Source organism: Callorhinus ursinus, unplaced genomic scaffold (genome assembly GCF_003265705.2).
Source record: "Callorhinus ursinus isolate GAN/ISIS: 27379988/994484 unplaced genomic scaffold, GSC_fseal_2.0 scaffold33, whole genome shotgun sequence".
NCBI lineage: Eukaryota > Metazoa > Chordata > Mammalia > Carnivora > Otariidae > Callorhinus > Callorhinus ursinus.
Window position 1 is genome coordinate 14,095,847 of NW_027397095.1, and position 141,534 is coordinate 14,237,380.

Here is a 141,534-nt window from a genome sequence, read left to right on the forward strand (position 1 = left end):
TTCAAACTTCTTAGCTGAACTTTTGTAATCTTTTCTGCCTCTTGTTTGAGAGACTTCCCTCCTCAAGAGATGTCAAGCTTCCAAAGGGTAAGAACATCATTTATAGCCCTTCAGAGAGCCCTGTAAAGAGCTGGCCACACAACAAAAAGTAATTAAGAGGTATCGAGATTGAGATTCTTCCTCAATGTAGGGAGCTATTGCACTTTTCAAAACATTTAATTTTGGAATTAATTTACGAGAATACTATAAAGTATATCCACATACTCTTGACTCAGATTCACCAGTTGAAAACATTTTGCCCCACTTACTTTATCATTGTGTGCTCTCTCTATACATATATAGAGCTATAGATAAACTATACATATTTTTTTCTGAACCATTTGAAGGTAATTTACATGTATCATGGCTCTTTACCCCTAAATATTCCAGTGGGCATTTCCTAATAATAAGGGTATTCTCTTAGATAACCACAGTTATCAACTTCAGTAAATTTAACATTTTTACAACACCTTTATCTATTGAAAAACATGCTTTATGACATTTTTTTCTTGCCATATAGGATTTGGTCTAGAATCACCCATTGTGTCATCTTTATTCTCCTTTTATATAGAATCTTTCTTTGTCTTTTTTGACATATATATTTTTTTAGAGAGGGGGGAAAGGGCAGGTGGAGAGAGAGAGAGAGAATCTTAAGCAGGCTCCCCGCCCAATGTGGAGCCCAACATGGGGCTTGATCTTACAACCCTGAGATCATGACCTGAGGGGAAATCCAGAGTTGGACGCTTAAGCGACTGAGCCACCCAGGCACCCCATGACATTGATAATTTTTAAAATCCTATTTAAAAAATAGATTGTTCTCGGGGCGCCTGGGTGGCTCAGTCGTTAAGCGTCTGCCTTCGGCTCAGGTCCTGGTCCCGGGGTCCTGGGATCAAGCCCCGCATCGGGCTCCCTGCTCGGCGGGAAGGCTGCTTCTCCCTCTGCCACTCCCCCTGCTTGTGTTCCCTCTCTTGCTGTGTCTCTCTCTGTCAAATAAAGAAATAAAAATAAAAATCTTTTAAAAAACTAGATTGTTCTCATTCGGGGTCAAGGTGTCGCCCAATTTCTCAACTATATAATTACTGCGTTTTTTTCCTTCTTTGCTACTAATAATCTGAGGAGGGGGAGAAACTAGAAATCCATGCAGATATCCCACTCCTCATAAAAAGTTTTCCCCTAGGTTTAGCATCTATTGGTAATTCTTGCCTGAGCGAATCTATAAAATGATGAATTCCCAACTCCAGCACTCCCTTCACGTTTACCAGTCAGCACACAGTATCCTATTGTAAGCCAAGGCCCTCCCTCCTCCCACACTACTTCTTTAGCTACTTAGTAGCACTGTGGACTTAGGGCTTCTGTCATTGCTGTCCTTTTTTTTTTTTTTTTTAAAGATTTTCTTATGTATTTATTTGACAGAGACAGACACAGCGAGAGAGGGAACACAAGCAGGGGGAGTGGGAGAGGGAGAAGCAGGCTTCCCGCCGAGCAGGGAGCCAGATGCGGGTTTCCATCCCAGGACCCTGGGATCATGACCTGAGCCGAAGGCAGACGCTTAATGACTGAGCCACCCAGGCGCCCCTGTCATTGCTGTCCTTAATGATTTTGATGCTCAAATTACCAAGATTTGGCCAGTGGGAGCTCCTACCTATTGCTTCTAATCCACTAGGAAACATTCCTCAAGAGGATATTGTAAGCAGACTACTCTGGTCAAGAACTTTCAGTGAGGGCGCCTGGGTGGCTCAGTTGGTTGGGCAACTGCCTTCGGCTCAGGTCATGATCCTGGAGTCCCGGGATCGAGTCCCGCATCGGGCTCCCTGCTCAGCAGGGAGTCTGTTTCTCCCTCTGACCGTCTTCCCTCTCGTGCTCTCTATCTCTCATTCTGTCTCTCTCAAATAAATAAATAAAATCTTAAAAAAAAAAAGAACTTTCAGTGAGCTAATTTTGGGGGTAGCTTATGGGGGTTGGGGCCAGGCTTTGGGTCTCCCTCCCTTAAACCCTCACTGACTCCCCCATAGGAAAGGACAGGGAGGGAAGCTCAGAGCTGTCCCTGTGTGCAGTGTAAAGATGGTGGTAAGAGCCTGTGTGAGAGCAGAGGAAGATGATGGAGGAGAGGAGGATGGATGATGACAGGAAGGTTCTGGATCATTTTAGGATTGTGATGGCTGCCTGTATCATCACTCCTTCCTACACTTCTCTTCAACCATTACGCAATTTATTTCTGCTTAGAGGTCTCAGCTCCTGCTCACTGAGAAAATAGCTGTGGCTTGTGAGAAGGGGATGGGCTGCAGATAGGTTGGCTGAAGGATTTTTTGATCAGAAGGATTACCAGGGAAAGAAGATCATGGAGAACCATGCAAATTTTGTTGTTTTCTAGAGGATGGAGCTGGGTTTTTTTCCACAGTGGGAATTACAAATGGAATCCACTTATGGCTGTCCCAGGGCAAATGGCCTCTAATATCAGGGGTTTTTTTTAAGATTTTATTTTATTTATTTGACACACAGAGGGAATACAAGAGAGGGAACACAAGCAGGGGCAGTGGGAGAGGGAGAAGCAGGCTTCCCGCGGAGCAGGGAGCCCGATGCAGGGGGGCCCGATCCCAGGACCCTGGGATCATGACCTGAGCCAAAGGCAGATGCCCAATGACTGAGCCACCCAGGTGCCCCCTAATATCGGTTTCACTGCCTTTCATTTTGTAGTCCAAGTTCAAAACTCAGATTGCAATTATTTGTTACTATATGATGGAGAAGTTTTAATCCACGCCGAGAGGAAGTTTTTGTTTTTTCAAATCTTTTTCTAGGCATGATGTGTATTGAGTACAATGCTGATTTTGATCAAAGTTGGCAGTTTAGGCTGAAATTAATCCAGCTGTGAAATAACAAATCAGCTGAAAATGTAGGCTCCATGGAAATGAATTTCACAAGGTTGGGACATTGGGAAGAGCCTTCATTCATTCATTCATTCATTCAATGATTCATTTAATTCAACAAATATCTCTGGAGTGTCTACCGGAGCCAGGTCTAGGTGCTAAAAGCAAGATGAATGAGAGTTCCTTTTTCTCATGGAACTGACATTCTTGGGGCGGTGGGAATAAACTTTAAAAAATAAATTTCAGAAGTTGGTACAGAAGTTGGCTGTGAAGAAGAAGGAAAAAACAAAACAAAACAAAACCCAGGGCAATGCAATGGCAAATGACTGGGGGAACACTGGATAAGGAGTCAGGTGACAGAGATTCTGATCTCAGCTTTGCCAGAACAGTCTCTACAGCCTTCAGCAAGTCAATTCACCTCTCTGGCCTTATTTTTCTCACTCATACAAGGATGAATTGAATGTATGATCTCTAAGCTTCCTTCCTAGTATCGAGTTCTCTGATTTGATAGTTTGAAGACCATTACTTCAATAAACATGAATGCTTACCCTTGAGTCAAAGACAAAGCACACTCCATGTAATGGGACAGACATGGAAATAAATCATTATGCAACAGTGTGAAAACCGCTTTAATCTTCTGCTCTTCTTAGTCCAATATACCCCTATACAGAAGATGTGTCATATAATGAGAAACATGTCATTTAAAAAACATGTCATTTAGGGGCGCCTGGGTGGCTCAGTCGTTAAGCGGCTGCCTTCGGCTCAGGTCATGATCCCAGGGTCGGGGCTCGGCGGGTTGCCTGCTCAGCTGCGGGAAGCCTCCTTGGCAGCGGGAAGCCTGCTTCTCCCTCTCTCACTCGCCCTGCTTGTGATCCCTCTCTCGCTGTCTTTCTGTCAAATAAATAAATAAAATCTTTAAAAAAATAAATTAAAAAATATGTCATTTAAAGAGGTAAAGAGGGCAATGGGTCAAAGTCCCCCTCATCCAAAGGTCCCGCTGCCAGCGGGGCGCTGACTTTTATGGAGGACTGTTTTCCCCCACCAAGATCGTAATCAGTTCTAGGACAACAGAGAAAACCCTGTTTCTTTTTCCTTTGTATTTCTACTATACTGAGCTTACAGTAGGTGCTGTGTAAATTCCCGCTGAGAGACATTTGTTGATTACTTGAACATCGCACGTTGTTGCCGGCAGACCGGGACCGAGGAAACTGCCTGGAGCAGATCCGCAGGTGGAGTGATAAACGTTTGACGACGGAGTGATTAACCACTTGCTGCTGTGCAGCTTTTAACCCTCTTCTTTGAGCTCTTTTTGTATTTTGTAATATTTTGCACGTTTTAAATTCATACATGACATACAGAATTATTTGCAATTGCGATCAGAACTGTGTAAACATGGTGTCTGTATTTGTCAGCAATTGGAATGGCATATGGATGATACAAGTGGCTGACCTGAGAAGTGGCGCTGTGGATGATTTTCTTTGCAAAGTATTACATTTTTCCTATGTTTTCACAATAAAATACAAGGCTAATGACGCACGATGTAGAGGTTTTCAAGCTAGCCTCTGAAGAAAAGGCGCCTCGGAGAGCTGACATTTTTTAAAAAAAAGTGTAAAATCCAAACCGAAGTCCCCCGCCCCGCCCCAAAGGGCACGGTCCCAGTGTCGCACCGCTCAAAAACCCAGGCAAAAGCGTCAGGCAAGCCGCTGTGCCAACAATCATCTGAGGGCGCCTTCCAGGGATTTCAGGGAATCATGTTCCCGAACCTCAGAGAATCTTCCAAAATTCCCTTCCCAAAGTCCCCGCCCTCCGCTTGTCACCGTAGTGCGTCAAAGGCCCGTAGTCGTCACCGGAGGGAAAAATGTACCTCGCGCGAGATTCGGCGACGGGATTTCGAAGTTAGGGAACAGCCGCGGCGCACGCGCACTGGCCTCACAACCTCGGGGCGGCACGCGGGTAGGTAGGCTAGAGCCCAGAGGAGGGGGAGCAGAGCGTGCTGGTGTCTCCCCCCCGTCACCGCGCAGTGCGTGGATCTGCGGGTCGCTGGAGGTGCGGAGCACCGGGCCGGACCCGGCCTCCCCGGCGCGCGTGTGACTGCGGCGGGCGCCCTCCTGCGCCTCCACGAGTTGGAGGAGTGCCGCCGGCGTGCGCCCCGGCGTCGGGACGTGAGCTCGTGCTCGCCTTTTCCTTTTTAACGGTCGCCCCCCACGCACACACTCCAGTCCCCTGAGAGTTGGTCTTCGCGCCTCGGCGCGCCCCTCCTCACCCGGCCCCTCCCACCGACCCCCGTTCCCGCTCGCTCCTGCTGGGTAGCCGCCTTCATCCCTGGGGTCCCTGCTTGGGGGCGGAGAAGATGGCTGGCGGACGTCTGCTGCTGGGGGGCGACTTCCTGTCGCCGCCGCCGCTGCCCCCCCTCCCGCCGCCGCCGCTGCCGCCCCTCCCGCCGCCCCCGCCCGAGCCAGTGCTGGAGCAGTGGCGCTATAGCCACGAAAGTGACTGGCAGTGGGCTCTGCGGCGCAGCTTCATCTGTCGGCACCTGCACAGCTATCCCGGGGCTGCCCTGGACCAGCTCCTCGCGCTCTCCGCCGCCTGGACCAACCACGTTTTCCTGGGCTGCAGGTGAGGAAGGTGTGAGGGTCGGGTTAGGGACCCGGTAGGGGGCTCGGGGATGGGGGTCGGGATAGAGACGGGGGCAGGATACGGACGAGGGCGTAGAGGCTGGAGATTTGGAGGTGCTGGAGGACACCAGGGGGTTCAGTATTGGTCTGGGGGGGATCGGCCGAGCGAGGTGGTAGAGGATGACATAACAGCCAGAAGAAGGGTGTGGGGATCACGGGGGCAGCTCCTCCAGGACCAGGGTTGGAGATTAAGCAGCACCTGGAAGGGGATTGTTGAGGGGTGGTCATCGTGGCGGTGGTTTTGGAGGGCGTGGGAAATGACGAATAGCAGAATCTCGGACCTGCGTAGGACCTTGCAAGGATGCGGTATCCGCAGAGATGCTCGACAGTCGGGGCATCGAGGGTCTGCGGGCGGAGGGGGGGGGGGAGCAAGGGAACTCTCCTAGTCTCCTCCTGACCACTCCCTCTTTCCATCCCCGTTAAATAAAACAGCACCAACCCCCCGACGGGGTTTTACTGTCTTCTCCTGGGGAGGCGGTTTGTATGAGGTCTCTCAGCTGCAGGGTCCGCCTTGCTTGTAGATTTGCGCATAATATGAATGGACGCAAACAAAGAGATGGATATATGTTACTCTAAAAATGGATTGCTCTCCTTTCACCTTAAATGTGATCAGGAGGATTAATATTTGGCCTCTGGGTGAGGTTTTAGGGGTGTGTGTACCCCCCCTTTCCTAGAACCTGGTGCGCGTTCTCAACAGGCCTCTTTGAGAGCTCTTTGCATTCAATGGAGACTGCAGTATGGTTCCAACGCATTTTTTTTTTTTTAAACAGACTACTTGGACCTCTGTCCTTCTGCACCCCAAATCGGTCCTAGACTAATCATTCCTTTGATAGACTGAGAAGCTTCTTTTTTTGGACACTCCTGCCTCATGGTGGATTTTTTACTAGGAAGGATGAGAAGTTCTGGAAAATGATCAGATCAAATTCAGCCAGTTCAGTTTTAGGAATGACCATAACAGATACAGAAAAATAGGATTATCCACTTCTACCTTTAATTGTTGAACATAGCATCTAGTGTATACTTTGTTTTGCTCTGATCACCAAAATTTATTTTTTCCTATTTTCTCTAGGTTAGTATCATTTCTGCCTCCAGAGACAATGATTATTTCACTGGAGGAACTGGTTACAACTGGGGAAGCCTCAGTTATTAATTCAGTTAAATCTAATTGACCTTCACTTAACAATATTGTTTTTGCAGTTGAAAAAGTACCTTTATCCCATAATCATACATCTCCTTGATATCACAGAAGGCCATGGGAAATCTGAATCCTGAAAAAAATTTTTTTTTACATGGGGGAGAGTAGCTATCCTTTGTGTTAATAATAAATCTTACCTTCCCACAAGAATGTAAGCTCCTTTGGGAAAGAGGTTTTTGCTTTCTTATTCACACTTTTATCCTCAGTGCCTAGAAGAGTGTCTTCTGCATGATCGCCATTCAATAAATATGTGTGGGGTAAACAGATGAATATAGCTTTATAATGTACAACATATTTTAATTATTTATATATCTCTCTTAATACAACAACCTTGGGAATTAGGTGGTATCTCATTTTTACAGCTAAGTCAATGGAGACCAAGAAGTTAAGTGACTTTTCCAAGGTTCCACAGTCGGGACTACGACTCAGGTCTTCTAATGCTCTTTCCACTGAGACACAGCTGCTATATTTGGGAAGGATGGCCCAGGAGTGAAAGCAAGTAACTGACACAAGCCACATCATTTTTATATCTCAGGATTTCATTCCAAGAACAAGAGCCCTTTATATAACTAGGGCATTAACCAACACAGAGTAGGCCAGTGGTAGTTGGTGTTAAAAGCTAAAGCATCCAGGACATTTGTGTGTGTGTGCACTCACCCAAGCACATCTGTGTGTAGAGAGTGTGTGTGTGTGTGTGTGTGTGTGTGTAACAAGATGAATGAATATATATACACACACACATACACACATTTCATATCATATTTTAGGTAAGTCAGTTCCATCACTACAAGAAGTGCCATAACATTATCAAATAGCTTAACTGAAGAATAATGTTTACATTATATCTGATAACATAGATACGAGAGAAAGGGAAGGGGTAACAAAGAATCTTGGAAACTAGGGACCAAGTGCAGTGTTCCACGTTAGTCAGGCTTTATGTTAGCTGTCAGCTTCAGAGGGGTAAAATCTACATTCCAGTACTACTTTTTTTTTTTTTAAGATTTTATTTATTTGACAGAGAGAGACACAGTGAGAGAGGGAACCCAAACAGGGGGAGTGGGAGAGGGAGAAGCAGGCTTCCTGAAGAGCAGGGAGCCTGATGCGGGGCTCGATCCCAGGACCCTGGGATCATGACCCGAGCCGAAGGCAGACGCTTAACGACTGAGCCACGCAGGCGCCCCTACATTCCAGTACTTCTTAAGGTTGATGTTGGCAGAGCTCATTTTCTGGTCTGTTCTGTGACAGAAGATTGTTCTCTCAAGGGAACTGCAGAATACATGGTGTAACAGCCTCTTCTGAATTTAAATTGTTAATTTGTTGTTCATCCCTTGACTTTGGGAACAGGTTGTAAATAGTAGCACTTTTTTTTACCCCCCCCCCCCCGCATGAAGGGCTTTCTGTGTTCTCTTTTAGTTAGGGCTGAAATAACTCCTAGGTCAAGGGTATCTTTGAAAACTCCTTGATCATAAGACCAAGCCAGGAGGAGCTCACATGTTCAGGGAGGCAAACCATGTTTCATTCCTTTTGGTGATAGTGGCGATTTTCATGGAACAAGCTTGACTATCTTGATTCTGCAACAGTGGGTCTCAAGCTTAAGCAAGCATCACAATCAACTGTCAGGCTTGTTAAAAAATAGATTGCTGGGCTCCACCCCAGGCTTTCTGATTCAGTAGGTCTGTGGCAGGACCCCTGAATTTGCATTTCTAACAAGTTCCCAGGTGGTACTGATGATCAGGTGATGCTGGTCCAGTGATTACACCATGAGAACCACTGCTTTATAGGATAAAATAAAACTGTTTTTCCAATATGCTTTTTGATCATTTTTCCCTCATAGTCCAGGTAACCAGGAATCTCAAATAGCTGAACTTATTTCTCTTCACTGTTTTGTCTGTTTCATAAAAGTAAACAACCTGTCAAAGAATTTTTTTCTGCGAGCAATTTCTAAGATACGTCTTGTGGCTAATGGAAAGTTAGTGCAGGTGGGTGGGGAGATGGGGTAACTAGGTGATGGGCATTAAGGAGGGCACTTGATGGAATGAGCACTGGGTATGATAGGCAACTGATGAATCACTGAACTCAGCTTCTGAAACAACAAAAAAAGAAAAGTTAGTGAAGTCTTCTAATCAACTGAATCTATAGCACTCACATAATTGTTCATATGAATGCCTGGGGAACTGTAAAATTTTTACTTAAAAACTGTAGATAATGTATCTGTATTTAATAAAGCAGAATGGTTAACTAGAGCATTCAGGTTTTCAATTATTCTTCATCAATAGGATTAGAACCAGAATCCTGGCCTATTGATTTTTGATGAGATATTTGTAGGAAAAATATATCTTAAAATGAAACCAGGCTTGCTGCCTTGATTATTGTCTCTTGTTGCTATGAGACTGATTTTTGGAAGGTAGATGCCAGTTGAGCTCATGTTGTGAAACTAACTTTGCACATAGGTAGCCTGCATCAGTCACCAGCTAAAGAAATGGGAGTGGGAACTTTCCAAAGATTTATCAATCTGGTTGTGTGTTATTCACTTATGATGTTAAGAGTCTTATTAATAGTTTTGAATAAATAATTTTATACTTGGAAATCCTGATCTTTGTTTAGTTTTCAAACCTCAGCTGTTTTTGGACCTAGTCAAGCAGTTTAATAAATCTTTTAAAAATTTGGAAGCATTACTAAATATTTGTTAAATTTCAGGTGCGTTGTAGATCATAAGTATGCGCTTATCTTTTTTCAAGAATGTAAGATTCGTGAAATCACATGTCTTTGTCCATTATAAATCATCTTTATGTATGCCAGGCATGGTGGGACAGTTGAATAGCATCCTGATTTCCAAAAGCTTGGTACATAGTAAGCTATCTTTGAAAACTCTGAAGACCTCCTGAGGTTTTTTGCTTTTGTTTTTTTAAGCATTTATGATCAAATGGGTAAATTAACAGACTTAAATATATAATATGTGTGCATCTTATAATTACTGTATAAGATTTGCCGTAATGATACTTTGCATCATGGTCTCTCCATAAGGTAAAATACTGTATAGCCATTAAAACTCATGTGGTAATGACATAGGAAAAAACTTAGGATCTCATAAATTAGGAACAACCCCCCCACCCTACTAGAGTGCAAATCAACATAGATGATCTATAGGAGATTTGGGGGGAGGGCGGCACCAGTGGTATGGAAAGCACAGAGAAAGGAATAAAAAGTAAACTTCAAATGTTAATGAAGTTATCAGTGGTTGGGTTTGTAGGTGCTTTCTTGGTGGGTTCTCTAAAATTTCTGGAGTGAAGGTGATACTTTATTTTTTTAAAGATTTATTTGTTTATTTGAGGGGGGGAAAGAGGGAGAGAGAGAGAGAATCTCAAGCAGACTCAGTGCTGAGCACAAGAGCCTGAGGCAGGGCTCAATCTCACAACCCTAAGATTGGGACCTGAGCTGAAATCAAGAGTCAGGTGCTTTTTTTTTTTTTTATTTGACAGAGAGAGACACAGCGAGAGAGGGAACACAAGCAGGGGGAGTGGGAGAGGGAGAAGCAGGCCCCCCGCAGAGCGGGGAGCCTGATGCGGGGCTCGATCCCAGGACCCTGGGATCATGACCTGAGCCGAAGGTAGACGCTTAACGACTGAGCCACCCAGGCGCCCCAAGAGTCAGATGCTTAACTGCTTAACTGACTGCACCACCCAAGTGCCCTTCATAGTAGATTTTTTAAAGTAACACCTTTAGGGGCACCTGGGTGGCACAGTTGGTTAAGCGAACGACTCTTGATTTCGGTCTGGTCCTCATCTCAGGTCCTAATCCTAGGGTCGTGAGATTGAGCCCCGCCTCAACCTCTGTGCTTAGAATGGAGTCAACCTGGGATTTTCTCTCCCTCTCCCCCTGCCCCTCCCGCTGGTGCGCTCTCTCTCTTTCTCTAAAATAAATGAACAAATCTTTTAAAAATAAATAAATCTACTATGAAAAAATACATAATGGAAACCAGTAATGAAAGTTTTACTGGCTTGGCTTATTTAAAATTTGTGGAACCACTTCTTTGCTCTTGGATAGCTACTCTCTCAACAATTGTAGAAATGAGAATGAAATCCTAGTGGTCTTATTAAAGACTCTAGATTAATATTTGCATTGTTCTCTGAATAGTCAAGAGTCAGGTACTATATAGTCTTTTCCATTATTGTTTGAGCTGGTTGGGTTTCCTCAATATTATGACTTCCTGATAAAGGACTGAGAAGCTGACTGTGTTCACAACCTACGCAAAGGTTTATTTTTATAGCCCATGGGTGATGTTGAATTTTGTGGCAGATGTAATGAATAGGGAACAGTGGGTATAATCATTACTAATGCTGGAAGAAACCTGAGAGAAAAGTGAATGGACTGAGCCCCAAATGCATCACTTCTGCATGCTCTATGTATGGCCTACATGCCATTTACAGTTGTATGCCATATGTGGAATCAGGCTGGAATCGAAGCCTGGAGACGTTTGACTGGAACTCAAGGTGAGTGGCTTGAGTGTAGTGCCAATTCAGGTAGCAAAAGTGGCATCATCAGTTCAAGATTATAGACTTTCACTTTCATGATCTTTTGTTTCCATCCTGTACCTTGGAAATTGGACTCCCAACTCTGAATAGAAGTGATATATAGAAAGTACAGTGTTTTAGGCTGTACTTTCTTTTTTTTTTTTTCAGGCTATACTTTCTGATGTTTAGATAAGAATAAATGAAAATGAAGTTACTCTTGGCATTTAAATACTGATGTTAGCAGCAGCAGTCGGAGCGGTTATCAGTGGGAAGTGCAGGTTGCAACTGAGCTGGCTTGTGCTCATCTGTCCGTGAAGGCCACCAAGTCCCGACTTCCTGGCTTTGCAAGGAAAGACATCTGATGGGTGTGGAACCAGTTGTGCCCAAAATGGAAAACGTTACCCTCCTTCAGGTTCAGAACCTATTCACGTCAAGGTGTGATAGTTACTCATATTCAGAACTTTCTTCCCAAAGGCCACCAGGAGTCTCTTTTTTTGGTCATAGGCCAGGAAAGGCTCTCAAGGTAGGAAGGGTGAGTAGGTCCCCGTGATAACGAAAACTTCACTTGAGCCTGTCTATTTGTTTCTCTGCAGTTATATGATATTCAGTCAAGCAGCCAACCTACTTTATGAGGAACCCCTTTAAAAATTGTATGCTTCGAAGCTTTTTATTATGGAAAAAAACGAACACACAAAAGTAAAAGAGTTTAATGGACTTCCATGTACCCATTACTCGACTTCAGCAATATCAACAGTTTCTCATGCTGCCCTTCTCATTTCTTCTGTTGTGCCCCCAGTTTTTTTGTGGGAGATAGTCTGGAGTATATTAAAGAAAATCTCGACGTCATTTCACCTGCGAATACTTCAGTATGTATCTATACCAGACAAGAATTTTTATTTTTATTTTTTTTAGTGGGGAGAGGGGCAGAGGGAGAGAAAGAGAATATTAAGCAGACTCCACTGAGCGTTGAGCCCATCACGGGGCTCTATCTCACAACCCTGAGACCATGACCTGAGCCAGAATCAGGAGTCAGATGCTTAACTGACTGAGCCACCCAGGTGCCCCACAGATAAGAATTTTTACAAAGAGAGTCATAATAGGGGTGCCTGGGTGGCTCAGTCAGTTAAGCATCTGACTCTTGATCTCAGCTCAAAGCTCAGGTCTTGATCTCAGGGTTGTGGGTTCAAGCCCCATGTTGGGCTCCATGCTGGGTGTGGAGCCTACTTAAAAAATAGAGTCAATACCATTATCTACACTCAACAAAATTAACAGTAATTTCTTAAAATCCGTGTTCAGTTCTCTCTACTTGTTTCAAAGTGTATTTTTTTAATGTTATTTTTAAGTAATCTCTTACACCCAACATGTGGCTCAAACAACCCCGAGATCAAGAGTCGCATGCTCTACGGACTGAGCCAGCCAGGCGCCCCTCATTTGTATTTTGGTTTGTTTGATTCATGATCCAAACCAGGTCCATGCACTGTATTTGGTTGATCTGTCTCCTTTAATCTATAACCCCATTCCCCTATCCTTTTATTTTCATGCTGTTTATTTGATGAAGAAATTGGATTGTCACATAGTGTTTCCTTCATTCTGGATTTGGCTGGCTATGTTCTTATGGTGATGTTTAACGTATTTCTGGGAGTGAGGGGCTTGCTTAGGTTCAGGTTCAGTTATTTGAAGGACAATACTTTATAGATAGTGCTTTGTATTTCCTCTCATATAAGGGGACACATGTCTGCTTGTCTCATTTTTTAGTGATAGTAAGATTATAAAGTTCCCATAAACTTTTTTAATCAAATTTTTTATTGAGATAATTATAGATTCACATGCAGTTGTAGGAAGTAATACAAAGAGATGCCCTGCATTCTTTACCCAGTTCCTCCAGTGATAACATTTTGCAAAATTATTGTGTAATATCAAAACTAGGACAGTGACATTGTTAACAATCCACTGATTTTATTTAGTCTCCCAGTTTTACTAGTACTCGTGTGTGTGTGTGTGTGTGTATTTTTAGTTGAATACAGTTTATTACATGTGTAAGTTTGTGTATCCACTACCACAGTCAAGATATTGAACAGTTCCAATACTATAAGGATCCCTCACATCACCCTTTTATAACCATATCCAGGGACGCCTGGGTGGCTCAGTCGGTTAAGCGTCTGCCTTTGGCTCAGGTCATGATCCCAGGGTCCTGGGATCCAGCCCCACATCGGGCTCCCTGCTCCTCGGGAAGCCTGCTTCTCCCTCTGCCTGCCGCTCCGCCTGCTTTGTGCACTCTCTCTCTCTCTGACAAACAAATAAATAAAATCTTAAAAAAAAAACACATCCGTTTCCTTTCCACTCATACACGATACTGGGTGTATCAATAGTTATTTCCTTTGTATTGCTGAGTAGTGTTCTGAGGTGTGTACATACCACAGTTTAACCATCCACCTGTTGAAGGCCTTCTGAGCTGATTGCAGTTTTTGGCTGTTACAAATAAAACTGCTGTGAACATTCATGTACAGGTTTTTGTGTGAATGTAAGTTTTGATTTCTTTGAGATAAATGGCCAAAAAAAAAAGGGCCATTGCTAGGTCGAGTGGTAATTGCATGTTTAATTTTTAAGACACTTCCAAGTTGTTTTCCAGAGTGGCCATGCCATTTTACATTCCCTCCAGCAGTCTTTGAATGATCTAGTTTCTCTGTGTCCTTGCCAGCATTTGATGTTGTCATTCTTTTTTACTTTAGCCATTCTGAGGGTGCAGAGTGATACCTCGTTGTGGTTTTAAAGTACCTTTCTCTGGTAGTTAATGATGTTGACCGTCTTTTCATGTGCTTATTTGCAGTATGTCTATCCTGTTTGGTTAAATGTTCTGTTCATGTCTTTTTGTTCACTTTTTAATATATATATTTTTTTACTGTTGCATTTTGAGAGATGTTTGTACTGAATACTATGTTTTGTTTTGTTTTGTTGTCAGGTGTTTGGTTTGTAAATCTCTCTCCCAGTCTGTAGCTTGTCTTTTTGTCCTCTTCATAGGGGCTTTTGAGAGCAAAAGTTTTTAATTTTGATGAAGTCCCTTTTATCAGTTTTTCCTTTTATGGATCTTGCTTTTGGTATCAAGTATGAGAACTGTTGGCCTAGCCCTAGATCTGAAGATTTTCTCTTGTGTTTCTAAAGAAATTTGTAGTTTTACATTTTGGTCCATGATACATTTTGAATAAATTTTTGGATGAGAAGTGAGGTTGAGGTTTCGTTTGTTGCCGATGGATGCCCACTTACTCCAGCACCATTTGTTGAAAAGGGTGTCCTTCTCTATTGAGTTGCTTTTGCAGCTTGAACATGCTTGTGGGGGTCTCTTTCTGGGTTCTTCCTCATCAACTTTTCACCTCATAGGCCTAGCAGTCATCGATGATAATTTATTATTTTATGATGGGTGGCAAAATGGCAGTAGTCTATCATTCCTTCATTTATTAGCTGGAATGCTTCTGTAAAAGAGATTTTTCTCATCAACTCTTAGTTACTCTGAAAAAAAAAAAAAAACTCTTAGTTACTCTGATGTACAATTTGTACAGGAAAATGCCAGATAAATGCTTGCTTTCTTTAATATTACCTGTTTTCGGAATAATGACTTGTTTCCTCACCATCTTCCAAAGGTGACCAATAATGAGTTTGTAAGTATCATTACAAACTAATGGATCGTTGGCATATTTGTTATGTCTGAATCCACTGCAGGTTATTATTCTTATTGATAATCCAGTTGACTCACTTTGCCAGTAGGAGTGTGGTCAGATTGGCTTCTGAGTCCATTTGACACAACCCCTGAGGCCTTTTACAGCTTCCTTGTTTCCAGGCACAGGAATATCTCCCAGGTTCATCTTGTACATTTCTTCCCCCAGACTTGTAATCAGCCATTTCTCTAAGGGCCCTGATTCCTTTTTGTGGGAGATGGTAAAGACCATAGTCTGGATGTTAACAACCCAGACACTCTTAACACTCTTAGGACTTCTGTAAATATACAAATGTAATTATTTACATATAATACACATATATGACAGAGAAAGATCATGAGTTTATATGGATGCTTTTAATTCATATTAAAAGATCTTCACTTAAATGATTTTATGTTCATATGTCTTCTAATGACAGTAACATAATTACTCATTTGATAGGTAAGTATTATAGGGCACATTGTTCAGTTTTATAGCCAGGATACTCTGCTGATGAAGTCCTGTGGGGGCAATTACAAGATTAGCTCATTTAGAAGCTTTTTAAAAAACTGCATTCTTATCTGTTTTAACTGTAGATTATATTAATTTAAATAGGTACAGCCCACGCCTGATGGAAAAAATTCTCCAAATGGCTGAAGGTATTGATATTGGGGAGATGCCTTCATATGATCTGATGCTGTCCAAACCTTCCAAGGGTCAAAAACGTCACCTCTCAACATGTGATGGTGAGTATACTTGTTTTTGGAAGGTGGGATTTGAAGAAACAACATGGCTTTTTTAAAAATGGTATGAGTGTGGTATGTGGTCTTAAATAACATTGGTTAACATTGGACCTTACACAGATGTAAAAGAGTTTTAACTTTTAGTTATGTACGGTTTTGTGTTTGTTTTTTTTTTTTGAGGATGGTAAATGGAACTGAAAAATAAGAATACTGATGTCACACGATAATGCTATCCTTGAAGTCCATGCCATGGAACCTCCCTCTAAATAGAACAACCTTATACTCTGATCATTTGAACATTTAAGTAACTAAATCCTCTTGGATGGGTCCAAGATGGACCAGCTTTCTCTGAACAGTGCTACAGGGAGGAGGCTCTAGCGTCTGGCCTAGCCTCAACAGAGAGTTCTTCTAGAGCTTTCAATTCGCTATCCCCCATAAATCATTAGTTTTCAGCTGCTATTTGTTCTAGAAATAAAATATAGCAAACCACCCTTTTGTGCGGGATAGGTCGGAACTAAGATTTTGAAGTTGAAAACCTTTGGGATCTTTTGATAATTATTTTTATTTGATTTTTAGTCACAACCACATAAAGAACTATGACAGCGTTACCTCTGCTGCCAAAGCAAGAGGCTGTGTAAACGCCCCTGGCCGTCACCTCTTTTGCGTTAGAACCATCTATTCCATTTGCGGTGTTTTAGGAAGGGCGCTCTCCAGCACAGGTGGCATGAGATTATGCTGGAACAACCTATTCCTCAGCAGACTTCACCTGTGCTTTGCCTCATTAGATACAGAAGCACCTACCAGTCACGTGTGGTGGTGACCTGCATACCTGATTCAGGGCATATTTTCCGTCAAGTTTCTTCCCTTACCCATGGGACAGGGACCATCCCTTGTTATGTTGGAATCCTACGTTGATAGTCCCTTCACCTAAATGACCTGAAGTTCTTGTGATGGGAAGTAGTATCTTGTACCAACAGTGCAACTTGCAAATAAAATGGTTGGTACTATTTTCCTGTTTGCTTCTTTTGAAATATTCCCTTTTTAATGAATTGTAAATTTCACTCATTCTGTAGGTCAAAATCCTCCTAAAAAGCAAGCCGGTTCCAAATTCCATGCGAGACCTCGTTTTGAGCCTGTACATTTTGTAGCTAGTAGTTCAAAAGATGAGAGACAGGAAGATCCTTATGGCCCTCAAACAAAAGAGGTAAATGAACAAACACATTTTGCCGGCATGCCAAGAGACATCTACCAAGATTATACTCAAGACTCTTTCAGTGTGCAAGACGGGAATTCTCAGTATTGTGATTCATCAGGATTTATTTTCACAAAAGACCAGCCCGTAACAGCCAACATGTATTTCGACAGTGGGAACCCCGCTCCAAGCAGCACATCACAGCAGGCAAACTCTCAGTCAGCTCCTGAGCCTTCACCATCACAGACATTTCCTGAGTCTGTGGTAGCTGAGAAGCAGTATTTTATTGAAAAATTAACAGCGACTATCTGGAAGAACCTTTCTAATCCAGAGATGACTTCTGGCTCTGATAAAATTAATTATACATACATGTTAACTCGGTGTATTCAGGCATGTAAGACAAATCCTGAGTACATCTATGCTCCTTTAAAAGAGATCCCTCCTGCCGACATCCCCAAAAATAAAAAACTTCTAACAGACGGTTATGCGTGTGAAGTTAGATGCCAGAATATCTACTTAACCACTGGTTATGCTGGCAGCAAGAATGGGTCCAGGGATCGAGCTACTGAGCTAGCTGTAAAACTCTTGCAGAAACGTATCGAAGTTAGAGTTGTCCGGCGGAAATTCAAGCACACGATCGGAGAGGACCTTGTGGTGTGTCAGATTGGCATGCCCGCGTACGAGTTTCCTCCGGCTCTGAAGCCGCCGGAAGAGCTGGTGGTGCTGGCTAAAGATGCTTCTGGGCAGCCGATTTTTAATGCTTCCGCCAAACACTGGACCAATTTTGTCCTTACAGAAAATGCAAACGATGCGATTGGCATCCTCAACAATTCTGCCTCATACAACAAAATGTCAGTTGAATATAAATACGAGATGATGCCGAATCGCACGTGGCGTTGCCGCGTGTTTCTGCAAGATCACTGCTTGGCTGAAGGTTATGGAACCAAAAAAACAAGCAAACACGCAGCTGCCGATGAGGCTTTGAAAATCCTTCAAAAAACACAGCCCACTTACCCCTCGGTCAAAAGTTCACAGTGCCAGACAGGCTCTTCACCCAGGGGATCTGGAAAGAAGAAAGATATAAAGGATCTCGTAGTTTATGAGAATTCTTCAAATCCGGTGTGCACCCTGAACGACACAGCTCAGTTCAACCGCATGACTGTCGAATACGTCTACGAAAGAATGACAGGCCTCCGATGGAAATGCAAGGTGATCCTAGAGAGCGAAGTGATCGCGGAAGCAGTTGGGGTGAAGAAAACGGTCAAATACGAAGCTGCTGGGGAAGCTGTGAAAACCCTCAAAAAGACCCAGCCGACGGTCATTAACAATTTGAAGAAAGGAGCTGTCGAAGATGTGATTTCCAGAAATGAAATTCAGGGCCGCTCGGCAGAGGAGGCTTATAAACAACAAATCAAAGAAGATAACATAGGAAACCAGCTGCTGAGAAAGATGGGCTGGACGGGTGGCGGTTTAGGTAAATCCGGCGAGGGCATCCGGGAGCCGATCTCTGTCAAAGAGCAGCATAAGCGAGAGGGGCTCGGCCTTGATGTGGAGAGGGTGAACAAAATCGCCAAGAGAGACATCGAACAGATCATCAGAAACTACGCCCGCTCGGAGAGCCACACGGATTTGACTTTCTCCACGGAGCTGACTAACGACGAGCGGAAGCAAATACACCAGATCGCCCAGAAGTACGGTCTTAAGAGTAAGTCGCACGGGGTAGGCCACGACAGGTACCTGGTGGTAGGCAGGAAGCGGCGGAAGGAAGACCTCCTGGACCAGCTCAAACAGGAAGGCCAAGTGGGGCATTACGAGCTCGTGATGCCGCAAGCAAATTGAGCTCGTAACTAATTTACTTTGTAAATGCCCCATGAGGCAGATTCACGAATGAAAGAAATGCCACATGTCCTGGCTGCAGAGTATATCCATTCTTAAGATGTCTCACCTTGTTCATTTCATATAGTGCTTTATTAGATAGTGGAACCTGAAGAATTGTGTCCACTTGTATTAGCTTAAATCCAGCAGGTGATATTGTGCAGTTACTGTTTGTGTCTTTGGTATTGCTGTGTCCCTCCGATTTTAGTAGTTTGTACAAAGCAAGAACACGTATCCAAATGGAATTTCACCCCGAGAAAGAAATTCCCATTTTAAAGGGCATAGCACAGCAATCTGCAACAATATGTAAAGTTGATATTGATTACGATAAAACTACAGTCTTAATTTCAGACTTCCTGAAAATGTCAGATCATTTTGTATTACTATTTTCATCTCTGTGTGAAGCCAGTTAAAGAATGTTTAACAGTAAATTGTGCCGTACGTGTAAATGTCCCTACCGACTAAATGATGTAAAACTTTCTTAAAGTAATTTTAGTGTTCGTTTATTTATAACTTCTACCATGTGGTTTCCAGAATATTGGAAGTGAATTACTGTTATCTTGTGATATGAGTTTTAATAAATTCTAGTCTTCATGCTGAGAGAGCACTATTTGAGAGAGCAGTTGAAAAGTTTCAAAAACTTTGCTTCAATCTGAAGAAAGGAAGCTGGAGCTGTCTGTTCTTGGTGCCTTGCAGAGAGCCTCACAGCAACTCTCCGTTACAGCTTTTCCCGTGGTTTGGGCGCACAGCACATCCAAGGCGGCCACAGCGGGGGCAGAGCTGGGTAAGAGACCGGAGACACCTTGGTGCTTTGATGAAAAGGTCAGTTGGCTGGTCCCTCTCTCAAAAAGCTTATTAAGCCCCAAAAGCCAACTTTGTAACATATTTAAAACTGCTATTTTCGCTTATTTCTGGAATGTAAAAAAAAAATGTATAAAAAAGAATTAGTGTATGCTTCCTGAATAAAAAGGAGCTGATGTTGATCAGAATGGCAGTGTGCTTATTTCTGGGCAGCAGCCTAGTAGCGACACTCTGGGTCTTTGGAGAGGGGAAGTGGTGTTTGCACAAAATATTTCAACACCAGAGCACATGTGGATGAATGTAATGACTTAGCAGATGCGAACGGCTAATCGGTCACCCATCACGTTTTTGCTGTGGGCCAACATGCTGGCTGCGACCAAATCTCCGGCTGTGTACTTCTACATGGTTTTGGTTTTGTATCTCCGATAAATCAAGTATCGATATTTAGAGATGAATGTTAATATCAATAGTTAAACATGCCAATGAAATGATAGAACAATTAGGGTGTTTACAGTGTCTGAAGGCATTTAGCCCCATACTTGACGTGTAATTGGCCCACAATAAACAGTAATTGCCTTTCCCCTCTCTTTTCTATTTTGCATCAAGAAGCTGCCCATTGTAGTTAAACCAGTAGTTTAAAAACATAAAGGGATTGGCTTTTGTACCTGGATCTCTAAGTTTTAGTCACCCACAGTGATTAACTGTGTGATACTTGCTTTTCACTAACTCTCTTTCTTACAGTGCGTGGCCTTTCCTAATGTTGGTTGGAAAAGAAATGAAGTGTGCATTTTATTTTGGCACTTAATGTTTTAACAGTGGCAAAGGGAACATAAGCTGGGATGTTTATAGATTTTATAGGATTTTTTTTTTTTTAAAACCTACAGGGTTCATGCCAACCTTGAGAAGCTGTGGTTCAATTAGCAAGTTAGAAAAGCCAGCCTTCAGTTCTCTTGAGTAAGAGTGGCTTTGCGGATCAAGGGGGGGGGGGTGAAAACTCATTTCTCTCTTCACATTTCTTTTCTCTTCCCAAAATGATTGGGCAGGAGGAGGGAGGTGGGGAGTAGGGACATGTTACACATAAATCTGGTTTTCTTAGATAAGTTTAACAGAATATTAACGTAGTCACAGTTAAGGCTCCCAAATAATTGGGCCAGCTATACATTTGGTTCTGGATTTGAGGGTCCAGATTTCCTAACTTCTTAGATCGGCTTTGGTATTGATGCAGAATTAGGGTGAAGTCACTTAGCTCTGCTTGACGATAAAATATGTTGAGAATGAGCTGCTGACAACCTTGCTGTTCTATTTTGTCCCCATTCTGTTGGCTCCTGTGGTGTTTTCCTTTTCTTCTAAAGAGCAGCCATTTGTAACTCAGTAACTTTGCTATAAAACCTGCACAGATAAATGAGCTGCTTCAAGTTTTATTTGAATTACTTAAATAAGTTATACTGAGTAACTTTCAGTTACATATATAGCCTCAAGTCTCACAGATCTACTTTTTAGATTTTTTTCCCTCTCCTTTGATTGCAAAATGAATGGGAGTTTCATGCATTCTGTTGGGATACTTTTTTTTTAGTAGGATGCAGTGCATTCACTTTACTGTGAGTAACCCCTGAAGCTGGAGATGGGTCCTATAGAAAGGACTCTTGATTATAACCTGGTTATAATCCTCATGGTTCCCTCATGCCCCTTTCCCCATATCAGCAGGTGCAGAGTTGAAGACTCAAGTTCAAATCAGACTGCCGTTTGTAAGGGGACCTCACAAATCTGTTTTAGCCTTATTCTATTTACATGCAGGCAGCCTGTGGCATTTGTAAAAAACATTGTAAAGAAAAAAAGGCAAATTAGCATTAAAGGTTTGAATGGTTTTTGTAGTGCCTTTGACCTTGGATATGATGCTTTTAGAGATCAGCTTGTTGACTCTGTTGTACCGTTTTAAAAGGATTATCCCATGAAAAAGATGGAATGATGTTTCTCGGGAGGTGTATAAAAAGGAAAAAATCTGCATGTTACCGATCTCACCTTTTTAAAGTGTGACTAAGAGTGTCACTATTTAAGGTACCCAGCCACAGGATGAAAAAGTTAACGTAAAACTAATCTACCAAATAAAGACCAATTTAATGTGGTTCTACTCTGAAGCAGAAATGGACTTGAGGGAAAATATTAAGCACATTTAAGGATGATGCTCCTAGGTGGAACCAACCAATGAATGCATTGAATGAACTCTGCCACACTGACATTCCTTTAAGTGCCATGTCTTAAAGATGAGTGTAGCACATACACCATAAAGACTTAACTTTTAAAGATTTATATGAGAGAGAGCAGCACAGAGGGAGAGGGAGAAGCAGACACCCCGCTGAGCAGAGAGCCCGATGTGGGGCTTGATCCCAGGACCCCGAGATCATGACCTGAGCTCCCCCAGGCACCCCATATAAAGACTTAGCTTAATTTCATTTAGCCCCTACCCCAGACGAGAGGCGAGCGTTTCTACAAAGTCACTGTTCTTGGCTCTTTAAAATGAGACCGGTTGCTCCCCAAAAGAAAGCAGTTTTGTTCAAGATTGAGGCTACCTGGACTCCCAAACTTCACTTGGGAATTAAAGTACCATTTAATAATGGTTTGGTACTATTTGTTTTGAAGCTAGGGCTTCTTGGTCTCTGGAGGTACTGGTAAATACCCAGCTTTGTTTATCACCCCCCTCCCCAACACAATTTTATTCGCTTGATTGACCATACTGTGTGCTGAAGGAACTTTGTTTTATTTAACAGTTTTACATTCTTGTTAAAACGTTAAAAAAAGAACAAAGCATTAACACTTATGACAAGAAAGAAGGTCCTCTCCAACAGTATCTACTTCTCTTTTTCCTCTCCCAGTGTGTGTATTTTTCTTTTACCATGTTTATTTCAAGGGGGAAAGTGAGTAGATATGAGATTCCAGTAAGTTAATACTAAAAGTTCATAGTGAGCTAAAATATAATTATACCTTGACTACAAAATTTTAAGGTTATTTTTATTTACAAGTTTTGAAAAATGTACATTTTTTACATGGGTTACTTGTGCAAAGTTAGATTTAGAAGAGTGACAAATACACAAAAGGTGACGATGGAACATTAGACAAAACATGTACAAGCCTTGTCCCACACTGCTACTTAAAGGTACTATCTAAAGTATAAATAGCCAACGAAAGATCACAAATGTGACTTCGAAGTTCTTATAATACTGAAAGGGAAGACGAAACTAAAGCATGCAGCATTAACTCAGGATTTGAGTGGAAAATAGTTTGCCACAGATATGCTCCCTTCCTTGGGTTAACTAAAACTCTAACAAAATGATGGGGGATTATAAATTTGTCTAGGGTGGCACTGCTCCCTTAAAAAGATTAAAGGATCTCCCACCTTCCCTAGCTTAAAAACGAATGATTGTTTCCATTCCTCTGCTCCCACACCTCTTTAAAAAGCAAAAACCCAGAAGACTTCAGTATTCCGAAACTTAGCATGGGTGAGCCCAGTGAATATCTTGCAAGGAGAGGATGTGTCAGTTACAGTTATTGCTGCGTTCCTTTGGCCAAGTCCTTTAACTTTTTCCTTCGTACCAGTAAAAGCCATCTTGTAATTAATTTTGGTTGGATCTTAGTATAATAGCATTTTTAGCCTCCACTGCTCTTTCAGAATGGATGCTTATGTGGATTTGTTCCCCTGTTTTCCATAGGCCATATTCCAGACATTCACTTCTAAATCCAACACAAGTGAAGGACCAGGCAGGATGAAACACTTCAGCAATCCTTTTGTTAAAAATCACATCCTGGTCATCAAGCTATGCATAAGCACCACTTGTGTAACAATTCACTTTAAAAGCTTAGTGTAAAGTACGGTAACACAATACTGCCCTACAACCGGAGCTGAGACACAACAGAGAGGGGGTGAAGCGTTAGTAATGTTCGCACGTAACCCAGGTACAGTACATTTGATCTCAGAGAGGGTGTTTGCTGAGGTTCAAGGAGAGGGTAGAAGGGCTAGGGAAAGCTCGGCAAGGGAAGATGGAAACAGCACAACAGCTATTTTGCTTTTAATAAAGTAATGTAATGACATTGAGGAACAGGAAGGTGACAAACACATCAATATATATTTTCCTTATGACCAGCCTCTTCTTCTGCTGCACCCGGGTCAACAGTCACGCCAGCTCTGTTCTACTATCGCAGAAACACGTTTTTCATACTCCCGCTTGTTCTCCTGGTACAGCTGAGCAGCCTGGCTGTTTGCTGGACTATTGGGATTGGGTTCATCCAATAGGGACTACAGAGACAATTTGTAAAAGGTCAGTTCCTCAATGCAAAAAAAAAAAAAAAAAAAAAGCGTGTATCTATCTATCTATCTATCTATCTATTTATTTATTTATTTATTTTTATTCCAAACACTCAACTGAATTGCCCTCAGTAACAGCTGAAGTGGATCTCTTAGCATACTAACCTAGAGTAATATTAATCTGCTAGCAGCTAGGCAAATACATGTTTTCTGGGGGCTTGGGTCTTAATGACCTGCCCTTTACCTTAAGTTAGGACTTCCAGAAACAATCCAAGTGCTAACAGAAACATATCAAAGGCCATAGTTGGTCACATTAAGGAAAATTCACCTGTATGGATGTTAAAATGGAAGACACATCATAGGTTGGACTCCAGCGGTTCTGAAGTATGTCCAGACATATACTACCATCTGCATAGACTAAGCACAGAAGTAGGTATGTTAAACGTAATAAAACTATTGGGATTTTTAACATCACAGTCAAGACAAACATAGTCAAGAATACTTTGCTTGTGAGGTTTAAAAAGATTCCTAAACTGCTTCTCAGTTACCTTCCTAAAAAGAAGAGTTCTAATCATTGCTGTGAAACAGTCAAAGAATGTCAAATATAATTGATATAAAACTAGAAGATACTTAGTGTACTTCTGAAAAGACTGCCCTATTAACCAGGAAATCATACGCGTTTTCCAACTGGGTCCCTAGTCATCCAGACACGTGGGAAGTTTATTCCACTAAATTTGCAAACTCTATCTCCTATCCAAAATAACAGAAGATAGCTTGGAGTTCACAAGGTCTCATTTCAGCATGAGGATAAAAATATCTGATATCCCGGAAAATACTTTATTAACCTAAATAAAAAAGCAAGCTGTTCTAGGCTTACTACTAGCCAAAAAAGCAGAATGTAAGTTAGAATCACTGTGCTGCTTTTCCAATACACCGTAGCCCTCAGCCACAGAATCTCATATTCGGCAGGTCTGGAGTGGTGCCAAGGCATCTCTATTTTTAAAGTGTTCCATGGTAATTCTGCATCTAAAGTTGAAAACTATTGTTCTGAGTAAATAGTTCTAAGTGTTGTGAAAATAGTCACAAGACTACCCCAATCCGACATTAAAAGGAAACGTCAAGAGCGTCCTTATTTTTGTATAGTAAGTAAACGATAAAGATCATCCAAACCAGGAGGCTTGCAGACTCTAGCCAAAGCAGAGTACCTTCACTGCTTCAGTTCTAGGACTAGAGATCAAGACAGCAACAGACCATCATGAACAAGTTGTTTTCAGGAAACGGCAAGATGCCTAAACAAATACTCAGGTATTATGGACAAATACATAGGAAACGTGGAACACCTCCCATTATTAACATGTAGTTTAAAATACTGCATTAAAAGTGATACTTGCCATTTGGATGAAACATCTTAGAGACAAATCTAACCGTAGGTGGTTTATTTGGATATTCTTCAGTGAATTCGATTGTAAGCTTAAATGTTCCTGTAGTTAGAAAAGAAAGGTTTAAGAAACAGATTTATCACTTTGTTCAGTAGTACTTTCTTTGTAATGCTACATGACACTTTTTCTAGTACCAAATGAAATAATGCAAAGATAGAGGGTAGAGAGGAAAGAAAGGCCGGCTAAGAGACAAGATAAGCCATGATCTCTAGGAACTGCTCTAAAAATAGATATTGTAAGAACCACCACCCAACGCGGATTTTTTTGTTTTGCCATCATTCTCCCCCAAACTTAAATACAGTCGTCTTAAACTCAAAAGAACTGCCTGCAGGATAACTTTAGCCACTGTCCATTTTGAAGATATCCTTAAAATGACAAGAAACTAGAGCCAAAGTTTGGCGCTCTTGCCTCAGAAGACCGAGAGACCTCAAAGGCCTATTTTAACCAGCCGCCATCTTATAAACTCTCCAGTGATTTTGACATGGGCTAAAGAGAACGAGAGTACAAAGCCTCCAAAATCAGTGCTAGAGATACAAATCTGTAACCAAACTGTCTCTAAAAATGGAAGGGAATAAGTATAAAAGTGTTCACCAGCTCCTTTTCATGTAGTAGCGACTCTATAATGAAAACATAATTGAACGTAAGCCAGAAAAAACTTTCATAGTCTCTCTCAAAAATCCTTAAGTACGACTCACAAGGTACTACACTATAAAATCAACTCAACTATTCACACTAATGGAGGGAATTAATGGCAGAAATAATTTAAAAATCACATTAGATTGCATTCATGTCTCCAGCAAATTTATCTTTCTAATGATGTTTGTTTCAATTCTAATGAAATGAATTTATTTTCCTTGAATATGTGTCAACTCAGGTAGCAGGAGGCCCTGACATATACTAGGTTATAGACTTATTTATAAGGAATGAACACACTGGATCTCATTCAAGAATTGTAGGATGTTCTGATTTGGGGAGATTGTTTCCTTCAAAATATTTTTAAAATTACGTTTAATAAATCCAAGAAAACAATTAGGCAACTGTTTATTCCTGACTGAAATCTCTTCAAGTAAGCTTAAGCAATCACTGTCTGGCATAAGGTGGTGGATATTCCACTATTACTCTGGCCCATTTAAAAAATTTATTCTAATACTATAGACCACACTTCAGGTCGAGTATAACTTGTTACTGGTTTCTTCAGAGTTGGCAATTTCCTCCATCAATAGGTTTATCACCACCTAAGAAAAAAAAAGACTACATTCTACTGCTAGATCCATTACATAACAATACCAAAGTCTGTTTCCTACCAGCAAACTCACAGGGAACAATTTGCTAACAGTTGCCCTTAGTATGATGAAGTATGTTCCAAAGTTTCGGAATAATTTAAAGTGCAACACAGATAGACATATTCCCCAAACTACTGTACTCCCTAAACTGTGTGAAAGCCAGATCTGAAGATACTGTATATTATAACTAAGGGCGAAAAGTGAAATATTTTGGAATGGACAAACACGCTATAGTCTATCAGAACATACTTCACCTTATTACCACCTGGTCATGAATCTTCCTAGTTTTGAGGAAGAAATATTGGTTCTTCCTTTTCAGTGCCATTGATATTATAATACACAGGAAAAAGTGGGAATGAGTGTTAGAGAGCTCAAAACTTTGAGCTTCCTTATGCATCTCAAGTATAAACACATTTGGCTCAATGTTGAAATCTGATTAAATTATAGGTAAGAGATTTGTCATCACGGAGTTGCTCTAAAAGTGGGCGGATTTAATAGCACACAGGTACTAGGGCCCAGGTACTTTAAATTAAGACCATCATTAAATATGATATCCAAAAGTGGTAAAGCAACACATAAGACAGGCGTTAAGTGGAAACAGAGCCCAGTAGGGAAGGGCACGGCCTTGCAGTCAGACCTGGGCTCAGTTCCTTGCTTTGCTACTTACTAGGAGCCACTCGACTTGCCTAAACCTCAAGTCCCTCATCTGTAAAATGGGGTTAGTAATAGTACCCACCACATTACATTGTTGTGAGGTTTAAATGAGGGAAATGTGCACAGTGACACAAAGTAAGTGCTCCATAAATATGGTAGCTATAATTTTAAAGTTTCACACTCCTAGACCCAGATGGAGGCGGCAAAAACCAAATCTCTCAACTTGACTATCAGTAAGAAATATACAATGAATGAATTTTAATATTAACTACGACTTTCTTTCTGACCGACACCAAACGCTCACAGCTGAAATCAAGTTGAGTATGTAGGTTGGTGGCTCTCGAAACCCTTGACTTGAACTTTCTGCCTAATACTTGCCCAGAAGTTCAACACTAGATACCAAATAAGTTAATCAAGTCTTTTTAAACAGCTCATTTACTATCTTGGGAAGTGAAACAACCTGCTTATGTCTACTTGAATATAAATTAGGACTTACCCCAAATCTTATTGCAAATACGTTTTTAAAAGGGGATAGAGTTCATACTTTTAGCCACATTATACTACTGGAACCTTTTTAATACAACCCTCAATGCAATTTCTGAGATCCAAAACAAACGTTAAGGAAATTTAAAATCCTAGAATATTATGCAATTGAGACTAGAGCTTATCCTCTGGATATTCAGAAGGTTAGGCTTTAAAATAATGGAAGACTTAAGCCTCACTATTGTACACAATCTGTACTGCTTTTGTTCATCTTCCTGAGGAGGCCAAAACATTGTAAGGAAAGTATCAATCCATCTATACAGGGGACTAGGAAAACTTTGTGTTCGATGGCAGGGGCATGGCAATAAGGAGTGATATGGTTAGACTAGAGAGTGTATGTTCTGCTAAAGACATTCACAAAAAACACCTCCGTGTTTTCTGCCATTTGGCCACCAGCTTGTGACCCCGGAGGAGAACACAAAGTACATGCGCCTAAAAAAATTTTTTTTGATGACCGGAGATTCTGATTTTTAAGATAATACCCAAATACTCCTCATCATAGGATGTATTTACCTTAAGAACACCCTCAGTGGATTCTGAGTGATTAATTTTTAAAAGACTCACAACCAAATTCTTACAAAAAGCAAATACTAGTATCTTACTGTGTGTATTAACAATTTTTAGATGATGTGATGGAGAATATTTTATTCCATAGTCTTTGTATTCAGCATCCATGCCAAGATATTTTGATGAGGAAGCATTGCCCCCCAGTGTTTTATTTGGTAGTGTAAGTTCTTGAGAACATTTTCCTCTTACTTTAAGTGTGTGAAGTTAAGTCAAAATACCTTCAAGAGCTCCTTTTCTTAAGTCTTCATCTCTTTAACTGGGGTCTGGCTGTTCCAGAAATGTCCACCACAAATGATTTACAAGGAAACAGCAGAAGTAGTTTTGGGGTTGTTGATTTATATAATACATTGGAAACAGCAAAATCAATTGTGCCACTTGTCCCTAATGAGGCTTTTCTAGTAAATTCCCTAATTGTAAATAAAGGGTATTAAAGAATGGTCAAAATATTTTTTGTAGCCACAGCTCACGTTCTAGACACCCGAGGAAGCAACCGCGGATAGCAGACTGCTCAAGAGAATGGATCAGAAAAGGGTATTGTTATTTAGCTGGAGTAGTTCCTTTCAGTAATGCCAGTATGGAGATACACATCATCAAAAATAGAACCGGTGATGTCAACGGGGAAGATCCAGGTAGATAATGGATTCCTTAAGTACCTTCTCAATTCATACCACTTAAAACGAGTGAAGCACCCTTGAAATATTTAAGTAGCCAATCCTCCAGCAAAGTGATGTACTATTAATAAAGCTGTGCCCAGCATAAAGCCGTCTGAGTAGTCAGGAGGAAAAAAAGAAGCCAATGAAAATAAAGCCTGCCAGAGCTAAAGCAAACACAGTTAATCTGCACACAATGCTTAGGTATAAAGAACTAGCACCAATCTAGCAGAGGAAAATTAAGTCAAGCTAGCTCTTGCTATGGATCAGTTCAAATGATTTACTGCACCAAAGTAGTATGCCTTTAGAATCACTCTCTTGCTGTCATTTCTTTTTATTGCAGCACTGAAGAGCAGTGACATTTACCCAGGGGGTGGAGGCAGGGAGGAAGCTAAAAGTATTCAGGTGACTGTCCAGTCTCCTAGGGAAATCAAATACTCAAATGAGTATTTGAGACAAATCAGAGAGTTGGTTGATACTGCCCTTCCTCATCACATCTCGCAGACTGGTAGAATCAGAGAGCAATCGGACTCGGCAATATAAGTATATACTTAGTAGTCTGCAGAAATGTTTTTGTTCCCACCTTCAAACTGAGCTCTGCGTATGAGTGTGTGCATGTGTGTGTGTATCAAACGCTAAATGAGTAAAGGAAGATGGTCACTGAAAAAACTAACAAAGATCCTTTGCTTTTTTAAATACCTCAAATATTAAAGATGTCGATCAGTAGTTCAAATACTTTTAATTGTGTTTTAAATGTATTAAGCTTTCCAAAAACGACTACACACACACGTGCACACAACTGAATGTACATAAAACTATATCGATGTCAATTTCCTGGCTGTGATATTGTAGTACAGTCATTCAAGATGTTACCAAAGGGGTGGGGGAATGGGTGAGAGGTATACAAGGTCTCTCTGTATTATTATTATTAATTACAACCGCACATGAATCTGTAATTATCTCAAAATAGAAAGTTTAAAGAAAAACTTAAAAAGCAAGTAAAGTGTTTTTAAAAGTCAAGCCTAAATCCATTAAAAATCCTGTACCTATAGATACATATAGTACCTTCAAGTAGGCTGGACACTTCTCAAGAGAGTACATGAAGGCTCCCCTCAATTCTGAAGCTGCTTGGAGAATACTGACCATAAAGTCTTGATAAAAGCCCACTGAAAACTCATTTAAAAATAAGAAACAATATTATATACAAGCTGGCCATTAAAGTGCCATTAAAGACCATCTCAGAGCCATGAGGCTGACAGGTATTCAACGCCAAATTGTAGAAACCAGATAGTTCTGTGCAAGGAACTCTCACACCCATCCAACACCCAACAAACACATATTAAGCACCTGCTGAACACAGTTCCTGCCCTTGTGGTAGAATTCTGAACTAGGTGGTCTCTGAGTCTATCAGCAAGTGGTTGGGTTGATACTAAGTCAGTATCTTGACAGGGTGCTCAACTGAGCAGGATCACAGCCCAGACCTCAAAAATCTTTCACATCAGTGCTATGAGGCCCCTTCTAAAAAGTGACTACCTTACCCAGATTTTTTTTTTTTCTTAAAGAAGCAAGCAAGAAAAAAGGTGCAGTTCTAGTCAAGCGGACAATGGCCAGAACAACCTGCCACGTATGGGAGTTCACTCAAGCCTTTAGCAGGCAGGGGCTAGGGAGAAGCGGGTTCTTAAGTAGGAGGCACTTCCAGGAGGACTGGAAACCCTTTCCCCCAGATGATCAGGCTCCTGAAAGGTGGGTAAAGAAACTCTCTTACCATCCTCAAACGGGGTCCCTTCAGGCCTGCAACGCAAGAGAAAAACAGTCAGTTCCCGCTTCAGGGGCCCCCTTCTCCCTTAAGAGGTTCACCTTAAGACACTGCTATTCCCAGCTCTGCCAACCCTACGGCCGGGAAACCACCGCTTCCCGGGTCAGCAAGCCACTACAAATAGACGTTTGGGGCTCCGAAACCCGGCGGCCTGCGCCGCGCCTAACCGCCACCACTCCCCGCTCCGCCCCCCTCAGAACCCCAAACGGTTCCCCGGGCAGCGGGAACTGAGCTAATCGAGGCACAGGCTCCGGGGAGGCGCCTAGGCCCAGCCGGACCCAAACATTCCCCCTCTCCCTCTCCCTCTCCGTCCTCGCCGGGGGCCGGTCCCCGACGGCAGGCTCGGCCGGCCCGAGTCCCCCACCTCTCGCCACCTCCCGGAACGCACACTCACCCGAAAATGACCGCGTTCCAAACCATTATGTTGTTCTCGGACGGAGCCCCGCTGACTCCAGCTGGAGGATCCTCCTGCAACCTTCAGGGAAACAGGGGCTCCGCAATCCGGCACTCGCGTCCGCTCCGGGCCGGCCAGCGCCCCCCCCCCCCGCCCCGCGCCCCGCGCCCCGCACCGCACCCGGCCCGCCTCGGGACCCGCCCTGTGCCCCGCCTGGCAGCCCCCCGGCCTCGGCGGTCCCCCGTCGCCTTACCTCTTGAAGTCCCTCATGAGGCGCCGCCGAGCCGGGGTGGACATATCTCTAGCGGGGTCAGGGGTGGGGCATACACCGAGGTCTCGGGTCCCGGCGGAGGCTGAGGAGGCCGAGGAGGCCGAGGAGGCTGAAGGAGCCGAAGCGGCCGCCGAGGAAGCGCCCAGAGGAACGGCACTGCCCCTCCGAAGTCGAGGGTCGGTCTGGCGCCGGCTAAGCACCACCCCGGAGTAGACGGGGGCTGAACCAACCTGGAAGGAGAGGGGGGGGGTGGAACGCCGAACGCCGGACAGGCCGTACCAAGACAGGGCGGGGGGGGTGGCCGGGAAAGTTGCTTAGGTCATTAAACCCCAGCGGGAGGCGGGGAGCGCCCGGCTGGTGCGGGAGTGGGAGGCATGCTGCCTGCCGAGCGGAAGCCTGTAATTCACTAGGAATTAGTGGTGGAATGGGGTCCGTCTCCACCTGCCCAGGCTCGGACGAACCCTGGGAAGCTTTTTTCTGTTTTCTTTTTCTTTTTTTTTTTTTTTTTTTTGATTAGATCACTTATAACTGTGCGCACTGTGGCCGGGGGCGGCGGGGGGCCGGGGGAGGGGCAGAGGAGAAGGATGGAAGTCCCTAAGTAGAAGGGAGGAGACAGTGGGGGGAGGGAAATCTGGTTCTCGGAAAGCGGGAACTCTAGGGACCCGGGAGGCTGGGGAGGAGGGTGTGTGACTGGTTCAAATCACTGAAAATCGAAAGAATAAATCGGCTTCGGCTATGACAGGGAGCTGTGGGTCCCTCGTCTATGAGATGAACGTGCGGGATTCCGGTCCCAATGTTTAGGCCAATGATCACCCCCAAGCAGGATAAAATGGTGGTGTGTGTCCTGGGGGAGGGAATGAGAGCTTAAGGCAGGCACAATAAGGTTTTAGCTCTGGGCACTCACAATTTGGCTCTGGAACCACATTTCCCCTTGGCAGTTCAACAAGCCAAGCGGCTACTATATATTCGGAAGAGTCCAAGGTATGAGAATATCCGACTGCGGAGAATTGCAAGGGCAGAGAGTCTGAAGTGAAAGTAACGGGAAGACGCACGTGAAAAAGCTGCAGGTTGCAGAGAAGAGTCACAGTTAGTATGTGGACCTGCAAAAGCAATAACAGTTTTAAAGAATAATTTGTAAAGGTCAACTCCAAATAACTTAGAAGGTAGGCAAAACACTCATTTCAAGAATTTTTGGAAAATATGAGAAAGGTAAGTTTGGGTTAAGTCATGGAGAGTTTTGAACGTCAAGCTAATGGGTTCCTTGGAAGGTGGCTGTGCATAATTAGAGTCGGGCTAGTCAGAGATGCGGGTCCCAGGAGAGCAGCTAGGAGACACTTGAAGTAGTCTAGGTGAGAAATACTGAACCAGGCAGTGACAACAAAATCGGAGGGGACGGGATGAATGGAGGGGACTCAGCAACACATTGAACTTGGAGGCAGGAGAGAGGAAGGAGTCAACAATGGCTGGAGTTCTAAGCCCCAAGATAACTGGGGCTTTGAAGGTGCCACGGACAGAACTCAGGAACAGAGTGGGGAGGGGGGCAGTTTGGGGACTTACTGAGTGCAGTGACTTACTGAGTGCATGGGACTGGTGAGAAATCCGAGCAAAGATGTCCGTAAGATATCAGATGTGCAGAAATTTGTTTCTAAGGTGGGAGGCGGGAGACACTTGACGATGGTCGTGATTCCAGCTGCTGCTTAAATACAGGTACTTTCATGGGAAAGGATTTTTATTTCCCATTGACACCAACATATCAGGAGCTAAGGCAAGTCTCCCTAATAGCATCACACTGTGACTGTGGTGGGCAGGGGGTACAAAAATAAGTTTAAAAATCTCCTTTTCCTCTCATCTGGTAACTGGCAGTCTTCTAATACACATGTAAGCTACAAAAGCAAGTGCATTTGTTTTCAACTGCTACTTAACAGATCACCACAAGCTGTTGGCCAAGTTCAATGCCTTGCAGTTATAAGGACTGAGGCCCCCATTTGCTCACTGGCTGCCAGCCAGGGGCCATTCGCAGCTCTTAGAGGTCACCCACATTCCTTGCCACGTGGCCTGCTCCATTTTCAAGCCAGCACCTGAGAACTTCTCTCCCATGAAATTCCCCTCACACTTGGAATCTTTCTTCAGGAAGAGCCCAGTTCACTTTAAGGGCTTATCTAATAAGCTCCCCCCCCCCCAGTATCATCTGATCTGGGACCTTAATCACATCTGCAAAATTCCCTCACAGCAGAACCTAGATTAGCATTTGAATAACTGGGAGAAGGTGTGTGTACATCCATGGCCAGGGATCTTTGAACTCTGCCTGCCAGAGCAGCACCAAGAAACATAGCAGAAGCGTGTGAATCTACAAATGCGGAGGGACCGCACAGCAGGGGAAACCCTCAGTCTGGTGGGGGTTAGAACGAGCTTCCTGGAATGGGTCTGTTTCAGTTTTGTTTCAACAGAAGCGACAGCAGGGAGAGACTTCCCCGGGAGAGAAGTCAAGCAGTTTCTATGAGCGCAACAGCATGAAGGAGCACGTGGAGCTCAAGAATGTTCTGGGGATACTGGACAGACTAGCGGGGCTAATGGGGGATGATGAGACCCCTGCTTGGAAAAGTGAGCGGGACAGAAGTTGGTTAGATGCCCTCAGACGCAAGGATGAGGGCTTTAGGCTTGATAGGCGGCTTTTAGAGGTTTTCCAGGTCTAGCTTGCATAGGGGCTGAGAAGCTGCCTATACTGTACTGGAGAGCAGGGAAGGGGCTGGGAGGGGAGGCTCCCGCCGCTGGATAGAAAAATCTGAAACTCACTGAAAGCCAGAGATGTAGCTGGGTTTGTTGTGGGCTTGTTTATTTTCTGAAATTCCTTTGCCCTAGCTCATGAGTAGCTCTCTGACTGTCTAATCAAGAAACCTCGGGGACACGAACCACAGCAGTTTGGGAAGCCCCGTGGCATCAGGGGATGGGGGAGGGCAGGCCCTGACTGCACGGTGGAATCCCACTGCAGAAATACTGTGCCCCCACATTCCTCACCAGAAACAGCGTTGTCATAGCAAAGCAGCAACACGGAAGATCGTTCTCTAGCACAGATGATTATCAGGCTAGAACATGCTAACTATAGCATAGTTGGCCAAGCATTCCTTCCATCCCCTTTTCACCTTGACATCTTTTTTTTTAAAGATTTTATTTATTTATTTATTTGACAGAGAGAGAGAGAGAGAGAGAGAGAGAGAGAGCACAAGTAGGCAGAGCAGGCAGGCAGAGGGAGAGGGAGAAGCAGACTTCCCCCTAAGCAGAGAGCCCGATGGGGGGGGGCTCGATCCTAGGACCCCGGGATCATGACCTGAGCCGAAGGCAGACGCTTAACCGCCTGAGCCACCCAGGCACCCCTCACCCTGACATCTTGAAGAAATACCCTCTTCACAGCCAAGCACCACTCCCCTCCCCAAAAGCAGGGGTCCAGAATAGAAGTCCTTTTCGTTGGAAAGAAAAGTGTGTTAGCGATGCAGCTGCCGGGAAGATAAAAAGTTCCAAACCATCCCCAGGCAAGGACTTGAGAATTTTCCTAAAAGGGAGGACTGTGAGGTACGGGAATATATAACTAGGGAAATTGTGGGATTTTGTTCATGAGGCTTTCAAAATGCAGACTGGATTGTGATTCTCCTGAACTATTTTGGGTCGGGGAGAGAGAGACTGAATAAACTGTCATTTCCTGCCTTATGAGGCTGTGAGTTTGTATTTCTGTTAGCCAGAGAAGGTAAGGAATTTTATTTTCCTATGGTTCCCACTTCTATCACTAACATTTAGTACAAATGGCAACCAGGAAACAACAGAATATAAAACCACAGGGTCTTTCTTGACTCCAATAGCCTCAGAAGACAAGTCAAGAAAATTGCTTATAGGAAACAACAGTTGTCACAATGTGTATTCTTGGCAGTGACAGTAGTAGTATGCTGTCCATCTCTAGACCCTAAGGACATAAGGAGAGGGAGAGAGCGGAGAGAGAAATAGTGAAGTGTAGAGAAACGGGAACATTAGGGCCATGAACATAGACTTTCACTACCTGCTAAGTTGCAGAGTCAAAAACAAAGGCGTGGCGTAGTAGGCTGAATCATGCACCTCTACCCCAGGACCTTCTCATCCTCATCTCTGGAATTTGTGGATACGTTACCTTATATGGCAAAAGGGACTTTGCAGATGTAGTTAAATTAAGAATCTTGAGATCGGGAGATTATCCAGGATAAACCAGTGGGCCTGATGTAATCACATGAGTCCTTATAAGAGGGAAGAAAGTCTGAATTCAGAGAGAAGGTCATGTGACCATGGAATTGGAGCAATACAGCCGCCAGCCAAGGAGCCAAGGGATGCCGGTAGCTTCTAGACGCTGCATGAGGCAAAAATGGGTTTTCCCCTGGAGCTTCTAGGAGCAACCAGCCCTGCTGACATCTTGACTTTCAGCCAGTGAGATTGATTTTGGACTTCGGATCTCCAGAACCATAAGATAATACGTTTTCGTTTTCTTAAAGCCACTAAGTCTGTGGTCGTGCGTTACAGCTGCAACAGAAAACGAATACATATGGTTTCAACGTGGGGTGTAGGAATTCAATCAAACTGGCCACATCCACCAGCAAGCTACAACCAAATCCAGCCCACCATCTTTTCCCCTTAGGGCCTGTAAACCCAAAGTAATTTTCTGTATTTTTAAATGGTTGCAGAAATCAAAAGAATATTTAATATTTCAGGACCCGTGAGGATAATACGAAATTCAGATTTTCCACGTCCATAAATAAAGTTTCATTGGGATACAGCCATGCTATTTCTTTTCTTTTTTTTTTTAAGATTTTATTTATTTATTTGACAGAGAGAGACACAGCGAGAGAGGGACCACAAGCAGGGGGAGTGGGAGAGGGAGAAGCAGGCTCCCCGCCGAGCAGGGAGCCCAATGCAGGGCTCGATCCCAGGACCCCGGGATCATGACCTGAGCCGAAGGCAGACGCTTCACCGACTGAGCCACCCAGGTGCCCCCAGCCATGCTATTTCGATCATGTATTGTCCGTGGCCGTTTTTGTGCTCCAGGAGCAGAGTTGAGGAGCTGTGACAGAGACTGTATGTGGTGCGGTCATCACTACACGCTGTTGGTGGGTGTACCATACAGCGCAGTGACGCGGTTATAACTCGACCGCATTTTGAATGCCACGTGTATCCCCAGATTATGGCATTTCGTTTTTTTTTTAATTACATGTGCATACCTATCATGTAAAAAAAAAAAAAGAAAACAAAGGGAGTTTCGAATGTCATGCTTTTAAGGCACAGTGAACGTAGATTACTTGGTTATCACATTAGATGTCAAAGCACTGTGTTTATTACACAATGACCCTGTAGTGTTGCTAAAAGAAATACAGTATGCAACAACATCACCGAAATAATCACTCATTGCAATGTTCCTGACTCCCAGGAAAGCAGTGATTAGGAAAACTAGAAAGTTTAAAATGGAATATCTTATCATAGCAAAATTCGTCACAAAAATTAAAAAAAAATGAAAATGAGGCTGCAGCCACAGTAATTTTCTGAGTGGCTCATTTGTTAGCCAAGCAAGGAAAGCCATTTACTGATGATGAGTTAATTAAATCGTGTTTGATTGCTGAAGCCAAAGAAATGTGTCCAGGGAAAATAAACTTTTCAAAGACTATTAGCCTTTCAGGGAGAATAGTGGCTCAAAGAGTTGAGGACGTTGGAAGTGACACCAACAGTCATTAAAAAAACAGGGCAAGGGCACCTGGGTGGCGCAGCTGGTTGAGCTGACTGACTCTCGGTTTCAGCTCAGGCCCTGATCTCAGGATGGTGAGATCGAGGCCCGCGTCTGGCTCTGTGCTCAGCGCAGAGTCTGCTTAAGTTTCTCTCTGCCCCTCCTGCCTTTCTCAAATAAATAAATAAATCTTTTAAAAAAAACAGGGAAAATGACTTCAAGTGATTTTCCTCGGCTCTCAGTGAGGTGACAGATGTTACCAATACTGCTCAGTTGTTGTACTTTACTCAAAGAGCCAATGCTGAGTTGGCCTATGTGGCATAACTCAGATGAGAATATTTTCTTTCTTTTTTTTTTTTAAGATTTTATTTATTTTGGGGCGTCTGGGTGGCTCAGTCTGTTAAGCGTCTGTCTTCGGCTCAGGTCATGATCTCAGGGTCCTGGGATCGAGTTCCACGTCTGGCTCCCTGCTCAGCAGGAAGTCTGCTTCTTCCTCTCCCTCTGCACCTCCTCCTGCTCATGCTCTCTCTCTCTCTCTTTCTCTCCCCCTCTCAAATACATAAATAAAATCTTCTAACCCTAACCCTTATTTATTCATTTGAGAGGGGAGAGAGAGAGAGAGAGAGAGATTGAGAGAGAGCACACGAGTAGGGGGAGAAGCTGACTCCCCACTGACCAGGGAGCCTGAGGTAGGACTTGATCCTAGGATTCTGGGATCATGACCTGAGCTGAAGGCAGATGCTCAATGGACCAAGCCACCCAGGTGCCCCAGATGAGAATATTTTCAAAGAAGTCAAGAAAATACTAATTCAGTACAACCTGAAGTAGACTCTGCTAAGATGTGTTACAAATATGTATGGAGCAGAACAAAGCTTAGTTGGACAATTGTACAAAGCTTGTGAGAATGTGAATTGTTTAAATCCTCTGGTTATTCATTGTGTTATTAAACTGCAGGTATTTTGCAGGAACATATTTGAGTCTATCTTGTGTATTTCAACTATTAGTGTCAACACTTCATTTACTCATGGACTAAACCACTGTCAGTTACATAAATTTTAGTCAGAAATAGAAGCTGAAGATTTTGACTTGCCTAACCAACAGCAGTTCAATAGCTTAGCAGTGGCGAAGTTTTTCTGAGTTAAAAAAAATTTTTTTTAAGCTTAGGGCTGAGATTGAAAGTTTTCTGAATGAGAAGAACCACCTGCAACCACTATTATTGAATGCTGGATGGTTTTTTATTTTTATTTTTTTTAGGTTTTAATCTTTATTATTTAACATTATTGCTTTAGGGAATTTTTTCCCCCTCAACCAGGAACTGAATGCTAATTACATAAAAATATACACATATAAAAAGTAGTTCTCCATTTTCCCAGGAAAAACAAACAATAACTTCCAGAATATTCAAGTGTTTTGTTTTAATTATAATTAAAGTATTGATCATCTCATTTATTAGCTCTGTAACATACATATTTAAATTAAATGTTATTAGACAACCATTACAATTTATAAATGTAAGGTGCCACTACTGAGTAAATTGATTCTTCCATGAGTGGATGTGTCTCTTCTCCCACCCACTAACAAAGCAGCATTATGGTTAGTTTAATTTTATGAGTAGATGATCCATTGCTGCAAATGCTAATTCTCTTCTCCACCGTGTTTTGTTTCAGTGAATGTGTGTAAGTTGGTTAGATCGCACAGGCAACCTCTCTGACGATCAACAGCAAGATGAGCTAGGCTTGGGCTTTCGGTGCAGACTGACTGTGTCTGTCTGAATCAGGTGATCTGACCTATCCTCAGTAGCAAGCACTCTTCGAACTGCTTCCTCAAAGGCTGCTGCGACATTTGTGGCATCTTTTGCATTTGTTTCAAAGTAAGGATAGTCGCCATTGTCCCTGCACCAGGCTTGGGCTTCTTCTGTAGACACTTGACGTTCATTTATGTCAATCTTGTTGCCCAAAATCACGAAAGGAAAATTTTTGGGCTCTTTCACATCTGCGTAATATATGAATTCTTTCTTCCAGTTACTCAAGTTCTGGAAGCTCTAAGAATCATCGACACTAAAAGTGAGCAGGCAACAGTCAGAACCTCTGTAAAATGGCGTCCTCAGGCTTCTGAATCGCTCTCGACCGGCCGTGTCCTAAATCTGCATGGGAACAAAATGTCCATCCACCTCCAAATCTTTATTTAAAAATTCCACACCTATTGTATGGAAGAGCTGGGTATCAAACTTAATTGGTCACATATCTGTTCATTAGAGAGCTCTTCCCAACTCCACCATCTCCAAGGAGAATTACTTTAAAAAGCGAAGATTTTCTTGCCATTATTAATCTCACGATTTTGACTTTAGAACACTTAATTGTTCAGCTCAAGCAGCATCATTATCTCGTGGCCACACAGAGGACGCCCGGGGAGCTCCCGGCTGGCCGGTCCAGGTACACAACGAGGAGAGTAGGTCGGGGACCCACGGGCAGCAAAGCATAGCGCTGCTGGTGTCCAACTCCAGCTCGAACGCTGGATGGTTTTTTAAATTAACTTTTGCTGTAGACTTAATGTTACTTAATGCATTTAAACTAAAATTACAAGGCAAAACACTGCTTATGTGTGAAACTTACATTTCAGTGAAGTCAATGACAACTAACATTGTTTGAATTGCAAGTAATGTCATTACTTTAATCTCTTCCTGTGCTGTCAAAAATGAAAACAAAAATCAAGATTTGCATTCCCACACCAATTTGCAATGAATATCTTTTCTGGGCTCAAATTACAATTCCAGTGGTGTTTTTTGGAAATTAATGCAAAATGCAAAAGAAATTTCTATATTTAAAAATCAATTTCACTGGGGGCGCCTGGGTGGTTCAGTCAGTTAAGCGTCTGCCTTCGGCTCAGGTCATGATCCCAGGGTCCCGGCATCAAGCCCCGGAATCAGGCTCCCTGCTAGACGGGGAGCCTGCTTCTCTCTCTCTTCCACTCCCACTCCCCCTGCTTGTGCTCCCCCCACTCTCCCTCTCTGTCAAATAAATGAATAAAATATTTTAGACAAATCAGTTTCACTGTGCATTTCAGGAGCTTCCACCTAAATTTTAATTGGAAGTGATTATTCTGTATGCAATGACATGCTAAAAGGCAAATACCAGGAGAAGAATCTAATTGAGTTTCAAAAATGCCTTCTAAAAGATAAATATGCTCAATTAAAATCAGGTATTTGGTATCAGTATTTGGCAGTACTTAGCTGTGTTACAATTTTTTTTTCAAAGATGAAATATGTAAAATCTCATTACAGATAAGTATTAACAGATGAATATTTGCAACTGATTTATTTCATTAAGACCTTTATTAACAGGTGCTGGCGGCACAACCGGTTAAGCGTCTGACTCTTAGTTTCGGTTCAGGTCATGATCTCAGTGTCATGACATCAAGCCCTGTGTTGGGTTCCACGCTCAGCACAGAGCCTGCTTTTAAGACTCTCTCTCCCTCTCCCTCTGCCTCTCCCACCTCTCTAAAAATAAATGAATAAATCTTTTAAAAGAGACCTTTATTAACAGGTGCTTTCATTTTGTTGACTCTTGAAAAAAGTTGTAAACTTTTATTACAAATGAAAAATGAGGTTCTTAAAAATCTCAGTTTGACCAGATATGAAGCAATTTAAAAACCTGTAAGGGTGTATTGAGATTGCAAATGATTCTGATGGTAGAGAACACTCACTTTGAACCCTAATTAAGTGAAATATTGTCCCCCTCCATAAAAGAATGCTATTCTTCTCATTAGCAGACCTATATTACAAAGATATAATTACTATTATATTTTGAATTTCATCAATAAAACACTTGTGGAAATTTGTTTTCTCTCTTGTTACATAGGTCTACATAATTTTCTTGATTTTGCTTCTTGGCCCTGAAAGCCTAAAATATTTACTCTTGAGCCCTTTACAGAAAAAGTTTACTCACCCCTGCACCAGACTAAGGCACATGAGGGGGTGAGATTATTTATAGTTGATCATTACACAACTAGTATATAGTGCAGTGCCTAACACACAGAAGATCAATAAATACTGAATAACATGAAATCATAGAGATGACATTTAAGTAAGACCTAAGGAACAAACACTGTGATTCCTTAAGATCTGAATTGATTTTTAAAAATTTGATTATATTTGACACGCGATATTACATTCGTTTCAAGTGTACAACATAGTGATTCAACTGCTGTATACATTATGCTATGCTCACCACAAGTGTAGCTCCCATCCTTTATCATGAAATACTAACACAATGCCATTGACTATATTCCTTATGCTCTACCTTTTATTTCCATGACTTCTTCATTCCGTAACTGGAAGTCTGTATCTCCTACTCCCCTTCGCCCATTTTGCCCATTCTTCCACCCCCTTCCATCTGGCAACTGTTTGTTCTCTGTATTTATAAGTCTGATTCTGCTTTTTCTTTGTTTTGTATTTTCAATTCCACATATAAGTCAAATCATGTGGTATTTGTCTTTTTTGACTTATTTCACTTAGCATCATACCCTCCAGGTCCATGCATGCTGTTGCAAATGACAAGATCTCCTTTTTTATGCTTGAGTAATATTCCATTGTGTATATATATATATATATATATATATATATATATATATACCACATTTCTTGTATATTTTATTTAGTTCATGTTCATTTGAAGTCTAGCAGATGGCTTTAAATTCCCCTTGGTTTACATCCTGTGTGTCTTGAACACTACACTTCCTCCAGCCAAACTGTCAATTTCTAGACACAAGCTCCTGCAGCCTTCACTAAGTTCTCTGTTAAAAATCCACTATTTTGGCGTCTTCATTTGGATTTTTGAAGTTAGCCAATGTAAACTGTTTCAATGTCCTTATTCTGGATTGTTCCAGGCTCTTGTCTTCCACAAAGAGGGTCCTGGGAGAGTTTCAGTATGTTCAGTTTCTTCCAAAGAAGATACATAAATAACCAAACAGCAGGTGAAAAAGTGCTCAACATTAGCCTCCAGGGAGAGGAAAATCAAAACCACTCCTCCCACTCCGCCTCTAGAAACTTTGTAACCTTTTTGCTGCGTACTAGGATGCTGTCATAGCTCTCAAATGAGATATCACTTCACACCCACCAGGATGGTTATGATCAAAAAGACAGACAAAAATAATTATTGGTGAGGTTTTGAAGAAATCAGACCCCCTCCTCCATATATAGTCTGATGGGGATGTAAAATGGTAAAATTGCTTTGGAAAATACTCTTGGCAGTTCCTCAAAAGGTGAAACATAAAGTCACTAGATAGCCCAACAGTTCCACTCCTAAGTATACAACGAAGAGAACTAAAAACATACGTTCTAACAAAAACTTGTACACAGACGTTCACAGTAGCATTAATCATTATATCCAAAAAGTGGGAAAAACCCAAATGTCCATTAACTCATGAATAAACAGAATGTGGGATAGCCATAGACAGGATATTCAGCCATGAAAAAGAATGAAGTTCCTTTTTACGGATTCATTACTAATTTTTACCCGTTCACGCTAAAACATGGATGAACCTTGAAAACATTACGCTAAGAAGCCCGACACCAACAGCCACACGCTGTTTAATTCCTTTCATATGAAATGTCCAGAAGAGGCAAATCCCTAGGGACAGAAAGTAGATTCGTGGTTGCCAGGTGCTGGGAAGAAGTGGGGAGTGACTGCTAATTATATGGGACGATGAAAATGTTCTGGAATTAGATAGTGGTGATGGTTGCCCAACTTTGTGAATATACTAAAAACCACCGCATAATACACTTTTTAAGGGTGAATTTTATGTCATATAAATTATATCTCAAGTTAAAAAAGATACCTCTACTTCATTAGGTACTCATTCTGAATACAGCCATTAAAATCAAAATCATAATTTAGAGGCACACCTAAAACCTGTATTATGCCCTTAATGTGTAAATATAATTCTTCGTTATAACTGGTTTTATGTCTCTGCATGTACCTACGTGTACAGAAACATACATGAATAATTTAAATAGTATCAAGAGCGTCCCAAGTAAAGCAGTTCCAGCTAACTCAGTCCAAAGCAAAGGAGGTTCTGAAGGCTCAGGATGCCCCCGCGCATTCGGGCCTAATGGACCGGCCCGGAAGTCCACAGGAACGCTACTGACACGTGACCAGCGTTGCGGCTGGGAAAAGGCTCAACGCCCGTCTGTGACGTCATTTCTGCGCGACCCTTAGTTTTGGCGGAGCGTTTTCGGGTTGCTCCTGCGAACGATGCCTAAAGTAGTGTCTCGGTCGGTAGTCTGCTCCGACACCCGGGATCGGGAGGAGTATGACGACGGCGAGAAGCCCCTCCACGTCTACTACTGTTTGTGTGGCCAGATGGTCCTGGTGCTGGGTGAGTAGTCGGGAACCGGAGGGCATCTGCAAGAGGCGAAACTTCGGGTTCTCGAGGGCGGATTTTCTCTGGCTGTGATCTGGGAGGCGCGTCTCTTCGAAGATTGGTGGGCTTTCCTGCTCCACGCTGATGCCTCCCTGCCCCACTCCAGGGCAGCTTTTCTGTTTAACCTTGAGTGTATCCAGGCTTCGCTCAAAACTAAATTCCTCCTTCAGAAAAAATAAACTGTTTATCTCCCCTTCCTCCCACTCCGCCTCTAGAAACTTTGTAAGCTTTTTGCTGCATACTAGGATGCTGTCATAGCTCTCAAACGAGAATAAAACGTTCCCTTGATCCTACGTTCTCTTCCAGCTGTAACCCCATTTCTTTGCTTCCTTTATAGCAGAACTTCTAAAAAGAGTTGCTTATATTGCCTGTCGGTGCATCCTTACGTCACATTGCCTGTTGACCTCACTTCGGGCAGACTTCTTTTCCCACCTCACCATCTCATGTCAAGGTCAATAACTGAACCTGTTAGTGGTCCCAGTGGTCAGTTATCAATGCTCCTTTTAGTCCTCATCGGTGTCATTTGACAGAGATGATGATTCCATCCTTCTTAAAACACTTTTTTTTTCATTTGCTTCCAAGACTCCACAATGTCCGGATTTTCCTCCACCCTTGATTTTGCCCCTCCTCAGTGTCTAGCTCCTTCTCTGACCCCGATTTTTAGGCACTGCAAGCCCCTAGGGCTCAGTTCTCTCACCTGTTCTCAATTTGTACTCACTCGCTCAGTGACCACAGCCATTCCCAAGCTTTATATACATTTGCATGCTGATGCCTCCCAAATGTTCATCTTTAACCTACACTTCCCTTCAAACTCCAGCTGCTTATTCCCTGTCTCCACTTGGATGTCTGATGGGTCTCTCAAAACAATCCTGTTCAAATCGACTTCATGATCCCCTACTTCCTGCTCTCCACTGTTCCACCCTTGTGCAGTCAGTGGTAGCACTCTTCACCCAGAATCTCAGAATCAATCTTGACTTTTCTTTCCCTTACTTTACACCCATCCAGTCCATCAACACATTCTGCCAGTACTTTAAAATCTTTCCAGAATCTGACTACTTCTTAGCACTTCCATTTCTGCCACTCTAGTCCAAGCCACCATCATCCCTCATCTGGAATTGCCACAGCCTCTTACTCTCCACTCCTTGTCTCCAGTGGTCTGTTTTCTGCACAGCAACCAGAGTCCTGTTCCAAACTGGTGTTTTCATGTAAAACCAAGAGTAAAACCAAAGTCTGTACCTAGACCCTGCATGTTCAGATCCTCAGCTACCTCTTGGACTTCATCTCCTAACACTCTTCCCCTGGCTCACTGCACTCCTTCTACAGAAGCCTTCTTGATTTTTCTTTATCATGTCAAAATGTTTTGCTCCCAGGGCCTTTGGGGTTGCTGTTTTTTCCTGCCTCGAACCCTCTTCCCTTGGTGCTTTCTTATTTCATCCAGGTCTCTGCTGAAATATCCCTTCCTTAGAAAACTCTTCCCTGACTATCTAAAATGGCACCCTTGTTACACTTTGTCCCCTTACCCTGCCTGATTTTTCTTGGTAGCACTTGCCCCACTATCTGAGATCACTGTCCATCCTCTTAATATCCTGCTAATTTTTTTTATTAGCACTTATCATTATCCAAGGTCATGTTATATGATTCTTATTTTTAAATTTTCTGCCTCTTCCACTAGAATGTAAACTTCATCAGGGCAGGCAGGGACTCTGCTTTGTCCTTTGCTGAATCCCCAGCACCATGTTTGAACTGCGCCTGGTGCATAGAGAGCCCTCGAATCTTTGTTGTATAAATGAGTTCTCTTTTAATCACCTAGAGTTGAGTCTGAATTCTTGTTCTCCCTCTTAGTAAATGTGTGGCAAGTCTCTTGCCTTTTGTAAGCCTCAATTCCCTCATTTCTAAACTAGGAATACAAAATGTCTACTCCAGCAGGTCATTGTGAAGATTAATGAACATGCAGACTGCCTGGTACTCTCTAATTCCCCCGCCCCTTCCTCCATTAATCTCAACTCACTGTGATCACTTGACTTCTCTGTGACCCTTTAGGTACTTCATTTGCATTATATCAGTTTCCGTCTGCTTTTTAACTACACCTCGTTTATTTCCTGTATGTTTTCATTGTTTTCAGATTGACACTCCTCGCCACATGTAGCACAGCACTGACCCTCTTTTCTCTCGTTTTCTAAGCACTTAACCACTCTTCCCAATGCCCTCCTCATAGGCGTTTCAGGACCCTTGATTGTCTCGTCTGATTCTCATGCATTAGAACACAAACCAAGTGTACTGTGATCACAGAAACACTCACAGCAAACTTGCCATGCTGGGAAGGACTTTTGAGATATTGTCATCTACTTATCCTTCAAATAAGGAAAGAAAAAAACAAAAGGAAGTAATTTGCCAAAGATCGCCAAGATGGTAACAGAGCTCCAGATCTTCTGACACCACGTCATTTTCAGTTGGGAAATTCAATAATAGGCTTCCATAAGCCTTAGTAATTATAGTAAAACATTGTAGGGCTAAGGGCCCCACTGAACACTTGTGATTGCCCCGGGGTGTTTTTCAGTGGCGCTAGTGACCGAATCTTATTCCGTTTCTTCAGACTGTCAGTTAGAGAAATTGCCCATGAGGCCCCGGGATCGGTCCCGTGTGATTGATGCTGCCAAACACGCCCACAAGTTTTGTAACACGGAAGATGAGGAGACCATGTATCTTCGGAGGTAAGAGGTGGATGCTAGGATTTATTTCCTTCTTGTGTTTCAGTCTGGTTCTGAGGAATATGAGTACCCCATCTAGTGCTAAACAGGTTGTTCTTAATGGGCCCAACACTTTGACATTTGTGTTAGCTGTCTAACTTCTGTTAATGCAGCAATACCTTTGCTGTGCTTTGTTGAAATGCTGCTGAGATGTGATAATGTGCCATTTGATAGCTGTAATTTGGGTTTTTGGCAAGTAGAATGAGTTCATTCAACCTGTGATGTCTTGGAGTGTGCCATGTGCCTGGCACCAAGCTGGGGACTGGCTCTGTGGAGATGAATAAAGTACTGCCCTTACCATTGCAGAGCCCACAGCTCGGTGGGGGAACGGGCCACCTGTTGTGATAGGATAAAATGCCTAAAGCGGTGAGCCAAAAGCTATGGGAAAACGGATGGGAGCGGGTCATTCTCCTGAAAGGTGGTCAGGAAAGGCACCAAAAGATGATGGCATTTGTGTTTGGCCTCGAACTAGGATTTCACCAAGGAGATGAGGGGGCTGAGGAGCATCCCGGTGGAGGGAATATGGAAGCATTGAAAGGAGCACTTATGGTGTGCTTGGGAACTTCGAATGGTCCTTGGTGACTGTAGCCCAGGTGACTTTACAGGAAGGGGTTCGTGCATCCTGAGGTGGGGACAGAGTAAAATGCTGAAGTAGGCAAGTTTGGACCTTACCTGCCGGCAAGTGCCATCTCTCTCTTTTAAGCAGGGGAGTGACATGGTTGGATCTGTTTGAGATTTGGGAGTCCTTGGTTGAGATAAGGAATTGAAACCTGGGAAGGGCTAACATTACATGGAATGTGGAGCAAGAAGAGAGAGGACTGAAGATATAATCCTGGGGAATTTAAAAAGCAGACAAAATAATTGGAACCTGGCCATGTGGAAAACGGGAAGAGAGAGTATCAGGAAGTGCGCATGTCTGGGGAGGGTGGTTATCAACAGGTGCCTCAGGCCACAGAGAGGTCAGTTGTAGGGAATTAAAAAGTCCAGATGTTCCTTCACATACATTTCATTTCCTGAGCTCCCGCTCTGTGCCAGGTCCTGTGCAGAAGCCTGTGATATGCCAGTGTATTTATTTGCTAGGGCTGCTCTAACAAAGTACCGCTAACTAGGTGGCTCAAAGCAACAGAAATTGTCTCACATTTCTGGAGGCTAGAAGTCTGAAATGAAGCTGTTGGCAGAGCCATGGTCTCTCTGAAAGTTTTGGAGGAGGATCCTTCCTCAGCCCTTCCTAGCTTCTGGTGGTTGCCAGCAATCCTTGGCATTTTTTATTTTATTTTATTTTTAAAGATTTTATTTATTTATTTGACAGAGACACAGCGAGAGAGGGAACACAAGCAGGGGGAGTGGGAGAGGAAGAAGCAGGCTTCCCGTGGAGCAGGGAGCCCGATGCAGGGCTCGATCCCAGGATCCTGGGATCATGACCTGAGCCGAAGGCAGACGCTTAACCAACTGAGCCACCCAGGCGTGTAATCCTTGGCATTTCTTGGCTTGTAGATGCAACACTTCAGTCTTTGTATCAACACATGGCCTTCTCCCTGTGTCTCGGTCTCTGTTTTTCTTCCCTTCTTTTTATAGGGACACCAGTCACATTGGATTAAGGGCACATTCTACTCATCTACATGACCTCATTGTAACTAATTATATCTGCAAGGACCCTCTTTCCAAATAAGGTCACATTCTGAGGTTCCTGGAAGGACATGACTTTTTAAGGGATACCATCCAACCCCGTACAACCAGTCAACAAGCAAAGAACCCTGCCTGTATGGAGCTTGTATTCTAGTGTTGAGCTGGAAAAAGCGACAGGCTGACATCTTGCTATGTTAATTTAAGAAACCAAACTGTTGTCAGCCCACAGTCATGAAAAGAAGTACCGCTAGGTGACATTCAATAGCATATCAGGCCTCGAGCACCATTGTGACAGCTGGGCTTCTAGAATTGTGCAGCTGAAGAGGAAATTGGTTATATATAAGATACAACTCGAGGCCAATAATAGAACCAGATTATAAAATTGTTGAAATCTACAAAGGAATGCCCTTCGGGAAACATGGGGAAAATACTCCATTATGGTAAATAGGAAGGTTGTCAAGTATGATGCCCCATCTAAAGCTAACCCATTGTCTTATGCTTTTTCTCCCTCCATTAACCCTTATGTAGTTTTCTGATTTTGAAAGTGGCCAACTGCCTGGGTGGCTCAGTCTGTTAAGCGTCTGCCTTCAGCTCGGGTCATGATCCTGGGGTCCTGGGATCGAGCCCCAGATCGGGATCCCTGCTCAGCGGGGGAGTCTGCTTCTCCCTTTCCCTCTGCCGCTCCCCCTGCTTGAGCTCACTTGCTCTCTCTCAAATAAATAAATAAAATCTTTAAAAAAAAGAAAATTGCCAACTGAGTGTCTTTAAGATCACTAAGATATTTATGATATGTTTATTATATATGTATATATATCATAGTTACATATAGTAATTATAATAGTATTACTGTATATTAAAGGGATGTGTATTATTCAGTTAATACAAAAACCGATCTAAGAACACAGCAGGCTGCAGGCCCCATGGCACTAAAAGGCAGACGCCCTCACCTAGAGGCCAGAAAACGGAGTGGCTTTAGTCTGAAGTACAAACCCCGGCATCGAACCAGCCTGTTCCTGGAAGTGAGCCAGCTTTGGGACCTAGCCTTAGGGCCAGGTATTGCCCAGGTTCGTGGCCTCTGGCCAAGTGACTCTGTTGGGCCAGAGAGTTCTCAGAGTTTACCCTGCCTTCTCTCAACAAGGCAGGGTAAACTTCCCTCCCCACCCCTCCCCCCGGTTGACGTCGTTCCTGCTCTAATCATGAGCAGTCTGTCCAGTGGCCCACTCTAGCGTGCTCCCCTGGGGGCATTTCGGCCCGCTCTCCCTCCTTAGCCAGCTGTGTGTGAGAGCACCAGTTGGGGAACACGTGCAGTCTGCCCACCATATGCCCAGGATCCCAGGGGCGTGTGGGGGGTTCTGTCGGTTGAGTGTCTGGCTCTTGATCTCAGCTCAGGTCTTGGTCTCAGGGCCGTGAGTTTGAGCCCCGTGTTGGGCTCCATGCATGGAGCCTACTTAAAAAAAAAAAAAGAGGGGCGCCTGGGTGGCTCAGTCGTTAAGCGTCTGCCTTCCGCTCAGGTCATGATCCCGGGGTCCTGGGATCGAGCCCCGCATCGGACGCTCTGCTCCGCGGGAAGCCTGCTTCTCCCTCTCCCGCTCCCCCTGCTTGTGTTCCCTCTCTCTCTGCCAAATAAATAAATAAAATCTTAAAAAAAAAAAAAGTACATATGCCCTGGAGCCCATCACGGTCCACCTCCAAGCCTTCCGTTCTAAAGTGCCTCTTTTTTGACACTATTGTTCCCCAGGCCCCCTTTCCCATCCAGCAGTCCCACTGTTGCAAATCCAGTGCTTTTCTGTCTCTCTGTTGACCCTGCCTCCCTTGATGCTCTCCTTCCTTGAGTTCTGTGAAGCTGCTCTGGAGATTCTCCTACTTCTTTGGCTTTCTCAGTCTTCTGGACTGCCTGTTAAATGTTGGTATTCCCCTGGGCTCTGGCCTGGATCTTACCCCCTCTCTCTTTATACTGTCCTAGGACGTTCTCACAACTTTTCACGGCGTCAGTTACACTTACGTGCTGGTGACTCACAAAATCTAGATCTGCCTACATTTCTCTCCTGTACCCAGAACTGTATATCTAACTGCCTACTCTACCTCTTCACCTGATGTTCTGTCTCAGATCCAACATGACCGAGGCCAAACTCATCATTTCTCTAATAAGGAAATACTGCAGATGGGCTGACCCAGCACCACCAGAACACTCCTCTTTTATATCTGCCTGTATACTGGCATCTGCAAAGTTAGGGTATATAGTCCAGTGCCCCCCCCCCCAAACCTGTAAGATTCTGAATGTGACTTCACTTTTGCCAAGTAAAAGGGATAAAAGTTTTTGGATGAGGCGTCCAAGGGAAGGCCTTTTTACTCTTCTAGTCTTATTCCTTCCTGCTTTTTGGGAAAACGGACATGATAATTGGAGCACCGGCAGCCGTCCTGGGACCGGGAAGGAAAGGCCACAAGAATTACAGAGCTTTCGCCATCACTGTCCTTGGGTCCTGGTCACTGCCATGAACCACCTTTTTTTTTTTTTTTTTTTTTAAGAGGGGGAGAGACAGTGGGGGGCAGGGGTAGAGGGAGAGAGAGAGAGTCCCAAGCAGGCTCCATGATGGAGCCTGATGTGGGGCTTGATCTCACGACCCTGAGGTCATGACCTGAGCCAAAATCAAGAGTCAGATGCTTAACCGACTGAGCCGCCCAGGCGCCCCTCTTCTGGATGTCTTTTACAGGAGAACAAACCACTGTGTTGAAGCCCCTGCAGACAGGTCTCTAACTATCAGCCACATACAATTCCTTCCTTCTCCTCCTCCCCTACAGTGACACCCCCACTCGTGCAGTGGCCCGAGCCGGAATCTGCGAGCCAGTCCTCCCTTTGTCTCATCCATCCCCAACCCCACCATCCCCTGCACACACCAGTCGAGTCATTCACCATGCCCCGTTGACTCCACCTTCCAGTCTCTCTTGTGGTTGCCTCCTGTTTAGCCCTGCTGCAATGCCATCTTTCCAGTACCTACCATCGCTTGGGCTGTTGAAGTAGCCTCTTATCTGGTCTTTTTGCCTTTCATTTTGTTTTCCTCCAGTCTGTTGTCTACCGTCTGAGTGATCTCAAATGCACATTACATAAGTCTCCTGCTTCAAATCTTTCAGGGACTCTTTGTCACCTACAGCAGTGCTTTTCAAACATTTCTAGACAATGAATCCTTTTTCAAATGAAGTGCTTGTCCAGGAGTATAAATAAGCAGGAAGCCACTGTGGCTGGGGAGAGTCGAGCCCAACCCATTAAGGACCCCCCTCCCCCCATCTAGTTTCATGTAGGGGTCATGGTTGAGTACAATTTTAGAAATCATGGTTAGCAGGGTAAAATCGAAGCCTGAAGGCTCTCTATGATCCTTGTCTCCTGGTACTCCTTGATTTTTTTTTTCTTTTTTTAAGTAAGCTCTGCGCCCATTGTGGGGCTTGAACTTATGACCCTGAGATCAAGAGTTGCATGCTCTACCGACCGAGCCAGCCAGGTGCCCCTTGATTTTTTTTTTTTAAATAACATTTATCAGGGTACCTGGGTGTCTAAGTCGTTAAGCGTCTGCCTTCGGCTCAGGTCATGATCCTGGTCGAGCCCCGCATCGGGCTCCCTGCTCCGCGGGAAGCCTGCTTCTCCCTCTCCCACTCCCCCTGCTTGTGTTCCTGCTCTCGCTGTGTCTCTCTTTGTCAAATAAATAAAATCTTAAAAAAAATAACATTTATCATATATAGTTTCTGTGGGTCAGGAATTCACCAGCAGTTTAGCTGGGTGGTTCCTATCTCTTCATGAGGCTTGGTTAAGAGGTCGATAATGGGTATGGTCATTTGAAGTCTTAATTAGGGCCGGGGGTTCCACTTCCCAGGTGGCTCACTCACGTGGTTGGCAGCTGAGTGCTAACCTCAGTTCCTCACCACAAGGATCTTCCATAGGGCTGCTTGAATATCCCTGCGTTGTGGCAGCTGGCCTCCCACAGCATGACTAATCCAAGAGGGAGCAAGGTTTATGACTGAGACTCAGTAGTCACGCACCATCATTTCTGCAGCGTCCTCTTGGTATTACAGGTCAGCCCTTTTCATTTTGGGAGGGGACCATACAGGGTGTCAATAGCAGGGTGCAAGGATTATTGGGGGCCATCTTAGAGACTGCCACAACCAGGAAGAATGTTTTGTTTTCGGCCTTCCCTCCCTCACAGAATCCTAGAGATTTAGGGTAGGATAGAAAACGAAGGTCAGTTATTGCAGTTATCTAGCTCATATTAATCACTTTCTTATACCAGTTAAGGATCTTGTCTCACTTACACGAACTTTTTGAGAGCAAGAATCCTGCCTTATACTTCCAAAACCCTTAGTACGTCTTGCCTGATTCTTGGCACATAGTTAGAATAGATAAATTGTTGTAAACTTGACAGAATCCCCCTTGACATTGATATTTGAAAATTAACTCATTGAGAAACAATACAGTCCTCTTTACTTGAAATCCTGTGTTTTCAAATCTCAGGCTTATGAGATGGGCTGACTCCAGGATTCTAGAAGTCAGTTGTATGGTGGATCTCTCCCTTCAGGCTGAGGTTGAATTTAGAGTCCTGGTAGGAACCAGAAGTTACACGGAACCAGAACTATTGCTAGGGCCCTAGTCGCATGATGGTAGTGAATCATTGCACATTTGATGTAAGTGAAGAGGCGGGGTGTTAAAGATGGTGGAGCAACACCACTTTCTGACTTTGAGCAACTCACTTAACCTTTTTGGGCCCCAGTTTCCTTATCCCTCAACTGGGAAAATAATACCTGTGTGTTGTCAAGGAGCAGCTAGGAGTCTCTGCAGTACCAGAAGGACCATAACAAGTTATAATGACTTTGGAAAGCACTTTGGCATTATCGAGTGTAGCTAAAGATGCTCATAATTTATTCCTCTGCAATTTTACTCTTCTTCATATGCACCTTTGTGAAGTGACTCTCAACCCTGGCTGTGTTAGGACCATCTGGGGGAGTTTTTGAAGAGTCCTAATGCCTCAGCTCCACCATCAGAGATTTCGTATTTTGAATTGAGGGGTAAGTCATATATCATAAATCTCACCATTTTACAGTGTACAGTTCAGTGGTTTTAGTATATTCACAAGGTTGTGCAACTGTCATCACCAATTCCAGAGCATTTTCATCACCCCCCTAAAACTAACCTTGTACCTAATAATAGTCACTCCCCATTTCCTTCTCCCCCAGCCCCTGGCAACCATTAATCTACTTTCTGTCCCTATGGATTTGCCTATTCTAGATACCTCATTAAAAAGGAACCATAAATACTGTAGCTTTTTGTGTCTGCTGTCTTTCATTTAGCATGTTTTCAAGGTTCATCCTTGATGTAGAATGACTCAGTACTTTATTCTTTTTTGTGGCTGAATGACATTCCATTGTATGGACATACCACAGGTTCTTTATCTGTTCATCAGTTGATGGGCATTTGGGCTGTTTCCTTTTTTTTTTTTTCTTTACTATTACGGGTAATGTTGTAAATGTGAACGTGTGTACAAGATTTTGTGTGAACGTGTTTTTGGTTCTCATGGGTGTATACTGATGAATTGCTGGGTCGTATGGTAATTCTATGTTTAACCTTTTGAAGAACTGTTACAGTATTTTCAAAAGCAGTTGCATTCTCATCAGTAATGTATGAGAGTTCCAGTATCTCACCAATATTTGTTATTGTCTGTCTCTTTGATTATAGCCATCCTAGTATGCATGAAATAGTATCTCATTGTGGTTTTGATTTGCATTTCCCTGCTGGCTAATGATGTTGAGCATCTTCTCATGTACCTTTTGGCTATTTGCATATCTTCTTTGGAGAAATGTCTGTTCAAATTCTTTGCCTATTGGTGTATTTGTCTTTTAATTGTTGAGTCATAGGAATTCATATATTATGGATACTAAGCCCCTAACCAGATATATGATTTGCAAATGTTTTCTCCCATTCTGTGGATTGCCTTTTCACTCTCTTGATGATATTCTTAGAAGCATAAAAGTTTTTAATTTAATCAAGTCCAGTTTATTTTTTTCTTTGCTTGTGCTGTAGGAGTGTTCTCTAAGAAACCATTGCCTAATTCAAGGTCTTGAAGGTTTATGTCTACATTTTCTTCTAAGAGTTTTATAGTTTTAGTTCTTAGGTTTAAGCCTTTCAACCATTTTGAATTAAATTTTTTTTGAGTTAATTTTTTTAGATGGTGTGAGGTAAGGAGCTAATAAATTCATCCTTGTACATGTGGATATCGAGTTGTCCCAGTACCATTTATTGAAAGTCTGTTCTTTCTCCTTTGAATGGTCTGGTACCCTTGTCAAAAATCAATTAACCATGTATGTATGGGTTTATTGGGACTCTCAGTTTCATTCCACTGATCTATCTGTCTATCTTTATGCCAGTACCACCCTGTCTTGATTATTGTAGCTTTTGTGGTTTTTGAAATCAGCAAATGTTGAGTCCTCCAACTTTGTTCTTTTTCAAGATTGTTTTGGCTTTTCTAGATTCCTTGCAATTCCATGTGAATTTTAGGATCAACTTGTCAATTTCTGCAAAAAGCCAGCTCGGATTTTGATAGGGATTGTGTTGAAGCTGTAGATTCATTTAGGGAGTATTACCATCTTAATAGTGTTAAGTCTTCAGTCCACGAACATGGGATGTCATTCCATTTACTTAGGTGTTCTTTAATTTCTTTCAGTAATGTTTTATAGTTTTCATTGCACAAGTCTTGCACTTATCTTGTTATATTTTTCCTAAGTATTTTATTCTTTTCGATGCTATTGTAACTGGAATTGTTTTCTTAACTATTTTTTATTTTTTTAAAGATTTTATTTATTTATTTGACAGAGAGAGAGACAGCAAGAGAGGGAACACAAGCAGGGGGAGTGGGAGAGGGGGAAGCAGGCTTCCTGCAGAGTAGGGAGCCCGATGTGGGGCTCGATCCCAGGACCCTGGGATCATGACCTGAGCCGAAGGCAAACGCTTAATGACTGAGCCACCCAGGTGCCCCTTTATTGTTCATTTTTAGTATATAGGACTACCGTTAATTTTTATATATGGATCATGTAACCTGCAACCTTGCCAAATTTATTAGTTCTAATTGTGTGTATGTTTGTGTGTTCTTTAGGGTTTCTATATGTAAGATCATGTCATCTACAAATAGAGATGGTTTTACTTTTTCCCTTCCAATCTGGATGCCTTTTATTTCTTTTTCTTGCCTACTTGCCCTTCCTAGAACTCCTCATACAATGTTGAATAGAAGTGTTGAGGGTGAGTATCCTTGTCTTGTTCCTGATCCTAGGAAAAAAGCTTTCAGTCTTTCACCATTAAGTATGATATTAGTTTATGTAACTGTTAGGTAACTGTTAGTAACTGTGGGTTTTTCATAGATGCCCTTTATCAGGTGGAGAAAGTTCCCTTCTATTCCTAGAATATTAAAAGGGTTTTGAATTTTGTCAAATGCTTTTCTTTTGTGTCTGTTGAGATGTTAAGATGATCATGTGTTTTTTTTCTCTTTTGTTCTATTACTGTGGTGTCTTGCTTTGATTAATTTTTTATATGTTGCATCAGTCTTGCATTCCTGGGATAAATTCCACTTGGTCATGTATAATCTTTTTTAAATGCCACTGGATTCAGATTGTTAGTATTTTTTGTTTTTTCGAGGAGTTTTGCCTGTGTATTCTTAAGCAATATTGATCTTTAATTTGTTGTTGTTGTGCTTTTGTCTGGTTTTGGTATCAGGGTAATACTGGCTTCATTCAGTGAGCTGGGAAGTGTTTCCTCCTCTTTTGAAAAGTTTGTGAAGCGTTGGTATTAATTCTTCTTTGAACTTTTAGTATAATTCACCAGTGAAGCCACTCGTCCTGGGCTTTTCTTTGTGCAAAGTTTTTTGATTACTAATTAAATCTCTTTACGTGGAATAGTCTATTCAGATTTTCTGTTTCTTTTCCAGTGAGTTTTGGTAGTTTCTGTTCTATTCTAGGAGTTTGCCCATTTCATCTCGATTATCTAATTTGTTGCCATATGGTCATTCATAGTATAATCTTACAAATCGTTTTCTGTCTGTCAGACCAGTAGTACTCTTGATTTTTAAAGTCCTACTAACATTAGACTATGTAATTCCCTGAATATGCTGTGCTGTTTTGGCTTTGCACATAGTATTCCCACTGCTTGAAATACCACTTTCTATCAGGACTGTTGGCTTTCAATCACCTCCTCATGAAGCCTTCCATGACTGCCTCAGACAGACTTGGTGCTCCCACCTCTGCGTTCCCAGTACACATTTCTCCCATTTAAGAACTTACCTCCATGATTGTAATTTTCCTCACTAAACCGAATTCTTAAAAGAATTCTTTCAACCAATGTTTATTGCATGTCTGTTTTGTTTCCAGTACTTTGCTCGGCTCTGGGGATAGAGTGGTCAGACAGGCATGGTCTCCGTTAATCTCTGATCTCATGGACCTTACAGTCTAGTGGGATGACAGAAAAATAAAGTCATTATGGTTAGGGGAAGTCCTGTGAATGAAACAAAGGGCCCATACAGAGAATCTCAGGAAAACCTCTTTGAAAAGGTGGCTGAAACCCTGAAAATGAGAAGGGGAAAGGCAGTGAGAAGAGCATTCCAGGGAGAGAGAAGCGTGTGTGTGAAAGGTCTGAGGTGGGAAAGCGCTTGTTTGTTCAAAGAACAGAAGCCTGGTGTGGCTAGTTCATAGTGAGGGAGGGCATCTATGAGAGAGACGGGGGCCCAATTTTGTGCTCAGCTGGTGCCTGGGAGGCCATGGTAAGGAGGCTGGATTTTATTCTAGGTGTCTTAGGAAGCCACTCTTGCCTCTGTTTAAAGAATGATTTGGAGTGAAACAGTAGTGGAAGCAGATTCTAGAATAGCAGTTAAAGTTTGTATGTTAGGTATGAATTTAGAATGGAGAAGGCCTAACTGAATACCACACGCGTGCACGCATGCACACATGCTGTTGATTTGACTGCACAAAAATCTAAAATATCCACATTCCGGGGTCGGGGGCAGTCAAAGACAGATGTCAAACTGGGGAAGAAATATTTGCGAGGCCCGTCAACATTTGCAAGTCTTAATAGACAATAAAAAGACAACTCAGTAGGCAAAAGATACGAACTGACAGTTCACCCAAAAAGAGAAAACACAAATGCCTATAAAATATGGGAAAGATACCTGACTTCACTCTTTTTTTAAAGATTTATTTATTTATTTGAGAGCGAGAATGAGAGAGAGAGAGAGAGAGTACATGAGAGCGGGGAGGGTTAGAGGGAGAAGCAGGCTCCCCGCCGAGCAGGGAGCCCGATACGGGACTCGATCCCGGGACTCCAGGATCATGACCTGAGCCGAAGGCAGTCAGTTAACCAACTGAGCCACCCAGGCGCCCCCTGACTTCACTCTTTAAAAAAGGAAATGCAAATTATGAGAGCACAGTTTTCACGTGCTAGATTGGCAGTCGTGCAATTTAATAACGTTCGGTGTTGGTGAGACTGGAGAGAAACAGGAACTCTCACTTTGGTGGTGGGAACGTAAATTGGTTCAACTTCCCTAGAGAGTAATTTGGCAGTATTTATCAGAATTTAAAGTGGATACACGGGGCTCCTGGGTGGCTCAGTCGGTTGAGCGTCTGCCTTTGGCTCAGGTCATGATCCCAGGGTCCTAGGATCGAGCCCCGCATCGGGCTCCCTGCTCGGCGGGAGGCCTGCTTCTCCCTCTTCCGCTCCCCCTGCTTGTGTTCCCTCTCTCACTGTCTCTCTATATCAAATAAATACATAAAATCTTAAAAAAAAAAAAAAAGTGGATACGCTTCTAGGAATTTATCCAACAGGTAAAAGACATTTTGGTTCATCCACACAAAGGAATACAGTGCAGCCCTTATGTAGAATGGGACACCTCTTTGTCATTTGGTAAGGAAGGGTCACGTATATATTTTCTAACGAGGACACATTTTTAAGCAAACAAAGAGGGGCGCCTGGGTGGCTCAGTCATTAAGCGTCTGCCTTCAGCTCAGGTTATGGTCCCAGGGTCCTGGGATTCTGCTTCTGGACTCTGACCTGGGGCAAATCATGTGATTGGTTTGTGTTTGGGAGCCTTCATCTGTAAAATGGGAATGGTAATAGGAGCTGCCTCCTCACAGCGTTGCTCTAAGGCACAAATGACTTACTCCGTGTGATCTTGAGCACAGTGTAGACGTGGTTGCTAGTGCTACTATTGTTGTTGTTATTGTTACCCCCTTGACCCTGGCCGCTGCTATGACTGTAGCTTCTGCTCCTCCCCTCCTGTGTCAGGGGGATGCCTGACCCATCCTAGGGGCTCAGGAAACGTGTGTGGGAGGCCGGAATGGTTTAAAATTAATACAGGTTTAACTAGCCGGTTCATCTAGGAAGTGAAAACTTTCGAAAGGCCCTTTTTTAGCATTTGAAGAGATGAGGTAGTGAGGTCGGTAGCTTATGAGATTTGTTCATCTCTTTTTTTTTTTAATTCCGTTTTCTGCACAGGCCTGAAGGCATTGAACGACAGTACAGGAAGAAGTGTGCCAAGTAAGTATTTAACCGCGTGGGTTTCTCCAAGCATAAGAAAGTAGAGGCAATAATGTGTTCGGAAAAGAATTATGCGGATACAATTCTGTTGTATATTTATCCTTATAATCCCAACTGCCTTCGAACTTCAACTACACAAATACCAATATGCTCCTCGGACAGACTAGTCGAAGTCACATCTCTGACCAGTTGGTCACAGAAATGTTTTGTTGTTTTTTTTTTTTAACATAGTATCATTTTTGAATAGAGATGTAATTTATATATGACAAAATGTGCCCTTTTTTTAAAAGGCACATTTTTTTTAATCCTTGTGCCCACTGTCGGGCTTGAACTCACAACCCCAAGACTGTCACACACTCTGCTGACGGAGCCATCCAGGCGCCCCCCATATTTGCCTGTGTTAAGCATACAATTTGAGAAATCCCGACAGAAGCATGCAGTCCTATAACATCACCACTGCCACGATGCAGGCCATTTCCCGGCCCCCATGTGCCCTTTGCAGTCAGTCCCCTTCTTTACCCTCCCCCCCGCCCCGCACCGGAGCCGCTGATCTGCCTTCTGTAGCTACGGTTTTGCCTTTTCTAGAAATGTTATTGCTTTTTCTAAAAGTGTTATCTAAATTCTACAGTGTGTGTTCTGCTACATACAGTATGTATCTTTTATGTTTGCTTTCTTTCACTCAGCACAGTGCTTCTGGGTTTCAGCCAAGGTGTTAGATTTATCACTGGTTTGTTCCTCTTTGTGGCTGAGTAGTATCCATGGCACCAGTTTTGCTCCTCACCCGCAGAAGGGCATTTGAGTTGCTAAGGGTTTTGACTATCCTGAATAAAGCTGTTATGAACGTTCTAGTATAAATTTTGGTGGGGACGTGCGTTTTCTCTTGGAGTGGAATTGCTGGGTCATACGGTAAATGGAACATAGCATAATGTAATCCAGACTTATTTATAAAGCCTATTGTGGGCCCACAGACCCAAGAACTTTATAGAGACTGTTCTTTAAAGCTATGTATACATGTCCAGCTTTAGGCCGTTAATAGTGAGAATACTAAACTACAGTAAGGTTCATCTTGTTGGTGGCACGGCAGTTACATCTCGGCTCTCAGAAGGCTCATGCTGGAAGAATCAAGGCATGGAAACGGCTAAGAAGGCATTTTAGTTCCCAGGCACATTAGAATTGTTAACTTCATTTCATGTCTTTTTTTTTAAGATTTGGTTTTTAAGTAATGTCTGCACCCAGCGTGGGGCTCAGAGTCACAACCCCAAGATCAAGAGTCACACACTCCACCAACTGAGCCAGCCAGGCGCCCCCCATTTTATCATGTGTTATGACTCTACTTCATGTAGCTGAAAAAGTAGAATAAAACTGACCGACCAAAGAAAGTAGGACGATTACTCCACAGAGTAGTTTGCTAACCACTGCAGTGGAGTCTTTATACTTCTCTCGACACTACAAAAACCCAAACAAAACCAGACAAAACCCCCACACTGGGTACCCAGACTTCTTGGAAGAATGGCAGCAGTTTTTTTTCCCCCTAAAGATGTATCTATTTATGTGTGAGAGAGGGGGGGAACCCAAGCAGACTCCATGCTGAGTGCAGAGCCTGACGCGGGGCCCAATCCCACAACCCTGAGATCGTGACCTGAGCTAAAACCAAGAGTTGGATGCACCACCCAGGCACCCCAGCAGTTTTCTTAAAAATACATATTTTTAGGAAACTTTTATTATTTTAAAATTTTTATTTATTAACTAATCTTTCCACCCAACGTAGGGCTTGAACTCACAACCCCGTGACCCGGAGTCGCATGCTCTCCCAACTGAGCCAGCCAGGTGCCCCAGAATGGCAGCAGCTTTAACTGGAAAGCAAACAGCGGCAGGGGCCAGCCTTTCCCAAACTTGTCCAACAATAAGAATCACTTGGGATGCTGAGGAAAGTGACAGGTTCCCAGGCCTCAGCTCCCCAATTTGCTGAATCAGGATCTTTGGAAGGAGGGACCTGGGAATCCAAGCAGCAGTTGTAACAAATTCTTACTTGTTAAAGTGATTCCTCAGTGATTCTTACGAAGTAGTTTAGGGAAACACTGGAAGGAGTGAATCCTTAGTTTATGCCACAAACAAAACTGTTCCCCAGCGTCTGAGCGCGCTTTGGGAGTCAGTGTTTCGGGGATTTGGCTTGTGAGCTTCCCAGAGATTGGCTCTGCTCTTTGCAGGTGTGGCCTGCCACTCTTCTATCAGTCCCAGCCCAAGAATGCCCCCGTGACCTTCATTGTGGACGGAGCAGTGGTCAAGTTCGGCCAGGGCTTTGGCAAAACGAACATCTATACTCAGAAACAAGAGCCTCCTAAGAAGGTAATTATTGAAGGAGACTGACTGGTTTACAGAGCTACGAATCTATGTATCGCCCTCCATCTTTAAATATGATTATAATGAGAAAGTGTCCTTTATGGATGCATTCTTTATTAAGAGGATGCCATCTTTATGGGTAAGCTGATGTTACATGTAACATCCAGCATGCATTCTTTTTTCTTTCCTACGGCTGTCCCAGGAGTAAAGCTAGAAATTGTATGGTTTTGATTCACATTGATTTCCTTTGAAATGTCTTCTTTTTTCAGTGTGGACAGTTAAAATGAAAGGAAGGAGGCTCATTTTTAAATATACTTTTAAAAGCCTTGACGGCAAATGTTAGAAAAATAGAATCCAAATAGAAAGAAAAAAAAAAAACCCACCCCATTGGCACTTTTAGATAGGCCAGCCTGTCCCAAAGAGGTGTGTCCTCCCCCCCCAACCGCCTCCCCCTGCAACGAGTCATGTGCGCGCGCCCACGGGTGGACACACACAGGAGCATGCGCGCAGCTCACAGAGCCTCTTGCGGTGAACGAGACTGATTCCTTCTCCTGTGACTCTAGGTCATGATGACCAAACGGACAAAAGACATGGGCAAGTTCAGCTCCGTCACGGTGTCGACCATTGACGAGGAGGAAGAGGAGATCGAGGCTGTGAGTGTTTCTGCTCTCAAGGGAACTGGATTGGGGGGTGGGCCCGGAAGGAACGGGGATTCTAAAACCAGCCCATTCGAGTAGCGGAATAATTAGAAATGTTGCTCCCAGGGGCACCTGGGTGGCTCAGTCGTTGAGCGTCTGCCTTCGGCTCAGGTCATGATCCCGGGGTCCTGGGATCGAGCCCCGCTTTGGGCTCCCTGCTCAGCGGGAAGCCTGCTTCTCCCTCTCCCACTCCCCCTGCTTGTGTTCCCTCTCTCGCTGTCTCTCTCTCTGTCAAATAACTAAATAAAATCTTTAAGAAAAAAAAGAAAGAAAGAGAGAGAGAGAGAGAGAGAGAGAGAGAGAGAGAGAGAGAGAGAAAGAAAGAAAGAAAGAAAGAAGAAAGAAGAAAGAAAGAAAGAAACGTTGCTCTCGGGCTTTAGTCTGCTAGTAAGAAACTACAGGAGCCCGGGCTGGTTCCTGTCTCCCTGGATCCCGAGGACATCCATAAAATGAGAACCGGGGAGTTGGACTAGATCAGTGGTGTTTTCCTACTGTGTTTTGAGATGCTTTCATGGGGCAAATCCCTCATCCCTCTTGAGTGTAAAGCCTATTGGACTCCACAGTTTCGGGTCCCGTCCAGTCCGGCTCGAGTGGTTTATGAGGCTCTCCTCAGCAGTAGGAGCAATTAACCTTTATGGTCCTTCAGTATAATGAGGTTTACAGGGAGATGCTATTGGTTATTTTTCAAATGGTTTCGGCCGAAACCTGAGCTCTCCTGGATTATTGAACAGCTGATGAGTTTAAAGGGAACAGAGTCCATTTCAGGAATAATTGTGAGATCTGAGTAGCATGAATTGCTACCTACGGTCTCTGACTCGTCGGTACTGCCGGGTTACGGGTGCTGCTTTTCTTCCCCCAGAGAGAAGTCGCCGACTCCTATGCACAGAATGCCAAAGTGATTGAAAAGCAGCTGGAGCGCAAAGGCATGAGCAAAAGGCGGCTGCAGGAGCTGGTGAGTGGCCCAGGGTGGCAGGGATTTCTCGATCTGAGAGACCCTCCAACGCTCAGGGAACTCCTGCAGGAAGTCCGGGGGTTGGGGGGGCACCAGTGTAGTTGGCGGCCAGCCGTGTAACCCTGGCCTGTAACGGTCGGTATACCCTGTCTAGTGACCACGGGCTCCGGGCCCGAAGTTAGAGTACTTGTCAGCTCGCCCTGACCAGAATGGTACTTGAACCTGCTACCTGGGGTCCGAGGTCAGGAGGTGAAGGTCGGGGTTTGTGGACGTGCTCCCAGGATACGAGGGTGTGCAGCAGTGCTACATTGGCAGCATCAGGATGGGGGCCTCGTTGCTTCCTAAAGCCCCGGGGCCACGCCCACTTGCTGTGTCAGTCACGGGCTCCTCGTAGCGCATGCACACTTCATGTTTGATGGCGGCTGCAAGCTGGGTCTTCTTGGTCATAATGCACTTACGCTAGCTCCTTAAAATCGGACATCCGTGCATTGGTGCCTCATCAGAGGCTGTGCCGGTCCCTTCTAATGACCGGAGAGGACCCTTCGATGACAGAGGTGGTGGGTCTTGGGAGCGCCATTGCCTTGCCTTTGTGGTTGAGAGCCGTGCCTATCACATTTGCCGAGGGGAAGGACCAGGGCTTGCTTCTTTTTTTAAGTCTCCTATTTGTCAAGAACAGATTTGTAATTTATAAAATGCCACAGAAATGCATTTGCCTCGAGTGCGCTTATTAAATTATTTTATTTTGTTATTACTCTGGCAAATGACTGTGTGAGTGTCTGAATGCTAACTCTCGATTTTTATGTGTATCTTGCACAACCCAGCAACCAACAGTTCGTGGACTGCACAACCTGAAGTAACACCGTTCTAGAACGGGGTTTCTCTTCCTGTTCCGCCAGACATAGGATAGTGGCATAATACCACAGTATTCGGTCCCTCGGCCCTTGGGGGGGCCTGGGGCTGGAGGAGCCCTGCGCTCATCACCTTCGACGGTGGCCTTTTACCGTGCAGACACCATCATTCTCTGTACCATAATATCAGAAAGGGTGGAAGGCGGTTGCCAGAGATTCATAACGACCTGCCAACCACTGTTCTAGTTTCTGTACTAACTGAACACCAAAGGAGAGTGTTTGGGCAGTTAGAAGAAGGAAGGAAAGTCAGAATTTCATGGCAATACTTTCCTTCCTTTCCAGGCGGAACTGGAAGCCAAGAAAGCAAAGATGAAGGGGACCTTGATTGACAACCAGTTCAAGTGATCAGGACCCTTCTCTCAACCCAGACCGGAGGCAGGCGTTTAGAGGAGGAGGAAAAAGAACCGTTTCTTGACTCCATGGGCCACGTTTTTGCCCCAGCAGAAGGCTTGCCATTGCTTCCCATCGATTCCTCCTACTTTTGGTGAGGTCTTTGAGTCCATCTGACCTGCTTTCTAGAGATGGGCTTTCTAAATCTTTCTGTATATAGGTCTTCTGTACTATTTTTTGTCCATTTGATGTAAACTTCAGCTGTGTGGAAACTCTATGAACACATCAGTGCTCGAGTGTCTCTCGTTTCTAAAGTAGCTATTCTTATTCCCTCTTCAAAGTTAATAAAATGTTTATAGATTTTTGAAAAAAGTAGTATGATGTGTCATAGAAAAAGTGGCATGGATTATATTTAAAGTTACAGCAACTCTGGTTCTTTTAAGTGACTCTATTCTTAGATAGGCAGGAATTGGCTAGGGTTTGAATCTCTCTACTGTCAGAAAAGAATCCATGAAAAGCCAGAATCTACATAAAGCTTCCTTTACCTTCACGTTCAGAGAAACTTCCCTGGTAACAAACTACAGAAATGATCCCTGAAAGTATAGTCTTGCTTCCTTTACTTCAAATGGTAAAGTTATAGGTGAGTTATTCCTTATCGGATTTTGTACTTAAAGAAGGAACAGCCAGATTAGAGTAAGGGAGGTGGGCAGGGTAGCCCAGATCTAAATGAAAATGGGGTCTCATTGAGCAACCCAAGGTAACTACCATCCTGTTAGGCGGCTACAAAGAGTATGGCTTCCATATGTGGGTATGGGGAGAGACCTGGAGTAAGAGATGATACTGAGACAAAACAAACGTATCTGTTGGCTAGCTTGTATTTCACATTTGCTATTTGTAGAGGAGTGTTGTCTGTTTAAATATTTAGGGGTCCCGGGGTGGCTCAGTCAGTTAAGCATCTGCCTTCGGCTCAGTCATGATCCTGAGGATCAAGCCCCGCGTCGGGCTCCCTGATCAGCGGGGAGTCTGCCTCTCCCTCTCCATCTGCCCCTCCCCAACTCATGCTCTCTCTCATTTTCTCTCATGCTTTCTCTCTCTCTCTCTCTCAAATGAATAAATAAATAAATAAAATCTTTAAAAATAAAAAAAATAAATATTTAACGTCACGCTGTTTCAGTGATAGCAATATGGAGTGTTACATACCTGTTTTTACCTCTTCACCCGTATTACAAGCTGTTGGGGCCAGAAGAGGCTTTTAACCTCCGTGTACTCTCTACAGTGGGTTGCACTTAGCAGTTGCCCAAGACATGTATGTAAGGCGCTGTTGGGAAATAATAGGGCATTTTTCTTTGCTTTTTTCCTGCCTTCCTTATTTGGGAGGCAAAGTAGCTTGGAGTAGGGGGGTAGATGTGAGCTAGCAAGAACTGGGAGAAAGGGGCATGGCCGGGGTCCTGGGAAAGCTCGGGTGGGGCTGTGTTACCATCTTCCCAAGTTACTCTCCTGCATCCAGTGAGGTCTTTGCAACGGAGTCTTCCTCTCCCCACCTCATTTCCTGTCCTCGTTCTGAAAGGTACTTCAGCAGCACGTGGATAGCCAACCATAATCTCCTCCCAATTCCCTGACCTCCCCTCCAAACAGTGACCTTTACCTTCATGCCACTTTAGCCACAAACTCCCATGACCACAGCCTGGCTGCCACGTCCACAACCTCTGAGATCCAAGATTCTAGAGCGATCCAAACTTCTGTGATCACAGCCTCCTAACGTTGCTGCTCTCATGCTCTTACTTCCACTAAACCCGTTCTGTTTGTTTTTAGATGCGAAGGGTGGTTATTTTATCAGTACTTATCATCAAAAATAGCAGTAGTTCACCGATGAGGATGATACTCTTTAATGGGTACTTACTCTGTGTCACGTGCCATGGAAAGCACTTTGTGGGTATTATCCAAATCTAACCAAGACGACAGTCCTATGAGAGAGGTCTAACTGTTCTCATTCTCATTTCACAAACGAGTATCTGCGGCTCCGAGAGCGTAAGTTTCCCAAGATCCCATAGCGAGGAGGTGCTAAAGCCAAAAACCTGACTATAGAACTAGGCTGAATTGCTTCTTCTGTGGGATTTTTGTTTTTAATCTATTATTGAGAACAGATAGCAATTGCATTTTGAGAAACCAAGTAAAATGCGATGTAGAGACACTTACATAAAGGACTCCCTGTAGCAGATGTGTCGTCACCTTTCCACATATTTTCTGAAATACGTGTCCTTAGATACTAACCCTAAACCATTTTAACATCTGGTTCAAATCACGCATTTTGCTTCGTCTTGAAGACTGCAAATCATGATGTCATTAGCCCCAAATAAACGTGCTCTTTAATGTTTGCTTCTTTCATATGCCATGGTTTCTCTATTCTCTTTATTTTCTTGTAGGATTTTAGCAGCAAATACAATGTTTTAATGTTAGTACTAAGAGGGGCGCCTGGGTGGCTCAGTCATTAAGTGTCTGCCTTCGGCTCAGGTCATGATCCCACGGTCCTGGGATCGAGCCCCACATCGGGCTCCTTGCTCTGCGGGGAGTCTGCTTCTCCCTCTCCCTCTGCCTCTGTCCCTGCTCATGCTCTCTCTCTCTCCATCTCTGTGTCTCAAATGAATAAAATCTTTTAAAAAAATATGTTAGTACTAAGAGCCATATTGAAATTTTGGAGACTCTTACTCTATTTTCTTTTGTGTTTGTGCAGATTGTCAACTGTTATAAAATAGTAAAATGTTATAAAATGTTTCCACTAATAATTAGTGACATTTGGAAGTGTAATTCTACTGCATAAGAGAAATTGAAAAGCTTTTTAAAAACTAGCTTGTCTCTACCATTTTGCGATCCTTTTCACTGTGGACCACCTCCTTTTCTTAAGGAAAAAGCTTCCCTTTTTAATTTTCTTGATGTTTTATTCTGCTGCTGCTTTACCTCTCTGACTCCTCTGTTTTTTGTAAGATTTTTAAAAAGATTTTATTTATTTATTTGTCAGAGAGCACAAGCAGGGGGGTGGCAGGCAGAGGGAGAAGCAGGCTTCCCGCTGAGCAAGGAGCCCAATGTGGGACTCAATCCCAGGACCCTGGGATCATGACCTAAGCCGAAGGCAGATGCCCAACCCACTGAGCCACCCAGGTGTCCCCAACTACTCCATTTTTTTACTCAGTTATAACAAAGCACAGTCCATTACACTTGAGCTTTTAGTATCTGAATACTCCTCCAGGAAAACAAAAACCATCACTTATGGTGAACTAAACCTGCTTCTATACTTCATAGAACCTCGATCCTCCTGTTTTCTCCCAGTATTGCCATTCTGTCACTACCCATCGTCTTTCTGACCTGGCCTGATCCTGTGTTTGGGGATCTGAAGTCCTCTCACCTTCAACCCTTCTGAACTTGAGTTTGTTTGTTCTTTTTTTTTTTTTTTTAAGATTTTATTTGTTTATTTGACAGAGCGAGAGAGGGAACACAAGCAGGGGGAGTGGGAGAGGGAGAAGCAGGCTTCCCACGCAGCAGGGAGCCTGATGTGGGGCTCGATCCCAGGACCCTGGGATCATGACCAGAGCCGAAGGCAGATGGTTAATGACTGAGCCACCCAGGCGCCCCGTTTGTTCTTTTTTTTTAAGTAGGCTCTATATGCCCAACGTGGGGCTTGAACTCACGACCCTGAGATCAAGGGTCATATGCTCTACTGACTGAGCCAGCCAGGTGCCTCTGACCTTGGGTTTTTTTTTACCTTAAAGTCTTTGAGTCCTTTTAGACGTACAGAAAGGTTCCAGAGATAGTCCAGAGAGTTCCTGTATACTCTCCACTCAGGTTCCCTAATATTAACATCTTATATAATGCTTTGGGCTGAACGTGTCCTCTCCAAAATTCCTATGTTGAAGCCCTAACCCCCAGTGCGATGGGATTTGGAGATGGGCCTTTGGGAAGTAATTAGGTTTAGATGAGGTCAGGAGATGGGACCCTCATGATGGGATTAGTACCCTTAGAAGAAAAGACCAGAGAGCTCTCTCTCTTTCTACCTGCCTCTCTCTCTGCCACATGAAGACATGGCAAGAAGGTGGCCATCTGCAAGCCAGGAGAAGAGCTCTCACTAGGAACTGAATCAGCTGGCACCTGGACCTTGGACTTCCCAGTCTCCAGAACTGTGAGAAATAAATGTCTGTTGTTTACGCCACTTGGTCTATGGTATTTGGTTATAGCAGCCCAAGCAGACTAATATATGTAAAACCATAGTACAGTGCCCAAACTAAGAAGTTAACATTGGTACAGTAATCTTAAGCCACACACTTTATTTGGATTTCACCAGCTGTTCCACTATGTCCTCTTTCTGTTCGAGGACCCCATTCACGATCACACACTGCATTTAGCTGCCATGTCTCTTTAGTCTCCTCTGATCCATGGCAGTTTCTCAGTGGTATCTTGTGCTTTTGAATTTGCATCTCCCTAATGACAGCTGATGTCTTTGCAACCCTGCTTTCAAATCTTTGGGTAAATACCCAGAAATGGGATTTCTGGATCATATGGTAATTCTATGTTTAATTTTTTTAAAAAGATTTTATTATTTACTTATTTGAGAAAGAGAACAAGTGGGAGGGAAGGGCAGAGGCAGAGGGAGAAGCAGACTCCCCGCTGAGCAGGGGGCCCGATGCGGGGCTCGATCCCAGGACTCTGGGATCATGACCTGAGCCGAAGGCAGACGCTTAACCAACTGATCCACCCAGGCGCCCCGTATGTCTTCTTTGAGGAAACATCTGTTCAGATCTTTTGCCCATTTTTAAATTGGGTTTGTTTTTTTACTGTTGGGTTTTAAGAGCTCTTTGTATAGTCTGGATATAAATCTTCTATCAGACATGTGATTTGCAATATCTCCCAGGGTGGTGGTTGTCTTTTTCTTTTTTTTTTTAAAGATTTTATTTACTTATTTGACAGAGAAAGAGAGATAGCAAGAGCAGGAACACAAGCAGGGGGGAGTGGGAGAGGGAGAAGCAGGCTTCCTGCCGAGCAGGGAGCCCGATGCGGGGCTCCATCCCAGGACCCTGGGATCATGACCTGAGCTGAAGGCAGACGCTTAATGACTGAGCCACCCAAGGCACCCGTCTCTTTTTTTTCTTAGTAGTATAGTAGCTTTCATGACCCAGGATCATGCAGATTTCCTTCTGTAAGTTTTATATTTTACATTTAGGTCTGTGATCCATTTTGAACTAAATTTTTTAAAATATATTTTTAGAGAAAGCGAGAGCAAGCCAGGAGAGGGAGAGAATCTCAAGCAGACTTCCCCCTGAGCTCGGAGCCTGATGCGGGGCTTGATCTCATGACCCTGAGATCATGACCTGAGCTGAAATAAAAAAGTAGATGCTCAACCAACTGAGCCACCCAGGCACCCCCATTTTGAATTAATTTTTGTATAAGGTGTGATGCATGTGTAGAGGTTCTTTTTTTTTTTTTAAGATTTTATTTATTTATTTGACAGAGACACAAGTGAGAGAGGGAACACAGCAGGGGGAGTGGGAGAGGGAGAAGCAGGCTTCCCGCCGAGCAGGGAGCCCGACGCGGGCTCGATCCCAGGACCCCGTGATCATGACCCGAGCTGAAGGCAGATGCTTAATGACTGAGCCACCCAGGCGCCCCTTACGTCCTTTTGATATTATACCATCTGCCCTGCAAACTCCCAGTTTAGCAGCAGCCCCACAATCTGCTTTCTCTGACCTCTTGCCCAAATAGATGAGTGTCCAGATCTTTTAAGTGGGTGGAGTCTGACATCATGAATATCTGGTTGCAGTATCAGATGGGGTCCCGCCACAGCTAGCTGATCCTCCCGTGTGTTTGCATCAGCAGCCCTCCCGTTTTCCCCTGGAACAATTTAGAGCCTTCAGCGCTTTCCCCCAACCTCTCTGCCTGCAAGCTCCCCCCCCCCCCACCTCGCAGCAGACATTTTTTTCTTCCCAAAGCATCGAGGACATAGGGGCATCCTTAGTTGCATCCATTCCTGACCTTCTCTCCTTCCAGTCCCGGAGGAAGAGGTAGCCTGCTACCTGCTCAAGGCTACTCTGGTACCTTCCTCAGTTAGCCTGCTACCTGCTCAAGGCTACTCTGGTACCTTCCTCAGTTAACTACTTTATATATATATTTTTAAGATTTTATTTATTTATTTGACAGAGAGAGAGAGAGAGACAGCGAGAGAGGGAACACAAGCAGGGGGAGTGGGAGAGGGAGAAGCAGGCTTCCCACGGAGCAGGGAGCCCGATGCGGGGCTCGATCCCAGGACCCTGGGATCATGACCTGAGCCGCAGGCAGACGCTTAACCGACTGAGCCACCCAGGGGCCCCAATCGACTGCTTTACATTGGGTAGCTATTATGGTGCTAGATTTCGCATGAGGAGCTGGGGACAGAGTGGAGAACAGAGGAGCTCACGTTCTGAGGGCAGGGGTGCCAGACAAGCAAGTAAACACGAGATGGATCAGTTAAAATAGTGTGATGTGACAGAGAATGACGGGTGACCAGGGATGGACTCTGAGGAGGGGCCGTTGATCCTCTCAGACCTGAAGGATGAGAAAGATTTCAGCCAGCTAAGGATGGGAGGGGACAGCAACCCAGATGAGGGCAATAGGAAATACGAGGGCCCTGCGGAGTGGTGAGCTGAGCATGTTGGAGGAACAGAAAGAAGGCCCGTGGGACTAGATTGTACTGAGCGAGAGAACGAGCAAGCAGCAAGAGGTGAGGTCACAGGAGTGAGCAGGAGCCTGGCCATATACAGCCTTGCAGGCCCCAAACAAGGAGTTTGGACCGTAAAGGCACGGTGGGGAAATTATTGGAGACTTTTAGGCAGGAGAGTAACATGATTTATGCTTTAAAATGAATCTAGCTGCCACACAGAAAATAGCTTGTCATTGGGAGGCCGGAATGGAAGCAGGGAGACCAATCAGACGACAGTCAGAGTCCAGACGAGCGATGACAGAGGTTGGGCCAGGGTAGGAAAGGAAGTTGGAGAAAGTGAATGGAGATGTGTTGGGGAGTTTGTTACCAGGACGAGCTGATGGATTGGACATGGAGAGTGAGGGGAAGAGGGAAATCAAGGACAACTTCTTGATTTGTGGCGAGAATAACCGGGTGAATCGAAGTGCCATTTACTGAGATGGAGAGGGATAGCTTTTGCGGGGGAAAGCCAAACGCTGTTTGGACGGATGTGTTATGTTTGAAATGCCTGCTGGCTATCAAAGTGGAGACATCAAGTAGGCAGTTGGCTATGTAGTCTGGAGCTCAACTGGGGAGGTCTAGCTAGAGATAGACATTTGGGAGGTTTTGGTAGATAGATGTTATTCAAAGCCACGATCCAGGATGAGAGTCCCAAAGACGTAAGTGTAAATGGCAAAGAGCATGGGTGCAAGGACTGAATCCTGGGGCACTCCCAACATTTAATGGAATCTTGATGAGGAGATAAGGAGAAATCAGCAAAGAACACTGAACAGAAATAGTAAGTTTAGGCTTACTATTACTTAGGCTAGTAAGGTTGGAGGGAAGCAGAGGGAACCATCCTGAAAGCTAAGAGAAGTGGATCTTTTTTTTTTTTAATATTTTATTTATTTATTTGACAGAGAGAGACACAGCGAGAGAGGGAACACAAGCAGGGGGAGTGAGAGAGGGGAGAAGCAGGCTTCCCGCGGAGCAAGAAGCCCAATGCGGGGCTCCATCTCAGGACCTTGGGATCATGACCTGAGCTGAAGGCAGCCGCTTAACAACTGAGCCACCCGGACGCTCCTGAGTAGTGGATGTTTTCTTTCAGCCAGGGGCCAGTTAGAAAACAGAAACCACACAGAATTTTAAACAGAAAGGACTTAACATGAGGAATTGGTTACTCAGGTGAGAGCTGTTCTCAGGAAGTGCTGAGAAGCGAAGGTGGAGATTGTGAATTAACCCAGAAATTAAGCAACGGCAGGAAGCTGCTTCACCTCTAGAGGTTCCAGCTGCTTCACCTCCACAGGAGGTAAAAGTAGAAGGTGGTGGTACTCAAGTCCGGGATCGGGGACCACCCAGCAGAAGCAGAAAGGCTGGCCCAGCAGGACCTTGGTCTGTGGAGGGAGGGCCTATGCCGGGGGAGCCATGGAAGAGATGCAGTCACTGTTACAGATGACCCTCCCCACAGAGGGAAGGAAGGGGCTGGCTTCTCCCCTCCTCCTGCTCTCCAGTCTTCAGCCAGGAATTCCCATTGGCCAAGCCCGACCGGAAGTCAGAGGGGAAGGGCACCTGGGAAATGTAGTTGTCTGTTCTACACAACAGAGCAGAAGAGGGGGTGGCTCTGAGAGCAAATAGACAAATGGCCAGCACATGTAAATAAGATGAGGACTTGGAAATGAGTATTGCATTTAGTGGAGGTCATTGGTGACCTTGGCAAGAGCAATTCAATAGAGTGGTGTGAGCAAAAAAGCCTGACAGGAGTGAGTTCAAGAGAGAACGGGAGGAGAGGAATTGGAGGCAGTGACTACAGATGACTTTTTTTTTTTTTTTTTTTGGAGTTTTGCTATAAAAGGAAAGGAGAAATGTGGTGGGTGGAGTGGGTAGTAAGATTGACAGTAGGTATTTTCAAGATGGAAGAAATAACAGCATACTTGAATGCTGGTGAGGAAAAAGCCAAGAGAGAAGTAGCAATCGATCATGCGGGAGAGAGAATTACTGGAGTAATCTACCTGAGTAGACAGGAAGGGATAGGAGCCAGGGCCAAAGGGATACAATCATACGATTTGTAGAAAATCAGTCCTAATATCTTCATCACTCAACTTTGGAAAACCACCTTAAAAATCATGTGCTCTAACCTCCCATGTGCCGGAATTCTCCAGGCAGCCCCCCAGACACATTGGTCCATGTCTCAATGCTTGAGAGTCTCCAGTCTTACCATTTCCCAAAGCAGCCATTTCCATTTTAGGGCAGATAGATATAATTCTTAGAAAAACTTTCCTTTTCAAAACAACCAGATGCAGGGCACCTGGGGGGCTCAGTCGGTGAAGCATCTGCCTTCGGGCTCAGGTCATGATCCAGAGTCCCTGGATCAAGCCCCGCCTCGGGCTCCATGCTCAGGCTCCATGCTCGGCGGGAAGCCTGCTTCTCCGCCTGCCTGCCACTCCCCCTGCTTGTGCTCTCTTTCTGTCTCTGACAAATAAATATTTTTAAAAAACCAATCAGATGCAATTAATGCCTTGCTGTGGATTGGGTTATGCCTTGGATAGTCATTTCAGGGTCAATTGGAAAAATATAAATATATGGGATTAGATGAGATGAAAATTTATTAAAATTGTGAAGATTATTGGCTGAAAAAAACAGTTTGCAGAACAGTATATGGAGTGATCTTACTTGGTTTATTATATAATCTGTTCATGTGTATATACACATACATGGGCAGGGGGAAGATCTGGAAGGGTATGCATTGAGATACTAACAGCGGTGATCTCTGGGTAATGAGAATGTGTCATTGAGTTCTAGCAGAACTTCAATGAACAGACAGTTCTTAAACTGTTTTAGAGACTAGAAAAAGGTCATTTCCCCCAATTCTTTATATGAAAATAGGATAACTGATACCAAACCTGACAATGATAGCAGGAAAAAGAAATGTGTGGACCAATCTCACCTAAAAATATACATATAAAAAATCCTGAATACGGATGTTTTAAAGTTCTAAATAAGATACTAACAAGTAAAATTTAGATGATATTCTAGAGGCATTTTCATTTATGTTAGGAATGAGACCAGGATGCCTGCCATCATTGCTATTACTATTATTCTGGAAGTTCTACCTTACTGAATAAAATAAGAAAATTGAGAGGAATAACTATTTTAAAGGAAGTGACAAAATGATCATCGTTTTAATTAGGTTTTTTTTAGATATTAGGAACAGATACTCAAGTTAACTGGGATTTACTGTAAGGATACACATGGGAGTAAGGGACTAGGAATAGAAGAAAAATTCTTAATTATGATCGAAGGTATCTACAAAAAATTATACAGGAAGTATCGTACTTAAAAGCTTCCTCCTGAAATTGGAAATGAGACAAGGATTTCCTCTATTACTATTGTATTGGAAAGCCTAGCCAGTGCAATAAAAGAAGAAAAAGAAACAAAAAGATTAAAGATCTAGAAAGGAAGAAATAATGCTGTCATCATTTATAGAAGACACAACTGTGTACAAAGAATATCCAAAAGAATTGAAGGATAAACATTTGATCAATGAATTTAGATAGGTTGCTGAACATGTGGTCAATATGGAAAACTAATTGTATTTGTCTATATAAGCAACAAGCATTTGGAAACTTAATAAATATTAAGTCATTATAATAACATAAAAATATCTAGGGATAAATCTAGGAAAACATGGGTAAGGCCTTTACATAGAAAAATATGGAAGAGTATCGAGAAAAATTAAAACCCAAATGAATGGAGTGATATTCATGGGTTGGAAGACTTGATGGCTTTAAGGTGTCAGTTCTCAGCAGAGTGATTTATAGATTCAATGAGACCGCATTCAAATATCCCAACATTTAAATTCTTGGGACGTCTGGGTGGCTCAGTCGGTTGAGCATCTGCCTTGGGCTCGGGTCATGATCCCAGGGTCCTGGGATTGAGCCCCGCATTGGCTCTCTGCTCAGCGGGGAGCCTGCCTCTCCCTCTGCCTGCTGCTCCCCCTGCTTGTGCGCTCTCTCTGACAAATAAATAAAATCTTTAAAAAAATAAATTCTATGTTAAAGGTCCAAGAATAGCCAAGGCACTCTTGAAGAACTAGGTGGGAAGATAGTTCTACTAGATATTATCTTATTATATAGCGAAAGTAATTAAAGCAATGGGATGTTGGCCCAGTGATAGGCAAATAGACCAATAGAACAGAATAGGGAATCCAGAAACAGACCCACACGATATAACAGCTATATAACAAAGGTGCCATTGCTCTTCAGTGGGAAAAGGATTTTTTTTTTCAATAAACTTTGCTTGGACAATTATCTAGCCATATGGCAAAAAGAAAACTTGACCACTACCTCATATTATCCATAAATATCAATTTCAGATAAATCATAGATCTAAATGAGCAATTTTGAGCAAGGTTAAATAAAAAAGCTTCTGGAAAATGGGGTGCCTGGCTGGCTTGGCTGGTAGAGAATGCAACTCTTGATGTCAGGGTCATGTGTTCAAGCCCCACATTGGGTGTAGAGTTTACTTAAAAAAAAAACCAAAAACCTTCTAGGGGCGCCTGGGTGGCTCAGTCGTTAAGCGTCTGCCTTCCACTCGGGTCATGATCTTGGGGTCCCGGGATCGAGCCCCGCATTGGGCTCCCTGCTCCGTGGGAAGCCTGCTTCTCCCTCTCCCTCTGCTTGCCACTCCCCTGCTTGTGCGCCTGCGCTCTCTCTGTCAAAATCTTTAAACAAAACAAACAAAACTTCTAAAAAAAAGTCTAGGAAATAATATAGCAAAATATTTTCATTATTTTTGGGAAATGAAAGACCTTTCATTCAAAACACAAAGAGCACTAACCCTAAAAGATGTATGCATTTGGCTACATTAAAATTAAGAGCTTCCGTTCATAAAAAACAAAAACAAAAAAACCACCATTAAGAGAGTGTAATAGCAAACCACAGAGCGGGCGAAGATATTTCTAATACAGGAAAGTATAAAGCTCATGTCCAAAATCTCTAGAGAACTACAAATCATCTTCTAGACAACAGAGGGTTTGACTTTGGGACTCGGACACAGACATCCCACAAGGAGGGCAAGGCCACTTACTCTTTTTGCCTCTGAAGGTAGAGCCAGAGAGGGAGGAAAGTGGGAAAGTAGGACTCTGAAAGAGAATTTGCTGTCTAAAGACCCTCACTGAACGGGTTTTTTTTCTCTCAGAAGGACCAGAGGGAACAGGTGGGTCCAGCCCATCATGGCCTCCATCGCAGTCTCAAAGAGGACGAGTCAGCAGAGTACTCTCTGGAGGTAGAAGGATAGACTGTAAACTCTAAAGGTCAAGTCTTTTTTTTTTTTTTTTTTGGTAAAGAGTCTCATGGTCTACCGACTGAGCCAGCCAGGCGCCCCGAAAGGTCAGTTCTTAATCTCAGCTTGCTCCTGCCGGCTCAGCCCCAGTCTCAGACCGAGAGGGAGGATGAGCTTCCAGGAAGCCCCTGCCTGTCCTCCCGGGTGGCTGGGGGTTGGGGGTGGAGGAGGGAATCCAGTCATGCCTTTGGAATGGAGCTCTGGAGAGAGCGTTATTAATAGGTTTCCTGTGGGGCCTCCCACCCTCCCCCAGTGAGTCCCAGCACGATTTGGAGGGCTTCCAAGCTGGGGAACCACTTTGGTTCCCCTGCTCATAGGCACCACGCACAACCTCCAGTACTTGCTCATTCATTCTGACCCCCAGCTCCTACTACGACATCCCCCTGCACTCACTCCCCTCCAGCCACTGCGGTCTCGTCCGGGGTTCTCATACACGCCTGGCACATTCCCCGCCTGAGGCCTTCGCGTTTGCCCTTCCCCCGCCTGGAACGCTCTTCCCTCAGGTATCTGCTTCCGACCGGGGCCTGAGAAGGGAGCCCCTGCAAGAGCTGCAGGCTGCCGCGCTGGAGCCTGGGCCACCGCCCCCCCCCACCCGCCCCCGCGGCCGCTCTGGAGCACGGCCTCAGCCTCCCCGCCCTGGGGGGGCATGCATCCCATCGGGCCGGGGTCACCTGTGGCCCGCTAGCCCTGCGCCCCCTCCGGGGCAGAGACCGCGTCTGCGTCTGCGCCGCTCCCGGCTCCCCGGGCCCGTCGCTGGCGCGGCGCCTGGTCCCGCTCTCCGCAGAGCACCGTGGTGCCCAGCGGGGACTGCCGGGGTTTGAAGCCCGCTCTGCCTCTCGCTCGCTGTGTAAGCTCAGGCACGTCGCCCGCCCCCCCGCCCCCGCCCCCTTGGGCTTCAGGGCTCCCCATCTGTCGAGCGGAGGCGACGGTAGTACCCATCTCACCTGGCGCTGGAAGCACTGAGCGGGTTCGCATTTGTCAAGTGCGTAGCACGGGTGCTGGGCTACCTGTTGCTTTGGTGCATGAGCCGCAGATGGGGTCGCCCCCACCTGTGCTGAGCTCAAAGGGGAATCTGGCCCGGCTCTGCCACAGAGCCAGCTCTTCGAGCTCTGGAACGGCTCAAATCTACTGCCCTTCTGGGAGGGGAAGCCACACCGCAGCACCCACCCTGCAGGCCCTCAAGCGAGTTTCCCTCTGCAGGTCCCCTTGTATCCTTTCTCGACTTCATTTCCAGTTCTGACCTGTGGCAGGGCCTGGGGCGCCCTTGGCCTCACCTGTTTTCACGGGCTCTGCCCGGGAGCTCGATTTCCCTCCCTCTCGGCTTCCGCAGTCGGAGCCCAGTGCCCCGGTCTCTCTGTGGAACAGCTGAGAGCTTTCTTCTCTTCTCTGGCCCCGGGCTGGGCCAGCCCACCAGAAACCTCACGGGGGCGGGGGGAGAAGAGGAGGTCGTGAGTGCAGGGTTACAAAGCCCGAGCATTCTGCACCTCACCTGTGAGGGTAGCCCCCAAGCCGGGGACCTCAGCTCTCCCAGAGGAAGCCAGGGGCACGAGGAGCCAAGCTGGGTCTGGGCCAAGCTGCTTCCTGGGAGTGGACTAGCCTACAACAGAGGTCCTTAAACGGGGTTCCACAGGGTTCGGGTTGAGCTTCAGAGAGTCCCTGCACTCCTTGAAATTAAATATGTTTTGTGTGCATGCGAGAGATGGGCATTTTTCTGTGAAGGGGAGTCACTGATTTCACCAGAGGGGCCCATGAAGAGAGAATGGTTAGGGGCGCCTGGGTGGCTGTCGGTTAAGCGTCTGCCTTCAGCTCAGCTCATGATCCCAGGGTCCTGAGATCGAGTCCCGAGTCGGGCTCCCTGCTCATCAGGGAGTCTGCTTCTCCCTCTCCCCGCTGCTCATGCTCTCTCTCTCTCTCTCTCTCTCAAATAAATAAATAAAATCTTAAAAAAAAAAAAGGACACCTGGGTAGCTCAGTTGGTTAAGCGTCTGCCTTTGGCTCAGATCATGATCCTGGAGTCCTGGGATCGAGTCCCGCATCGGGCTCCTTGCTCAGCAGGGAGCCTGTTTCTTCCTCTCCGTCTGCCTCTCTCCCCTGCTCGTTCTCTCTCTCAAATAAAAAAGTAAAATCTTAAAAAGAAAGAAAGAATGGCTAGGAATCACCGGTCTGTGGGAGGAATCTACTCAAACTGTGGGAGGCATAATAGTCTATGGGAAACGCACAACCTTACCTTCAGCTTGCCTGTGACCTTGGGCAAATCACTTTACGTCTTTGCATCCATGTCTTCATCTATAAAGTGGGGAACACAGCAGTGCCTACTTTATAGGGTTCTCGAGGGAAAAAGACAAGGTAAAACCCCTAGTAGATGGTCTGGAACATGGTAAAGTAGGTACTAGCATTAGAGATTCAGAAGATCACCTCTGGGATGTGTGTGTGCATGTGTGTGTGAGTGTGTGTGCACGTGCGCGCGTCTGTTTCCAGGGTTAGGAGGTATGGGATGGGCAACAAGAGTTGGCACTCCCAGAACTCACACCTAGTGGTCTGGCGGGCTGGCAGTGAGAGCTAAAAGATGGTATCTACTAGGAGGGATCTGCCCCTAGAAGCTGTAGGTAGCCCCATCTCTCCCCTAAGGCCAGGCTTGGCAGCAGGACTGACTCCCCTTCTATCTGGAATGATTTTAGGGCACACCAAGATGATCCCTCCTAAATAGCTCCCCTCCCCGTCTGCCACTCTCTCTGTCCTAATGTTCCTGCAATCAGTCACCCATTGCCCTATGGACAAAGCCTTTGTTAAAATGCATGCTCGGCGGCAAACCTGTGTGGAGGCCCCGTCACCAAGGCTGACTTTGTTCTTGAATTGGATATTTCATTTCGTCCTAGGAACCCTATTGCTACGGCCGGTTAGAAAAGTCGTTGCTACTCACTCAGAGTTGCTCAGCGGTGGCAAGCTGTCCTGAGTGAGGCCCAGTTGGTGGCCTGGCCTGCGCTGTAAGCCGAGGGGGGCTCTCATTCTGCAACCCCCCCCCCATGCGGGGACCCTTTCTTCTCAGAACAGACCGCACTGTTTCTGAACGGTCATCTATGTCATTCCTGTATGGATTCAGAAAGCCCGTTTAATTAGGCAGCATACTTCTCTTTTGTCACTCTAGTACCTGATGAGCCTCCGGTTCTATGTCGGGTCGCCACCGTCGTGGGTTTTCCTTTGTAGCTTTATAATTAGTTTTCCTTTGTCATTTTCTACATATTGTATTTGCCTACTAATTAGATTTAGTCCTGACGCCTGTAATTTTCATTCATCTGCTCAGAGACAAGTGTTTATTCATTGTCCGCTCAGAAATAGTTTTCTGAGTGGTTTTTATAACATGCAATATCCACATAATTTTATTTGCATGTTAGCTAGATTGTTGCCATTAACATAAGTAACAATTGTCGTAACAAAAATAATGGTTATCTACCCAAATCCTGGGATCTGAGTCCCGTTTAGGAAGTAGTGTAGGTAGGCTGGCTCGGCCAGAAGAGCATGTGACTCTTGATCTCGGGGGCTGTCCGTTGGAGCCCCATGTTGGGTGTAGATTACAACAAAAAAAATAAACCTTTTTTAAAAAAGGAAGTAGTTGAGGTAAAAAGTTGGGGAATTTAGGAACACAGTTCTCTAAATAACATACACGTTTCCTGGTACAAACTAATCCAAGGGAGAGAGGACGGATCCATGTGGCCAAAGATGAGGGACCTTGAAATCTGAACACTATTTGCCTAAATGATTCGTCCTCGAGTTTTCCCTAAGATCCCAACACCGCTTGGCAATCCTGTCGTTTGTCCCTGAGCAGCTCCTCTTCATTGTCACCAGCTGGCCCACAGATTCAACTCAAATGCAACAGCACCCCCTTCCTCTCTGTCGTGGGCACTGGGTGTGCTCCTGGGACCCCCTTGAGGACTGGACTCAGTGGTGCTTGTGGCACGTGGCCGTCAGCCCTCAGACCCCTTTGGGGATTGCCTCAGCTGAAGAAAGCTGCTCTGCCCGAGGGCAGGCCCCCTTCCCGGGGCAGCCTGCACCCCATGAATGACTGAGTATAAAGGGCCAATCCCCTGGTCCCCACTCCTAGCTTCAGAGCTTCCCATAGGGCTGCCTGAGGTTTTGGGGAAGCGACGTTGCAGCTCAACATCTCCTTCCTCCCACCCTGCTCCCATCCCTTCCCTTCCATGGCTGCTGGAAGTGCTCCCAAGAGCACTCCCCAATAAACCTGCTGATCTTGATCCCAGAATTGGCTTCTTGGGGCGCCTGGCTGGCTCAGTCGTGAAGCGTCTGCCTTCGGCTCGGGTCATGATCCCAGGGTCCTGGGATCGAGCCCCGCATCGGGCTCCCTGCTCCGAGAGGGGCCTGCTTCTCCCTCTCCCTCTGCCCCCCCCTTGTGATCTCTCTCTCTCTCTCAAGTAAATCAATAAAATCTTAAAATAGAAAGAATTGAAAAAAAAAAAAAAAAAAAGAATTGGCTTTTCAGCAAACCCGACCTGCCACACTCTCTTCTCCTACCCCCACCCCCTCCTCCTGCTCAAGGCTGAGACCCACCTCCCCAGTGTGCTGGGGTCCAGTCCCCCTCACCTCCCCTTGGGCCCTGCTCCATCTCTCACTCATTTCCTTTCTCTTTCCCGAAGCTTCAACCTCCCCACCCCCTCCATCTCCTCCGCTCAGCATGGAAACCTGAACAACTGTCTTCAACAAAAACCTCCTTTGACACAGAGCCCCCTTCAAGCTTCTGTTCTTTCTTCCCCTTTGCAGTCTAAGCTTCTGGAACTGGCCCGCTGCCGTCTGGCTTCGGCCCTGTCTCATGTGACTTCTCTGGGGCATCTGGCTCTGATGGCCACTCTCTCCTCTCTTCATTTCCAGGACGCGTGGCTCTCTCCCATTTTCTTTACATTCCTTGAATGGTGTGATGCCCTGAGCTCCACCCTTAGTCCTGTTTTCTCTTTATTCTGGAAGTCATTCATGACCACGGCTTCAACCACCCCCACAGGTCGAAGGTGTCCAAATTCCTACTTCCAGCCCAAGCTATGAGACATTCCCCCCTTGACGGCCCACAAGTACCTCAACGCCATGGCGCTCATCTCCACCCCTGCCCCAGCCTGCATCCTCCCTGTGTTCCAATCTTAGTGAATGGGACCACCGCGTGCCTGGTGACTCGAGCTGGAAAACTGCCACTGTTCTCAGCATGACCCCTCTCCCCTGTCACCTCCTTCTCCAGAACAATCGTGGTCTGTTGATTCTGCTCATTCGAAGGTTCTCGAATCCCTCTTTCCCGCCCTCACTGACTGTCCTAGTTCGAGCTTTGGATCCGTATAACTCAAATGAATGACTGCAACAAGCCTCCTCAGCAGCCTCTCTGCCTTCACCCCCGCCCTTGCCTCTGCCGCCAGAGCAGTGTTCCTTCGACGGCATTGGGATCATGGGGCTCCCCTGTACAGGATGCCTCAGCGGCCCCTTGTGGCCTTTAGAATGAAGTAAAAACTCCTGTAATTGGCACCTCTCTCATCTGGCTACCGCCTGCCTGGCTTCCTCACCCCCCTACTCCCACCCCATCTAGTGCTTTATGTTCTCGCACAACTGGACTACTTGAAGTGCTTCGAACATGCTTCATTCTCCCATGTCTCAATGCCTCCTTTGTGCATGTCCTTCCCTCTGGAAAGCTGCCTCATTACTCCCCGGGCCCCTCTTCCCTCCCCCAGGCCCCATCTATGCTGCAAGTGTCCTTGCAAACTTCCCAGGCTCTCCGAGGCTGTCTCTGGCCCCCGGGTTTTCCCTCCTCTTTGCAGACATCCATTAGACCTAGGGCACCTTCTTCACCGCCTCTCCTTCCAGGTCTTCCTTTCCACCGGACTGAGTTCCTTGAAGCCAACAGTTCCATCCTGCAGTCCCAGGGCCGGGCACGGGGTTTGGCCATTGGTCGCCACTTATTAAGGGCTCGGGGGGTGGACGAGTCAATGAGGCGCGAAGGGGTAGCAGGAGGGGGAAAGAGAACGCGAAGCTTGGGAGGAGACCGAAGGCAGGTGCCCCCCTCTCAGGATTTTGCTAGCCCCGAGGTCTGCGGCTGGCTGTGATGGCCTCACCTTTCTGCATTAGGAAGGGAGCGCAAGCGAGCCGGCCACACTGTGGCCACAGCCTGGCAGAGAAGAGCCTTGCCCGTTGCTCAGCGACTACTCCCACCCGAGTCTGGGTGAGCAGGGCCTCCCACCCCAGCCCTGTGCCGGCTGACCGCCAGGAAAGAGGGGAAAGAGAATGTCAGCAAGGCTCACCGCCGCTTCGGCCACCGCTTTTGTCTCTGGCGCAGACAGCTCAGGATTGCAGCGTTGTCCGCGCCCTTGGCCTTGGGGGCTAGCTGGGCCGCGAGCCTGGGGCAGCTCTGGTCCACAGAAGCCTCTTCCTTTCTCTCCCAGTGTGCTAGCCAAATATTTTCTGGGTATGCTGTGACATGAAAAGGGTTGATTCATATCGTCGAATGATCTCTGATCATTCTGGCCAGGCACCGAGAATTTCTCGAGTATCCACTGGGAGCCTTTGGCGTCTTGAATTTACCCATACATTTCCCCCCCAGTTGAAGCTTTTCCTCGTGTCTTAAAATATGGTGGGGGTCTTTTTTTTTTTAATCCCCATTTTACAGGGAAAGAAACCAAGGTCCAGAGACCTACCTGCTACAGCACTGTCAGAGACAAGTCAAACCTGGTAAGCCTGGTAAACCGGCTGCCGAAGGACAGGAAGATGAGGGAGCCCAGCTTCCGAGAGGCAAGTGGCTGCGGGGCTGGGCGCTGGAAGGCTGTTTGGCCACAGCTCATTTACACTCTGCCCACAAGAGGTCAGTAGGTTCCGTGGCCGCGGAGTGCTGTATCCCGAGGCGTCCCTCCTGTGGGAAGGTGGCGCCCCCGTCCCCAGTCGCTGACCCCGGTTCCTGGCTGCACGGTGGGAGCCTGGAAGGAAATCCCTCCACCACCAGAGCTTCTAGGAGGTGCCTCCTCCCCTGCTGTACCAGGGGTTGGGACTGGCCAATGGTCTGCTTATCCTGGGAAGGCTGCGGAAGCTCCCAGGGGCAGCGCCTTATTACCCGTCCAGTCCTCTGGCTGCGACCAGCCACTTGTGGAGGGCAGTGCCTGTAGACGGCGTGGCCGGCATAGGCGCTGCCCCCCTCCAAGGGCTGTAGCCGCCTCCACAGGAAAAACTGGAACCCAAAATATCACAGGGCTGTGTCTGCTAGGCCAGAACTGCCTCCTGGGAGGGAGGGGGAGACTTGAAGAGCCATAGATACAAAGCATCTCCAGGATTCGGAGTCAGACAGACCTGGGTTTGAATCCCGACTCTTCCTCTTATTAACCATGACCTTGGGCAAGTTATTTAACTTCCCTGTGCCTCAGTCTCCTAGTTGGTAGAACAGGGAATAAAAGCACCTGCCCTTCCAGGGCTGTTCTGAGGACTTCTTCACTCGTTCATTGGACAAATAGCAGAGAGCCTAACCTAGACTAGCTACTGGGTTCAGGGGGGATGACCAGGCTTGGAGTCATGCCTGGCACAGAGCAAGTGTCGACTCATGGTAACTTCTCTTTGAAGGTCGGGCCATGAATTTGGGCTCAAAACAGCAAGCAGGTGGAGGCATTCTGAGCAGAAGAGAAGCAGGAGGAAAACACCATTGGGGAAGGCTCCACTCCTACCTGCAGTGTGGTGGCAGGATTGAAAAATGCCGGCCTTACGCTTTCCACAGCATCAGGACATAAGGGCAGCACGAGGGGCCTAGGACTTACACTCCCCGGGGAGCTGAGCCCATACTGCAGTTGGGGACAGGAAGTGGCGAGAGCGGGGGCGGAGCCGAGAAGAAGCTTCCGGTCTGCTCTCCGGAAGCCCGAAGCCCGGAAGGCGCTGGGCTTCATCTGGCAGGTCACCTTGCCCGCCTTTGGGCGGTGGCTTCAGGATATGGGGAGAAGGTGTGGGCATGCCTCTGTGGCTGCAGGGACTTGAGCCAGAGCATTTGAAGGACATGAGAACACAAGAGTATGCATATGCCATGCTGTGGGTGAGGCCCGATTCCTCGGACTTGGACAAGGACATCATGGGACGCAAAGACCCAAATGCCCTTGAGTCCTTTAGTAAACAGTCAGCCGTGAATTTATCCAAGCCTTTCGGATGTTGCAGTACTATTTTTTCCAGTAGAAAAAGGGGTACTCTTTCTCTAGAAGGAGCCCGGGGAGTACCTTCTCACCAACTGGAACGTTTTCCTCACACTTTTGCTTCCTCCTCCAGAGAAATTCTTTTCTGAAAAACACACCTCTCCCCGGCGTCAAGCGGTGCGGTCTTCTGGTACATCGGAATCGCCCCCTAGATGGCAGGCGTGTGTACCAGCCGCAGCCCCCGGTGCCAGCAAAGCTGCTGAAGGAGATCTAGAGTAGCCCCTTGAGATCGTTCTCTACATTAGCCAACTGAGGATCAGAGAGGTAAAGTGACTTGTCAAAGGTCTCACAGCCACTGAGTGGTAGGTAGAACTAGAAATTTCCATAGGTTTCTAGTCGGAAGACTGGTCTTATGTTTGTCTTTTCCCCAGGCCAAATGGCTTCCCATCTGGGACATACTTTTCTGGACTTCCCTCATTTTTTTCTGCTCTCCCTCCCCGCCCTAATTTCCTTTCATTCTGTCCTTACTGGCACAGTTCGCAGCTAGACCAAAGTGGTTTGTCCGCTGGTGGAGGCCCCAAGCTAGCTTGTGCTAACTTCTGCAGAGCCAGGGGCCAGGAAGCAAAGCAGTGGACCTTCCTGTCAGGCGCCAGCGTGACATGCGAGAGCCGGAGTCCTTTCAGGGCCCGATTGAGGGTGAAGCAAGGAACCTGTGGAGAGGGGAATTTCTAGGCTAAGGGCTACAGGCCTAGGTTTCCAGTCAGGGCCATCTCTGGGTAATACTGTGAGGAAATTAGATCTAAGTGAGTTGGTATAGAAGAACCATTCATTTTTTTTTAAAGTAATCTCCACCCAACATGCCAACATGGGGCTTGAACTTACAACCCTGAGATCAAGAGTCACATGCTCTACCGACTGAGCCGGCCAGGCATTCATTTTTTTTTTCAGGAAGGCGTGACCGAGCACCTTCTCCAAGCCAGACGCTGAGCGGGTGCCCCGGATATCACTATGAATGAGCAGGGCAAAGTCCTTCCCTACCTTTGTAGACTTGATAGCCTCGTGAGATCCCAAAAAGGTTTTCATTTGTTGCCTTTAAAAACACACACACACACATGATTTTTAGTCATGTGTCCATCCTCTGCCAAGTTTTGGTTAGGGTTGGAGTACCTCTCAGACCTTTGAAACTTGTGTTTCTGGTGCCAAAGTAGTTCTGAACCTTGGGCTTAACCAGTGGAGTGTTGGTAAATGTTTAACAATTAGCTGTCTGGGGGGAAGTGTATGCATGTATATATGCACATAAGTTAATTCTAAATTTTACCGATATAGAGTATGTGTGCCACACAAATTACATATAATAAAATGCACAAAATATCATTAATAAGGTAATTAATTTTGTAAATGTATTCAACTAGTTTATTATCAGCACTTTATTAGTATTAATAACATTGTTGGTATTAATAATTTTAATATTAATTGTTAATCAGTAGCTAACTGATTCTCACAGAAGGCTTTTGTGGATTTTTGCCAGACTCTCGTATCTGTAACCAACTTGTGGTTGCCATTGCTAAACAAATGTAGTTCTGACATGAATGTGAGTTGATCGTTTCATTTATGTGTGAAACAACAAAGACATATGTCGGAACTTCATTCATTCCTCAGTGATGTGAGTGACTTCTTTCTTGAATAGGATAATGGTTTTCAGACACTGGAAGATTATTTCTTCATTATCTGGTATTATTTCACAATGTGACAGCTACCTACATGGCTCACAGTTGAGTTTAATCTGCATTATTAACATTTCCCCCCTTACTTTCTTAGGTCTAGAAAATCAACAACAGAAAAAACAAAGCAAAGCCTGATTAAGAGTGGTTACTGATCTCTGAGTCGCAAGCACCCAGCCCGTGGCCCATGGCAAGTCACCAACTTCGCTGTGATGCTGTTGCCCTAGATTATCTGCCACAGACGTGGCAGATAATCACCTAACTGCACAGATCACTGTGAAATAGAGTAAAATGATGAAGTGATGAGTTCGGGGGTATTTCTTACCTAATTTTTAAAAAAGATTTTTAAAAGATTTTATTTATTTGACAGAGACACAGCGAGAGAGGGAACACAAGCAGGGGGAGTGGGAGAGGGAGAAGCAGGCCTCCCGCAGAGCAGGGAGCCCGATGCTGGGCTCGATCCCAGGACCCTGGGATCACGACCTGAGCCGAAGGCAGACGCTAAACGACTGAGCCACCCAGGCGCCCCTCTTACCTAATTTTTAATAGAATTTATTTCAGTATAACTTTCACAGCCAGCTCACATTTGTGACAACATAGCATTAGAAGGAGTCCGCTCCAGCACTCCCCTGGGCCTGACTATATTTCCAGGACCTGAATGACCTTCATCTCCACTCCCACGCCCCTTTGTCATTGATTCTGGACCTCCCAGCCCACCGCCGTGGAATGGGGAGCTCCTAGATTCCAGAGCTAACCCTAGTGGCCACCTTGAATGAGGGCCCTGGGGACAGGGTGACACCAGTGGCTTCTCCATGGCTGGGTGGCCTCTTTCTGCCTGAGGAGCAAAAGCAGAGGTGGAAGAGAGCCAGGGGCACTCGCAGTGACTCTGGAAGGCAGGCACATCCGGCAAGCACTCAAGGCTAAGAGGGAAGGAAGGAGGAAGGGGTGAGGGCAGGAGAGAGCTCGGGCTCAGCCCTCTGCCCACTTGGCTCTACTCCTGGGCTATAATTTCTTGTTGAAGGCTTTCCAGAAAGGCTGGTGACTTTGGAGACTGTAGGTTAGTGGAGGGGGGAGGCCGGGGCAAACCCTTCCCTCCTGCCTCTGGGATGTTAGCCAGAGCCCTGGAAGCTACTCACGAGGGCTGTCTGATGTTTGCTCTTGGAGTCTACCTTTGGGGCCCGTTTCCTTTTCAGCACGAGAGGGGTGGCAGTGACTTTGGGTCTTCGGTTGGGCCTCTTGGTGGCTGGCTGAGTCTGTTTTGGAATCTGACTCTGTCTGGTGGGAAGTCTGCCCAGCATTCTGGGCCATCCTCTGCGTGCAGGCCACAGACGAACCCTGTTTCCTTTCAGGCCACATGCCCTGGTCTCTGCTCTCCAGGTCACCCCCAGGCAACTTAGCAGGTCCAACTGCTTGGATACGGTTGGGCCATGCTGCGCTCTGGATGCCACCGCATGAATGAGCGTTCTGTGTTTGCACCTAGGCTGGCAGCTCTCCGAGGGCCCTGTCCCCAGCACCACCCCAGCCCGCACTCAGTACAAAGAGCAGTCCTCAGTGACTGAATGCAGCAATGAGAAAGCCTGGCGGACAGTCAAGGTTTCTTCCTGGTGAAACCGCATCACAGTGTGGAGCCCCGTGTGGAAGCGCTCATTTTGGAACCTTGTCTGAGGAGTGTCGGCTATTATTGCTAACACTTGGCAGGGAGGGGGGGGCGCGGGCAGGGCAAACTCCCCACTCCCCACCCCCACGCAGACACGGGTTTTTACCAGTTAGCTGTTCGGTAACCAGGAAGTCCGGATGCCAGTGGTTTTCCTTCCACTCTAAGAGAACAGTCACCTTTACCCCTCAGCCCTCCGTCTGCGCCGCCCCACCGCGCGCCTCCCCTCCCGGGGCTGCTGGCCCAAGTGCTGAGTGGGAGCGATTGCTCTTGGCATCAAGCCTGAGAACAGGCTGTGCGGCCAAGAGGCCGGGGCGGCCCTCCCTCTACGACACGGGTTGGGAAGTGACCAGGGTGAGGACGCAGACAATAAGGGCTCAGTACCCTCTGAAGCGGGAGGGATCCCTGGGGACAGATGTACCAGCGGTCCGCTCCCTGCCAAGCCCCCCGCGCCCCACCCAACCCACACCCCAGCATCTACATGCATCCTCTGGCCACCGGCTTCGGACAACACCATTCACGGGTTTGAGCGAGAGGGCAGGCCTTACGAGGAAGTCCACAGAGAGGCCACAGAGTGAGAAGTCTCTGAGCCCACTGTCAATGGCGTCCTTCTAATAAGGCCGGGTGCCTGTCTCCGGGGAGCACAGCGCCCCTTCTCCCAACACGTCCTGGGCTGAATGACCCTTGGAGTGTACCAGGTTGAAGTTCTGGTGTCTGTGTCCGTGTGTGTGTGTTAAAATATTAAAACTGTGTTTCCAGACCAGACTTTGCTCCCGTGTTCAAGAGCCCCAATCCAAGTGTCACTTGGGTGTCCCACGGGCAAGGGCAATTTCACATACCCTGTGCTTCTCATCCTCTCCTTCCCCCTCAAACCCACAGTTGGTGCTGCCCCCCAGGCCCTTTCTCAAGAAATCGCACTGCCACTCACCTACGTGGCCAACCGGGAAACCTGGGCCCTCCCTCACCCCACATCCCCCCATTTCCCTCGGCCACCAAGTCGAGCCTGTCCGCTCCTGCACACTTGTACCTCATTCAGCTGGCCCTGCACACCCTGCCAAGACTTTAGGTCAGGTCACCAACTTCTCGAAGCGCGGTGACAGCCTCTTGATGTGTTTCCTTGCCTCCAGTCCTCCTGTCATCCCTGCTCCAGCCCCCACACCATCCCCAGCCCTGTCCCTAAACCAGCCCCGAATGATGTGCCCAAGGCAGCGGGGAGAAGGCCCACTGGCCCAAACGCATCTTTCTCTCCAACTTGTAGGTGCCCAAAGTGCCCCTTATTTTGGTAAGTTCTGGGGACACATACGGACATATTAGTAGCCTACCCTGGAGCAGAACCCAGCCTCTCTGACTTTTCCTACCGGCATCGAATTTTCCTGGGCAGAAAGGAAGGAATGTGAGATGAAAGGTAAGTTTTGACATCAATGAGGAAGGCAGGGGAAGGCCCAGAGTAGGGTAATGTGCAGGTCCGTGGGGCTAAAGGGAATTCCCAGGTTTCGAGAAAAGTGGCTTCCTGGAAAGGGCTGGGCTGGGTCCCTAAGAGACCATCTAGCAGATGTGCCAGTGTGCCAGGAGGAAGGCATTGCCCTGGGGAAGGAACCGGCCAGCTCCCCAGCTCTGGCAATGACTGGGTGGAAACTTCCCTCCCCGGGTCTCTCAGGGGTGGAGCCATCTAAGACTTCCCAGAGGGAGAGGGCTCTGATCTCCCAGGAGGTGGGCTGGGCTTCCTTCCAGAAGGGAGGCCGAAACCCGGGGGCGGGGCTGTAGAAGTAGCCCCCACTCTCCCCTCTGAGACCTCTAACTCGAAGAGGTGACGGAGCCCCACCTTTCCCCCCTCGCCAAACAGAACACGGGCTCAGATTACCCGATGCCTCTCTCTGCTCAGCCTGCAATGGGCCCGTCTTTCCTCTGCAGTGGTTCTTCCTCTGAGACCAACCCCTTTCCCTGAACTTTTACCTGTCTCGGCCCCGCAGCTCTGTAACGCACGGGAGGGGATGACGAGGCTCCCAAATCTGTAATCTACGCAAAGCTACAAATTACAAAACAAAACATGAGTCAACATTGTGGTGCAAGGTCTTTTTTTTTTTTTTTCTTTCCTACAGATACGGGTTGTATAGACCTCATTGTCCTCAGGATTAGAGTCCAGATTCCAATCATAATTTGCAAGTCTCTTCAAGACCCGGCCGCTGCTAAACGAGACGTCGGTCAGAGGGTACAAACTTGCATTTATGAGTAAGTTCTAGAGATCTAAGGTACAGCGTGGTGATTATAGTTAATCAGACTGTATTATATGCTTGAAAGTTGCTAGGAAGTTAGATCTTAAATGTGCTCAGCACAAAAAAGAAATGGTTTGTGACGTGATGGAAGTGTTAGCTAACACTCCAATGGTCATCATTTTGCACTATGTAAATGCAGCGAGCCATCATGTTGTACACCTTAAACTCACGCAGTGTTATCTGTGAAATATAGCTCAGTGAAGCCGCGAAAACAAAGATCTGGCTTCAGTTTTTACCTCTCAGCCCTCCCCCCAACCCCCATTCCTTTGTACCTGACACGTGGTCATCATTTTTTAACTTGTTATTTGGAAAGAATTTCTAATTTAGAAAAAAAAAAGAATTTCTAATTTAGAAAGCATTGGAAAAATAAAAATAGCACAAGGATCACTTGTATAGCCTTTACCCAGATAAGCCTATAGTTAACATTTTATCCCCTTGCCTTATCGTTTGGGTTCTCTCTCCACACTCAGGCACGCACACGTTATGTATATACATTGTATATACCCACATTACGTGTATACATCCTGTGTGCCATTTGATCCGCGCACCTGCACACTTTTTTTCTGAGCCCTGGGAGGGTATGTTGTATATATCATGATCCTTTACTCCTACACTCCGGTGAATTTCCTAAACAGAGAGACATTCTCTTCTTCTGCTTCTCCCTCTCCCTCCCCCTCTGCCCCTCCCCTCCGAGCACTGTCTCTCCTTCTCTCTCTCTCTCTCTCTCTTTTTAAATTTTATTTATTTTATTTGAGAGAGAGGGAGAGGGGCAGAGGGAGAAAGAGAAGCACTCGATCTCATGACCCTACGATCATGACCTGAGCCGAAACCAAGAGTCAGACGCTCAACCGGCTGAGCCAGCCCGGCGCCCCTGGTGTCACAATACTTTAATCTACAGTCCATATCGCAGTTTTGTCAGGTGACACACGGATGCCCTTTAGAACATTTCTTCCCTTCCAGTACAGGAGCTGATCTAGCAGCAGGTGTTGCATGGAGTTGTTCTTTCTATTGAGCCTGTGTTAATCTGGAACACCCCACAGCATCTTTGGGTCTCTTACGACCTTGCTGTTTTTGGACAGATCACTTCCCCCTCCTGCCAATATAAATATTCGCGTTTTTCTTTCCTGCCAACATTTCTCAGCAGGATGCTCCTCATGCTGTGCTTGCCTGGTGTTTCCTCATGCTTAGATTGGGGATCTGCCTCTCTGCTGTGTAGGTACTATGGTGTCCGATTTGGGGGCGCTCATCCTATATCTGTCTCTCGTTGGTGATGCTAATTTTGATCACCAGTTCAAGGTGGCGCCCGAGGTCTCTACCCTATAGCTACTTTTTTTTCTCCCTTGCATATAATAAACAGTCTGTGGGGAGACACTTTAAAACCATCAAAATATCCTGCTTTTCATTAAAATCTCCACTGGGGGGCGCCTGGGGGGCTCAGTCGGTTAAGTGTGGGACTCGTGATTTCGGCCCAGGTTCTGATCTCAGGGTCCTGAGATGGAGCCCGTCTGGGGCTCTGTGCTGGGCATAGAACCTGCTTAAGGTTCTCTCTCTCCCTCTCTCTCTGCCCTTCCCCCCCCAAAATAAATGAATAAATAAATAAAAATAAAATCTCCACCGGGTTTAGCATCCACTGATAATTTTTGTCCAATCCAGTCCTTACAATGATCGCTGCAAAATGACAAGTTTCCAGGGCACTTGGGTGGCTCAGTTAGTTGAATGTCCGACTCTTGGTTTTGGCTCAGACCGTGATCTCAGTGTCCTGGGATTGAGTCCCGCGTTGGGCTCTGCGCTCAGCATTGAGTCCGCTTGAGATTCTCTCTCGCCCTCTGCCCCTGCCCCTCCCCCTGCTCTCGTGTGCACGTGCGCGCACTCTCTCAAAATAAATAAAATCTTTTTAAAAAAATGACAAGTCTCCGACTCCCACACTCCCTCCATCCACAATCATCGATTGGCCCTTGCGTTCTAGCCATTGTGAGCCACTGTCCGTTTGCCACACCTGCCAAGAACTCTTGGCTAACTCTTATTCGTCCCCCAGCCTGGGCTGCCACAAACGGTGCACAACTCCAGGGGACGCCATTCACATTGTGGCCATGCCAGGTGGCAGCTGCGGGGGGGGGGGTGTCTTGGTTTACATGAAACTTCCTCCTGGAAGCTTTCCCAGATTCCCCAAGCTCTGTCTGCAGACCCCTATCAACACCCTCGCCACACTATGTTGTAATTGTCTTCTTACTTCTTTGCCTCCCTCATTGGGCTATAAGCTCCTTAAGGGTACGACTTTTTCTCTCTTGTTCTCTGCTGTGCCCCACCCAGCATATGTATTCAGCAAATGTCAGACCAGTGAATGAGTTTGGTCTCATGTTACAGTTAGTTATATACGTATATATGATATACATGTGTATAGCTGGCTTCTCCGGCAGAGGACAAAGTCCTGAAGGACAAAAACCACACTTGATTCATCTCTGCACCCTCTTTCTGCCCGCTCCGCACTCGGCACGGGGCCTGGTTCATAGCAGGCCCTCGACAAAGGTTTGCTGAATAAGTCCACATGTGTACCGGTTGATCAGGGTACACTCCCCACCCCACCTTTCTGCAGGACTGCGCTAAACTCTGTTTGGGTGACACCTGGGAACCAGGTGGTGTGCCCTTCGAACGCCTGCTGTTCTGGCACAGTTGGGCCAAGCCCTGCCTGAGCACAGGAAATGTAAGTGTATGTGGTCAGGGTCATTAGGGCTCCCATTACCGAAGGAGGCCAAAACCTGAGTGAGTCTCCGAAGGTGACTGAGGGCTGTCCGGGACCCATCCTTGGGGTTCTGAAGTCTTCCTAGATGACAGTCCCTGGCTTGCCCCATGGAACTTTCCAGGAGCCGCTGGCCCAGCGGACTCGGGAAGTCTTTCTGGGGCTAGGTCACTTGGAAGGCACACTGCTTGGGTCAGGATAAAACAGAAACAGGAGAGGCTTGGAGAGAAGGCCTAGGAGGAGCCGGGCTAATAACCCAGCCCTTTGAAGAGCACAGGGCACCTCCGCTGTCTGGAGCCCAGCCTGCCAATCTGGCAGAATGAACTCCGATGCCCACCAAGACCTGCACCTGGATTCCGGCTGGTGTCTCGCTCTGCAGCCCCGCAGGGCAGAGGCTCGTTGCCATGACAACACAACCCCCTTGGCGGAGGCTGAGCTGAGTACAGCTCAGCAGCCAGGGCAACTCCTCCCAGAAGGCACTGGCTCGGGAAGCTCCCGGGAGGGCTCTTCTCAGCCCCCCAGAGATGGAGTGGAGCCCCAGGGGCAGCCTCAGGCCAAAGGTCAGTGTCATCGGACTTTAGCTAGGACAGTCCTGATTTGTACAGAGTTTTTGTCTAGATGGAGGCTATGCTCCAGCCTTCCCGCTGTGTCAGAGATGCGCCATACACCCCACAGCATTCAGCTTTTTCCCAAGAGGAAAAATACTCACCAACGGGCCCCAGATCCATCAGTGGCAGCCTTGAAACTTACAGCCAGGGACTAAGGGTTACGGATCTAACACAGGAACCACTAACATGAACATTTTCATTTTTATTTCTAAAGCACTTACATAGCATTGACCATGTGCCAGGCATTGTTTTAAATGCTTTGCAATCTGTTAACTCATTAATTCTCATAACAACCCTTTAAAGTAGGTCCAGTCATCATCCCCAGTTGATCGTTGAAGAAACAGAGGCACAGAGAGGTTTAACAACTTGCTTGAGGTCACACAGCTGATAAACGGCAGAGTGACTCTGGCCCAGGCAGTGTGACTCCAGGCCCCGTTCTCTTTACTCCTCTGTCCTGCTGCCTCCCTGGGCTTATCATCCTTGTGAGAACAGAGCAGGACACGGAGAAACCTTCCCACTTCCCCTTTTCCTTTTCTCCGTAGGTCCTTTTCTATGGCTCAAGTTCAGGAGTCCAGCCTGTCCCCCTAGTCACATCAGAGACAAAGAGAGGGAGAAAGAGAATGAAGACATTGTCTGGATGCTCGGATACTTCTGGAAAAGTCAGCTCTGGCACGGGCTGAGGCGTAACTCCAGGGTTCGGAAAGCCCTGCGGTTAATTTAGCCCAAATTCTGAGCTGAGTGTGCCTAGCGACTCCCCAAAGATGACCATGGCATCAGAATCTTTCTAACCCTAGCCTTGGGCAAACACCACCACCAAAGAGTGGCCAGAGCCGAGCTTTGGCTGGACATGGAACAGAACTGGGAAGAAAACGAGTACATCGGGGTAGATAACAAGTTGTTCACAGTGAGCAAGGCCCCAGTGGCCTCCTTATAAATCTCAGTCCTGAGAAAGTGTGGTTAGAGCTGAAAGCCCCGACATGTCACGCGCTGCTATTCCCGTGGAAATACCAACCAGACAGCGCACGCACCCGGAGACGGGACGAGGCCAACACACTCTGGATACAAAACCTTCAACCAACCGCCAAACTTTCTTTAAAGGGAGATGTGTTTGGCACTCTGCTGGGCACAGGGACTACAAATAGGAGTAAAAATGCTACCATCTGTGCTGATATCATCTATGCTCGCACATGCATCGATCGTCTGGGGAGGGCAACAGCAGTGGGAGAGAGTCTAAGGGGTCACCGCAAACCCCTCCTGCCTTGTGAATTCGCTCTCAGAAGCACACGTTACCTATGCAGACAATAATTGAGGGGCACCCGGCCGGCTCAGTTGGAAGAGCGTGTGACTCTTGACCTCGGGGTTGCGGGTTCAAGCCCCATGTTGGGTGTAGAGATTACTTAAATAAATAAAACTTAAAAAAAATTTAGGGGTGCCTGGGTGGCTCAGTCGTTAAGCGTCTCCCTTCGGCTCAGGTCATGATCCCGGGGTCCTGGGATCGAGCCCCGCATCGGGCTCCCTGCTCAGCGCGAAGCCTGCTTCTCCCTCTCCCTCTCCCCCTGCTTGTGTTCCCTCTCTCGCTGTCTCTCTCTCCGTCAAATAAAGAAATAAAATCTTAAAAAAAAAAAAAAGATTTAAAGTGACAGGGTTGTTGACAACAACGAAGGATCCAGGATATACCGACGGAATTGACCAATCGGTCTTCCTGGCTTGGGACACACTTCGGGCTCTCACCGTGGCGGTTACATCCAAGAAGTCTTCTTACCACATCCTGGCTACAGAAAGGCGGGTGTTTTCTAGTCATTTTTCCAAGCACATCACATGAGGAGACTGATAACCCGGCAAGAATGCGGAGGCAGGTGAGCCGTGCCCAAGGCGGAAGGGAGTTTGTCCTTCCACGGGCTTTGACCACGTCATCCACCCTTCACGGACAAAGGTGACTCCATGGGTGACAGCCCGTCGCCTTGCAGACACGCCCCTGTCCCCAGGCTGGCCCTGGCCCCGGCCCAGAGAAGTGTTTCCCGATCAGCTCTGGTCTGCTGGGCAGGGGCCAGTCCCTCTGGCTGGATCGAGCCAAAACCTGCTAAGGAGCTAGCCCCAGGCTGAGAATGAGGGTCGGCAAAGTAGGTTCCGGTGGTTTGGGCGAGGGCAAATGGACAAGTCAGTTTTCCGGTGTGGCGTGGTTTTTCTGGATGGTGGGCTCTGACTTTGCCCTCTGCGCCCTCCGCCCCCAGACTACCTTCAGGCTTCCTCTCTGCGAAGCGCATCCCATCTGCTGGGAAATAGTAGCCATGTGACAATAAGCATGACCATGACCCTCTCGGGAATGCTCCGGTGGGTCAGGCACGGAGCTCAGCGCTATACGTGCATTCTCTCCCAAGCAGTCCTCATGGACGTGCCACGAGGAAGGGCTTCTGGCTGTCTTCATTTTACAGCTGAAGAAACTCGGCCTCGCAGAAAGAGCTAGTAAGTGGTGGGGACCCATTGGAAATCGGTCCATGTGGTTACGAGCCCAAAACTGCTGCACTTAGCTAGGCTTTTAACCACTCTGCTTGACTGCCTCTCATAAAGTTAATTTTAATCTTTGCCTAATCCGACCTTATTTAGGGAAGGAAATGTGCTGCCAAAAAATCACTTATGATATCCTAAAGCTAAATATAAAAGGCTCTTCTATTATCTCTTGTTTGGGGCTCTTCGGGCTGAGGCCTCGCCCCAAGGGCCTGTGGGACCAAGGGTTCTCTGGGTGCATACCATTTGGGCAGACAGGAAATAAGCCCAGCTCTGCTGGCCCTGAGTCAAGGCCCTAAAAAGATCTGCTAACAAGGAAAGTTAAACTTATAAAAATCAGTATGGAAATGAAAGACCAGGCCTTGGGATTCGAAATGTCAGGAACCTCCTTCCAACTTACTGCCCTGGGGTGGGGGTTGGGGAGGGCACTGCCTGGGGACGAGCATTTTGCAGCTGCTAGCTGAGGGGTTTGTGGGTAGAAGCTGACTTCTAGGTCCCATTGGGTCACCACGGTGGAATTCTAGATATGTGTCTGACTGCTTTATTCTGTATTCTCAGTTTATTCCCCCTGGGTCTGCACCTGCAGAGAAAACACTGGGACTCTTCTCTTCCTCGGCTTGCTGTACTGGTTAGTTCTACGTGTCAGCTAGGTTAAGGGAGGCGCCACTAGCTGGTAAAAGATGATTTTTGGGTGTGTCTGTGAAGGTGTCTCTGGAAGAGATTAGCGATTGAATTGGGAGACTGAGCAAAGAGTGCCCTCACCAATGCAGGTGGGCATTAGCCAATCTGTTGAGGGCCCAAATAGAACAAAAAGATGGAGGAAAGGCAAATTTGCTCTTTTTTTATTTTTTATTTTTTATTTATTTATTTTGCTTGAGCAGGGACATCCATCTTCTACTACCCTCAGACATTGATGCTTCCGGTTCTTGGGCTTTTGAACTTGGACCAGGACTCATGCCATCGGCAACATGGTTCTCAGGCCTTTGAACTGGGATGGGGTTACACCAACAGCTTTCCTGAGTCTCCAGCTTGCAGATGGCAGTTCTTGGGACTTCTTGGCCTTCATAATCACCTGAGCCAATTCCTATAATAAATATCTCTCTGGGCGGCTCAGTTGGTGAAGTGTCTGCCTTCGGCTCAGGTCATGATCTTGGGGTCCTGGGATCGAGCCCCGCATCCCTTCCCCTGCTCTCTCTCTCTCGCTCTCTCTCTCTCTCGTGCACACACGTACACACACACACTTTCTCTCTCTAATAAATAAAAATCTTTAAAAAAAAATCTATCTGTCTATCTACCTTTCTATCATTGATCTACATCTACCTCCTATTGATTCTGTTTCTCTAGAGAACTCTAATGCACTTGCTCTCTTGGATTTGCCTTCCTCTTCTAAAATGCTGAGGCTGGAAACCAAGACACTTCTCTGCCAATCACCTGAGACACTCTTTTCTTCACATCGCTTCCCCAGCTTAATGCTGAGATGGGGAGCCAAGCAGCCTCCGTCGCCTGCAGCCACTCAGCCCCAGTGAGGCAGCCTCACCCTGGCCAATGCAGACCAAGCAGCCAGCCACGCGAAGCTCCCTGCCAACCTTGAAGGCACCCCCCCTTTCCCTCTACCCAGACGCCCTCCCCATTCTGTGCTCACAACTCCTGCCTCTTCACCTTCAACAACTCAGGATAAAACCCACCTCCTACTACCTTGCCACCGTGTCTTCCAGGTTTTTTCTGTATTCAATATGTACCAGATTGCTTTATTGGTACTATAAACAGTAACAAGGATGCCAGCCACCATTTATTGAGTATTGTTTGCCCAGGCACTATCTCATTGACACATTGTCTCATTGAAACCCCACAACCACCCTATGATGTGGGTGCTGTTATTACTCTCCCCATTTTCCAGACGAGAAAACTGAGGTTAAGTAGCATGTCCTAGGACATACAGCTAAGAAGTGGTAGAGCTGGGATCTGACTCCAGGTCTCTCTGATCCCAGAGCCACTCTCTGAATCAGTGTGGGTTTGCCTCCTTGCTTCCATTAGAATCTTCGGCTTTCTTCTGGATTTCCAGCTCCCGACACCCAGTCCGGGGCTCTGTGTGGAGTGGCCACGAGCCAGATTGATCTGTTTGCAGGGGTTCTGTTCACCCCATCAGGCCCTTCGCTCCTCCCTGGCCCTGCAAGGGAGACGCAAACAGCAGGGCGGCCAAGAGCTAGACCAGAAGCAGGGAGCCGTGCCAAGTCTGAGCAAGACCCGATGTCCCCTGGCGTCAGTCAGGGCCCTGCGGCTTCCCAGCACGCTCACCTCGTGGCCCCATCATGACTCGCACACCTCTGCTAATGAGGCCGGGGAGGGGACTGCCACCAAGGATCCTGGAGCATCTACGAGGGAAGCCAGCCTTTTAATAACCCCGCGTTTCTACGGTGATTGGACTCCGCCAGATAGCATCTGCCCCCTTGTGGACTGTGCTTTTTTGACATTTTGGGAGAAGAGAAGAAAATACACCTTGAGTCTCTAAAAGTCCTGCGAAAATATCATTGCCCGCAAACCTGGCAGGGTCTGGGAATCGGCCACGGTGGCTTTCCTTGACCAGGCACGGCAGGACCCCCTGTGAGTCTTCTGGGTTCTTCTGCTTGGCGCCTGGGGGCTCCAGCCAGCCCTGGCTCCATGCTCTTGGGCCTCTTTCTGAGCTCATCCCTACCTCTGCTTTTAGTTTGCATGCACGCATGCACCCTGTGGTCTCCTTCCGGAAATAACAAGGCCCCTTGATTGTCCTTTCGCCCTCACCCCTTGCTCTCCGCCTGCCCCGCTGCCGGCGCCGGACACCTGCATCTGCTCCAGCTCAGCGGGTGTGATCCTGAGGGCTCCCAAAAGTCCCTGCAGGTGGCAGCAGGCGCTATGTCACTGAATCTTCAGGACAACCCTGTGAAGTGGGAATTGTGATCAGAAGGGAAAATGAACCTCCGAGGTGCTAGGCAACTTGTTGGAGGTCACCCACGCAATCACCAGCAGAGCCAGCCCCCGAACTGAGGACTCTCTGACTCCACAGTCTATGCCTTCCCGCGAACTGCCACATCCATCCGCTCACTTCAGCGGATATTTACAGAGCTCTTTCCGTGTGCTGGTTCCTGTTCTCGGTGCTGAGGATACAGGGAGGAACAGGCCAGGCATGGCTCTGTCCCCACTTCTTGGAGCTTCCAATCTGGCCGGGGAGAAAATATTCTTGAAAGCCACTGTGTCCTTCTGGTTTCTGTCTGCTTGTCCCGACTCTCTCAACATATGGGAGATTTTGGTTTCAACTCGGCCAAATTCATTCACTCGTTTATTGGTTCCCTCCACAAACACTTTCTGAGGGCATACTATGTGCCAAGGACCGTGCTAGTCACTGGAACATGACAGTGAGCCCAAGCAGAGGTCCCCGGCCTCTGGCACTTGCTGTGCCCAACCTTTCATACCTTCCTCCCTCTGCACCTTTACGCATGCCATTCCCTCTGTCTAGATGCCCTTCCTTATGCCTCTTTACTGAAATCCACTCCAATCCTCAAGGCCCGTCTTGAGCCTGGCCTCCACCCACTCACAGTGACGGGTGATTACTCCCGGCTCTGAGGTCACTCAGCATTTGCCATCTGGACAACTCGGGTGTCCACACAAGTCACTTGACACATGCCAGACAGTCTCGCATCCTTAACTTTCACATTGGTATATGGATTCTGTCACTTAACTTGCCCACTATTCACATCATCACCCAGAACACACTTTCTTTCTCATCAAGAAGCAGTTAGCAAGTGGCTACTGTGTATTTTAGTGATGGAAAAACTGAAGAATCTTTGTGGAGCCTCTCTGAATGAACAAAGAGCTTTCATAAATATTTGATCATTTAATTGTTACAAAATGCTACCACTGCCATTTTACTTTTCAACTATTAAATGTCATTTAGGGGTGCCTGGCTGGCTCAGTCCGTAGAGCGTGTGACTCTTGATCTTGGGGTTGTGAGCTGGAGCCCCACGTTGGGTGTAGAGATTACTTAAAAAAATAAAATCTTAATAAATTAAAAACTAATAGTAAAATGTAATTTGAAGTACTTAGTAGCTAAATATATTCTCCTCGTGAAAATGCAAACATTATATACCTGGCTCCAGTATTCTTTGAGCACCCCACCCCACCCTAGACCCCCTCAGAGATGCGGGCGAGGAAACATGTGCTCAAGGTCACACAGCTAGTGTGTGTGTGTGGGGGGGGGGGGGAATTTCCAACTCTAAATCTCTCATTTCAGTTTTTCCACGCTGCCTCCCACGAGGGCCAGCGGCTTGTTTATACCTGTACCCTGGGTGCCCAGCACAAGGCTCTGTATTGAAATGTCCACGTTAGCGCCCTCCCCTGCAGATGGGTACCCTCCGCACCAAGGCCTTGCCTCCTCCCAGTCCCACCCAGTTAGTGAAGGCTCAAGGTGACAATTGAGGCCATGCAGGCATCCTGCCAGGCGCCTCTTCTGCCACCCCCCCCCCGGGGCTCTCCTTCGGGAGCCACTACAGCGAGACTTCATAAAGGCAAGCCAAGTGTTTGCTGGGCACTCGCTCCCAGGGTGCCAGGGGCTGTGTCTGATGGGGGGAGAAACACCTGCTATGCTATCCTTGTGCCGCCTCTTAGGAAACTAACCAGCACACGTCCAAGTTCCAAATTACGCAAGTGCGGACGACAGGTTGGGGGGTTCTCGGTCGGAAGTGCTCTGCCGCAGCGGACAGAGGGGGCTTCTTGGGACAGGTGGGCTAGCACAATATGGGCGGGGAGCAGCCTGTGCGGAGGGCACCGCACCCGGAGCCGGCCGTCGGCAGCGCTTGGCAGCGCCGGGCTCAGGGCCGCAGGGGAGCAGGGCTGCAGGGGCGCAGGGGCGCAGAAGAGCAGGGGCACAGGGGCGCAGAGGAGCAGGGGCGCAGAGGAGCAGGGGCGCAGGGCCGCAGGGCGCAGGGGCACAGGGGCGCAGAGGAGCAGGGGTGCAGAGGAGCAGGGGCGCAGGGCCGCAGGGCCGCAGGGCTGCAGGGCCGCAGGAGCTCAGGGCCGCAGGGCGCAGGGGCACAGGGCCGCAGGGGCTCAGGGCCGCAGGGCGCAGGGGCACAGGGCCGCAGGGGCTCAGGGCCGCAGGGCGCAGGGGCACAGGGGAGCCGGGGCGCAGAGGAGCAGGGGCGCAGGGTCGCAGGGGCGCAGGGGCTCCGGGGCGCCGGAGCGCGCCCTCTGCAGGCAGCCGCGAGGAGGCGCCCGGGGCGCGGCGGCGGTGAACTGGCCGTTGGCGGCGGCGGCGGCTGCGCGGGGACGTTCTCAGCGCGCGTCTGTCGTCCAGCCTGGCACAGCCAGCGGCTTTCAGTCGCCACGAGGCCCTCGGCAGCTGTGTTGTGCACCCCCACCCCCCGGGCGTGCCCAGCCCTCCTCTCGGCCAGGGACTCGCCCTCAGTTCCGCCCGTGGCCAGCGGGGACCTTTCCCTGTGCCACTGCCCCGCTGACAGCGAAGACGGCCGCACAGCCACCGCGCCGGGAGTGCCCCCAACAAAGATTCCCTGGAAAAAGCCGGCCTCCCAACGGAGGAGGAGGCTGGCCTGTCGCTGCGAGAGCCGGCGGCCTTCTGCGCTAAGCACACATTCTGTGCCAAGCTGTCGCCCATGCCCCTCGCAGATCCTGACTCACTTCTTCCGTCCGCACTGCGGTGCTGTTCTTGACCCCATTTCACAGCCGAGCAAGCTGAGGACCGAGAGCTTAGTTCCTTGCCCACGGTCTCACAGCTGGAAAGAGGCCGAGTCATGCTCTTAATAAAGCACTCTATCAAGTGCCTCTCCTCACGGCTGGCGTTGGGTCAGTCCCCAAACAGGCCGATGGTTCCCAGACTGAAGCAGTCCCCTTCCCCAGCTCTCCACGGTCATTTTCCAGGCACCGCACTATCCTGTGCTGCTCCCTGGCCCTCTCTGAGTGGCGGGGCCTCTGCTTTCAGCGGCAGGGGCTTTATGTGGCTTGTCAGCTGCCTCAGTTTTCTCATCTGAGAAATGGGCATCATAGCATTCGCACCAGAAAGCTGCTGAAAGCACTGAATGAGAGAATCCATACACAATTAGAAGAGTGCTGGCCCCACAGTAAAACGCTCAAGAAATGAGGGTGGGTGAGCAGCAATAGACCAAGACCCTGGTACCCCTAAGGGCTTCCCATCCGCCTGAGGGAGGAAGGGAGGGAGGGAGAAGGAGACAGAGATGGAGGGAGAGAGGGACGGAAAGAAAAGACTCACTTGCTTTCAGAGCAGGTCAAAGAGGGTCACGTTCACTCTAGGGCTCTGGCCGCTTTCAGTGACCACGCTGTCGTGGTAGCTGGGAACATCAGGCCCAGACGCAGAAGTATGTCCGGTCTAATCAGCCCCTAATAGGTCACGTGGCTGTGCCGCTGGTAGGGCTCTGATGGCAGTGTCCTCAGGTGCCCCAGTAACATGCCTGTTCCTCTCCCCTGGAGCGACCTGAGTCATCTGGTGTGACAATCGGTGTTCAACACTGTCACCATCACCATCAGATACCCATCTTGCATTTACCATACGGAGGGCTCTGTGTCAGGGGCTTATGATCAAACGGCCACCGTGTGCTCCCGGGATGGTAGGGGCACCTCCTGTGGACCCAGACCCGTTTTGACACAGATTTGGGGAGGGAGGTGTCCCCAGCCCCTGGCTCTCCAGTTCTCTAGCATGGACAGCATAACAGTAGTACAGGATTTCCAAATCCCTGCTGTACCCAGGGGCAGGGCAAACAACAGATCCAAGTCAGGGAAGGCCCCGTGCAATTTAGTCCTGCCGAGTTGTCGCCAGGTAGTGAGAGGCTGGATCCAGCCCGAATTCATTCATGCCGATGGATAACCAAAGGAACAAATTCCACATGTCCTTCCTTCCTTTTTTTTTTTTAAGATTTTATTTCATTTATTCATGAGAGAGAGAGAGAGAGAGAGAGAGAGAGAGAGAGGCAGAGGGAGAAGCAGGCTCCCAAGGAGCAGGGAGCCCGATGCAGGGCTCTATCCCAGGACCCCGGGATCATGACCTGAGCCGAAGGCAGACACTCAACCATCTGAGCCACCCAGGCGCCCCTCATTCCTTCCTTCTTTCCTTCGTTGACTCATTTCTCTCTCCAGTGGACATTCACTATGCATTAGGGTCTGTGCTCGGTGTTAGGAACGTAAAGAGGAGCAAGACAGAGCCCCTAATGGAACAGACAAGGAAGCACGTGGCTACCATACCATGAAATAAACATTATAATCCAATCACTTGACGATTATTTCTTGAACACCTACTATGTGCCAGGCACTGCTCTAGGCACAGGGGCTACAAACATGAATAAAACAGACGAAATCGCTGTGCTCCCGGAGCTGATATAAATAGACTACTTGAGCAGTTCAAAGAAGACAAGGGCAGAGAACCTGGGCGGGGAGTCTGGGGAAGGCTTGAGGAGGACTTGTGATCTCAGCTGGGTCTTGAAGGACTGTGTCCTGGCCAAGGGTGGGGGTGGGGGGAGTAATAATACAACAAAGTCTGGAAACCTGAAAGTGGATGGGCGGTGTGACTAGGGAACTGCAAGTGGCTTGGTTTGGGACTGCAGAGCATGCCCTGAAATGAGTGGTAGGAATGTCTCTCCAGGTAAGGCACAATCGGGTAAAATAGACCAAGGCCCAGCCGGTCTCCACGTTTTTCTGAGACCCAACCCTGGTGAGAGGCAAAGGGATGCCAAACACCATCTAGCCATGTGCTTGTGGTATTCAGTTTGGGCTAAGCCAAGCCCCAGGGCCCCATATTCCCAGCCTCCAGGCATGCAGCCTTACAGGGGGCTCAGTGTTCTTTGCTAAGAGCCTTCATTTAGAAGGAAGGTTAACGAAATTTGAATAAAATAAAATTTAACTCAAGAACTTTAGGTTCCAGTGATTTTTTACAACAATAATTCTTAAATTGGCTAAAAAGAGAGAATAGGGGCGCCTGGGTGGCTCAGTCGGTTAAGCGTCTGCCTTCGGCTCAGGTCATGATCTCGGGGGTCCTGGGATCGAGCCCCGCGACAGGCTCCCTGCTCGGCGGGGAGTCTGCTTCTCCCTCTCCCTCTGCCCCTCCCCCAGCTTGTGCGCGCTCTCTCTCTCTCTCAAACAAATAAATAAAATCTTTAAAAAACAAAAAAAATAATAAAAATAATAAAAAGAGAAAATAACCTATCCTCTAAAAATGGATTCTGTAAACCGTGCTTTGGTTATTACAATTTCTTTTCACTATTTGTCAAGTGGATTCTGTCTTTTGTTATTGAAACTAGCCGGCTTTCATATTTTAATATGTTTCATGACCCGCAATAAAAAGTTGGACAGGTTCACCTTGCCGTGCTCATTGGAAACTCCCGTCAAGTTGGACAGCTCAGAGTGCATGCATTATCTTGCCTCGGCAAGCCTCAGTTTTGTCAGCTGTGCAATGGAATTAATTAGAATTCCTATCTCTCAGGCCTGTTGAGAGGATCAGAAGAGTTAATCTGCGCCCTGTGAAGCGCTTAGCACGACATTGGGCACAGAAGAGGTCAAAATAGCCATGATCCTACCCTGATTCTGTAGTTTTTGAGAAGCCCCTGGTACTTGGTTGTATCAATGGTTTTATCACAAGAAACAGGCTTCACTTCATCCAATCAGTCTGGCTCTAGAGATTCTGAAAAGGGCCACAGTCCCTAGTAGGAGAACTAAGAAACGGTATTGTAAACTCCAGCAAGAAAAGCTGATTTCCAGGGCGCCTGGGTGGCTCAGTTGTTAAGCGGCTGCCTTCGGCTCAGGTCATGATCCCAGGGTCCTGGGATCGAGCCCCGCATCGGGCTCCCTGCTCCGCGGGAAGCCTGCTTCTCCCTCTCCCACTCCCCCCGCTTGTGCGCACTCTCTTGCCGTCTCTCTCTCTCTGTCAAATAAATAAATAAAATCTTTAAAAAAAAAAAAAAAAGAAAAGCTGATTTCCAGTCTTCCTGATGGACAGACCAAGGCACTAACCCATAATGACCCAAGACACACAGAGAAGCATGGGGCTGAAGTGGAATGACCATGTCGGTTGGCCAAGCTTTCAGCTTTCTATCCTAATTGGCAAACGGCATGCTTTTGCCTAGCAGCCCATGCACCTGCCTTTACCCCCTGACCTTCCCTTCTAAGATAAATCCACCTCAAGGCTCAATTTTTATAATAAATGCACTCCTGAGCTGTGAGCTTCATTGCAAAAGTGAAAAGAGATCTCTTGCTTTCAAAGGTCTTAGTATGTTGCCTCTTTCCAGCAGCTTCTTTCCCTGGGGCGTGAAGGCCTAGGGCTGGGGAATCAGGCTGGGACCCCGTGGATTCCCTCAGAGGCAGCTCTGGTGATCACACTGTACCCAATGGGCCGGCAGTGAGTGCGGTCTGGGTGTGAGGCAGGAGGGATGGTTTTTTTTTTTTTTTTTTTTTTTTGACCTTTGCTCTGTTTCATAATCATTGTTGTAAAACGAGTGCTCTGAGTGAGAGCCCAGAATTATCACTATAAGCATTGTCCCTATTCAGTCCAGTTCAAAAGTGTCCTTTCCTTTCTTTCTTTCGTTCTTTTTAAAGATTTTATTTATTTGACAGAGAGAGCGAGAGAGCCCAAGGGGGGAACAGCAGAGGCAGAGGGAGAAGCAGACTCCCCGCTGAGCAGGGAGCCCGATGCGGGGCTCGATCCCAGGACCCTGGGATCATGACCTGAGCCGAAGGCAGATGTGCAACCATCTGAACCACCCAGGCGCCCCGTCCTTTTCTCTTTATAATTTTCTCTGCGTGTGTGCGTGTGCATGCGTGTGCGTGTGCATGCGTGTGCGTGTGCATGCGTGTGCGTGTGTGTGTGTGAGATTCACTTTCTATAGTACCTGTGGCATTTTCTTCAGACTATTTCAGAAAATCTGGAGGGCATGGATAGAGCCCATGAATAAAATGAAAATAATGTAAAGCATTGTTCTGAGCACTTTACACATATTAACCCTTTCAATCTATTCCTGCGAGGTAGGTACCAGTGGTATCCACATATCCTAGATGGGGAAACTGAGGTGCAAAGCAGTTGGGTTGGATAGTTGTCCCATGAGAAAGTTTGGTGTCTGAAAATGAGACCTCTAGCTCAAGAGTCCCACGAGTGAGTCCCGAGTGGGAAAATGGGGAACACGTGGGAGATCGGGTGATAAGGAAGGCCCAGACTTGGGTGAAGCCTCTGCCCCGATGTACAGGGCTGGCCCCCAATTCCTTCCTCCAGCGGGAGTCAGTACAGGTTTTGTGGAGGACATCAGCTTATATAATTTTGGAACCCTCTTTTAAAAAAACACAAGCATATCTTACTTTTGAACATTTTACAAGACCACATGACCAAATGGATACGTTGCTATGGTGCCTTCCAGGGCTAGGAAGGGGCCCGGGCAAGGGGTGGCTCTGAAACCCAAGCGTCATTAGCTGCGCCGTGCACCTGCCTCTGGCCCGGAGACGTCTCTGCTCCTGGCTGAGCAGGGCACTGGAATCTCCTTTTGACGGAAGACTTTTCCTTTTCACTCCCCAACACGAGGCCCTGGGGAATCCATCTGTCAACAGCGAAGTACAGACTTTGCTCTCTGGTTATGCCTTTCCAGCCACAACCATCTCCAATCGGGGAGTGAAAACGTTAGTCGGTGAAATGGGTCATGTGATCACATTTGGCACGTTCTCTTAAATCTCAAGAGTGCTACATTTCCTTCCTGCCTTGCAAAAGTTGCCCAAGGAAATGAAAACCCGGGATGAATGTTCACCATCAAAAGCAGACCTCTCTTCCTGTGTCCCCTTCATTGACAGTCATGGAAAAGGCAAGGATTCATAGACTCTTTTAATTTAACTCAGTTTTGTCTCTGAAGAGGGTCCAGTAAAAACAACCATTCAATCTGTCACTTGAACATTGTTTATATTTGTTGCCAGGATACCAAAGGCTCTGTTAAGCCTTTGGCTAAGAAGAGCACCATGCATCTGAACTTGTTCACCTGCACATAAAGCAAATAATGGCTGAAATGATGGGAAAGCTCCTCCAAACATTTTAAGTGGAACACAAGGCATTTTTTGTGTCCAGAAATTGCCGCATCCGGTATTTGTTGTTCAAATAAATCTCCACCCGCATACCGAAGTGCACATTATACATAATAAGATCGGGCTTTGAAAAGACAGATGTTAATTATTTGGAGGTAAATCAGGTCACCTTTGACCCAAACTCCGAGCTGTAATTTTGTTGCTCAGCTTCTTGGTCCCGAAATTAATGTAAATCTTTACATTTGTAATTTCACTTGCCAACGCCAACCCACCCACACAGTCTGCAAATGACTGCTCTGAGTCAGAGACTATTCACTTACAACTGTGTTCGATATTTAAAAAATGTTCTCTGGAAGGATTAAATCACCTAATCCTAGTCTTTTCACCGATTCGGCTTTATGTAAAAACGATGGAGCCCGAGGACATCTAAAACTGGAGGGGACTTTACAGGAGAAACCAAAGCTCTGATGTGAGATGTGGCTTGCCCCCCAGGTCGCTCAGCAACCAAAGCTAAAACCCGAAAGGAAAGTACTGGTTTGGGCTTTTAATAAAGGGTCGCATTTAGAAACAAATCCTTGCTCCGAGTCCAGAAGCTACCCCTTCCACCATGCTCCTGTCTCCGACAGCATCTGTGAGTCCTGGTAGACCCCACAGTCTGACACCGGTCTGAAAGAATCATGCCATTTTGAAGCCAAGCAGTCAGAATATGATTCCGATAAAAACAAATCAGCTGCTATTACCATATGCGTCAATTTTGGAGGGGAGAGATTTACCAGAAACTGTTCATAATGGTTACTTTTGAGGAGGGGCGCAGGGGATGGAGAGGGAGGACAGAGATTTGCTTTTCGTCTTGTGTCTCTCCTTTACTATTTCATTTTGATTACCATGTACAGATATTAATGGTGTTAAAAATCTAAAACAACAACAACAACAACAACAACCCCAACAAATTAGAGATACTAATCTAGGGCAACAGCATCACAGCGAAGTTGGTGTACATGGTAGTACAGATATTAATGGTGTTAAAAATCTAAAACAACAACAACAACAACAACCCCAACAAATTAGAGATACTATACTCGCAAACTTCACAGGAGAAATGAAATTCATCCCAGTAACACTGACACTTGAAAATCTGTTACCCGGTACCGCAGTACTTTTAAAACATTTCTACCAAAGTATCCATAATGGCAGAGGAGGCTGAATAGGTTTCCCCCAGGGGTCTGGGGACAGTGCCAGCAATCAATGGTCCTCGGTACGCAAGAACTCTCTTCGTTCGCAGCTTATGTTTTTAAAAATGCATTCAAATTGTGCAAGAGACTCTCTAACGTATCTGCATCTCTTTTACTACAAAAATAATGGCTTAAATGACTTACCATCCACGAAAACTGCCCCTGTGGGGAGACACCCCTGGTTTCTTTCTCCAGCGGTCCGGAGCACCCGCCGCACGCTGCCTCCAGTGACCGAGTGAAGAGGTCCCTGGAATGAGAAGCGCGGCTGTGCGCGAGCTGACCTGTATTCTGGCTCTCTCACCTGGAATCAGGCTTCACGGATTCTGTTATGCATTGAATAGTAACAAAACAACGGCATAAATTAGGGTGTTGCTAAGATTGTGTACCATCAATGTTCGCATGAACATAATGGACATAATGAATTCTATAGCACTATCCGGCACAGCTTGGAGAGATTAAAACCACTTTGTCTTTAAATTAAATTTCAAAAATCACTGAACAACAAGAATAGAAAGAACAACAACAAAAACCCCTCATCCATGTCAGCCACCCAGTTGTAGGATACACCATTTCTTGCTTTCTGATCATTAATGCCTGGTCCCAGGTTTATTTTAATAGCTACCGGATCAGTGAGTCCACATCTATCGTAATAACCATAAAGAGGGTGGGGGTTCCCTTGTATTGCAGTTTGCGGCCCTAAGTGGAGAGTCCCTTACCCTCTTCCAGGATCAAATCTATAGCTGAAAAAGACCTAAGCTGAAGTTTATTTCATATAAATTCTACACAATATAATGTGTCTAGTCTGTTGCAGAAAAAGAAAAGTAGGCTTGCATTCATTCTTTTTTTTTTTTTTAATTGAAGTGCAGTCGGCATACAATGTTATATTCGTTTCAGGGGAACAACAGAGTGATTCGACAACGCTGTACATTACACGATGCTCACCACGGTAAGTGTAGTCTCCGTCTGCATCCATACAATGTTATTACGATCTTATTGGTGGTATTCCCTATGGATTTCATCACTGTGACTTATTTCAAAACTGGAAGTCAGTATCTCTTAATTCTTTTCGCCTATTTTGCCCATCCCCCCGACCCTACTCCCCTCTGGCGACCACCTGTTCTCTGTATTTGAGACTGTGTGTGTGTGTGTGTGTGTGTGTGTTCGTTGGCCTGTTTTTTTACATTCTACATGTAAATGAAATCGTATGGTGTTTGGCTTTCTCTGACTTCTCTCATTTAGCATAGTACCCTCCGGGTCCACCCATGTTGTCGCAAATAGCGAGATCTCATTCTTTTTATGACTGAGTAATATTCCATTATAGGTATATACTACATCTTTATCCATTCATCTACCCGTTGGCACTTAGGTTACTTCCATATCTTGACCATTGTAAATAATGCTGCAATGAACAGGAGTGCATATATGTTTTTGAATCGGTGTTTTCATGTTCTTTGGGTAAACAGCCAGCAGCGGAATTACTGGATCACATAGTATTTCTATTTTTTTTAAGTTTTTGAGAAACTTCCAGAGTGGCTGCACCGATTTACATTCCCACCAACCTACACGAGGCTTCTCTTTTCTCCACATCCTCGCCAACACTTGTTTTCTCGTCTTTTTGATAATAGCCATTCTAACAGGTGTGAGGCGATATCTCATTGTGGTTTTAATTTGCATTTCCCTGATGATGAGTGATGTTGAGTATCTTTGCATGTATCCGACGGCTGAATTCATTCTTAAGTAGTGCTCTGCTCAGGCAAATCTTCGTTGAACAAAATGGAGCCTAATTATGAAAAATTCACGTTGGAGTGCTTACTTACTAGATGCCAGATGCCACACTTGTTCTAATGCTTTATGTTACTTAATCCTCACTCACAACACCCCTAGGAAATATGGTTAGCTCTACTATAACCCCATTTTATGAATGAGGAAACTGAGACTCGGGAGACGAAGTGACTTGCCCAAGGTCATACAGCTAAGTACACAAGAGCCAGGATCCAAATTGAAGTACTTCTCTTTTTTTAATGTATGTATGTATGTATGTATGTATGTGTGTATGTAAGCTCTGCACCCAAGGTGAGGCTTGAACTCACAGCTCTGAGGTCAAGAGTCCCATGCTCTATCAACTGAGCCAGGCTGGTGCCCCCCAAATCCAAGTACTTCTGATTCTGGAGCCCCGAAAACCTCACTGACTCCTAACAATGATCATAGATAGCACTTACAAAGTGGTTATTATGTATGTTCTATGGTAGATGCTTTGCATAAATTACTTAATCCCTCCAACAAACTTCTGAGGCATTATTATCCTCATTTTATAGATGAAGAAAACCAAGGCTTAGAGAAATCAAGTAACTTGCCTAACAGCACAACTGAACAGCACAATCCAGGCTTCTCTGGTACCACGAGTTTTCAGTTTTCTAAAAACTTTGAGATATTGGGGCACCTGGGTGGCTCAGTTGGTTGGGCATCTGCTTTCAGCTCAGGTCATGATCTCGGTCCTGGGATCGAGTCCCACATCGGGCTCCCTGCTCAGCGGGGAGTCTGCTTCTCCGTCTCCCTCTGCCTCTCCCCCTGCTCGTGTGCTCTAATAAACTCTTAAAAAAACAAAACAAAACAAAAAACCCAAAAGAACTTTGAGATATCTTTAACGTATAAAAGTGGTATATATTTCAGGTGTACGACTTGAGGTTTCGATATATGTATACACTGTGAAGTGTTCTGAACTAAGCCATACTTTGATCTTGATGCTTGGCCAGGGGGCATGCACCAAGCACCTCCCCCGGGCATTACTCCCCAACACGCAGACCCCGGCCGTGAGCTGCACTTCACCGTGCCGGGGTGTGCACTGTTGCTCAGGAATGGGTTTCGCCTGTGCGCGTGGCTCACCCATCACTTTCTACTTTCAATGTTGCCGTTTGACAGCCGTGGGGCTTTCTTCTTCATACAAATCTTGGGTTACAGGCAAAATCCCCTGATTTCTGAGGTCTAGCCAGGAGCTACAGAAACTAAACCTTTTTTTAAAAAAAAAATTTATTTATTTGAGAGAGAGAGCGTGTGAGAGAGCATGAGCACGGGTGCAGGGGGAGGGGCAGAGGGAGAAGCAGACCTCCCCTTGAGCAGGGAGCCCAATGCAGGGCTCGATCCCCAGACTGCAGGATCATGACCCGAGCCGAAGGCAGACGCTTAACGACTAAGCCACCTGGGTGCCCCTAAACCATTTCTCATGTGGATCCCAAGTAAGGGCTTAACCAAAAGAAACATAAATGTCCTCCATTGACCGGGCTTATTATTAGCATGTCTGACAGAATGCGGCAGATGCCACATTTACCTCTCTTTTGTGAAAGGAGTTTTGAGGTGGGGGCAGTTGTCTCGTTCTGTAATCTTGACGGGCGCTGCGACCTCAGCCCTGTGTTAACTGAGCCAGCTTTAATCCTCTGCTTTGAATGGGATTAAAATAAAATGGCTTGGGCCAGGTCAAGGTGGATGAGGGAAGGCAACTGGATGAAAATTTGCCATTACCTTATATTTTTAGGTTTTTCCTGTTTATTTTTTTTTTTTAAGATTTTATTTATTCCACAGATAGAGAGCACAAGTAGGCAGAGTGGCAGGCAGAGGCAGAGGGAGAAGCAGGCTCTCCGCTGAGCAGGGAGCCAGACGTGGGACTCGATCCCAGGACCCCCGGATCATGACCTGAGCTGAAGGCAGCCGCTTAACCGACTGAGCCACCCAGGCGCCCCAAGGTTTTTCCTGTTTAGATGAAATTCACACAACGGCCATTTTAAAGTGGACAATTCAGTTTCTATTTCTTGATTAATAACCACAGGACTAGGAAAGGTGGGTATGTGGTCCTTTTCTTCGGAGAAAGCTCATTCAGTTATGACCATCCACAGGCAATGGACCTGTAGTTTTGGATACATTGGGCCTGAATTTTGCTACTGTATTGGGAATATGGATGGGTCACACAACCAAGGTATTCTTTGAGAAGTGAAGGGCTGGAGACTGGTTTGAAAAGAAAGCTTTCCATCTCAGGAAATACTGTAGCATTTACTCAACATGGAGCATCTACTCAAATGTAGCCCTCACTAAAGCATGCAAATTAAGTCACAGACAAAAATATATTTCAGGTATTTTTTTTATTTCTTCAAATTTATCAGGAGTGACTGAAATAAAAAATATAATTGAGTCCCGTCATCATGGAAATGGCTTTAAGAGAAAACTGGTCAGATGAGTATTATTGCTTCCCGTTTTCAACCAGTGGAATAGTTGCCCTTGATAAATAGACAGCCAACAGTCTGTCAAGAATGCTCAAGATATGTTATATAATACAACATGCCTGTTCACAGTGGGGGAAAGACTAGGAAGTAACTCATGTGAACTTCTTGATTTCATCGTACAAGACCAGCACAAAAGCACCACCCATGCCTCTGAGAACATTGGACCACGCCCCCTTGAAAAACGCTTTGGCTCCTTCATCGCGAGCGATCTTCCTCCAGCAGTCTACTGTACCTGTGTACATGATGTCAGCTGCAAAGAATAAAGACACGGAGTTGGGGACCAAAGGCTGATGAAAGCCCTCCCCAGACTTACTAGACAAAACCGGAGCCTCGCCTCTAAGAGCGGATGGCAGTTCCGGGAAACCCGACATTTACACATTCGCGTGGGCGACACTGAAATATTAATGCCTCGAGTAGAGAACAGGGCTATGGAGGCTACTCATTGGTCTTAACCTCTAATACCGTTTAAGCACCCTCATTCATAGGCATCCAGAGGGCCCGCTCAAAGGCAGGCACCATCAACCCCATCCTGCCATCAGAACAGACTGCAGTTTTAAAGCCAGGCACTGCTAGCCTGTGGCCCCAGCTCGTCCCGGCCCGACAGTCTTTTTATCTTTAGCTCAAGGGGAAACTTACTTCCTTTGCGCCCTGACTGCATCATCATTCGGCGGCGAACAGTGTCAAACGGGTAGGAAGTCAACCCGGCAACCGCCGTGACGGATTGTGCGATCATCCAGCTGATGAAGATGTGAGTATTCTTGGGATCTGGAAGCATTCCTGAGAACAGCAAAGAGACGCTTTTACTAGAAAGCAGAGTTTTAGCAGCCTTTGGTTCCTACGCCCCCGCCCCCCCCCCCCCCCCGAAACATCTCATCCGCACATGAAGTTTGCACTGGATGACCGTCAGCTTCCTATAGCAATTACGGAAAATCTCTGGCTCTGGAAAATTCGGACGGCATTAACGATCTTTCAGATGAAAGGTACACAGCTTCAAGGCACAGAGCAAACTTACCCTTTGCGGTGTCATAGATACCGAAGTAGGCAGCTCGGTAGATGATGATGCCCTGCACAGACACATTAAAGCCTTGGTATAGGCCCTTCATGCCATCAGATTTGTAGATCTTCACCAGGCAGTCACCGAGGCCTCGGAATTCCCTTTCAGCTCCAGCTTTGCCCACATCGGCTGCGAGCCGGGTACGGGCAAAATCAAGAGGGTACACAAAACACAAGGATGTGGCCCCAGCGGCACCACCTGACGCCAGATTCCCGGCAAAGTAGCGCCAAAACTGGGTTCTCTTGTCCACACCACCCAGGAAGATCTGCTTGTATTTATCTTTGAAGGCGAAGTTGAGAGCCTGGGTGGGGAAGTATCTGATGACATTGGCCAGGTTACCACGCCAGAAGGACAGGACTCCCTGCTCCTTGGGGATGCGAACCACACAGTCCATAATGCCCTTGTACTGCTTATCTGCTGTGATTTGCTTGCTGGCATGCTGCACCTGACAGACAAGGAGGAGGCCAAGAGGGAGAGAGTTACAACCACGGAGAAGGGAGGAAGGGAGAGAGTATTATCCTCTGAATCTCTGGCGGGGCTTTAAGGTTAGCTACTCCCCACCTCTAGTCTTCTAGTTCATACAGGATGGACCCTCCCGGCCCTCTGAGGCCGTCACCGTGGGAGAAGTGCTCTGCACCCTCAGAAGGCATTAAGCCTCCACCCCTTTGGGTGGGGAGGGGGCACCCTCGGTTGGACGCGTGACCTTTAGACCTGGGAGAAAGGTCATTACCTCAGACCCAGGTTCAGAGGCATCTGGGCCTGTCCCACGCAGGGCGCGGTCACCTTGGTGACCGCGGCCTACGCCTCGGGTCTCCGGAGCTGCTTCCCTCCCGCTCCGCCCCTGCTCGTCTCCTAGCGGTGACCCGCGGGGCCAGCAGCCCTCCGCCCGTGCGGGCGCGCCCCCTAGAGCCGGAGCGGGGGAGCGAGCGCGGCGGGGACGCGGCGGCGGCTGCGCGGGGGCGGACGCAGCAGGCACAGGCGCTTCCCGGCGCCGGCTTCCGGCCCGGCGAGGTGAGGGAGCGTCCGCCCGCGGCGCGGCCCCTCGACCCGCCGCATGGCCTCCGCAAGGCTGTGAGATTATCTCCTTGCCGCGACCTTGAGGCCTTCGGCACGGCCAGGTGTCCCTCCCCCCTCCCCCCCTCCAGCGCCGGCTTCCAGGCTTCGCCCTTGACCTCCAGGCCCCGGGGAGACGGCCGCCGCCGGGCTGCCCCTCCGAGCTCGCTGCCCACCCCCCTCCCCGGGGATGCCAAGGCCCTGGCCCGCCTCGCTTCCCTCCGCCCCGACCCCTTCCTAGCTCTAGAACTTCAGGTCACCAAAGCACCTCCCTCGAGCTGGCCTTTTGGTCCGCCTCCGCGGCCACCCCTGCCCGCACGGGGGCCGCTTCCCCCGACAGGGCTGGGGAGTGGTGCCCCCTCCAGCCCCCCGGGGCCAGGCTTCCTGCGCGCCCCGTCCCCCACTTCCTGGTCCCGACTCCCCAATCCCCGGGGGTACCTGCAGCAGCAGCTTGACCCGCTCGATGGGCGCTACCGCCGTCTTGGAGATGGCCGCGGCCACTCCACCCGCCAGGAAGTCCTTGGCGAAGGACACAGCGGCATCTGTCATGTTGAAAGGAATGAGACGGGCGACTGCGGGACTACGGGAGGAACCGGCCGGGACTCCGGGACTCTGGGGCGGAGCGAAACAAATGGCCGGTTTATATAGGGCGAGCCGGCGCCTGGGCGGCCGGCGTCGGGGGCGGGCCTGGGCGGGCCCGCGCGGCGGCTGAGTGGCTCGGCGCGCGGGGGGCGGAGCCGCGGAGTCGGGCCCGGGGCCGCCCTCCGCTCCGCGCCGCCGGCGCGCGGCACCTGACCCGGCCCCGAGGACCCGGCGGCCCCAGGGAATACCCAGGGCCCCGGCCGCTGGACCCTGGGAGAGGCCTGCGGGTGGGGAGGGCGGCTGAGGTCACGCTGTGCCTGGATAGAAACCTCAGCAGTATTTAAGGGGACGCCCCCCCCCAATCTCGGAAGCTAGGATAAATAATATTTGAAAAAAAAAATAATGTGGGCAAACGACGGCTGGTCGCCCGTTTCCGTAAATAAAGTTGAACTGGAGCGCCACGGTTGGGATTAGGGTGAGGCAGATGAGGCAGGGTCCTGCGAGTGCGGGGTGCGATCTTGTCTTTATTTTAAAATGTTGACAAGGTGTTCATCATGGACTTTGGCCTTACTCTTGACTTATTTTAAAATGGTGCACTAAAAATCATTTGATTTGGTATTGCTGAGTTGTTTGGTGCCCCTAAAATTTTGTGCTAGGGCAGGAGCCTCATTCTTTTCACCCTAGACCTGGCACTGCTCTGGAGCTTCCCCGGTGAAGCCAGAGGAAATTGGGGGAACAGCAGAGTTGGGACACTGTCAGCGTGCCCCAGGCTCTGGTTTGCAAAAACGATTTAACAAAGATCTTGCCGGGAATTGGCAGAGGAGAGGCCAAAGGACTCGGCTGGGGGTGGGGGCATTATTTTAGCCAGAAGCCAAATAAAGAGGTCGTACCAGGAAGGTTAAGAGGCTGTGTGAACTAGGTTGGCATTTAGCTCCTTGGACGCCAAGTAAAGTGCTCTTGGATTGAGTAGATTCCTGAACTCCAGAAGCTTTTAGAGGAATCAACAGAATTTGATTGATAGCCATTGTGTCAATGGACAAGTGCTTACTGAGCCCCTTAATCCCTGCAGTGGGTAAGCATTTGCCAGACAAGTCCTTAAAAACCTACTTGCTAGCTTGAGTGCACTCGCTTCGGTTCGGAACAGTAGCGGAGAGTGTAATCACATATCATATGTCTAAGTAATCACAACAATGTTTATAAAAATGATCCTGTTGCAAACTGCAACTGCTGCCGATCCGGAGGTTGCCCAGCACACTGAAGACACACGGTGCGTATCCCTCACTTTCCTTTCCTGCCCTCTCCCACCTTCTCCAGATCTGCCCATTGAAGGGCCCAATTCTAGGGTTCCTCCAGGGTCGTGAGGTCCTTCATTTAATTACGCTTTGCAATTTGTAAGTCTTCCCGGGAACCCCGGCAATCTGAAGTGATGAGCACACACGGAGAGTGTTCAAAGAAGAGCAGTCTGGAACCCAGCTTCGTTGATCCTGGCTGAGACCCTTGACTTAGGTTCATGAGAAGCCGCTCCCTTTCTCATGAGTCGATTATAACGGTGATGCCGCCGGATACAGAAATGACCTTGCTGTAGAGTTTCAGTGATGAAGTATGTTCTCTGGAAGTGATAGTCCCTCCTCGTACCTTTACTGGTGAGAGAATTAACAGCGAAACCAAAAATCTGTGGAGCGTTTTATTGAGACGGAGGTGGTTTTTAGGATGGGTTTCGAAGTAGAATTCAAAACCCTTCCAGTTTGAACTCTTGACGTTCTGGTTAATGCATTTTTATTGAAACGTTAATTACTCTATGATACCCCTTGCCTTCACTTAGGTACCCTCTTTCTGTCTTTCACTGGCCACCTCTGCTACTCCGTTTGAGCATGATGTCCCTATGGCTTTCTATTCCAAAACTCTTTTGCTGTTTCAAGCACTTTCACATGTACTGTTCTGTCAGATTTCTATCTCACCGCAAAAAGATGATCAAATAATGACATAGAATTTGTCCCTTCTCAGTCTTTGGGTGCCTAAGTGTAGTTTTATTGAAGATGAAGTACAAGATGGGTCATTTAAAGCAACTCCATGCCATGATTTGGTATTTTGCTAAATCCACTGTGGGCGGAAGCTTTCTTAGTTGCTTATGACCAGGTATGCTTCAAGGAGTCAGATAGATGTAAAGTGTCAAGGTCATAAAAGACAAGGAAAGACTGAGGAACTGTCACAAATTAAAGGAGACTAAGGAGAATGACAGCTTAATGTAACGTGTGATCCTGGACTGGACCCTGGACCAGAAAAAGGACATTGATGGTACTATTGGTGAAATTTGAGTATCTGTAGATTCATTACTAGTAGTCCACCAATACTGGTCTTAGTTACAATGGTTATGTAAGATGGTAACATTTGGAGAAGTTGAGTGAAGGAAATATAGAAATTCTTTTTTAAAAAAGATTTTATTTATTTGACAGAGAGCGAGCAGCAGAGGCAGAGGGCGAAGCAGACTCCCCGCCGAGCAGGGAGCCCGATGTGGGGCTTGATCCCCAGGACCCTGGGATCATGACCTGAGCCAAAGGTAGACGCTTAACCGACTGAGCCACCCAGGTGCCCCTAGGAATTCTTTATACTTTGTGTGTGTGTGCGCAAAATTTTTGTGTCTCAAAGTTAAAAAAATTAAAAAGAAAAAAAAAAAGAAGAAACCAGGGACAAGAGCCCAGGAAAAATAGAGACTAATATTAATGATGATAATGATGATGTTGGTGGTGATATATGGCTGGTCAATTCATTAAAAACAAATTCCTTCAGTGAAGCATTAGTGGGGGCTCTGTGTTAGTAACTACTGTGTTTCTGGAAGCTTTTTAGAATACATGTATAATTAAGAAAGAGGAACTCAAGCTAAAGTAGTGCCTAGTAATTCTCAAGAAAAAACTAGGAGGGAGGTCAGAAATGATACTTGGGCCTCAGTTATCTATGTACCAACACACCCAGAATATAGGTAATAAAGTGAATGTAAAATGTTAATATAAGCAAGAAAATGCAATTTTATAGGTATGGTGCAAACTTGGTAGAGTAGGACTTCTGTCTGGAAAAGGAAGGGGAAACCTGGTTCAGAGAGATACCATGTAGAAGGACAGCAGGGTAGTTACAATATATCAAGAAGATATAACCAGTAATTCATTGGCTGGAGGGGGGAAAGCATCCAGTGAAAATGAAAGGGAGAAATGTAAGTGACTGTGGTCGTGGAAGTATACAAGGAACTGCCTGGTTAGATAACAGCTGTGAATAATACTTCATAAAACCATCACATAGGCCAGAGATGGTGATCAGAGGCATAAACCGTCCGAATAACTTCTGTAAGTCTCATTATTCTGATAGCAACACATTGGATACATTCTTAACTCTCTTGTTGATAATTACAGTTCTCAGAAGACTAAAGAATCAGTGAGGTAAATTGCTAAACTGGGCTTAATCCTGACAATAAATAAGAAAGATCTGGTTAGCAAAGTGAAAGTGACAAGAATCTGGGGACACCGACCATGCCATCTGGATCTGTTAAGCAGAAGAATTCTGGGCATGGTCAGAGAGGTTAACAAACGTGTGTGTGTGTGGGGGGGGTAGACTTCAAAAAGATCGGAGAAAAGATAAATAGATGCCCTGGCCAAATACCAAAAGAGAAAATAGCTCAAGGGGGCAACAAGTTCCAAAGATAAAATTCAAACCTGTACAATTTAGAAAACTTCCAATGAGAAATTACAAAGGGAAAGATAAATGTAAGTGTCCTTACAGATTATCCTCTGAAGAGCTCAGATTTTAAAAGTACATATATAGATGGACAGGAGGGCTGGAGTTCCAAGGACAAAGACCAAAGAGTATCACAAACCTCTAGGAACTGAGTCAGAAGGGCTAAAGTCCAGAATATACCCAGGCTTATAAAATGGGATGGAGCCCAATAAAGGGTTCTAATGTTATATTTATTGCAGGACAATTAAGGATGAGGTATTAGAGCTTAACGGCGCTGTGTATGATAAAGAACTGGGGGTCTTCGTTGCCTGGGAGTTGGCAATGCCAAAAACTGCTGATGAGTATTGAATTGGGCCAAGAGGCTGGTGGTGAACAGAGGAGGGCCTCTGCTGGCCGGCCCAGAGAGATTCATGCTCACTTCTGGATGCCATGTTCTAGAGGACATCAACAAACTATAACATATTCAAAGAAGGCATTAGGAAAGTGAAGTGCCTGTAAATTGTGTCGTATGAGAAATGGCTGAATATTCGAACGAGAGATACTGGGAAAGAGCTTTGGGTCAAGGAGGGACATCATAACTGTGTTTGTGGGGCGCCTGGCTGGCTCAGTGGGAGGAGCATGCAACTCTTGATCTCGGGGTCATGAGTTTGAGGCCCATGACTTAAATAAATAAATAAACTTAAAAAAATAACTGTGTTCATAATTGAGGGACCGTCAGGGAGAAGACGATTAGACATTCTGTATGGACAGTCAACACCAGCGAGTATCATGCAGGTAGACTTCAGCTGAACAAGAAATGACTTTCTAAACTATGAGCTACTTAAAGGTGGAATGGGTTGCTTTATGATGTGGGGAACTTCTCACCGCTGGAGATGTTAAGAGTTGAGGTAGAATGACCCCTTGTTAGGGGCACTGTAGAGGAGATTGTTGTGTCCCTTGGGAAGAGTTCTGCACCCTTCTGATTCTAAGATTCTTTGTATCTTGCTCTTATTCATGTACCTATCTATGTATGTTATGTATCCTTTGTCTCTCTATAAGTTTGAATGGCTTTGAGCATCTGAGTTTGGGAATCTGGGACAAAATAGGAAGAGAGAGGTAATTTAGCCCAGTGGTCAAGAGGGTGGGCTCTGGAGACCCACTGCTAGAGTTCCGATACTGGTTCTACCACTTGCTGTCAGGCCTTGGGTAAGTTGCTTAAACCCTCCAAACTTATAATTTCTTCTGGTGTAAAATAGTAATGATAATAGTACCTATATCTCGAAGTGTTACAGGATTTCTTTTCCTTCGGTGCCCACAGTTCCTGGTCACGCCCCTTCGAAGAATGAAGAGGTAGACCAGATGAAGAGCGGTGGGCAGCAAAGCAATGTTTATTGAGCGATAGTACAAAGCTCCCAAAGAGGGAGGGCACCTGCGAGGGTTACCACGGGAGTTTCTAAGTCTAGGTTTTTTTATCGCTTGCTGGCGGGTTGTTTTAATCTGATTCACCCTCATGCGCCTGTCACCCAATCAGGTTTTTGTCATCTTTATAGGGCTGGGCCCTTTGTCCCTGCCTGCCTTTCTTCCAACTCTCCTTCATTGGAAGGAAGTAGGGACAATTAAATGAGATAATGTATGCATAAACAGTCTGGTACATGGTGAGCATTTAGTACACGTTAGATTTTATTAAAACACTGGGGCGCCTGGCTGGCTTAGTCGGTAGAGCATGTGATTCTTGATGTCTGGTTTGGGAGTTCAAGCCCCACAATGGGCATAGAGCTCACATTAAAAAAAATAATAATAATAAAAGGTTAAAAAAATACTAAGAAAAATACTAACTTAGGTTGACCAACTCTGAGTTTTAATGGACAAATCACTCCAACTTTGCTTAAGTAGGGCGGTAAGCCAGTTCTCAGTCCCAGGCAAGGACCCTACCAATAATCTGGTAACCATATCAGAGACAATTTAAGCAGGATTTGAGTGTCTGAGAGGTACCCAGAAAAAGCACTCTCGGTATTGTGACCTGGCTGTGATGAGACCCTGGTGTTTGCTGTGCAATTACTGAGGAGAAAACAATGCTCACGGTTTGTCAATCTTCCTGTCTCTAGCCTCTCATTACTACTTCAGCTTCTGGAACAGTCTTGCTCACAACCAGTTTTCTTTCTTCCTTCCTTCCTTCCTTCCTTCCTTCCTTCCCTCCCTCCCTCCCTCCCTCCCTCCCTCCCTCCCTCCCTCCTTCCTTCCTTCCTTCCTTCCTTCCCTTTCTTTTTCTGACTTTCTTTCTTTGTTTCTTTGTTTCTTTCTTCTTTTCTTTCTTTCTTCTTTCTTTCTTTCTTTCTTTCTTTCTTTCTTTCTTTCTTTCTTTCTTTCTTTCTTTCTTTCTTTCTTTCTTTCTTCTTTTCTTTCCTTCTTTCTTTCTTTCTTTTTTTTTGTTTAAGATTATTTGAGAGAGAGAGCAGAGCAAGTGAGAATACAAGTTGGGGGGAGGGGGAGAGGGAGAAGCAGGCTCCCCACTGAGCAGGGAGCCTGAGGCCGATGTGGGGTTTGCTTCCAGGACCCTGGGATCATGACCTGAGCCGAAGGCAGACACTTAACCGACTGAGCCACCCAGGCGCCCCCATATCCAGTTTTCATCACGTCCCTTGTGTTGCTCAAGAAACAAGTGATTCTTCCCTCTTTGCTTGGTGGGTCAAACCTAAACTCCTCAGCTTAGCATTTGAAGTCTTTTTCCCTCCCCTCCCCACCAAGGATTTCATCTCTAGCCACTCTGGGCAGGCTTAGAAAGCATTTGATGGATTCTAGCTCTGGGGCAGCTGCTTAAGACAAAAAAGCAAAACAATCTTATTGAGGTCTAATTGTCATACAATAAATCTGTACTTATTTAGAGTATACAATTTGATCAGTTTTTTTACATACGTGTACATCTATGAAACCATCACAGTTAAGATAGTGAATGTTTCCATAACCACACTAAAAATTCTCCTCTTTCCCCAAACAACCACTGATCTGCTTTCTGTCACTGTAGTTTCCATTTTCCTAGAATTGCATGTAAAACGGAAGCATACAGGGGCAGCCTGGCTGGTTCAGTTGGAAGAGCGCGTGACTCTTGATCTCAGGATTGTGGGTTCGAGCCGCACATTGGGTGTAGAGATTACTAAGCAAAATAAACTTTAAAAAAATAATGGTTGGGGCACCTGGGTGGCTCAGTCGGTTAAGTGTCCGACTCTTGATTTCGGCTCAGGTCGTGATCTCAGGGTTGTGAGATCAAGCCTGAGCCCCGTGTCAGGCTCCGAACTGGGCGTGGAGCCTGCATGATTCTCCCTCTCTCCCCCTCTCCCTCTATGCCCCCCCTACCCTGCTCGGGCACACACTCTCTCTTAAAAAATGAAGAAATGGAATCATACAGTCTGTACCCTTTTCTGGGGGGTTCTGCCTTCTCTCACTTGATGTATGTATATAAATCAATATATCAATATCTATGTGTATATATATATATATACTTTTGATATTCATCTGTGCTTTTTTGTGATTTAGTAGCCAGTGCCTTTCTATTGCGAAGTAGTATTTGACTGCACGGATACGCCACATTTTGTTTATCCATTCATCAGTGGATAGACATTTGGGTCATTTCTACCTTTTGCCTATCAGGAATGATGCTGCTATAAACATTCCTGTACAAGTTTTTGTGTGGACCCGTTTTCATTTCTCTTGAGGTATATACCTAGAAGTGGAATTGTCAGACTGTTTCCCAAATGACTGTAGCATTTCACATCCCCAACAGCAGAGTACAAGAGTTCTAGTTCCTGGGGCGCCTGGGTGGCTCAGTCGTTAAGCATCTGCCTTCGGCTCAGGTCATGATCCCGGGATCCCGGGATTCCGGGATCGAGCCCCGCATCGGGCTCCCTGCTCGGCGGGAAGCCTGCTTCTCCCTCCCCTACTCCCCCTGCTTGTGTTCCCTCTCTCGCTGTGTCTCTCTGTCAAATAAATAAATAAAATCTTAAAAAAAAAAAGAGAGTTCTAGTTCCTTCACATCGTGAGGTCTTACCCACCAGCTCTTCCTTGTCATTTCATGTTGCATCCCCTCCCCCAGGAGTTTCTTCCCATCAACTCCTTTGGTGGTGTCTTTCAGTCTATTGTAGCTGTAACAAATCACCACAAACTCAGTGGCTTAAGCAACACAAATTTATTATCTTACAGCTCTGTAGGTCAGAAGTCTGACATGGTACTGACTGGGCTAAAATCAAGGGCTCTAGCCGGCCTGTGGCTCTTTCTGGAGGCCCTGGGGGAAGGCCCGTTTCCTGGCTCATTCAGGTGGCTGGCTGAATTCAACTCCTTGTGCTTGTAAGGCTGGCATCCTCTTTCCTTGCTGGCGGTCAGCTGAGGGTTATTCTCAGCTTCTCGAGGCCACCCTACACCTTGGCTCATGGGCACCTTTGTCTTCCAAGTTAGCAGCAATGAGTCACGTCCTTCTCACGCACCACTTCTTCTGCCTCTTGGTTCCATCCTTGAGTCTCTCCGGCCCGCTCTTCACCACCTCCCTCTTCCACGGTTAAGGGCGCATGTAATTAGACTGGGCACACCTAGATAAACCATGATCATCTCTCCATCTCAGTGTCCTTAAACCTTAATCACATCTGCAAAGTCCCTTTTGCCATGTGAGGTAAATAGTCACAGGCTCCAGGGATAAGAATGTGGGTACCCTTGAGGCAGGGATCATTAGTCTATCACCCCAGGTTTGGACAACTGTCTGCTTGACTTCTCTACTTGGATGTTTCATGGGCATTTCAAAACTAACATGCCCGAAAGAGAACTTTTAATTCCCTCCCCACCAAAAATCTACCCTACATTGTCACCTGGCAACATTATCTGCCTTGTCAATCGAATCAAAAGCCAAAAACCTAGGGGCCATCTTTAAGTGCTTCCTTTTATTCGCTACATTCAATTGCTCCTTAAATCCTGCTGAGTTCACCTCCAAAATATGTCTGAACCCGCTCTCTCCTCTCCAGCTTTAGTGCTGCCATTCGAATCTAAGCCATCATTTCATTTTTTAAAATATTTTTTTTTATCTATTTGAGAGAGAGGACAAGTGGGGTGGGGAGGGGCAGAAAGAGAGGGAGAGACAGACTCCCGGCTGAGCAGGGAGCCCGACGCGGGGCTCGATCCCAAGACCCGGAGTTCGTGTCCATCTGCCGAAGGCAGATGCTTAACTACCTGAGCCCCCCAGGCGCCCCTAAGGAATCATTTCTTACTTGGACTTTGTAAGTCTCTTCTTACCTCGTTTTCCCACTCAGTTTTTCTTCCCTCTAATCTATTATCCACACAGCAACCAGAGGGATATTTTTTAAAATGAAAATCAGAGTATATTGCTTCTGTACATAAAAACCTTCAATGACTCCTGACTGCATTTAGAATAAAATCTAACTTTTTTTTTTTTTTAAGATTTTATTTATTTGAGAGACAGAGTGCGAGAGAGCGTGAGCGGTGGGGAGAGGGGCAGAGGGAGAGGGAGAAGCAGGCTTCCCGCCGAGCAGGGAGCCCCATGCGGGGCTCGATCCCAGGACCCTGGGACCATGACCTGAGCTGAAGGCAGCCGCTTAACGCACTGAGTCACCCAGGTGCCCCAAAATCTAACTTCTTATTATGGCGCAAACAGTGACACATGATCTGGCCCTCTGTCCAGCCTCATCTCTCACACACTCTCACTTGAGCACCACACTACCAGTCTTTTCCCACTACCAGTAGCACTTTTGCACCTCTGTGCCCTCTGCCAGAATGCTCTTCTCCCTAGCTCTTTGCACGGTTGCCTCATTGTCATCTTTCAGGTCTCATCTCAAATATCACCTCTCAGAGCACTTAAAATATTTCCCTCAGGGGCGCCTGGGTGGCTCAGTCGTTAAGTGTCTGCCTTCGGCTCGGGTCATGATCCCAGGGTCCTGGGATCGAGCCCCGCATCGGGCTCCCTGCTCTGCAGAAAGCCTGCTTCTCCCTCTCCCGCTCCCCCTGCTTGTGTTCCCTCTCTCGCTGTGTCTCTCTCTGCCAAATAAAGAAATAAAATCTTTAAAAAAATATTTCCCTCACTCCCACCTAATTCTCTGGTAAAGCACCCTGTTTGTTCCCCTCATACCATTACAATTTATAATTACCTGACTTGCAGATTACTTTTTTATTGACTCTCAACCTTCTAGAACGTAAGCTCCATGAGGGCAAGGAACTTATCTGCTTTACTTTCCACCGTGTCCAGAGGTCCCAATAGTTGTCAAATTGATGTGTGAAAGCCAGTCTTCTTACTCTATCCCACTTTTTGCTTGCTTCCATCTTTGCGACACTGCATATGCCCCACCTTCAACCTGCAACCTATCCTTAGACCTATTCGATCTCCAAACTATTCTTGACCAACTAATATCCTCTCCTTTCCTTCAAAACTTAGCTCAAGACTCGTTACTAGCTCCTCTCACCTATGATGATCCCTTTCTTTTTTCTTTCTTTTTAAGTAGGCTCCACACCCATTGTGGAGCCCAATGTGGGGTTTGAACTCACGACCCTGAGATCAAGACCTGAGCTGAGCTCAAGAGCTGGACACTCAACTGACTGAGCCACCTAGGCGCCCCTATGATGATCCCTTTAATCATTGATTCAGTAGGTATACAGGGAGCCCCTTGGTAGTCTTATAGACAGTTGCTACCACATTATCATGTCTTTGCTTATATTTGCTTTGTAATCAGGGCCATTTCTTGTATGTAGGGATGTTTTGTCTTTAAGACTGTGCTTCTGGGTTAATAATATTGTATCACATTTCTTTATAATCCTCCTAAAGTACTTAGTCCAGTTTGATGCACACTGCCAGCCGTAAAGCAGGAAAGCAGAACACTCCCTGAGAAAATGAAAATAAGCTGGAAGTTTATTTTAGGAACAAAGCTAGAGGTTTTTTAAAGTTAATTTTATTTATTTATTTATTTATTTATTTTAGTAATCTCTACACCCAACGTGGAGCTCAAACTCATGACCCCAAGATCAAGAGTCACACACTCTTCCGACTGAGCCAGCCAGGAGCCCCCCCAAAACTAGAGTTTTAAGAGTTGTCCTGAAATTAGAAAAATGAGGCATTCCTTTTCCCCACTTAACTTTATTGAAAAAGCCAAAACTACGGCTCAGAGGACATTCCTGTGTGTGACAGTAGCAAGAGTGTGGCTATCCGTCTCATAATATGGGTGGAAGAATACAAAGAAGATATTAACACGATGTAAGTAACTTGAGGCTAGGATTTTAGAGCTAGTAAAAAAAATAATTTTTTTTTGCAGATTTTAGAACTTTAAAAAAATTCGTCGCCTCAAGGAATGTGAAGAGTTAATAAATAGGGACTATTCACTATGGGTAAAGAAGTTGCCACCCTCCAAACTGTAACAGATTGGGCTACAGATGAGATCTTCCTGTATTAATTGCTATTCCTCTGCTATAACTCACCTCAGGAAGGAATGACCAAACAACATTTTTCTTTGGAAAATACATTTAACAGGGAAAAATACTTGCAACATACTGAAAGCCTGTGTGTGTGTGTGTGTGTGTGTGTGTGTGTGTGTGTGTGTATAAATTAACAATTTACTATTATTGTCTTTTAATGCATAGATAGGCACTATTTGAAAGTAAGGTTATATAAACTTGACATGGAGTTCCCGAGGTGGAATAACCCAAAATTTGATTTTTAAAAAATCGAGTAGAGATGATTAGCCTGAAGTGTTTTTGTTCAGTTCTATTTTTTTGATGTGTGTCAAATGTTCTATTTGGTCCTTTTCTAGACAACTGGGACATCTTGTGAGAATAACTTAAGTTGACTAAATAATTTATTTTCAGGGTAGGCTTGCAAAGCAAGTGAAAAAGGCAGAGAATTCAGGCCACTTCAACTGTACATGATTTCAATTGGAAGAAGGTCTTCTGGGGCATTAAGTGGTCACAGTAAAAACTGCCTTCCTGAAAAAAGATTCCTGAAATTCTTAAGCTTGAGATGCTTCAAATTTAAATAAAAAAGGATGGTTCTACTATGAGAGAGTGATGACTTCTAAATGTTAAAGGTTTTAATTTAGTTTCTTTTTTAAAAAGATTTATTTATTTATTTGAGAGAGAGAGACAGCACCCACAGAGGGACAGGGAGAAGCAGACTCCCCACGGAGCAGGGAGCCTGATGCGGGACTCGATCCCAGGACCCTGGGATCCTGACCTGAGCCGGAGGCAGACGCTTCACCGATGGAGCCACCCAGGCGCCCCTTTTAGTTTCTGGTAAAGTATAATTTATGCTATAGCGTGCACACGCAGAAGTCAGCAAACATTAGGAGTTTCAGAAACAAGCCTGTTGGGAAGACTCGGGTCGAATGGAGCAACGCGAGGCCAGTGTGGGTTTAGCGCAAGCTGCAACCCTGTGGCTGAGCTCCTGATGTGCTATTTGCTCAGCCGCTTCGAGGACATGAGACTCTGAGGTCATGGTGATGCCCTTTCTTTGGTGTCGTGTAAGTTGCACATTTACGGAGTATACTCGCACGTTTCGTTAATGCTAGGTTTTGTTATAAAATCTGGTGAAGGCCACCATGCAGCAGTCATGTTGGGAAGCTTTTCCATGGCACAGGCGTTCACCAGGACATCAGTTTGGAGCTTGGAGCTGGTTCTGTGGCTGAATCTTCTCACTTCCAAGAGCAGCAGATGGGAGTATCCTCTCGCCACTCTGCGCACACACAGTTATGAGGCGACATTTTTTTTAATGATTATAACACGCCTTCGGTCAGTGCACTTCTTGTTTCATTCAGTTTCACAGAGTTGGTTTTTTAGACTTCAGTTGTCCAGTTTTGAAGAACTTTTTAAGTTCCCGCAATTCCTGGGGCTTCAAACTCTGATCCACCCCTGGGGTCAATTTACAGCTCAGAGGAGACACAATGTAACCATTTTGGTAAAGACAGATTCTCTTGCAGAACTCAAAGGTGCCAAACATAACTCCAAAATATGGAACTATCTGTTTAAAAAGAAATGAAGATCATGTTAAAATCTTAAAAAGAAAATGTCAGTGCATCCGCAGTCAACCTGGACCAGGGTAAACTGAGGTAAAGGCTGTGGACAATACAACATCATTCTTTTTGGAGTCAGGGCAGATGGCAGAATGAAAGCTGACACAGTGTGGGGTGGGGGAGCATGGCCTGGATTAATATGCCTGTGGACAACCTGACACTTGTTCAAGGTTAGTCCAGAGTTCTTAACCTTTCTTTTGTGTGTGTGTGTCGGGGGGGGGGGGGCGTCATGAAATTCTTCGGGAATATGATGGAAGCTAGGGATCCTCTCCCCAGAGAGATGCACATACCTACACATTTTTGCATATGATGTTAGGCTGGAGCATTAGGTTCCCCTTAGGAGTCCATGAACCCCCATGTCAGGAGCCTCTATGCTGAATGCTCAGCTCCTCCAGGATGGGGTGTCAGATGCCCTGCCACTGCACAGGGTCCCCCTGTCTCCAGGCTGACTGCCAGCCTGCACTCATGGGTCAGTGCTAGACGGGGGGTGTCCCCAGGCAACCTGTAGGGGAGCGGCAAGGGAAAGGGCTAGAATCCGAAGAGGCGGGGAAGCAAGGGATGGACCGCCCTTCTCACCTTCAGCAAGTTGGCTGTCAGTCCATTCCAGAGCGCCAGGACCCCTTGGGCTTTGACTATCTGCCGGAAGCAGTCCGCTGCTCCTGAGAAATGGACATCCACTCCTCCATGGTGGGGAAGGTGCGGGCTCTGAGCCTGGCAGGAAATACAGAAGATGGGACGCGGTGATTTGGTCACCAGGAAAGAAATGTTCTAGTCAGGGAAGCCAGGGTCTCAAGTCTGGGCTCTGGTTGCTATGCTCTTGGCCAAGATGCCTGCCAAGAATGGGTGCCACAGGGCGCTTGTTCGACGGGCTCAGAATGAATATTAACGCGCAGTGAAGTCAGGACACCCCGTTCACCTATTTGTGGCTTATTTTGCTTGGAAGGAAGCAACCATTCAGGACAGGCTAAACTTCATACTTAACGACGCTTCCCAACCTATGCCCCCTGGACATGATAAACGTTCTCCCGTGCCCTTAACCTTTTCTAAATACCCCTCCTCCCCTGGTCTCCTTGTCTTAACTGATGTCTCCTCTGTGAAGCTCTCAAGCGTGGGCTGCTCATTTCCCCACATCCCAGATGTCCCAGGGTGAAAAGCAGAGGGATAGCGGCATTCTTCTAGTTCCCTCTTACTGTCCCCAGACCCCGAGTCCTTCCCTCTTGTGCCAGAAGTTCTCGCCTGGGGCTCATTGTCCCTCAGCCACACTCCTCGTTGCTGCTCGCATCTCCTGACCTCCTGAAGGTCTTCTCCATTCATTGAAGACCGTGCCACCTGGTGGCTTCCCCTCTTCCAGATTCACCATCATCTTAGGGAACTTCAGCATCTATAAGACAACCAACCCATCCCACACCCAGTTTCTGGACCTCGACTTCAGTGATCCTTACTTTTACGCCTCTTTGGCCACCCACAACTTTGGCCACTTCATGGACTTCATCACGACTCGCAGAACTATCCTGACTGATCACCAACATGCTCCATCTCTGAAAGTAACATTTTTGTCCTTCAGTAGAAGACAGTTTTGGGATCAGGTGAAAGGACTTTTTTTTAAGATTTTATTTATTTAGTTGACAGCGAGAGAGGGAACACAAGCAGCGGGAGAGGGAGAGGGAGAAGCAGGCTTCCCGCCGAGCAGGGAGCCCGATGCGGGGCTCGATCCCCGGACCCTGGGACCATGACCCGAGCCGAAGGCAGACGCTCAACGACTGAGCCACCCGGGCGCCCCAAAAGGACTTTTCAGTGGACCATCTCTATACAAAACTGACACCTCTTGCCCAGTGGGAGGGGGACAGCCTCTCAGAGCTGGCTTTCAGTAACGGTGTCAAGTTCACATGAAGCTTCGCACATACTTTGGTTTGTTTCTGAAACGTCCAGTTGAGACTAGCACAGCATTCTAGTGAAGTGGAATCAAGATTTTCCACTTAGGAGGGGCGCATGCCTGGCTCAGTCAGAAGAGCACACGACTCTTGATCTTGGGGTCCTGAGTTCCGAGCCCCAGGTTGGCTGTAGCGATTACTTAAAAATAAATAAAGCAACAGCAACCAAAGAAGATTTTCCATGTGGGAGAGGCAGTATAGTCTAACAGTCCGAAAAGCAGAACCTCTGGAGTCGGACGAGTCAGAGCCTTAGGTCTGGCCGCTTCACGGACGGGCCACGTGACCCTGGGCACTTACCGAACCCTCCTGAGCCTTAGTTTCCGTATTCACGGTACCCACTTCATGCGGCTGCTGTGAGAACTAAACGAGATACGCATGTAAAGCGATCAGCCGTGTCAGGCACATGGTAAGGATCAGTAGGTATGAGCTGGCCCTGCTATTGCTATTACACAGAAAGTATGCTAATCACGGGCGCCCTGGGGTCTCAGTCGGTTAAGCGTCTGCCTTCGGCTCGGGTCACGATCTCGGGGTCCTGGGATCGAGCCCCGCCTCGGGCTCCCTGCTCAGCCGGGAGTCTGCTTCTCCCTTCGCCCCTGCCCCTCCTCCTGCTTGTGCACTCTCTCTCTCTCAAATAAATAAAATCAAATCTTAGAAAAAATGAAGTATGCTAAACAGCAATACAATCCCTTACCTAAAGCTACCAGTCCTCCCCACCCACCTCTCAAATCTTAGACTTCAGAAGCCCCGGGACCATGGTGTACTCATCCACCGGCCCCCTCCCTCGCTGGTTCCTGTTATTCATCACAAGCCCCCAGGCACTTGCCCCCTCCCGTCTTCCGCAGGCCACCAGTTCCCTGCTGGCTTCAGTGGCTTCCCTTTCCAAACCTCGCCCAGCTTTTTCTGCTCCTACTCTCAAAATCCTTGCCCCTCACCCTTCAGCCGCTCTCACCCACACACCCCTGCTCTGCCCGAAGCCACTGAAGACGAATCCACAAAGGGGCAGATCGGTACCACTAAAGCTTCGAGGTTGCCAACCTCTGCTGGGCTTTCGTACGGCGAACCGAGCCTTCAGAGCATCCTTGCCTGTTCCTCAAGGCGGCTCTGCCAAACCTTCCCACAGCCCTTGACGCCCGGCACCCCGCACCCGTTCCTCTACTCTAGGTAGGTGACCTGGTCTCCTGGTTCACAGAGAAAACAGACTGTACAGGGCCTCACCTTTTGCTTCTTCGCATAAACATCTTTTCTTCCCACCGGTGCCCTGGATCTCACACCTTTGAACTCCTCTTGGGCACCCTTCCCAAGAGACCTGACTTTCCTCCTTAGCAAATGAATAAACTCAAGTCCCTCTCATCTTCAAAACAATTCCTTCTGCCGATCTTGACTTTGCCCTTCAGATACAGTCCAACCTCTCATTCCCACATTAATATACAGTAAAATTACCTGGTTTCAGGGTAGAGGGGGCTAGCAGTTTTAACATACGTATCCATTTGTGTGACCACCATTACAATCAGGACACAGAACTGCTCCTTCTGCCCCCACCATTCTCATGCGCTGCCCCTTTGCAGTCAAGGCCTCCCCCATTCCCAGCCCTGGGCAGCCACTGGTCTGCTCTCTGTCCCTACAGTTTTGCCTTTTGAGAATGTCAGACCCATGGAAGCAAACAGCATGTAACCTTTTGAGACTGGCTTCTGAAAGTATTTTTTAAAAGTTTTACTTAAGTAATCTCTACACCCCATGGGGGGCTCGAACTCACAACCCTGAGATGAAGAGTTGCACGCTCTTCTGACTGAGCCAGCCGGGCGCCCCTTGAGACTGACTTCTTTCACTCGGCACGATGCTTCTGAGATTCATCCATGTTGTTGTGTTCATCAATAGTTTCTTCCCGTTTATTGCTGAGTAGTATTCCATTGTGAGGCCATACCATTGTGAGGCCGTACCACCGTGTGTTTATCCACTCGTCTGTCAATGGGGCAGACCCTTCTCCCTTCTCGTCCGCACTTACTGAAACAGCGGTAGACTCTGGCGGACTCCACTTCCTCCCTCCCCACTCGCTGCTCTACTCACTGCAGTCTGGATCCGTGTCCGTGACTCTGCTTGTTGATTCTGGCCAGGCCTACCTTGGTTCCTTGCCTTTCTTTTTTTTAAAATTTTTAAATTTTCTTTTTTATTTTCAGAGCACTCATGGCCTTTTATGATTTGGTATAATTTACTTATTTCTTATTTGTCCACTCCTCCCAACCAGAGTTTTAGCTCCGTGGAAGGGGGGATTTTTGCCTGTTTGGTTCACTACTGTATCTTCAGGATCCTCAACACGTAGCAAATGTTCAAGAAATATTTAAATAGATGAAATATATTCACTCAGGGCCTCCTACCTGCCAAATTTAGTAGATTTTTTTTTTTTTTGATATTTTCTTACTGGATTTTTGGGGCAGTGTTTGGCACTAATAACCAGCAACTTTTTGTCCTCCTCAATTTATACAACTTCTCTAGGGAATTCTACTGTAGCCAAGGCTTTAAACACCATCTGCAGGTAGACGACTTCCACATCTTTCTCTTTGGCCCTGACCTCCCCACCCTGAGCTCCAAAATCAAGCATCCAGCTGCCTACCGGACATCTCCACCCGGATGGCACACAGGTTCTCAAACCTTGACACACCTAGAACCCAGTGTTGCCTTTCACCTTGACCACATCAAATTTATTTCTAGCTAGCTAGCTAGCTAGCTCCACACCCAGCCTGAAGCCCGACGTCAGATACTTAACCGACAGAGCCACCCAGGTGCCCCTCTTCTGTATTTATTTCACTAAATGGCACCACCGTTCAGCCGGCTGCCCCAAGCCAGGAACCTGGGATTCCTTATCTGCTCACTCTTACTGCCCTAGCCCATCAGTCATCAAGCACAATCAGTTTTATCTTCTGAGTACAGTACTTCTCAGATCCATCTCCTTTTCTACATTCTCAACTGCCACTCTCTTAGTTCAGGCTACCACCATCTCACGCGTGAATCCTGACATTTCAGTGCGGACCACTGACTCCTTCACCGACTTTCTACCACCTAGAGGATGAAATCCAAGCTCCTTAGAATGATATACAAGGCCCTAAAATGACAATTTTCCTAGCTTTAAAAGCACCGTTCACCCCCTGCACTCCTTAGCAATATTTCTGTACTTCTATTAGCTCCCCTTATCCCCTCTGAAGACTTTTCATTTATTCAGATGTTTATTGAGTACCTACTATGTGCCAGCCACTGAGGTTACAGCAGTGAACCAAACAGACAAAGAGTCCCTGTTCCCACAGAGCTGAAATTCTAGTTGTGGGGGAGGAACAGGCAAAAAAATAAAAATAAATAAAATAAATAAATGATTATATCAAATACTAAAAGGCAGCGAAGGCTCTGAAGAAAATAAAGGCAGGGAAAAGATACAGGGAGTGCCTGGAGGGTGCTGAAGTTTTTATTAGGGTGGTCCCCGAAGACTCACCAAGAAGATGATGACCTTTGAGTGAAGATCTGAAGGAAGTGAATTGTATAGTTATCTGCAAGGGCCCTGGGGCAGGAGCATGCCTGGGTTGTTAGAGAGACAACAAGGAGGCCAATGTGGTGGGAACAGAATGAACGAGAGAGAGAGTAACAGGACAAGGCATCAGAAAAGTAACTGGCGACTAGACCACGACTGGACCCCGTAAGGCGGGTAGGCCATAGTAAGTAAGTATTTTGACTCGAATTACCGAGTGAGAATGGGAGATGCTGCTGGGTTCTCAACAGAAGAGTGACAGAGCCTTGGGATGCCTGGGTGGCTCAGTCCGTCAAGCCTCTGCCTTCGGCTCAGGTCACGATCTCAGGGTCCTGGGATCAAGTCCCGCATCGGGCTCCATGCTCAGCAGGGAGCCTGCTTCTCCCTCTCCCTCTGCTGCTCCCCCTGGCTCGTGCTCTCTCTCTCTCTCCCTGGCAAATAAATAAAATCTTTAAAAAAATAAAAATAAATTAAAAAAAGGAAGAGTGACGGAGCCTCGTTTATATTTTAATAGGATCACTTTGGCTGCTGTGTTGAGAATGTTCACTACAGGAGTGGTCGAGCCCCGCATCCGGCTCCCTGCTCTGCGGGAAGCCTGCTTCTCCCTCTCCCACTCCCCCTGCTTGTGGTCCCTCTCTCGCTGTGTCTCTCTCTGTCAAATAAATAAAAATAAAATCTAAAAAAAAAAAAAAGGTTCTAAAAAGATATTCCAGTCCAATGGGGACACCTGGCTGGCTCAGTAGGAGCATGTGATGCTTGATCTCTCGGTCGTGAGTTCGAGTCCCACATTGGGAGTAGAGATTACTTAAAAATAAGATCCTTAAAAAAAGATATTCTGATCCAATGACTTCATTTACAGATGGAAACCCAAGGTCTTGAGAGGAAGAGTGACCAAGAGTGACAAGAGCCAGGTGCTCCGCCTCCTGGGCTGCTGCAGTCTGCCTTCCGGGACCCTGCTTCCCAGTGACTCCCTGACCTTGGTCTCTAGGTTCCAAGACGTAAAATGACATGTGCTGCACCTGACACCTACCTAGCTTGTGCCCCCGCAGGACACCCCACCCTGCCACCTGTTGCTCCTCTTTCTCGTCAGACTCTAGCCTCTCTCGTGAACCCCCACCATAAGGGCATTCGATAAACGATACAGAAAAATGTCAGTAATTCCAATGTGTATGTGTGTATGTGTGTGTGGGGGGGTAGTTTAAATTAGCGAAGCCTAAATTATGAAATTCTGGGAGGATGTTCCATTTTATTATATATGACTGAAACCGGATTAGTGAAGGGCAGCGAAGTAGAGAGACTTTCTGGGCCTATGTGGACCACAAGGTCACGTGCATGGATTTTCCCATCACACAGACTTGGATTTGAACCCTTGTCTCTTCCACTCATTAGCTCTGTGATCGTAGTAAGCAAGTTCCTTAACTTCTCTGAACTTCGACTTCCTCATTGCAAAAACGGGGAGAATAATAACTCATATGCTGTTTATATTATTCATTTCCTTACTGAACCCTGGGTTGCTATTATAATTTTAGTGCCGTGCAAATTAATAAGGTTCCACAGTTCTTCATTTTATATGAAAGACTGTTGTATTTTTCCTCGTTAATCCAGCTCGAAGGGTCAACATTCTTTTTTTTGAAAGATTTTATTTGGGGCGCCTGGGTGGCTCAGTCGTTGGGCGTCTGCCTTCGGCTCAGGTCATGGTCCCGGGGTCCTGGGATGAAGCCCCGCATCGGGCTCCCTGCTCATCAGGGAGCCTGCTTCTCCCTCTCCCACTCCCCCTGTTTGTGTTCCTTCTCTTGCTGTGTCTCTCTCTGTCAAATAAATAAAATCTTTAAGGGATTTTATTTATTTTTGTTTAAAGATTTTATTTATTTGAGAGAGAGAGAGGGAGAGAGAGAGAGCACACAAGCCCAAGGGGGGAGGGGCATACCATGTGGGGCTTGAACTCACAACCCCGAGATCAAGTTTGCACGCTCTACTGACTGAGCCAGCCAGTGACCCACGGGAGGATCAATGTTGTATGCCTTAACCATATAGAGTCCTATATCAAGGTGAAGGTTGAACCTCTGGGTTAGCCCTTCCCTTTGGGGTACAGAAACAGTCAAGTACAGGCCAGAGTATGAGAAATAAAACATGAAATGGACAAGCTGAGTCTCCCAGCCTGGAGTTTCAGGAGCCAAAATGGTCAGGGGTCTCTGGTGAATGTCTTACTTTAAAATGTTTACCCAGACACTGTTGCGACCTGACCTGTCCTCACTCTCCTGATAAAGCACCATTGCCAAACAGGTAGTAAAAGCTTCCTTTCCCCTTAGAAAGAAGCTGCCTAGTCATAAGACTTGAAGTTCCTCCTGCTACTGTAAGACTGACATAATGAAAAGAGATTATGTTCATGCCGGAAATTAGCCTTCTTATTCTGTTATGAAATCATATGATTGATTTATCTTCTGCTGGTTTCCAGTAAAACTACAAAAAAGCCCTGAGTCATGAGTCAAGGTCATGATTTTGTAACCTGGTGCCCCCCCACCACAACTAAAACAAAAAGACACTAAGCAAGTTCCATGAGTTACAGAACAGGACAATTATAATCAACTTGTGATGAATCAAGGGCCACCTATATTCAATCTTAGGACCTTAACCATCTTCCGAATATCTACTTCACTCTACCTTCACTGCCAAGCCACCATCACTGCTGACCATTATGGACCATTATGCAGCTCCCTTTTGGTCTCCTTGGGACAGAGTTTGAGACGCCTTGCCTGGCCCCTTTATAGTCCATTCTCTAAAAAGTTGCCAGAGAGATTTTTTAAAAAATCAGATCTTTTTACTCATCTGCTTAAAATATTTTAATGGCTTTATAGAACACTTAGAATAAAATCTACATTTCTTAGTGTTACCTGTAAGCTGTGGTGGTAAATATTTAACAACTGATTCTCTGGGGAGAAAAAAAGCCTTGAGTTGTAGCATTTGCCAATTTCAATGGTGTCAATACTCCCACATGGCCGATTGCAAGCTACCAACTGTGAGGTCCACCAGCTCCTGGATTTCCTGCCATTTAACAATCAGCTTTCCCAGGGCTGCTGGGTGACTCAGTAGGTTACGCGACCCACTCTTGATTTAGGCTCAGGTCGTGATCTCGGGTCGTGAGATCGAGCCCCGCATTGAGATTCTCTCTCCCTCTCCTTCTGCCCCTCCCCCCGTTCATGCTCATGCTCTGTCTCTCTCTCAAGTAAGTAAGTAAGTAAGTAAGTAAATAAACTCTTAAAAAAAATCAGCTCTCCTGAGCCAATAGGAGCTGGCTCTAGCCACACTACTGGAAGGTTATAAGCCCTCCACGATCTGCCCCTGCTCACCTTTTCAACGTGAGCAAGAGATTGACACGGTTTCGTAACCCATCCGCACACCTCCAGTCTCTGCCCTCTCCAGCCCATGCTCCACACTGCAGCCAGCTGCGATTCCAAACTCACCAGATGCTGTCACTGCTTTGCTGAGAAACCTTTACCAACTCCCAGTTTTCTAAGAAAAGTTTTCCAAAGAGAAATGTAACAGAATTCAAAACCCTCTATAGTTTGGCGCCCACCTGTCTTCCCGGTATTATTTTCCATTACCAGCCTGTGATGGTTCATTTCATGTGTCAACTTGGCTAGGCCATGGTACCCAGATGTTTGGTCAAGCACCAGTCTTGATGTTGTTGTAAAAGTATTTTTTTTTTAATTTTATTTATTTGACAGACAGAAAGAGAGACAGCGAGAGAGGGAACACAAGCAGGGGGAATGGGAGAGGGAGAAGCAGGCTTCCCGCCGAGCAGGGAGCCCGATGCGGGGCTGGATCCCGGGACCCTGGGACCATGACCTGAGCCGAAGGCAGACGCCCAACCGACTGAGCCACCCAGGCGCCCCCAGGAAGAGGGTTCTCACCAGACACCCAGTCTGCCGGCACCTTGATCTCGGACTTCCCCAGCTTCCAGAACCGTGAGAAGTGTCTGTTGTTCAAGCCACCCGGTCTATGGTATTCTGTGATTGCAGCCCAGACAAAGATACCCCCAAAGGAAGAAGGAATGCGAATGACACATACCAGTGTTTCTCAACCCTCAGCTGCATATGAGACAACCTGGGGAAGTTTTTCAAAACCATCCAGGATTGGGATCCACCCCCAGAGACTGTGATTTAACTGACCCAGGGTGAGGGCTGGACATGAACAGTTTCGGGGCAAGCTCCCCAGATGATTCTGGTGTGTAGATAGGGTTGAGGGTCGCTGCTGCAGGCATGCCACAGCACGAGGCAGCTCAGGGTGCTGACACTGACAGCACATGGGTCACTCACTAGCCTCAGTTTCCTCATCTGTAAAATGGGGTAATCAGAATATCCACCTTACAGGATTGCTGTCAAGATTAAATGAAATCGGGCGCCTGGGTGGCTCAGTCGTTAGGCATCTGCCTTTGGCTCGGGTCATGATCCCAGGGTCCTGGGATCGAGCCCCGCATCAGACTCCCTGCTCAGCGGGAGGCCTGCTTCTCTCTCTGCCCCTCCCCCTGCTTGTGTTGTCTATCTCTGTGTCAAATAAATAAATAAAATCTTTAAAAAAAAGATTAAATGAAATACATGTGAAGCGCCTCAAACAGCATTCAACGTATAGCAAGCGCTACAAAAGTAACCATCATGATGAATGCCATTATTATTTATTATCTAAACTTGGAGAAGAGACAAGGATGCCGAAGACCAAACCGACCCACTGGACTGGCGTGTGAGACTGCCATCTGCCCAAACTGTATCTTACCAGTAAAGAGAAACAAAACGTGTCAGGCTGCCTGTCACGGGGACCTGAACTTACAGCTTCCCTCCACACAAACCCGAGCAACTATCCCGTACTATCTAGTTCGGGCCCACCGCTCCCAGGACGGGCATGCTGCAGAACGCGCCATGGCACCATCTAGAAAGACCCAGAGAAACCAGCTCTTCGGTCTGGCTCTGCCCCTATCTGGACGACCTTACTCAGCTCCTGAAGTTCTTTGAACCTTGGTTTCCTCCCACGTCAAGGGCGTAGACTGGAACTACATGCCCTGAGGGCCTTTCTGGCTCCTTTGATCCATACTGCTGGTCCTCCTCCACGCTCCTTCCTGCCTCTCTGCTCAGCTAAATCTCTCTGAGTGATCAGAATACACACTGCTGGGCGCCTGGGTGGCTCAGTTGGTTAAGTGACTGCCTTCAGCTCAGGTCATGATCTCAGGGTCCTGGGATCGAGCCCCGCATCGGCAGGCCCCCTGCTCAGCGAGCAGTCTGCTTCTCCCTCTCCCTCTGCCCCTCCCTGCCCCTGCTCGTGCTCGCTCTCTCTCAAATAAATATTAAAAAAAAAAAAAAGAATACATACATACCGCTTCTTCAGGGACATCTTCTCAGACTCCACAGACTAAGTCAGGAGCCTAATAAACACTTTTGGTCCCTCTGTATGTCCCCTTCAGGGTATGTGACAAAGTTCGTAATGATTTAGTGTGTAAGTATTTCTGCCACGTGTATTCCCCCCACCCCGCCTCCAGGACCAGAAATCCCACGAGGGCAAGTGACCGTGTCTGTCGTGTTTGCGGTTTTATCCCTGAAGCCTGCCAACATGCCTGGCACACAGTATGTGCTTAAGACATATTGGAGGAAAGAAGGCACAGACCTGCAGTACATGAAAATGAAAGATACATATTTCAAAGCAAAGCACTTGATTATTTCTCTGAAAAAGTCCAGAGGCCTACCAAAAGAGGTAACATTTTAGGCTGTTCATTCTTTCCACGAGCACTGAAGTAAGTCAATGGTATTTCTGAAGATGTAAAACTCACACACCCTTTGACCAAAGCGATCCCATTTCTAGGAATTTATTCTACAGATATATTTGTCCACGTGGGAAACGATGTGCATCTTACAAGGATTTTTGTTGCGGCACTGTTAGTAACAGCAGAAAATTGGAAATAATCTAAATTCCGCCAATAGGGGGCTAGTTAAAGAAAGAGTTCATCGTACCATGGAATACTATGTCACCATTTAAAAAATATGTGGTGGCTCCATCTAACTGATATGGTGCCATCTCCAAGATACATTTTGAGGTGGAAAAAAAATGGTGCAGAAGAGCCTATATAGCTGATGATCTAAAAACGGAAAGAACATGAATGTGCACGTTTATGTGTATCTTTGCATAGGCCATCTTTGGAAAGTTTCAGACGAGATACTGGGAAGTGTTGTCTGCAGGGAACTGAGAGGCCAGGGGACAAAGGTCGGGGAAGACTTACTTTTCAACGTATACTCTTTGCACCTTATGGATTTTCCACCATATGCCTATGTTTCCTATGCAGAAGGTAGAATAATTTAATTTTAAAAGAAAATGAGAAGACAAGCCACAGACTGGGAGAAAATATCTGCAAAAGACACATCTGATAAAGGGCCATTATCCAAAATATACAAAGAACTCTTAAAACTCAACAATAAGAAAACCCAATTAAAAAATGGGCCAAAGGCCTTAACAGCTCACCAGAGAAGACATACGGGTGGCAAATAAGCATAGGAAAAGATGCTCCTTATCCCATGTCATCAGGGAGATGCAAATTAAAACAACAACGAGATACTGCTACACGTGTATTAGAATGGCCGAAATCCAGAACGGTGACACCACCAAATGATGCTGAGGCTATGGAGTGATCTGAGGATGTGGAATGGATAGGAACTTTCATTCACTGCTGGTGGGAATGCAAAATGGTATGGCCACTTTGGAAGACAGTTTGGGGGTCTCTTACAAAACTAAACATACTCTTACCACAGGATCTAGCGATTGCACTGATCAGATCAGACCCTGGGACTTACCTAAAGGAGCTGAAAACTTATGTCCACACAAAAGCCTGCACATGGATGTTTAAAGCAGCTTTGTTTACAGCTGCCAGTGCCTGGAAGCGACAAGATGGCCTCTTTCAGTATGGGAATGGAGAAATAAAGTAGATCCAGACAATGAAATATTATTTAGCATGAAAAAGAAATAAGGCATCGAGCCATGAAAAGACATGGAGAAACCTTAAATGTATCTTCCTACGTGAAAGAAGCATGTCTGAAAAGTCTATATAATGAGGGGCGCCTGGCTGGCTCAGTCGGTAGCGCATGTGACTCTTGATCTCAGGATTGTGAGTTCGAGCCCCACGTTGGGGGTAGAGTTTACTCTAAAAACGAAAAAAAAAATGTATATACTGTGTGACTGGACACTCTGGAAAGGCAAAACTATGGAGACAGTCAAAAGATCAGTGTTTGCAGGGGTTTGGGGGACGATAAGTAGGCAGAGCACAGAGGAAAATCCTCTGTACGCTAGAATGATGGATATACATCATTATACATAGAATGTCCAAAACCGCGAGTGAACCCTCAGGTAAACTATGGACTTTGGGTGACAATGATGTGTCAGTGTAGACTCTGTCAGTTGTGATAAACGTAGCCCTCTGGTGGGGGAGACTGTGCGTGGGGGCGGGGCTGGGGATGCATGGGAAATCTCTGTACCTTTCAGTTTTGCACTGAACCTAAAATTGCTCGAAAAAATCAGGTCTTAATTTAAAAAAGTATTTAAGAGGAGAGACAAAAAAAAAAAAAAACGGAAACAGGAGTCTTCTAGCTGGAGCAAACAGGAGCTCAGAACCTCTCGCTTGTTATCAGAAACAACTTTTATCTTCCTTAGATGCATAAGACACAACCTGAAGACCAAGCTGCCCACTTCCCAAACCATCTGAGGCAGTTGTGGTAGGAAGCTTCTGTCTTTTGGCCCATCCCCAATAGTCAAACAACAGGCCAATCGTGTTGGAGTAAAAGGACTTTTTTAAAAAAAGATTTTGTTTATTTATTTGAGAGAGAGCAGGAGCAGGGGGCGTGGGAGAGGGAGAAGCAGGCTTCCAGCAGAGCAGGGAGCCCGATGCGGGGCTCGATCCCAGGACCCCGGGATCATGACCTGAGCCGAAGGCAGACGCTTAATGACTGCGCCACCCAGGCGTCCGGTAAAAGGACCTTTCTGTCCTGGGAACCACATGGCCCAAGTTTCTCTTGGCAGAGCCAGACCCCCAGGAGCTGTCCTCGCATAGCTGGGAAGCGCCCCGGCTCCGAGGTGGGGGTGTCTGCACACGTGGGTGTGGGCGACTGTCCCCAGCATGGGCCGCCTGCCAGCCACCCTCCACCCCTGCGGCTGCACACGCCTCACCTCTCAGCAGACCAGGGGTCCAACTCGCGGCCCAGGAGGCCCGCGGCAGTGGTAACGGTGGGGAAGCGAGCGAAGGGCCAGCAGGTTAGCGTTGTGCTTGGGGCGAGAGAGGAGACACAGCTGGCTGGTGTGGGCGCACCGGCTGGGGAAATCAGACCGGAGGAAGCCGTTGAGAGGCGAGTGGAGCCGCCCAGGCCGAGGCCAGGGGAGCCGCATACAGAGCAGCAGTAACCCCGAAGCGCCCACTGCTAGTGTCCCCCCGAGGGGGGCTGAGGGAAGAGACCGTAGGGGCGCTTTCAGGTGGCTGGCAAGATACAGACGTGGGCGGTGCTTGCACGGGGTGGCCTCTAGCTAAATGCCTGTTCGGCTCACCTAACAGCTGAATAATGAGCTCCCCTCCCTTCCCGGCTCAGCATTATGTACAGAGATCGAGG

At 46.4% G+C, this 141,534-nt stretch overlaps 5 protein-coding genes, 1 long non-coding RNA gene and 2 pseudogenes across 8 annotated transcripts in view; 3 read left to right on the forward strand and 5 right to left on the reverse strand.

Annotated features, from left to right (window-relative positions):
• Nucleotides 1–4,821: 4,821 nt before the first annotated feature.
• On the forward strand, nucleotides 4,822–19,549 carry NKRF (NFKB repressing factor). Of its 2 annotated transcripts, XM_073879216.1 has the most exons (4): nucleotides 5,096–5,519; nucleotides 12,081–12,150; nucleotides 15,589–15,719; nucleotides 16,790–19,549. In XM_073879216.1, exons 3-4 carry the CDS (start codon nucleotides 15,605–15,607, stop codon nucleotides 18,745–18,747), a joined length of 2,073 nt encoding a protein of 690 aa, XP_073735317.1. In that variant the 5' UTR covers nucleotides 5,096–5,519; nucleotides 12,081–12,150; nucleotides 15,589–15,604; the 3' UTR covers nucleotides 18,748–19,549. The 2 variants fall into 2 exon arrangements, with proteins under 2 accessions (XP_025708457.2, XP_073735317.1); XM_025852672.2 differs by lacking the exon at nucleotides 12,081–12,150 and having other exon boundaries at nucleotides 4,822–5,519.
• A 3,027-nt stretch (nucleotides 19,550–22,576) lies between these two features.
• UBE2A (ubiquitin conjugating enzyme E2 A) lies at nucleotides 22,577–31,719 on the reverse strand. Its single transcript, XM_025852757.2, has 6 exons — nucleotides 31,481–31,719; nucleotides 31,228–31,308; nucleotides 30,783–30,808; nucleotides 25,273–25,362; nucleotides 24,210–24,298; nucleotides 22,577–23,872 (listed from the first exon to the last, which is right to left on the reverse strand). The coding sequence occupies exons 1-6, from the start codon at nucleotides 31,522–31,524 to the stop codon at nucleotides 23,744–23,746; spliced, it is 459 nt and encodes a 152-aa protein (XP_025708542.1). The 5' UTR covers nucleotides 31,525–31,719; the 3' UTR covers nucleotides 22,577–23,743.
• A 6,747-nt stretch (nucleotides 31,720–38,466) lies between these two features.
• Nucleotides 38,467–39,725, reverse strand: LOC112809473 (ras-related protein Rab-9A-like; annotated as a pseudogene).
• A 3,688-nt stretch (nucleotides 39,726–43,413) lies between these two features.
• Nucleotides 43,414–64,171, forward strand: STEEP1 (STING1 ER exit protein 1). The gene is made up of 7 exons (XM_025852772.2): nucleotides 43,414–43,601; nucleotides 46,240–46,357; nucleotides 58,530–58,571; nucleotides 60,779–60,917; nucleotides 61,475–61,564; nucleotides 62,469–62,561; nucleotides 63,752–64,171. The coding sequence occupies exons 1-7, from the start codon at nucleotides 43,478–43,480 to the stop codon at nucleotides 63,812–63,814; spliced, it is 669 nt and encodes a 222-aa protein (XP_025708557.1). The 5' UTR covers nucleotides 43,414–43,477; the 3' UTR covers nucleotides 63,815–64,171.
• A 120-nt stretch (nucleotides 64,172–64,291) lies between these two features.
• Nucleotides 64,292–64,408, reverse strand: LOC112809490 (small nucleolar RNA U3; annotated as a pseudogene).
• Nucleotides 64,409–76,474: 12,066 nt separating this feature from the next.
• Nucleotides 76,475–94,510, forward strand: LOC112809282 (uncharacterized). 2 transcript variants are annotated; one of them, XR_012374368.1, is made up of 4 exons: nucleotides 76,475–76,686; nucleotides 88,614–88,760; nucleotides 89,455–89,584; nucleotides 93,516–94,510. It is a non-coding gene; the product is annotated as an uncharacterized lncRNA (long non-coding RNA). The 2 variants fall into 2 exon arrangements; XR_003204541.2 differs by lacking the exon at nucleotides 76,475–76,686 and having other exon boundaries at nucleotides 87,498–88,760.
• Nucleotides 94,511–111,867: 17,357 nt separating this feature from the next.
• On the reverse strand, nucleotides 111,868–114,764 carry SLC25A5 (solute carrier family 25 member 5). Its single transcript, XM_025852770.2, has 4 exons — nucleotides 114,573–114,764; nucleotides 113,040–113,526; nucleotides 112,664–112,804; nucleotides 111,868–112,277 (listed from the first exon to the last, which is right to left on the reverse strand). The coding sequence occupies exons 1-4, from the start codon at nucleotides 114,681–114,683 to the stop codon at nucleotides 112,120–112,122; spliced, it is 897 nt and encodes a 298-aa protein (XP_025708555.1). The 5' UTR covers nucleotides 114,684–114,764; the 3' UTR covers nucleotides 111,868–112,119.
• A 9,670-nt stretch (nucleotides 114,765–124,434) lies between these two features.
• Nucleotides 124,435–141,534, reverse strand: part of SLC25A43 (solute carrier family 25 member 43) — a gene marked incomplete at its 5' end in the record, with an annotated part of 36,811 nt that continues 19,711 nt past the window's right edge. The window contains 2 exons of the mRNA XM_025852634.2: nucleotides 124,435–127,410; nucleotides 128,039–128,173. Coding sequence (XP_025708419.1) covers nucleotides 127,210–127,410; nucleotides 128,039–128,173 — 336 coding nt within the window. The remainder of the gene's footprint in view (nucleotides 127,411–128,038; nucleotides 128,174–141,534) is intronic.

Bases quoted from the DNA above. Each gene is read 5' to 3' on its own strand.
- NKRF (XM_025852672.2), top strand. From the start codon at position 5,254: ATGGCTGGCGGACGTCTGCTGCTGGGGGGCGACTTCCTGTCGCCGCCG. The intron at 5,520-15,588 runs GTGAGGAAGGTG...TAATTTAAATAG, and splicing joins CACGTTTTCCTGGGCTGCAG to GTACAGCCCACGCCTGATGG. The intron at 15,720-16,789 runs GTGAGTATACTT...CTCATTCTGTAG, and splicing joins TCACCTCTCAACATGTGATG to GTCAAAATCCTCCTAAAAAG.
- STEEP1 (XM_025852772.2), top strand. From the start codon at position 43,478: ATGCCTAAAGTAGTGTCTCGGTCGGTAGTCTGCTCCGACACCCGGGAT. The intron at 43,602-46,239 runs GTGAGTAGTCGG...CCGTTTCTTCAG, and splicing joins CCAGATGGTCCTGGTGCTGG to ACTGTCAGTTAGAGAAATTG. The intron at 62,562-63,751 runs GTGAGTGGCCCA...CTTCCTTTCCAG, and splicing joins AAAGGCGGCTGCAGGAGCTG to GCGGAACTGGAAGCCAAGAA.
- SLC25A5 (XM_025852770.2), bottom strand. From the start codon at position 114,683: ATGACAGATGCCGCTGTGTCCTTCGCCAAGGACTTCCTGGCGGGTGGA. The intron at 113,527-114,572 runs GTACCCCCGGGG...CTTGTCTGTCAG, and splicing joins GGGTCAAGCTGCTGCTGCAG to GTGCAGCATGCCAGCAAGCA. The intron at 112,278-112,663 runs GTAAGTTTCCCC...TATTCTTTGCAG, and splicing joins GCAGTCAGGGCGCAAAGGAA to CTGACATCATGTACACAGGT.
- UBE2A (XM_025852757.2), bottom strand. From the start codon at position 31,524: ATGTCCACCCCGGCTCGGCGGCGCCTCATGAGGGACTTCAAGAG. The intron at 30,809-31,227 runs GTGAGTGTGCGT...CTTGCGTTGCAG, and splicing joins TGGAACGCGGTCATTTTCGG to GCCTGAAGGGACCCCGTTTG. The intron at 25,363-30,782 runs GTAAGAGAGTTT...TTCTAACTACAG, and splicing joins AGGGACCCCGTTTGAGGATG to GAACATTTAAGCTTACAATC.